At 35.7% G+C, this 109242-nt stretch overlaps 12 protein-coding genes, 1 long non-coding RNA gene, 1 other non-coding gene and 2 pseudogenes across 15 annotated transcripts; 7 read left to right on the top strand and 9 right to left on the bottom strand.

Annotated features, from left to right (window-relative positions):
• Window positions 1-1795: 1795 nt before the first annotated feature.
• Window positions 1796-3466, bottom strand: LOC120190532 (annotated as a pseudogene).
• An 8200-nt stretch (window positions 3467-11666) lies between these two features.
• Window positions 11667-16054, top strand: LOC120190148 (transcription factor GTE12-like). The gene is made up of 11 exons (XM_039193274.1): window positions 11667-11727; window positions 12555-13311; window positions 13574-13637; window positions 13709-13855; window positions 13929-13993; window positions 14087-14147; window positions 14229-14309; window positions 14448-14569; window positions 14660-14726; window positions 15361-15482; window positions 15613-16054. Exons 2-11 carry the CDS (start codon window positions 12571-12573, stop codon window positions 15877-15879), a joined length of 1737 nt encoding a protein of 578 aa, XP_039049205.1. The 5' UTR covers window positions 11667-11727; window positions 12555-12570; the 3' UTR covers window positions 15880-16054.
• Window positions 16055-17404: 1350 nt separating this feature from the next.
• LOC120190531 lies at window positions 17405-18993 on the top strand (annotated as a pseudogene).
• A 2686-nt stretch (window positions 18994-21679) lies between these two features.
• LOC120190150 lies at window positions 21680-24666 on the top strand. Its single transcript, XM_039193276.1, has 4 exons — window positions 21680-21974; window positions 22626-23395; window positions 23502-23601; window positions 24272-24666. Exons 1-3 carry the CDS (start codon window positions 21902-21904, stop codon window positions 23592-23594), a joined length of 936 nt encoding a protein of 311 aa, XP_039049207.1. The 5' UTR covers window positions 21680-21901; the 3' UTR covers window positions 23595-23601; window positions 24272-24666.
• Window positions 24667-25106: 440 nt separating this feature from the next.
• LOC120190530 (membrane protein PM19L-like) lies at window positions 25107-25923 on the bottom strand. Its single transcript, XM_039193601.1, has 4 exons — window positions 25727-25923; window positions 25427-25646; window positions 25280-25325; window positions 25107-25184 (listed from the first exon to the last, which is right to left on the bottom strand). Exons 1-4 carry the CDS (start codon window positions 25851-25853, stop codon window positions 25107-25109), a joined length of 471 nt encoding a protein of 156 aa, XP_039049532.1. The 5' UTR covers window positions 25854-25923.
• Window positions 25924-27528: 1605 nt separating this feature from the next.
• LOC120190149 lies at window positions 27529-28638 on the top strand. The gene is made up of 2 exons (XM_039193275.1): window positions 27529-28447; window positions 28487-28638. Exons 1-2 carry the CDS (start codon window positions 27562-27564, stop codon window positions 28630-28632), a joined length of 1032 nt encoding a protein of 343 aa, XP_039049206.1. The 5' UTR covers window positions 27529-27561; the 3' UTR covers window positions 28633-28638.
• Window positions 28639-28974: 336 nt separating this feature from the next.
• LOC120190151 (60S ribosomal protein L32-1-like) lies at window positions 28975-30637 on the bottom strand. Its single transcript, XM_039193277.1, has 4 exons — window positions 30564-30637; window positions 30350-30458; window positions 29323-29504; window positions 28975-29234 (listed from the first exon to the last, which is right to left on the bottom strand). Exons 2-4 carry the CDS (start codon window positions 30437-30439, stop codon window positions 29105-29107), a joined length of 402 nt encoding a protein of 133 aa, XP_039049208.1. The 5' UTR covers window positions 30440-30458; window positions 30564-30637; the 3' UTR covers window positions 28975-29104.
• Window positions 29835-29920, bottom strand: LOC120190803. The gene has a single exon (XR_005522647.1). It is a non-coding gene; the product is annotated as a small nucleolar RNA Z196/R39/R59 family (small nucleolar RNA).
• A 1258-nt stretch (window positions 30638-31895) lies between the features above and the next one.
• On the bottom strand, window positions 31896-51399 carry LOC120190491 (putative uncharacterized protein DDB_G0271606). Of its 2 annotated transcripts, XM_039193568.1 has the most exons (11): window positions 51255-51399; window positions 50237-50484; window positions 50021-50164; window positions 43013-43165; window positions 42804-42920; window positions 35392-35472; window positions 35049-35192; window positions 32946-34492; window positions 32708-32912; window positions 32419-32457; window positions 31896-32077 (listed from the first exon to the last, which is right to left on the bottom strand). In XM_039193568.1, the coding sequence occupies exons 1-11, from the start codon at window positions 51259-51261 to the stop codon at window positions 32000-32002; spliced, it is 2763 nt and encodes a 920-aa protein (XP_039049499.1). In that variant the 5' UTR covers window positions 51262-51399; the 3' UTR covers window positions 31896-31999. The 2 variants fall into 2 exon arrangements, with proteins under 2 accessions (XP_039049499.1, XP_039049500.1); XM_039193569.1 differs by lacking the exons at window positions 50237-50484; window positions 51255-51399 and having other exon boundaries at window positions 43013-43232; window positions 50021-50156.
• A 431-nt stretch (window positions 51400-51830) lies between these two features.
• Window positions 51831-52702, bottom strand: LOC120190493 (pre-mRNA-processing factor 39-like). Its single transcript, XM_039193570.1, has 3 exons — window positions 52555-52702; window positions 52331-52431; window positions 51831-52240 (listed from the first exon to the last, which is right to left on the bottom strand). Exons 1-3 carry the CDS (start codon window positions 52613-52615, stop codon window positions 52007-52009), a joined length of 396 nt encoding a protein of 131 aa, XP_039049501.1. The 5' UTR covers window positions 52616-52702; the 3' UTR covers window positions 51831-52006.
• A 726-nt stretch (window positions 52703-53428) lies between these two features.
• LOC120190115 (DNA-directed RNA polymerase II subunit RPB1-like) lies at window positions 53429-55425 on the bottom strand. The gene is made up of 4 exons (XM_039193244.1): window positions 54981-55425; window positions 54227-54775; window positions 54094-54133; window positions 53429-53989 (listed from the first exon to the last, which is right to left on the bottom strand). The coding sequence occupies exons 1-4, from the start codon at window positions 55288-55290 to the stop codon at window positions 53758-53760; spliced, it is 1131 nt and encodes a 376-aa protein (XP_039049175.1). The 5' UTR covers window positions 55291-55425; the 3' UTR covers window positions 53429-53757.
• Window positions 55426-55565: 140 nt separating this feature from the next.
• Window positions 55566-56721, bottom strand: LOC120190014. The gene is made up of 3 exons (XR_005522592.1): window positions 56648-56721; window positions 56163-56292; window positions 55566-55920 (listed from the first exon to the last, which is right to left on the bottom strand). It is a non-coding gene; the product is annotated as an uncharacterized LOC120190014 (long non-coding RNA).
• A 2482-nt stretch (window positions 56722-59203) lies between these two features.
• LOC120190049 lies at window positions 59204-65623 on the top strand. The gene is made up of 10 exons (XM_039193175.1): window positions 59204-59637; window positions 59988-60031; window positions 60345-60462; window positions 60584-60707; window positions 61205-61857; window positions 62369-62645; window positions 62737-63007; window positions 63276-63428; window positions 64347-64805; window positions 65061-65623. The coding sequence occupies exons 1-10, from the start codon at window positions 59439-59441 to the stop codon at window positions 65346-65348; spliced, it is 2586 nt and encodes an 861-aa protein (XP_039049106.1). The 5' UTR covers window positions 59204-59438; the 3' UTR covers window positions 65349-65623.
• Window positions 65624-66715: 1092 nt separating this feature from the next.
• LOC120190529 (probable purine permease 10) lies at window positions 66716-67264 on the bottom strand. The gene has a single exon (XM_039193600.1). It carries the CDS (start codon window positions 67262-67264, stop codon window positions 66716-66718), a length of 549 nt encoding a protein of 182 aa, XP_039049531.1.
• A 4036-nt stretch (window positions 67265-71300) lies between these two features.
• On the top strand, window positions 71301-73152 carry LOC120190051 (two-pore potassium channel 3-like). The gene is made up of 2 exons (XM_039193177.1): window positions 71301-72606; window positions 72917-73152. The coding sequence occupies exons 1-2, from the start codon at window positions 71465-71467 to the stop codon at window positions 73062-73064; spliced, it is 1290 nt and encodes a 429-aa protein (XP_039049108.1). The 5' UTR covers window positions 71301-71464; the 3' UTR covers window positions 73065-73152.
• A 22404-nt stretch (window positions 73153-95556) lies between these two features.
• LOC120189994 (WRKY transcription factor 71-like) lies at window positions 95557-97431 on the top strand. Its single transcript, XM_039193130.1, has 3 exons — window positions 95557-96107; window positions 96202-96345; window positions 96719-97431. Exons 1-3 carry the CDS (start codon window positions 95677-95679, stop codon window positions 97095-97097), a joined length of 954 nt encoding a protein of 317 aa, XP_039049061.1. The 5' UTR covers window positions 95557-95676; the 3' UTR covers window positions 97098-97431.
• The last annotated feature ends 11811 nt before the right edge of the window (window positions 97432-109242 follow it).

The following is a 109242-nucleotide window of genomic DNA, read 5'->3' as shown; positions in this document are numbered from 1 at the left end:
ATTCTCACTGGTAATCTTACATTCCGTGAACCAAATGCACCCTAAAAGATATCGGTCCATACACTAAGATTGTATGTAACGTAGGATAGTACCATATAACATGATTTTGTATATTATAAAATCTAAATAATTGGTTTAGGCTTCTATCCAAAGAAATGAATTATTATCAACGGGTTGATTAAAATAATAAACAGTTTGATATTATTTAAATATGTCTCGAGTTTGAGTTTTAGTGCATGTAAAAAATCTCCACAGACCCACTAATGTAATTAGTTAATATGATTTAGATAAAATATATTACTTAAATATTATTTGGATAAAATGTATGATATTGATATTTAAGAACAGTCCAAATCTGTACATTTTGATGTATGGAAAGTTGACATTTGGAAAGACAGTTTCCAAAAAGCTCGTCTCATCATCAAGTTGGTCCACGAAGAAAAATGGAAACTCGAGCGCATGCCATTAGACTAAGTCCATGGACTTGGTTGTGGTCCAGTTCGTATAAATATATCACAGTACATTTCGGTTTCCCTAATTAAGTTAGGGTTTACTTTTGATCGTCTCCAATTTTCAACGAAATTTATTAAATGCAGTACCTTAGTTACAGGGAAACAGGAAAACGCTGAGTGGGTACTAGAGGAGACTAAGTCGTGTCGACTGTCGAGTAACACTAGTCTTTCAGGCCAACGCACTGGATCTTACTCATCAGGTGTTGAACTTCGCCCTCGGTTTTACAGCTGCAGCTGGCGCAAAACGCTCCATCATTGATCAATCGAGGATGGGAATATGAATGGTTAGCATTTAATAATTGGAAGAGAAAAGAAAACCCGAGCTAAATGCTCAAATCGACTTGATTCAATGAAGTTAACAAATCCAATTTGAATTAAGTTGATATGAAATAATCCAAATTCTATATACAAGTTGGATTTTGTAGCTCAGAAAAGATCGAATGCTCGGCATCTCCTTAAATCATCAGGTGATGTGGCGCAACTCTTAACAGAGCTAACAAACTCGTGCATCGACAATTTGAACACAGAAGAAGCTGCAATGGAGGTCAGTAAGAGGCACCTACCTCCATTGATATCTCCTTAAATATCTCTTTTCAACATGATCATTCTTCACATCACATGTAAAGTTATCTCAGTTCATCAATTCTTCTTTGACTTGCTTCCAATCAGTACCATTGGCAAGAAGAGTTAAACAATCCAAACTGTTATCACAGCCATGAGAAACGGACGGCACGCAATGTTGTAGAGAGGATCTTAAAAGTAAAATCAATTCCAAAGCTGCACTTACCAATTATCCCTTAGTTGACAGTAAAATGTTGGTCAGATGCAGCAGTGTAGTATATACTTAAGGTCGAACCTCCACCAGGAGACCCTGACCACAATGGCTTACTGTGGCCACTATCGTCGACCATTTGCACACTGATATTGCAGGCAGCTATAACAGTTGTCTGTTCGTCGTATATCATTCTTGGAACATGGTGATGAAGGTATTCAAAGAGAATAACTAATTCCTCCAGAAATCAAAACAGTGGAGAAACCTCTTCTAATACTATATAATATTTCAATTGAATCATTGATGATATGAAGACATAACATTCTTATGAGGAAAAATATCTCAAAAGAAGGAACAGTATCCTACATTAACAGCTAAAACACTTTTTGGCCCTCCCTCTGTATATATATCCCCAGATAATTTTAAGAGGTTTTAACATACAAGCAAGGTTATACACAGGGAACAACCCACCAGAAATGATCTGTTCAAATAATATTCAAGTTTGCACTTCCTATCTCAAGGGAAGCGAATAAGATGCCTTGTTGCTGCAACCATAGTTCCACATTCCTGATTTGCAAGGTCCAACAGAGTAGACAAAAACTTGAATTATGTCATTGATGCCGCGAGAATGGCACTCACTCACTCGAACATCAACCTTCATCTGATGTATATCTTTTGACTCTAACCCGTTCACCATTAAAGTGTATGAATTTCCTTTACTCGTGTATCGTCTAAGAACCAACTTCTGCTTGTCTTCTTGGTCAAGTTTCTTAAAAGCACAGGCCACTTTCTTGATTGAGTTTTCATCTGGTCAGACGCGTAACTCCTCCATGTCAGCAAATACCTTTGAAATGAAAACTAATAACTTAGAACCAACATAGCTTTGCTTCATTTAGTATGAATTCTCAAAAACAGTTTAGGGGTGTCAAATAAAAACAGCAGAGCTGGTTCTGTACGGCATACCTCTATTACCTTATCCTGCATGTCATGATGATCAAATAAAGAAATCATCCTAGAAAACAACTGCTTTGAGATAGAACGGGTGTGTGTATGCAAAATCATGTTCCATAATGATCCAGCCTCATCCACTCTGTTATCCATATCAAACGCAAGTAGAAGGGTGTCATATGTTCCCATTGTAGCTCCTTGGCCTTTGCTTAACATCCACTTCGCCACCTGAGTATCAGTGAGTCCATTACTGAACATGACCAAAACAGCAATTACAGCGTAAACCAAACGATCATTCAGCATTAACGTATACAGGAACAATATCTAAATCTCTATAGCAAAGGCTCCACATTTTTATCTTTGAACCACCAAACAAACTAGAAGGTAATGGAAAATTATTGAACAAATAAAACTTCCCTACATCGATGATACCACTTCAGAAGCTGAAAAACACAAAGCAATGATACCAACATACTTGAATGACACGCAGCCATTGGCTCCTCTTCCTCAAAATCCGTAAAGCCTTGGCAGCTGCAATCAATGGAAACTCGGTTTCCCAAACTACCCACTTGTCCAATGCTCCATAAACAATCTCCTTTTCATTGGGAAGTTGAGAAATCTGCTCTTTTTACATATAGAATCAGTGCATAGCTTTATCTTCAAATTCTAGAATATATATACTGTAGCTAAAAAAGTACTCAAAGAAGAGAAAAAGGGCAAATTAAACTCACAATTCGAACAAGATTGAGTGTCTTTTGTCCAGAGCCAGCTGAATCTCTTTTCTTCCACCAGTGATGCTCGTTCTTCCCCACCTTCTTCACTGGTTTCCTGCATGCTCGAAAATTTTATAACTTTGGGCTTCTAAATTAAATATTAATATTCAATATTTTAATATATTGATTTCAAATTTTTAAATAACACCTACTTCTCGACAACTCTGGAAATGCTCAGTGATTGTTCACCCATCTTCTGGGAACATTTAACACAGGGAGTTTTGCAAATTGAGAACTCAGGAACCAATGAAAAAGTCACTTCGTTTCCTTGAACCTGAAAAACAATATTTTCAGCCTTCTTCTATTAGAAATATTGGGTAAAATCAAGATGGCAACCTGGAAAAAAACGATAGCTTGTAATTTCAATTTATCAACCTTGGTTTTGGGCAAAGCGGATAATGGATTACTTCTTGAATGGATACAGCTAAAATCCAAAAGCCAATGATTTCATTATTCTTCATTGACAACCAAAAGGCATTTTTTACTCCCTCTGAAAGTTATTAAAAGAATCAAACAACTCTACTCAAGATTTCTTTGGAAGGGATCCGATAAGGCTGCTACGGGAGAAAGAATCAGTTGGGAGAAAATATGCAATCCCAAATCAGAAGGCGGTCTTGGCTTAAAAAATATCGGAACTTGGGATAAAACATGTATGGTTCACCTCATTCTGAAAATACTAGCCGGTGAAAGATCATTGTGGGTTGCATGGATCCACTGCTATGTAATTAAAGACAGTAATTTCTCACTCATCAGTGAATGTTCTTCCTTTAGTTGGTGTTTCAAGAAACTTATTAAACTAAGGAATGAAGCTCTTCCTATTATTAGCTCTGGAATTTCGAAGACTAGAGAAATATGGGCGGAAATGAGAGTTCATCAAGCAAAGGTCTCTTGGCACAAAATCATTTGGTTTCTACTCCACATTCCCAAGCTGAATATTATCTCCTGGATGGCTTTGCTGGACCGTCTTCCTACTCGGGACATAATCTCTAAAATGGGAATTATTACTGACGACTTATGTTTATTATGTAATGAGTTGCAGGAAACAAGAAATCACTTGTTTACGGAATGTTCTTATGCTACTTCGCTGTGGAATTCAATCATGAACCTTTCAAATATGTGTAACATGCATTCTTCATGGGAATCAAGGATAAGATGGGCTGCTCAACAGTGGAAAGGCAAATCTTTGATTACTATCATCATGAAACTTTCTTGGACAACTTTCATTTACTCGATATAGGAAAAAAGAAATAGACGAATTTTTAGAAGAATCAAGATCTCCTGAACAAATCTTACAGATCATAAAGGACTTTATTAGAATCAATCTTAGCGATAGGAACTTCAATAGAACATATGATGTTAATATTAACTTATGTAACTCATGGAGTATTGACTGATCATTATTTTGTTTGTAATTAGCGTTTACTCCATTTAGGTTGTTATTGTATACTTTCTTCATTGGATAATAAAAATTTTACTTATAAAAAAAACTTACAATCGCCTTATTTAGTTATTATTTTAACTTTAAATTGATCCTTAATTGTTAGTTTTTAAGGGTGGCTTGTTCGTTTTTATTTATTTTTGGAATCAATACTGGATTAGTGGGCACGACGCATCTGAAGAGACGATGAGTTAACACCTTCTAGAAGGTCCAACCAACGCTTTTAGAAGGACGAATGGATCAACCGCACGTTTATACAATTCGAATGCAAGTTAAACTCATTTTTTAGTTTATTAGTTTAAATATTATGTTATATTTTATCTTTGTTTTTAGTATTTTAGTATTTTAGTTTAAATATTTTTATTAAGAACTATCTCTTTATTTTATGAATTATATTTTTCTTATTTTTAGGATTTTAAAGACTATAAATATCATTAAGGATGAGCCTAAAAACATATTTAGAAATCATTTTTCTTCTTTCCTCTGGTTTTATAAAAGTTTTTCTTTTCTTTTTCAAAATTCTTCTTTGTTATTTTTATTTTAATTTTTAAAGATGTTAAGTATGATTGTCATACTTTACTAATTTCTCTATAGTCAAAGGCTGAAGCGATGACTTAATCCCTATTGTGAGGATTAAAAAACACTAATATTTTTTTAATTTTCTGGAGAAATAAGACTAGTAATCGACTTATATTTTTAAAATCAAAACGCTTTTTAATCAAAAAGTCGACATTGGTTCGGAAGTTGTTCTGATTTGTAGTTGGAAGGAAGAATCGACTGGTAACAAGTTCGGTTGGTAGCAAGTTCAACTTCCTATGAACACACTTAACGACGGTCCACTAAGGGAAATTGAGATCAGGCTCGATTCTCATTGAGGCAACATAGTCCGAGTCAGGTTTTTTCAGATCTATAAAACAATTTGGTGCTAACGATGATAGTCGTATTTAGTCTTCGTAAATGACTGATATCCAAAAATAGATTTTGGGTTATCCAAAAATAGATTTTGGGTTATCGGTTCACAAGATAGAAAAATAAGTTACAGGGTTGGGCCCTGTAGACTGTAATTGACGAATAACCGAAGCAAAAATTTATTCCAATGATCAATAGGAATTTAAGGCAAAAGCTGAAGTCCGAGGCAAATTTCAGTATAAGTTTATCTCAATCACTTTAAATTTATTTATTTAATTATTATTTTTTATTTTAAAAACAACGTTTAAACTTCTCTTTAATCTCATCTAAAAATCTACCTTATCTCATTCTTCTTCTAAATCAGAAAGTTCACTTCATCATAAACACTAGAGTCTCTGTGGACCGACCATGCTTCCCTACTCTTCTCTCTCTTTATTTATTTATTATTAAGAAGCCAAAATTATTTTAACAGTAAAACGACACTTGTCAATAACCTAATTCAAATTTTTGGTCAGGGAAAAGAGAGTAAAACTAACAAGTTTCATAATAAGAGGAAGGGGAAAAGATTGAAACCAAGTATCAGCCATGAACTGTATTTGGAGAACTATTGGGCCTCAATGGAGTTGAAAAGTCTGGGCTAAAGGAACACACATAGTATCACATTACATGAAAAAGAAAAAATATATATTTAAAAAAATAACAACTTCTTATAGGTACATTGTAACATTGGTGATGAGAGAATATGTTTTATAAATGAAGTTTTAATATTATTATATGTATTATTTATTATTTTATATTTTTATATTAATAAGTTTGATTGATTCAAATACATTATTTTTTATCATTTTACTAAATTAATTAAAATTTATTAGTATGAACCAATCGAACATATCAATAAAATGTAAAAGTTATTATAGAACTGATTTCAATAAAAAATGTATAAAAATAGTAATAAATAACATATGTATGTCCTAATTACTTTTCATTGTCATTTATAACATGAATTATTTTTAATTAATTTTTAATTTATATTATAATTAATATATTTTTTAAAAATAATATAATTAATTTCAAGTCTAATTTATGATAAAATGTATCTATTATAATCATGTATCAAAATTAATTAGCTTGGTGGAGTGGTTTCAGCTTCAATGGTGGGTTTTGGAACTGGTCTAATCTTATTGTCGTCAAAAAAAGTTTTTTTTTATATATTTTTTATGTTAGAGACTTATTTAGAATAAAAATTAGAGTTTATGGTCTTTTATACAGTTAGTTCCAAAAAAATTAATAATAAAGTTAGAAAGCAAATTTTAAAATTAAATAATATTTATCTCAATTTTTAACAGTTGATTAATGGAAAATATAGATGGTAAAATCTGCTAAAAGGTTGTAAATAATAAATATAATTTTTAAAGGTTGTTGATAAATATAAAATCTTATCATAGAATGATGGATGATAGGTGAATTTTTATTGAATTGGTAATTTTAATTCAAAATTTTATTTAAAAATATTTTAATATATAATGTTAAATTTTAAAATAAAAATAAAAATTAACTTTATTACTTAATTTTTTATAAAAAAAATTTAAGAAGAAAAAACTATTAAATAAGTATCACTGAATTTATTATCCGACCCGACCCTATATGAGAAAAACATATATTTTATTGAATAAAATAATAATTTTTTAATAAATATATTATTTGGTTGGTTTGGATATTGTTATGTAAAACCAGACACGTGTACTCAATCGAGAGAAACAAAACAAATCGGATAGTTAAATTAAAGTCAAGTACGAAATACTGTATTTTACCCTATAAAAAATAGTATGATAATTTCATTAGCTATTGAATGTAGACGACTTTTAGATGACACCATCATTTCTCAAACACCGTTTTTAAAAAAAGAAAAAAAATATCAGTGATAAAAAATATCTTATAATATATGATTTTAATTTTTTTTTTTGAATTTGTCAAAATGACCAACTAAATCGCAATGCGATCGATAATTCGCAACGCGATCTCCGGTATCGCAAATCAATTTCCAGATTCGCAACGCGAACATCGACTATCGCAACGCGAACTTCGACTATCTCAATGCGATTTTCTAAATTCGTTGCGATAGTCCAAGTTCGCGTTGCGATTTATTTCAAATTTGTTTCGATAGTCCAAGTTCGCGTTGCGATAGTCCAAGTTCGTTGTAATAGTCGAAGTTCGCGTTGCGATTTATTCCAAATTCGTTGCGATAGTCCAAGTTCGCGTTGCGATTTATTCCAAGTTCGTTGCGATAGCCGAAGTTCGCGTTGCGATTTATTCCAAGTTCGTTGCGATAGTCGAAGTTCGCGTTACGATTTATTCCAAATTCGTTGCGATAATCCAAAATCGTAACGACTGGTGGTATTGTATTTGTTTCTTAAGAATTTTCTCTAAAAAGATAGTATTCGCTCGGACATGTCGAAGACACGTATGACCACGACCACGAGACGGACGACCGCGGCGGCGGCGGCGTGCGAAAGTCCCCCTTGTTCTCTATCACTCAACAAGAAAGTGGGAAAGCCAAGCCTTAAATACCATTCCCAATTGTATTTCCAATACTATGTGGGATTGAGCATTATCAACACTTGTTCCCAATACTATGTGGGATTAAGCCTTAAATAGTGATATTATTTGTGAATTATAGTTAATGACTTTAGTATTTGTATGAAAAGTATCTGTGGTTCGTTTAGTTTTCATGCAATTCTAATTTATTTTCAATTGATTGTAATTGCACGATAATAATTTTTTTATTCTCGCGAGTGATGCAATTTTTTTTAATGTTTTGTTTAAAATTGCAATAATCGCGATTGATTGTAGATTGACTTTTAATTCTGACATATTTAATCATATAATACTAATGCAATTGGTTGCTGATTTAGTTGTTTTAAGGTGCATGATTGTTAATTGTTTCCTGAATAATCACATAGTATTGGAAACAAGTGTTGGTAATGCTCAATCCCACATAGTATTGGAAACTCTCGCGCGCCACCGCCGTCCATCCGTCTCGTGGTCGTGGTCGGTCGTGGTAGTGGTAATACGTGTCTTCGACACGTCCGCGCGAATACTATATTTTTAGAGAAAATTCTTAAAAAACAAATACAATATCACCCGTCGTTGCGATTTTGGACTATCGCAACGAATTTGTAATAAATCGTAATGCGAACTTGGAATAAATCGCAACACGAACTTAGACTATCACAACGAATTTGGAAAATCGCAACGCGAATCTGGAAACTGATTTGCGATACCGGAGATCGCGTTGCGAATTATCGATCGCATTGCGATTTAGTTGGTCATTTTGACAAATCTAAAAATCGTATATTATAAGACAATTTTGGTCACTGATGGTATTTTCTAAAAAAAATTGTACCAAGTACGATTTAGATTCTCTCCTATAAATCAATTCGCTTCTTCGTATACTGTACCCATTTCCAGATTACTACAATCAAAATCTAATCTCAATCTTTCATGGCTAAAGAAGAAGAATTCCAAGAGTTTAAGGTTATATTTTCCGACCTCGGCGGCGATTTTGACGAGAAGGCTTATGATTGGTACTGCAGTTTCTCTAAAAATGAGCGTCTTTCATTTAACTACCTCAAGAAATCCGAGAAGAAGATGACAGCCAATTCGCTTCCTGTTAATATTTAACGCCGTAGATATCATAATACTGTTTTTTTATTATGGCAGCGAAGCTGATGATTTCAAGGAAGAAGATGAGAGAGGGGAAATGGCGCCGCCGCATGTGATAGTGGAGAGGAGAATTGCTGGGGAAACGGCGTTTTCCGTTTGAACTTTGAACCGACAATACTGAAGGAGGAAGGGATTTGAGTCAAAGTTCGAGATTTAATTCTTAGATGGACTGGGTTTTTGGAAGCATAACATCATTTCTCTTTTTCAAAATATATTCTTTTGTTTATCTCGTTAAAAACACTGTCAAAAATTTATTATATAAATCAATTCATTCATGTTTAATAATTAGATAATTATTTTTAGTTGTTTTATTTAAATATTGTATGAAAATATATAAATATAAAAAGTATTTTTATAATAATATATATAATATTTTCTTAATTAAATTGATATTAGATTAATTGTTGACATTAATTTAAAAGTTTAATATTAATATAGATGAAAAGGTAGGTCAAACTAATTGAAAGATGAAATCATCCTTCTAATAAAATGTATTATCATTTTAAAAAGTCAATTTTTCAATATCGTTTCAATTAAATTCATATTCAATTGATTTGTGACTAAATTTGTTTCAATTAACTTTTATACGGAAATCTAATTTAATTTTTAAGATAAAATTTTAAAATCAACCCGATTTAACACACATATATATATATATAATAAAATAAAGATTTAATTTAAAGACATATAATACTGTTATTATAATTATTTCTAAATATATAATAAATAATTATACTATTATTTTAAATCGAGTAAAAAAAGTCGTTCTAAACATTAATCAAATCCTATAAGGTTGAGTTAAATCGAATTTGACACACACACCCACACCCACACCTACCATTGTTTTGAAAATCGGATCGGACAGGCCAGTTCAATCGGTTCAACCGATAATCGTTGCCTAGTCCGGTTCAATCTATACCGATTGAACCGCTATTAGTGAACCGGCCAAAACCGCTGAACCATTCGAACCGGACCGGCTGAAAACCGGAAATTTTGTTTGTTTTTTTTTAAAATTAAACCAAACGTCGTTTGTTAAACGAGCCAAGTCGAACTCGAGTATTGCTGAGCTCGACTCGAACTTGAAAACTTTAAAAGTAAGTTCAACTCCACTCAAACTCACAAGTTAAAAATTATCAAGTTCAACTCGAACTCGAAATATAATATTTAAATTTGAACTCAAAAAGGCTTGAACTAAAAAAAAAATTAGAAGCTCAATTGAAGCCTAAAATTCAAGCTTGATTGAAGTGAAAGAATAGTTCACTCAATGCTCACCTAAAGGTTCCATGATTTTGAATGCCAAATTACCTCTATTATTTATAGAAGTTAGTTGTGATGCTCTTCTATGTTTCTTAGCAATGTGAGATTGTTTTGTTCTCGTATTTTTACTCTTTAGACTTTTGGGATGCTCTTCTATGTTTATTAGCCATGTGAGATTGTTTTAAAAAAAAAATTAAACCAAATAATATCATTTTGTTATGATTTTTTTAGCCCCAAATTTATTTTTTAATTATAGTTATATAATTATATTTATTATTTAATATATTTTACCTTAAATATTATGTTGTAGTTAATTTGAATCATTTTGTTTCACTTGATTTTATGGTTTTTAATTTATATATGTTATGACTTGCTTTGAATATGACTTGTGATATAAAAAAAATATTTTTTATTAAATATTTTTGGTATTTTTATTTAATTTTTAAATAATTATGACGTTGTCCGGTTCACCGATTCGACCGATTGAACCAGTGAACCGATAACATAGCCGGTTCACTCACTGATCCGATTCTGAAAACCATGACACCCACACTCATGCGCGCATATATATATATATACTTCAAATCCTTATAGTCTTCATACATTTATAATGTTGACCATCCTCCTTTTGGATTTAAAAACAAAAATCATATCTTAATCTCACTAAAATTTGATTGTTACATTAAGATCCATAGCAACTTTTTTCCATTCCAATATCACGTGAGAATTTTAATTGGGTTAACAATTGAAATTGAATTTTAATTTTAAAAGTATAAGTAAAGGACTAAATTATAAATACTAAAAGAGTTCAGGTACTTCGGTTCTATATTTACTAATATAGTAAAGACAGCTCATATTGTGAGACCTAGTACGAAACCGTGTCAACTTTATAATCAGAGTGAACAATACCCAACTATATGCTGTTAATATATTATTTCCCCCAAACCCAGTTTAATTTAGAAAATAGTAATAGTAACGCTGAAATTACATGTTGCACCATCAACTGTAACCAAAATGATATTCTAGACGAGGACAATTTAGTCATTTAATCAGATACATACTTTTGACCTTTACATTATATTTCAGATGTAAAAATTAAGAATCGTAATTCAATTTGTAAAAGCCAACGTACAATACAGACAAAAAACTAGAGATAATAAAACCCTAGCTTAGATTTACACCTCTCGCAATATCGAGTGGAGTATGAGTAGCAGTGTGGAGATAAAACCCTAGCAAATTCTTCTCACTCTCTCTTCTCGTCTCGCTTTGTTCTCTATTCCTTTTCTTTCTGTCCCCCTTTTTTTGAACCGTTTATTAGATCCCTAGCCGTCGAATCGATCTATCGATAGAGCAATTGGTCGAAGCTTTTCTGGCGCTTGTTTGGCTTGATTTCTGGTATGCTTCACAAAGCTATATCTTAAGTTTCATCATATGCATGGTTTTGAGTATTCTAGTTTATTTGCTTTGGTGAATTGAGGTTTGGAAATAATGATTCTGCCCTAGGTTTTTGTTACGAGTATTCTTAGTTTAAATTGTATTCATTTGTAATCTTAATTTCTATTTCCCCAAGGTATTTGTGTACAATTTTGCGTTTTCGTTACTGAATTGTCTGTTTCAATTGGATCTAACTTTTTCAGGGCTTTGTTTATGCCCGATCCAAAAACGATTTTTTTTTCTTTGCTTTTATCTCAAATAGTGTTTGTTACTGTTTGGGAAGATTTGGTATTTGTTGGTCAACGTTGTATATCTAAGATTTTTTTCTTTTCTAGCTTATCAGTAAAAAGGAATAAATAGAATGGCACGTAATCTTATGGGGGGTATTGACACTTTATTTGTATCTTGGTCTGTGCTATTGTTCTTACTGGTGCTCTCTTTGATTTAACAAACATGGAGAAACTCCTACTGCACTTGGTTAGGTTTTGGTTTTTTTTTGGGGGGTGGGAGGTGGGGTTGAAAGTTTTCGTTTTATCTCATATTTTTTATGAATCCGTGCTACCTTTTTTATGATGGATTGGTGATAAGCATTCTATTTGATCATGTTGTCTGATTCTTTTGATATTTGTTCTGCCTGATAATAGAAGTTGTGCCTAGGGTATTTTATTTATTTATTTATTTTTCATTCTATAATTATAGTGTATACCTGCCTCAAGTTTATGGGTTTATTCTGCTTTCTACTTTTTCCCCAGTGTCTGCGGCGTGAAAATCTAAAAGGTGATTTGAAGGTTTCAGCTTTACAGAATGATTGCTGCTGGAAGTGCTGTGCCAAAGCTGAAATTGAAGATCAAGTTCCCTTCTCAAAAGGTAGAGGCAACTCCAGCACCCCAATCTTATGAGTGGGACCAGCAACTGAGTAGATCTTGTGATGGAAAAAGGACATCATCTGCTGGAAATTCAAAGGAGACTTCAAGTGCTTTCAAGCGTCGACCAGAAGGGATGAGTGTGGGTGGTCCACCAGAAAAGAGGCGGAAGATGGACCGCGGCATGACTCAGCAGTGTTCTGCCCTGCTGAAAGCACTGATGAAACATCCAGCTGGTTGGATTTTCAATAAACCAGTGGATCCTAAGGCGTTGGGGATTCCTGATTATTTTTCTATAATAAAGAACCCCATGGATTTGGGTACAATTAAGTCCAAGCTAGCAAAGAATATTTATATTGGCACTGATGAGTTTGTGGCTGATATCAGACTAACGTTTGCTAATGCCATGCTGTATAATCCCCCATCTAATAATGTTCATAAAATGGCTGAAGAAATGAAATATTTTTTTGAGGCTAGATGGGAATCTTTGGAGGAGAAATGTAATGAAGAAAATTTGAAGGCCGGGAAAGGGAAGATTATGAGCATGCGACTGAAAGATGTTAATGAATCAAGACAGAGCTGTCCTAAAACACTGCTATCCCGAAGTAGTTCTCTTCCGAAGAAGTCAAAGGCATCTGAGGAGAAGGTTGCAAACGTGCCTCTGAATGTGAAAGCAGCTGAGGTGATAATTGTCTATAATATTTGTAAACAATCATGCTTATGCATTCTAGGATTACTGAATTGGTGTAAATTCAATATATTATTAAAGGAAAATGTTGGAATTGACAATTGTAAAGCAAATCAGAGTTATAGTCATTGTAGTAATTTGTTGTCAGCACTCAGCATCATAGTTTTGACTTTGAAGTAATGTCTTGCTCAATTTATGTTTGTTAGCATAGAAATTTACATTTCTTTGGATGCTGAGTTTCTTGGCTTGTTAATAGGTTGAGCTTCCTAAACCAGCACAGAACTGTGTGAGCAAATTGGCAGGAAAAAGCTTACAAAAAGGTATGAAATGGCAGAATACAATTTCTGCTTTATGGCTCTTTATAGGAGCTAATTTGCAATGTGTCTTATAGGCACCGCTACTGGTAGTAGTGGATCTTCTCATGGGTCTATCAATGCCAAGCCACCAGTGAGCTCAGGTGCCTCCAGATGCAGTTTCTGTGGCAGCATTAAGTGTCAATGTAGCCTTCCAAATGATTCATACCATGCATCTTCTAGCGGTTAGTTTTGATTGTTTCCGGTGCTACCTCTGTTTTGTAGTTTTAGGACATAACTTACTTTTGTTCGTTGTAGATATTACTTCAGAAAGATCATTGGGTGGAGATCTTATAGTGTGCAGCGCTGATGTCTCTGAATTGGTATACAGTACAGCTTTTATAGCAATCGGTTGTGTTTGCTCTTATGATTGGTGCCATGAAATATTTTACTAAAATTTTACACTAAATATTTAGGATTCCCAGGGAAAAAGCACATTGACTTCGCAAATGAGCAAGTCTGATCAAGATTCTAATGGTGAGGAAATATTTTGATTGTATTTTGTGATTTCCCACTTGATTCTTGATCTGAGTCTTGTAATTCTTTTCAAAATGTTAGGGGCTGTAAGTGCTTTGGATGACGAGAATGTATGTAACAGTTCTCAACTTACAACTCCAACAGATGCTGCTTCGGGTGAAGGTCAGTTTATTTGCTAATGTTAATTATTGGACTTTTTCCGTTCTTGCTTTATATAATTGTTGTGGTTTCTGGTTGTTAGTTAGATCCCTTGTGCAGTAAGCTTAATCACTTCATTTGTTTCTCGATCATTTGATGTAGGATTGTCAACTTCTATTTTTGATGTGAGGTTGTCACCAAAGAAGGCTCTCCGTGCTGCAATGCTGAAAACTCGTTTTGCAGACACTATTTTGAAAGCTCAGCAAAGGGCATTACTTGATCATGTAAGTTTATGGAAGGTTATATTTCGAGTGTTGGGAATTTTGCTTGCATATTGTATTCTTAGTGATAATAAATGATGTCTTGTTAAACAGTGTGATAAAACAGATCCAGTGAAGCTGCAGCAGGAAAAGGAAAGATTGGAAAAAAGGCAGCGTGAAGGTGATCTTTGAATATTTTCTTTACTATTTTTTTTTGTATTGTGGATCATTTTTATTGTTTGCATTTCCCTTTTTTTATTTTTTTCTGCTAAAACCAAAAAAATCCTCTAATTTTCCCATTAAACGGAATTAAAAAGATGAAACTGAAACTATTTATTGGTGTTCTTTAGAGATGTATACGATTTAAAATACTTTTCCACTTGATTTTTTTACTTGCCATTTAGGTTTTGAATTGCTTTAATCTATGTACCGTTGAAGAAACTCGGCTTGTAGTCTTGATTGTCTCCGATTCAATCTTATGAGTATGATGCAATATATGCCTATTTGTGCAATAATTATTTTGATATCATATTGTACAGTTTCTCTTTTTCTATCTTTGGTGTTAGAGTTATTTGTCTTTTTATCTGAGGGTTGTCATTGAATCAGAGAAATGAAATGATTTTATAGACTTTTATACTTGTCTGTATTTTATTTGTAATCTGAGATACCATTGATACATGCATGTTGCAAGTGACTAGGAATGTTGGTACTTTCGGTGGACATAGTGACCTATTCCTTAGTAGTGTTAAGTTGGATGAGTAATTGCAGGGCAGTAGTGTGTCCAGAACTTATATATGATTCTTGAATCTTCACAGAAAAGGCAAAAATCGAAGCTCAGATAGTAGCTGCTGAAGCAGCAGCAAAAATGAAGGCAGAGGTCGAGCTGAAAAAGCAACGAGAAAGAGAAAGAGAAGCTGCCCGAATTGCATTGCAGAAGGTTTTATCTTTTGTTTTCTTTTTGTCCATATTTGTGTGAATATTATAGACGCTAGACCATTGTAATGCTATACACAAAATGTGAAACAGAGCGTCAGCTAATGCGATTATTTACTTGCCTGGTTTTCCAGATGGAGAAAACAGCTGAGATTGAGCAGAACTTGGAGATTTTGAAAGAACTTGAGATGCTCAGTGGATGCTCCCTTTCTAATAATCAATCGCGTAATCTTAAGAATGATTCTGAAAAGGTGAGTGGAGCATCATATGAAGGAATTCTTGGGAATCCACTGCAACAGTTGGGTTTGTTCATCAAGGCCGAGTATTCGGAAGACGAGGATGACGAGGACCTAATTCTGAATGAAGATGGTGAAGAGGGGGAAATACTGTCAGAAAAATAGTAGTTTCGTTTGCAGCAGCGGCAGCCCTCTGTGTTCCATCTCCCTGTTAATAATAGTAAAAAAAACGAAAAAAAAATAGTCAATACGTAGTAGGAAACTGAATTAACTAAAGCAGACACGAATATATTTATTTATACATATATATTAGAGTTAAAGATTATCTCCATTTTCATGAGCAGTTTGGCTATTCCTGTTCCTTTGCTGTTAATTACTCTTTGATTTTCTGTATAATCGGTAATTTGGAAGAAAGCTATGGGTTTTATTTTCACGGATATTTTTCCATCAAATCATTTTAATTTATACATTTTGTGGGCCCAAAGTTGAAATTGGTAACACTCAAGGTAGTCTTTTTTTTCGCCCCATTTAATTGTTAAATTGTTGCTATCTTATTAGAAAAAGTCGATGTGTTTGGGTTAACGTAATTTATAAGATCCATTAGGTGAGCAGAAAATTAAGCTGATTTAATAATCTTCCGAGAGAAAGCCAAGGAATTACTGAATAGGTGAAGTGAAAGTAAAAAGAGAGGGAAAGAAATGGGGGCAGAGGAAAATCTGAAATCAATGAAGAGGAGAATAAGAACCCTGATACTAACCTGAAAGAGGATGAGGTGGAGATAGAAGAGGAAGGCACGACGTCCATTTCGCCAAAGAACGACACAGTTGAGCAGCCTTACCTGCTGGAGCACTTGTGGATCTTCTGGTTCGATAACCTTCTGCAAAATCCACACAAGCTTCTTGGGGCAGTTCCATGCACGCAATTTACACTTTTTCTTCTTCCGCTCTCTTCAAATCTTCGGTTCCAAGGTTTATGATTTTATTGTGGCTTCTTTCTTCTTTTCAGTTCTTGTTTTCCTTCAATACTTTTTCTCTATGGTTCCTGGTTTGGGATGATAATTTGTTCGTAGGAGACTTCTATTCTATTTCTGAATTTGATTATTCCGTTTTCTAGACGTTTTTGGTTTGATTTCAATCAATGGAAACCTCATCACTCAGTCATTAATTAGTTTATAATATCAAGAAAATGAATCATCTCATTTATTTCCGTCCAAGCAATTCCCCAATACGGTAAAAATTAATCTTTTGCATTTTGTAATGTTGTTATGGTCGGATGGATCTTTGATTCACGAAATGTTTTGGCTTATTCGACAGAAACATTAGAAAATTTATTATTTTTAAGATGAATTTTGTTCAAATGATATTTCGAATATTATAAAAAAATAATATTGTTGGTAATAATTTTTTTTTTCACTTGGTAAAAATGATAACGAATCAAACATATACATAAAACACGAAAAAGATTATTACGTTTAGTAATGATTCTTTTGTGAACCAAATTTTCTCTTAGACTCCACCTACTAGATAACGTTGTTTCTAGTCTTTGTTTCATTTCAATTGGATGTTGTTAAGGTGGTCTGTTCTTTAATCCATCACAATCAACGTTGCAGAAGTGATTTTGTTGGAAGTACTAAGGGAAAACTCTTCATTTATAAAAATTTCTAACCTTTGTTTGATGCTTCCATGTTAGCATGTCACGTGATCACCAAAGAACTGCTGCCGTTGATTACCGATTCCATGCTTCCAAACTCTTATATTACAGTCTTTACAACAACATGCATCACCCGAGCAAGTTAGCAGTGGGAGCTGACTTTCATTGCTTCAAATATAAGATTGAGCCAAAGCGGGAAGACCCTGTCTGTGCCAATGGAGGCGAGTGTACCGTAACCCTCTATGGATCTAAGTTTATCTCGTACATTTGTCTACGCCGAAAAGAAAACCAAGTTTGAGTCCAAAGTGTCCAAATAAATTTAGCTGATAATACGGCCCGTATGATCACCCTTTCCACAATGTTTAAGGATCTGCAGGGGGAATTAATCCATTGCTTGGTTGCATTCAATGGATCAGTAGCCCATCTGGTCACCCATTTTACATCCTTTCACAATACATTGTGTGTTGCAAAAATATATATCGAAGCGGCAAAGATTAATGTGTTCAAATTGTCATATATCAAACAACCTGTGATCAGGTCATTACCTATATATATTATAGCCTTCTCCCCCCCATGGTTTCAACTACAGCATTAACTGTTCCCTTACTTGGAAGATGGGAAACTTGAGTTTCATCAATGCTTTTGCTTTCTCTCATTGCTGCTGCTTTTGCCAATAATTTCCATCAAGACGTGAAGATAACATGGGGCGGCTGCCATGCTTGAATACTCGATCGGGGAAATCTTCTAACGCTTACCATGGACAAAACTTCCGGAGGTTCAGGTTTCAAGTCCAAGAGAGACTACCTCATCGAAAGGTTCAACATGAAAATGAAACTCATTGCTGGTAACTCTGCCGGCACCGGCACCGGCACCACCTTCTACGTAAGTTATTTCTCCTTGATATCTTTTGCAAGCACTTCAAGGTACCAAGAAGATTCAACTCTTTGTAATTCCATAAAATGATCTTTTGTAGCTATCTTCTAAAGGCCCATCTCACGATGAGATCGATCTAGAGTTCTTGGGTAACAAAAGCGGCTATCCTTACACTCTTCATACCAACGTTTTCACTCAAGGACAAGGGGGAAGGGAGGAAGGGTTCCACCTCTGGTTCGACCCAACAAAACATTTCCACACATATTCTATCGTATGGAATCCTCGAAACATCATGTAAGAATATTGTTCATTAGTAATTAGTTCATGTAAGAATCTTGTTCATTAGTAATTAGTCTTTTCTCGAAAGATTTTCAGTGACTTTCTTTCATTTGATTTCAGAATCTTGGTAGATAACATTCTGATAAGGGTGTTTAGCAACGAAGAGTCCATCGGAGTTCCGTACCCCAATAAGCAGCGGATGAAGGTGTACGGCAGCTTATGGGATGCGGATGATTGGGCGACGAGAGGCGAAAGAGTGAAAACCGATTAGTCCAAGGCTCCTTTCGTCGCTTATTACGGAAACTTCGTCGCTAAAAGTGATTGGGGAATGCAAGGGCCTCATGCTAGCGGCAAAAACAGCTGAGTTGGGTGCGGAAACGTTACAGAATTTACTACTATTGCAATGATCTGAAACGGAAACAGCATCATGGGAATGGCGGTCGTCGGCCACCAGAGTGCAAGGCGTCCATGCAGTAGGGGTGGAAACTATTTAATGTTTGAAAGCTATTTAAGTCTGTATCTACGGCCATAATATATATCAAAGGTCAACCTTTACTTGTAGTTGGTTTTAGCCTTTTAGGGTATTAGTCCTTATTTATCATCGTTAGATTGCCATGTCAATCACGTTAGCTTCTTCAGTTCATAAAAAAAACTTATATTCATGAATCTACATAGGGATAGATGAGTTGATTTTATAGTTAATAGTAAAACACTGGCTGGCTGTGTCTTGTTCCCATATGTATTGGGATAAGGGGAGGTAAGATAGTAGGCTGCCCCCAACACTAGGTTGAGGGCAACTTCCGTAGGAGACCTCCAAATTATAAAATACCCTCCATAGGACTCAATCTCACGACCTCAAAGTTAAGAACCTTGTGCTCTAACAACTGAGCTAGATTGTCATTTCATAGTTAATAATAAAACACTAATTTATTCAAATATATATTTTAAAACAATATTAACAAATTTATAAAATCGGAAATAAATATGTATTTTATATATTTAAAAATTATCCAATAATTAATTTTTCCTTACACGTCTATTATTAGTTCAATTGAAAATTATAAAATATCTTTAATTATAAAATGTATTAAAATTAATGTAATAGTGTTATTATCTATTTTACATTTTTATAAACAATAAATTTATATTACTAATAAATAAACCAAATGAAAATAGAGTGGCAAACATATATATATATATATAGAGAGAGAGAGAGAGAGAGAGAGAGATTTGTGTCATGCCAACTGCTCTATTAACAAAATATGCTAAGACTATCATGACTCGAACCTGCAGCTCTTGCTTTGATAGAGCCGTGCTCTGGTTTGACCAATTGAGCTACAATCCCATGAAACAAACGAAGCAAGGAAAAAGTAATCTACATCAACATAAGCTAAAGTCTGAGAGAAAGAGGAAAAAAGTTCGAGGAAGAAGAAAAACAATAAAATCTCAGGGACAAAAGATATCCCAGGAAAAAGCATGCGAATCTACAGAAAGTAGAAAGAGAACGCTTACATATATGCACGTGTGACGTGATCGTAAAATTTTATATTAGAGGAATAAATTTTTAAAATTATTGAAGAAAATAATTATAAAAAATTAATAAAAAATATATAAAAATATCTAAAATGGTTAATAATTTTAAATTCTTATGAAGACCACTCCACTCCTCCACCCACCTTTTTCAATCCATCCCTAGAATCCTGCACGTGTCCCAACGAAAGAGAAATAGACAGGTTCTTAATGTAAACTTAGTTTTATATTCTTTTGGCAGCGTATCCGATGTTTGCTGCTGTTTTTGATTTCGTTCAATATCATGCATTTTCTTTCGAGTCTGATGAATAAATAAAAGAAGAGAATTTTTTCCTTAGGGCAAAATGGCCAAAATAATGTATTTGAGAATATTTAATTTTTAAAATAATATTTTTCTCAGATTATTTCTCCATTTATAATGAAATTTACAGTTTCGAGTTAAAGATTCTAACATTATTTGGTGTCTTTAAGCTAATTAAGAAGACTTCGAAATTATCTGACGTCTTCGGACATTCATGTCATGCAGAAGGTCTTGAAACTACGCAACATTTAGTTGATAAAGGAAAAATAATAATTAGAAGACAACCTAGTTGATCCTCTACGAAATATTTATTCTGAAAATTAGATTCAAAATAAAGAATTATATAAAATGACAATAAAAGCTTTTAGCTTTATTTTTTAATATCTCAATAATTATAAAAATATACATCAAATATAAAAGAAGAAATTAAAAAACTTAGATCCTCCTTTTCCTCGGATCTGATCCCAAATCGACCAACACTTTTGGGTGGTTTGCCGACTGAAATCACCCATTAAATAATCTTAAAAGCCACGGCCCCTCTACCACTTTAAATCCCATCACCAATCATTAACCAATCAAATTTCTTTAATCCCAAAATTCCAATTTACTTTACCTATTCAACTAAACAATTTGTATTTACTTTTTAAATTCTTATTTATTTGAAAGATACAATTTTCTTTATATTAAAATTAAATATAAATATAAAATATTTTCAAATATAAAGATAAAATCTGTTGAAACATTATAAAATTATTCTATTTATATTGATTTAAAGTCATCAAATTAATAAAGAATAATGGATGAAATTAACAACTGAAAAAAATAAATAAACTTTTACATGTAAAATATAAATTATTTTATTTTTAATTTAATTATTAATTCCTATTAATCTGATAATTTTAAATTAATATAAAATTAAATAAACCTTAACTTCATATATATATATATATCTGCTCACTTATTTTGTTTATTTTTATCATTTGAAGATTTTCATTTTTCAAATATACGGCTGAAGCCCTCGCCAAATGGAACCATCAATCCAAACTATTTTATAATTCCGAATTTCAAAAACAATCTCATTCCGTTCACAAATAAATAATCCAAAAAAGCAAAAAAAAAGTTATATTAACAGAAAATAAATATGTGGCAAAAATAAATAAATGAATAATAACGACATAATGGCGCAATTAACAGACATGACTTGCTTGTACTTGCCATAAAAATAATAAAGAAAGAGCCCATATTAGCTAAGCACAGAGAAAATAAACAAATTTAAGATCCCATCAGAGGATGCAAAGAGCATTTCTTGAAGGAGAATCTGAGTTTTTATTCACCAATGACGCTTTAGCATTTGCTTCTAATTCGTTGTATTATTTCTGAAACTACAGCTACACAATATGGGTATTTATTTAAGTAATTTTACAGCTAGATTTGTCAGAGAGTGAGAGCAGCCAAATAGACAAGTAGAGAGAGAGAGAGGGAGGGGGGGGGGAAGATTAGGGGACGCCCCACACGATCTTTGAAGGAGAAAAAGAGAAGGGGGAATCATCAATCATGCCTTCAGGTTCTAAGAAGAGAAAAGCTGCCAAGAAAAAGAAGGAACAAGCAGCCAGCAACATCCCACGTGGTACTTTGCTTTCTTTTGCTTTTTATTAAATCACTGTTTTGAGGAGTTTTTGCTGTGGGGGGAGGGTGTTCTTCTTTTAGCTTGGTTTATCCATCTATCGATGTTGCTCTGTTACTGAATTACGGGGTTTTTTTTGGAGATTTACAGTGGGAGTAATCAGCTTGATTTGCATGTTCAATAGCTAATAGTATCAAAATTTTAGTGTTCATACCCTTCATTAATTGAGTTGGTTGCTTTTCATTGGGATGTTAATCTTTTTTTTTTGGGAGACAAAATGTTTTTGGGTAAGAGGGATTGCCATTCTTTAACCACATACTGTTTACTTCAATTTTTTTTCTTTTTCTTCTTTCCCTTTTTAAAAATTTATTTTTACGGGTTTTTTACTTGATTTTGACCTGAAATGTTGCTGCCAATAAACTGGATTCCATGACTCTTGTCTGTCCATTTCTCAAGTTATTGGCCGGTGATTTTAAATCTTGGTTTTAGTTGCTCTTTTTTCATTGAAATTGATTGGAAATAATTTTGATTAATAAAATTTAGAACGCTTGTCAATTAGTTTTCTATAGTGTTTATTTGGGTCATTTCTGGAGGGAATTGGTTTCGCTTTTGCTTAGTGATTAGAACTATTGTGATTTTATCAAATGATGCTAGGAAATGGGGATCCAAGAAGCCAAGATGAAAGGGAAAGTGATGTTGGTTCCCCTGCATCCCAGGGTGACCACAATCACCACCATCCATTCAATCAGAAGGAAAAAGGGAAAAGGGGATCTTCACCAATTCAATCACATGTAGCAGAGGAGAAGTCTGCGGAAGGGGCCATTACGGATGCAGAAAACACCGAGAGATCAGGATCGGAAGATGTTGTTGCTGTTAAAATTGAAAAGGAGTTGGGATCTCAGGAGGATCTTGAGAGCACACTTGTCACTGTTCAGCACATTGAGCATGATAAGAGCTCTAGTAGCAGTAGAAGCAATTCAGATGATGAATCTGAGAAGAAATCAAAGGAAGAAGCATATAATTTTGGTTCTGAAGTGGCCGCATATGGCAATGAGGATAAGCTGGCTACTGTTATGTCTGAAGAAGTCCTGAAAGTTGTTGAAAATGAAGCAGTCGGAAACGTTAACGGTAATTCTGCTGTGGGAACTGCCAATGTTGACAATTTGGTAAAAACTGCTTTCTCCGTCCAAGAGGAAGCGGACCATGCTACAGAAGTTTCGGCAAACAAATCAGTGCCTGATGTTGTTGAGCCAGGGTTGAAGGGAAGTGAAGAGCAGTTATTGCCCTCCTCAAATGGTGTCTCTGGGCTTGAATTGAGAGAAACTGAAGGAAAAATCTCCTCATCCTCGGGTAATTCTGCTGAAAGTTGTACTGTGGTGGACAAAACTCAACATTTTGAGTCCCATGATCATTCTGAAAAGCAGGTACATCTGCCCCCCCCCCCTCTTTTTTCTGAAGTTGTAGGTTTGATATTCCTTATTTAAGTTGACTTACAAGGTTTTGTTGTTTGTTTTCTTAATGGGTTCACAGCCACTTGTCGCTTCAACTCTTCCCGTGGTGCAAAGAACCTCAGTGTTAAGTTGCTGTGGATTGTTTGATGTTTTTACTGGTTCTGGAAGATAAATTGCAGGTTTGGGTTATCCATTGAGTTTCATAAACTGCAGTATACTTTCCTTTATAATTTGCAGTACTGCATACTGAGATATGCTTAGTAGCTCATATCCGCTGTGTGTATATGCATGCATGGATGAGAATACTAGGATTATGTAACTGCAAGTTGATATCTTGAGCTTTTTGTTTGTTAACTATCCGGTATTTCTTTTGCCATTTTCAGTTAGCTGGATTTTATTGTCTGTTTTTTATTTTTTTTTTAAATTAGGTTTTGTTCCTTCGTTGTTTAACTAATCACCAATTAATCCTGGTTGAACCAAATAGGCTTGGTGAATGATGGAAGATCACTTGCTAGCATGTCCACTTATCTCTCTGGTTGATTTTGTTGTATAGTAACTATTGTCCGATTAATATTTTTATTTTCTTCAATCTTCACATATCCTCTACGTAACTTGGTAAAGTTTTGCTTGCATATGCTGGAGGCCATGTGAATCAATTGCCTCCCTATTGAATTAACAGTCATCTGCTAAGGCCCAAGGGAAATTGTATTTTCACCTCACCTCCATTTCCAATTTGAAAGTTCAAATTTTAATGATTGGGATGTCTATTGGTGACTGTCTTCCGGTTTCTAGCATTGGATTATATACTAGTTGGATCATGTGTGATACGCTGTTTTCTTTTTAATGCAGAACCATCTGTTCATGGGGATTCCGTAGACATGCAATTCGTCAAAGTCACAAATGGTTTTGGTTTCTATACTTCTATTTCATTTCAAGGCTCAATGTTTTTCTTTAAAGAATAATGTGCGGCAGACCTAGCTACAAAAACAGTTGTAAGTTTCGTGGTAGTGATACTGTGGATGCCGGTAGTTGCTAGTTGTTGGTTACTAGCTTTGAGTACAATCTTTTATTGGCACATTTGCGGCGTAGGTGCTTAGCTAGGTTTATGTTGTGTCTGGTTCTTTTTCCCAGGTTGTGGTGACTAGTTTCCTTGGAGTATACTAGTGTTTCTTAGTGCAATTTCAACAGGGTTGCTGTTGGTGTCTATATTGTGAATTTTGATAATATCTGTTTGTTTCAGCAAATTTATAGTCATGGATAATACATTTTCGAATACTTGAATATTTGTTTCTTTAAGTTTTCATTGACGAACTAATTCGTTAGCATGAAAGGTCTTTGATTAGTGCTGCTCCGAGGAGAAATTTGGTTATGGAACCCATTAACTAAATCGAATTAAACCGGTTTTAATTATGTAGTGCTCACCCGTATCAGATATGTGCATAATGCAACTTTTACTGTCTTTTTTAGTTCCACTTCAAAGACGAAGAAGCATTTGGAGATTGATGGAATCTTGGCATTGCACTAGAAATTTTACAGGTCCATATGAAAACTCATCTGTATCACATCAATTACATCTAAAGAATCAAGCGAATGCAAAAGAGAAAAATTCATGGCAATAAAAGATATAAAACGAAGTAATCACAGAGCTTTTATCCACTTGAAACCATGTTTTCAACTTAATAGTTTACGCGCCGCCGTGAATTGCTGCAATGTAGAAAAGCTGTGTAACTGTAAGTATGATTATAAATGCTTCCATTGTTCTCTGCAAAAGAAGAGATTATTGGTGTTAGCTAATTTATGCAGGTCGAAGAGTTTAATTTAGTTGAGAATTGGGTGGGTGCTGAATTTCATTCGTACCAGGCGAGCGTTCCTGACTTCGAGCTCAATTTCTTTACATGCAAATCTGCCAAAGAAAATTTTCAAGTTAGTTTGGAAACAAGTTTAAGCCCTTGACATCATTCAACTTTAAATTTGATGCCTAGATGTCAGAGTTAAGAGACAGACCCCATGGCGAGTAAAGTAAGAGTCCAAGCAATGCCAGCAATCGAAGCTGCCGATGGTAAGCTACCGGCATGCCATGAACGAATATGGTTGATACCGGCGATTACGGATGCTACACCGGCAACTCCGGCTAGCATAGCAAATGTCACGAAGAATCCGGTGGCAGCATTTCCCATGGGGAAGTAAACGGGTGAGAAATGCGCAGGAAGCTCGAAGCCAGGTCCTGCAAATGTCACATAAAGAAATCATCTAAACTGAAGCCTTAGACATACATTATAGACAAATATTGAAAAGGTGGAGTACCGATGGTAAAACCGTTATCAATAGCTTTGTTGACGGCCCATCCACCAATCCCTAAAACAATGGCGTACATGCAGAAATTAAGGAACAAAAACAGAGCAGCGACGGATTTCATTTGAGCATTGGCCATTGCCGCTTTTTATCTGAAAGAAGAAAAATAAAATAGGGAGTCTTTAAAGGGTGCAAGGCGAGAAAGAATATTGCAGGGGCATGTGATTTGCGAGTTTTGGGGGGGGGGGTAATATATATGCCATCGAAATTATGGGTTTGGTTCTTTTCTTGCAAAGGCTTGCTGCGCGCTAGGGTTGTAATGAGCATGTTTCATGCTCAAGGCAAGGCAATCCTTCAAAATAAACACCCAGATTCTTGCTTGCTTTCTCGTTTTCGGCTTATTCTTTCGAAGACGCTACATTCTTCAACTAGTGTAATTTGTTGGCCGGAGGAAATGTGATATTCTGACATTCTTTTTCTATTCATAAAGAGCACTCATTGAAAGTTCGTCTCTAGCCATACGATAATTAGTATTAACTGTATTATCCTATTTCTTTAATGAATTAAATACTTAATACAAAAATTAAACATTTAAGGGTAAACTACACAAATTGTCACTAATGTTTGAGCAAATTTTTTATTTTTCTCACTAAAATTTGAAAAATAACAATTGGTCATTAACATTATCGATTTGTAACATAATTATCACTTTACCATCGTCTCGTTAAATTGACGATGTGATAACGCTAAACAAAAAAAATTAATTTTTAATTTTTCTCTCAAATTACGATTAAAATATCACATAGGCCCTTCAACAACAACAAAAAGGACAAAAAACAAACAGAAAAAAAAGATAACAAATAAGTTATTCCTGGAAAAATGGTTAGTAATCAGCGAGAGGCGATAGGAGCAATGGAAATGGATAAGAATAGGGATTGCAAGGGAGAGGAAGGAAGAGGAAAAAGAGAAAATGGGGATGAAAAAGAAGCAAAAAGGGAAAAGTATTATCATTATTAAAGTATTATTATGAAAAATATTTAATTATTATTATGATTATCATTATTCATATTAAAATATTATTTTTATGTAATTATATAGGTATATGTATATTTTTTATTAGCCTGGCTATAAGATAATATTTGTTCGAAATATTTTCAACTTTTCGAAAATGAAGCTCAAACACCCTTACAGACAACGTGTTCGAACCCAAAATCTCTAGAGATAATAATTATCCCTTTAACTATAGAGATTGATTTATTCATACTGCATAGGTATATATATAAATAGATTATAGATACATATTTTATATAAAATATATCTTATTAAAAATGAAAAATATATTATCAATATATAGATTATTTGGAAAATAATAATAAATCCAAAAAGGTATAAAAATACATGGATACTCTATGATATGCTTACTAATAAAGTAATAGTAACTGTTTGATTTATACACGGTGTATAATATAATTAATTTTCTACATAATTTTTTGTAAAAAAAGTTAGGCCAATAAAAAGCATCCACGTACTATAGTTGACCCTTAAATCTCTCTTGATAATGCCCTCCTTTCGCTTGCGTTAAGGCGCGAAAACATATTTATACTGTCGCCCCCAAACTATCAGCATTCAGCCGAGAAATTTTCCCGCTTTTTTTGCAGCCAAAGCATCCAGTAGCGTCAGAAGCATACTTTTAGATTTCGTTAAATCAAAGCTATTTCTTTGCAAACTCTTTCTTGTTTTCACTTTTCTTTTCAATCTGAGAAAGGATTCAGAATCAGCCCAAAATTTCATTTTGGAAATAGAGGTGAGAATTGATATCTTTTTGGTAATCTTTTTTGGTCATTCTAATGGGAAGCTCTGTGATGATCAACGCCCCATCGTCGCCCAATTATCGGACGCCAGAGAACGAAGGCGGTGATTGTTATGCGTTCAAGGTCGAAACATATCTTTCAGATCTGAATCAGCAATGCCAGGGCATAGGGCACGAGGTATCTCGATTTAACTGTTACTGTGTAGAAAACGAAGATAAATTAATGCATTTGAAGAACAGGATTGAAGAATTTAACCAATGTGAAATCCAATTAACTCATGAAACCGAACAACTTGAACGGAAAGTTCTAATGTCGATTCTCCAAAAAAGGTTTGAAGATGATGAAGTGGAGAAATTTAGGGAAGTGAAAGAAATTGAAGGATATGAGTTTTCGAAAGGGAAGAAATTGGAACAAGATTTTGTGGATTTGATGCTTCAAATAGGGAAAATAAACGATAAACTTAAAGACTTTGGGATCGGAATCGAAGAAACCAAGAAGTGTGAAGAAAGTGAGATTTTTAAAGAGTTGGGCATCGATCTATATGGTCAGCAAGGGAATCTGTGTCAACTAGTTTCGGATAAGGAAGAGACAATGGAGAACTTTGAGAAGTTGCGAAATGCTGCTGATAACATTGAGTGGGGTGATGGTGATGTTGAATATCAAATAAAAAAGGTGAGCGTGAGTGATAATGTTGAGGAAGAAGAGATCGGGGACATTGGAACACAAGAGTTGGGCAAGGAAATCGAGCTCTTGGAGGCGATGTTGGAGAGGGGGAGTGTTGAATTACTGGATCTGAAGGCAATAATGGAAGAAATCGAAGGCTTGAAAGGACCGGAGAAGGTGGTGAGTGATATAGAAGTGAAGATGGGGGAGTTCGAGCCTGGCTTGTGGGAGCTGAAGAGAGCTATTGTGGAGTTGAAAGGTAAGAAGAGCAAGGAGTTGGAATTGAAGGGTTGGGTCAAGAAAGATGATGAAAAACTCAATTGGGGTTCAATTATTGCCTCAGTTGGAGTTGCAGTTGTAGCTGTTGCCGCCATGGTTTTCATAGGGCGCCCAAGGTGGGGTGAAGATTTAGCAGAGAGAAGAAACAAGCATAAAACCGGTTAGATTTCTTTAATAACATGAACTTGTGATATGAACGATGAAACATGTTAAACTTCTTTGTATTGATTATAATTCCAAGAACGACCCTATAGGTATTAAACAGGTTGTAAATCTAATCATTGCTATGCTTCGAATCATCGAAGTCAAAATTAGTGATGAAATTGAAACCAATGCCTGATCTAAGTTCACCTCAAGCTAGACATCAAATTCAAGTACAGTAAACATCTAAATAATAATTTTGAGAAAAAAAAATTATCGAAATACATTGTGACTTCGGATTTACCAAATATAACTACCAAATACTCAAAGAAAAAGCTTTAAAAATATCTTAAGACATAATTGTACTAGTAATAATTCCATAGTACAAACGAAGTTCCTGTTGAGAAAATTATTCTCATCAAAACAACCAAATTATCCAAAATTTGCAATAACACAAGCAATGATTCAAATGCAAAACATAACTATATGCTTATGCTCATTCATCTTCTTGGCTGCGCAGCCTGGCAAGTTTGTTTGTAACAACAACATCAAGCTGTGCTGCCCGTTCAACAATCTCTTTTCTCTTCTTCGTTGAAACATCATGGGCAATCTCAGCACAATATGTCCTGAAAAAGAAACAAAAAGTGAAATAACAGAAACATAAATTGTATATACATTAGACGATTGTATACAACACAGTACGCATTAGATTACCTGTTGTGCATCATCAAAAGTTCAAGCTCTCCAACATTGTGCACAACAAATTTCTTAAAGCCATTTGGGAGATAATGTCGTGTCTTCTTGTCTGAACCATAGCCAATGTTGGGCATCAAAGTACATCCCTTAAACTTTCTTCTTACACGAGAATCAATACCCTTTGGTCTGCGCCAGTTTGTCTATAACAGCACATTCACAATAAGTAAAACAAGTTTCTCACTTATAATTTGCAAGCACGGAAGAAAAAAAACGAAAAGGGCTACAGAAAGCAGATCAATGTGACCAGGGTTTTAGTAACATTCAAATTTTTTATGTGCCCTCAAAACGAAATGTCCAGCAATGAATATATATATATATATATATATATAAACTGCACATCAGATACCACGGGCAAAAGACTTGGAGAGAAATATCTTCAAATATGTGAAGAAAATTGAAATTAAACACAGTGAATTTAGTAATACCAATATATTTAACAAATGTTTATTGCTTTTGCCGCAGAAAAGGTCTACAATCTCAGCCAAAAGATGGTGATTGTTTCATATAATCATCACAGATAGGTAAGGTCAATGATTCTTTTTCATCATAGATTGAATGCAAATGGAAGTAAAAGAAGTACTACATCAATTAAAAGTTTGAAACTGACCAAAAAATTGAAAGAAAAACTACAATATAGATCAGATGGCGGTGCAAAAAAAGAATATTTTATTTTGAAAAATGGAGCAGATTAAAAGTCAATTGATATCACCATCTTCCATCTAGAGATGAAAGTATAACTGGGTATCAAACAACAAGAACCACATGTACTAGCAAAATGAAACGTTAAAATAATCTCAAACACAATAAACGGATCAAACAGCCGAACGATACTGACTCCACTTTTCAAAACTCAAGTTAGTGTCAAAGAATTACTTCTCTATGCACATTAACTCAAGTTCAATTCAAATTGCACAAAAAGGGTATTATAGATCAAACTTTTGCAAGCAGGTAAAAGTAGAATGGAAATAGAAAATTTTGAACATGCCTTAACGGAGATTTTGCGGTCACTCTGGGGTCTCTTGAACTTCTTGACCCTCTTCTTCACGATTTTCTTACTTAAAAGCGGCACCGCCATTTCTCCTTTTCCTTCTTACCTTTATCATTACCAAAGACCAAAACAAATGTTTAAATTGAACACCTAATTTACAGAATACCTTCAGAACTCCACACACACACAAAATGAAGGTGCCGATACTTACTGTGATATTAGGGTTTGGCTCGACCGCCTCACTCTAGAGTTGCTGCAGTTTATATATGTGTGTTTAGAGTGATGGCTCTTAGGGTTTGTGTATTTTGAGCCATTATTTAATTCCTCAACTGGGTCATCGGATTACCTTTTCCCATTTTTGGCCCATTCAAGCTTTTGGATCCAATTTAGAATTGGCCCAATTTGTTTTGATTTCCTTTCTTATTGAAAAAATTACTATCTTTTTTATAATGAATTATTATTACATGTATTTTTAGGAAGACCTAGTTAAATATCATTGTTTATATCACTTGTTCCTTTCATTCATGCAACCATAAGTAGATAAGTATAGTACACCAAATCATCACTTTAAATCCAACTGAATCTGTGCTTGAATTGAATTACCTAAAAGAAAAGCCACTCCATTTGCAGATAATGGGAGGGGGGGGGGGAAGCAACCAAATCTACTAGTATTTTGTTCCAGTTATAATATGAACAAACCAGGTATTTTGTTTCAACTAAATTTCACTTGGCAATCACTCGCCGATGGCTAATCAACTGCACTTCAAAACTATTAGGAACCTAAACTTTGATAAAGTTGATTCTACAACTATTTTAAGAAATAACATTAAACATTTTTATGGTTCGAAACTCACCAACTGTCCCTTTTGAGTTCCCGATGTAACAAAAAAGAAAAAATTGGATGATGTTTTGAGATTTTAAAGAGAACTGTCGTTTATATTAACGGACCCCAATTAGATAATCTGATTCTTTACTGGAAGTTAGCATAGTTAGTTTGAATTCGTTTAGCAGTTGAATAACTGCTAATTTTAGTTAGAATGTTCTTTTGGACCAAATTGCATTTGATTATTGTAATTGTTTCCAGTTCTTCACCACGCTTCTTATTTATCTTTACCGATTGCGATCGACTTAATTTGTTCAATTTCTGCTTATCCAAAATGGGTACGTGTAGCAGGGACTATTTCAATGATGTTATTGATATGAAACAAGTTGATCAGGTTTAAATCATAGTCTCTGAAAATGTCTGAACCCACGTATCTACTAGTACCTGTAAGAGAGCCACATTAGGTGACTGCATCAGTCATGAACTAAGCCTACCCTGGATGACTACCGAAGCCACAATGTTCTGCCCGTGCCTGGATCATTTCTCCTTTACTCCCTACCATCTTAGTGGACATTCGACTAATTAATTATATTAAGTCATAATCTTAGATTTAGAGAGGATGAACAGAGTAATGTGTTCAAAATTTTAACACGACTTTTTGTAGCCAGAGTTCCGATTGTAAACAATCTAAAGATTTCAGGTTAAGTAACAGATCGGTTAACAAAAAGTTTCATGTTTTATAGCCATTTAAGTTAGGACACCTAACAGTAACCATCCCTAGTACAGGAGATAACACCGCACCAGCACATCACTTTGACTCAATATCATCGCTGGGCATTGGGAGATATTGCGGATAATACAGTTTCAGATGCATCATTCCTGCTAGGCAATGTATCTTGGCCCTGCATTATAAGAAAGAAATCAATGCATACGTTTGATTCACAAAAATAGATGAACATTCATATATTTGAAATAGAATTTGTTCTGGACCAACAATAAATGGGAACGATATTTCAAAAGTTGGGTTGATGAAAGAGCAGGTAGGATTTAGGAAGCGTCATAAATTCAATGCAATCAACTTAATCAGATATTCAGATCCAAAGGAGGAACTCTGATTATTCACCAGCTTTGGAGAAGATGGATTTGCCATTAAGACCCTTTAAGACATGTCTAATCTCAGCTAAAATCTAAACTTATTCACAACATAAAACTCTCTTTAGAAGAGAATAGTACTTCAACTAACCTGCAATGTTGTTTGTCGACCTGGTTCCATCATGGATTCCTGAAAGAAATATTAAATTGCAGTCAGGATGAAAAATATAAGGGCAAGAGTTTTAATTTATATCCGCTTCTTATGACTAAAAGATCTTTTCCATTTAAGAGTAGACTGCACTGCTACAGATGCAACATGATCATTTCAGGTAAAAGGAATGTCAGGGTTGCTTAAATTTGAACTTATATCTAAATAATCCCACGTGCACCAGTGTGTTAATGAACAGATTCCATGTACCAGTGTGTTAATGAAAGCACACCTCTTTGCTCAAGTCACTCTGCATCTGAACCTGAGATGTTGTGATCTGCCCTTCTTGTCTTTTTTCTTGTTCTTGCTGCTGCTGCAAGTAAAGATGATGATTTGGTGGTGGAAATTGCTGCTGATAAGAGCCTAGCGGCCGAAGCTGCTGCTGCTGCTGAAGATACTGTTGAGGCTGATGTTGAATAAATTGTTGTTGCTGCTGATTCTGTAGTAGCTGTTGCTGCTGATTCTGTAGTAGCTGTGGCTGCTGATATGGTAATGATTGCTGTTGAAGAAATTGTTGTTGCACTTGCAGCAGCTGTTGGTGTTGTTGATACTGTTGCTGTAAAAGCTGCTGCTGGGGCTGCTGGGGCTGCTGTTGCTGTTGCTGTTGCTGCAATAAAAATTGCTGCTGTTGCTGTTGGTAGTAATAATATTGCCACATTTGATTATATGCTTGATTATTCTGCATTTGCACAAGTTGCTCATTGCTTTGCATGGGATGTTGAGGGATCTGTGGTTGAGGATAAGCAGGTTGGGGAACTAGGGGAATCTGACTTGGGGCAAAGTTCTGTTGGTTCATATTCTGCATAGACCAGGTAGGAACTGTAGCTAAATTAGGATAAGCAGTTGATGTGGGGTACTGACTCTGTGATTGGTCACCTTGTTGAACTTGTGGGATCTGTGAATGCATAGACTGACTGGGGTAACCTCGAGTCATAGGCACTTGTGTGCCAGTTTCATTTCGTGGATACTGCCTTTTTGGAGACATTTGTTGCCTTTGATGCAGCCTTTTATGAGAGTGCCTTCTATGGCCAGATTTATTTGCTCGATGAACTCCGTCAGCACTAATCCTTTGATTCCAACTTCCACCATCATCTGGAGGCGTACTTCGCAAAAGTGGCTCTGTTTTCTTCATGTTCTGCTGACTTGCCAAAGATGAAGGACTTATCATTTCAGTTTGAATTCCAGCAAAATCAGATGCTTGAGCATTCCTTGGGCCAGATTCCAGATTACCTCCACCATTACTTTGAGGGCCCTCTGGTGTAACTCCATCGAGCTTGCTGGTTTCTTGAGGAGGTTCTTTTTTCATCATGCTTTCATTTGATAAGCTGGTTTCTACAGAAGTTTCACCTTGATTTGCCATACTGATTGAATCCGAAGCCTCACGATCTAGATGACCCAATGAAAGTCTCTCCAAAGGAAGTCCGTTTACATCTTGTTCAGATTTATGATCATGCTCTGGCTGGAAATTATCTTCCTTAGAATGTTCTTCTGAAGTTTCTAATGCTTCAACTACCTTTTCCACTTTATCACATATTAAATTATAAGATGAAATATTTGTATTAGCTTTTATGTCTTCTCTGAGATGCTTTGAAACATCCTGCGAACTCTGCTGCATTTCCCCCTGCAATCGTTCATCAACTTCTCCTGATTGAAGCTTGTTGACCGTAGCCTTGTAAAGGGGAATTTCATGATCTTCCAACAATGGTGATTTCTTGTCTGATACACAGTCCAAGGCATCATGGTAAGGCTGGGCATCATCAACGTTAGGAGGTTCCAATATCTTGTCTTGAGATGGTGACTGAACTGAGATGTCTGAACTTCCGTCTCCAGATGGACGTGAAGGCAAAAAAGCAGGGCTTTCTTGTCTTCTGACAGCAGTCATCATCAAGGATATAGGTTTTATACCATTAACAACGGAAAACTTGTAAGTTCTCATCCTTGCAGAATCAGGAAAACACTTTATGTGACGATTCCATGCTTTTCTTATATCATCCATGGTTCCACAAAGATCAACAAACTGGCCCACAAAAAAATACTTTTGCCAATCAGCTCCTGATAATTTAGAAACAACAATAACAACAGTCTTTCTCCATCATCCACTATCTTTAAGTTGGTTGCATGGGTCATATTTCCACTACCATATGAATTTAGATGAAAAACAAACTAATGCTAGGCATGATACAAAAAAAACTGTGGCCATATTACAGCCACTTTCATACTGAAGCAGGATCTTGGAGAGCTGGTAACTAAATATATTTTCATAGAAAAACATTGAAAATGGTAAAGATATTCATCACCAATCAAACCAAATATTCTAAGTCTACCAACTGGTTAGTTTTCAGAAAGAAGATTCCCATGTGAGCTCATATGTAGAATATAGAGAGAGAGAGCAACATGAATAAATAGAAAGGGTTTTAATCACTTTGGCCATGGTGGAAGGCCAAAACAGATTAAATGTGTTTAACATTCAATAAGGGACCAAAATACATGTAATAATAGGAGAAATAACGTCCTCTTACATGCTTCTCCAAAACATAAACAGCTGTGGAAAAACTCCAAGAGAAAAAGTTCACCTGTAGATATAAGCTTGATATCTCCTCTGCTTCTTTTGAATCCATACCTTGAGATGGCCCTAGAGATATCACATCATTTATTATAGCATCTAACACATGTATGTTCTTAGGCCCTCCATGCATCATGCCAAATTTTATCAGTTCCTACATAAGCATAAGAATGATTAAACTTTTATATCAACTAATAGTAGTCAAATTCCAATAAACAAGAGATTAAATGAGTTGAAGATTTAGGAAAAAGAGGGGACGATAGATTTCTAGTTTTGTGCTATGCCTGCAAAATCACAATAAATGTTAATGATCCCACATCGGACAAATTATAAGTTGAAGATAACATAACTACCTCCAACAGCACTTTGCAATGAGGCAGACATTTAATACCATCTATTAAGATGTCTCTAGCAGCATCACTGTCACTCGTAATCTGAAAACAAATTGATGTAAGAATAGAAAGTGACTGCAAAAATGAGTGAGAAAGCTAGTGAGAGAGCGATCGTGGAGCTTGGTTTGGGTTCTTCTGACAGAGGCGGAGCATTGCCTGGAGAAGGAGCATGGGTAGCTTTCATAGATAATCTTAGTAGGAGAGTGCATAGAAGCGTTTTATGGGAGCGTTTTAGCTATTTCGGCAAGGTGATCAAAGTGTTCATTCCGTTCGTTAATAGGAAACCAAAGTACAAGGATTATACATTCGCTTTTGTGCATTTTGCTTGTAAGGAGGATCTGTTCAATGCAAAGGATAGGATGAATAATGTTGTGGTAGATGGAAGGAGGATATCGGTGTCGATTGCGAAATACCATAAGAGAAGTTTTCCGCGCGGCAGAGAGCGAGCTACTGGAGTGGGGTCTGGAGTTGCCAGCGAAGTGGAGCCAAGAGGGAAGAGATCAACAGTCCAAGTTGAGGCGAGGAGGAGGGAGTTGCTAAGTAAATTTCATGATGGAAGATCTTATAAGGATTCGGTAGTGGGAAGGGATAATACCGAGGGCCAGCAGAGGAATAGCTGTGGAGATACGAGGGAGGTTAAGAAGCCTTTGGAGGTTCATATTCCAATGGAAGAAAGGACTTGGTTAAGATCATCTCTAACTGGTATATGCAAGCAGATTTTCGAAGTTGAGCTTGTGCAAAGAGGTTTAAGGACTGAGGGTTTTGATGTCAAGGTGATAAGGTGGGGTTTTGCGAGAAACGCATGTCTGATTGTATTTAAGTCTGTGGAGGAGAAAATCGCAGCGGTGGAGGACAAATGGGAGGCATTGTCTTTCTGGTTTGAAAGGCTGGAGCCTGTCATGAAGGAGAAGGGCGTTCCATTACCTTTCTGTGCAGTATCCTTGATGGTTGTTTCTTTAAATTGTTGGTCAGTTTCATTCTTTTCTAGTTTGATTGCGAGATGGGACAAGTTAGTGAAGATTCAGGATCAAACTGCTCAAAGAGTGGATTGCAGGGTGGCTCAGTTGCTGTTAAGAGTGGAAAGCCCGTTCGATATTCCGCTCCAGGAAATCATTAATACTTATGGTAGATCTTTTATTATTAAGATTAAAGTGGAAGGTTGTGATGAGTTCTTTCCTGAGCTTGATGATGGGGAGGAAGAAGATGGCTCTGTGGAAGAACGAGTTGACCTGGGAGAAGAGACTTCATCGGAAGGGAGCAGAGGGGATGATAGAGAAGGTCAGCAAGGGCAGTTGAATTTCCAGAAGATGTCAGAAGCTCAGAATAGACAAGAAGCAAGGGCTAAAGGTGCTTCTCATGGGGATGACACAATGATCGATGATAATTTGAATTTTAACGTGGAAGCCAATAATATTACAGGGGCTGACCATTGGGATGAGGGGACAATACTAGGTGAGGCTAAAAGTAAGCAGAAAGTGTCAGGCGTTCCTGCTGTTGGAAGGAAAAAGGTGTTCAGAGTGGAAGGTGGCACCTCGGGACAAGATAAAGTTGTCAAAGATTGTGGGATTAATTATAAAACGGGTAGATCTGAGGTGTTTGGACCTGAGCAGTATGAGTGTGTTTCACTAGCCCAGCGATGTCCTGTGGACAATGAAAGCCATTTACAGGACCAATCACTTTCTGAAACATATGAGGAGAACAGTACTATCATGGTAGAGGAAGAGAATGAAGGCATTCAGGAAATTGAGGTTTTTGATATGGGTGACAAAGGAATTAAGTCTAAGAAGGTCAACACAAATGCAAAGGTGAAGAGTTGTAGGAGATGGAGATTAGGATATCAGGTATCTAAAGGCTTGTCAATAAGTAAGACTTCCGAGGGATTGAGGGGTTGTGGACGTTTTGCGAGGGTATACAGAAGGTCAAAAACAAGACGAGTTTGGTTATGTTCAGCAAATATTCATAAGCACATTCAAAACAGGCTGGTACTTCATAATTTTAAGCAATTTTCATTAGCTTCAGGGGTTAGGGGTCAGGATAAGGATACTACTGTTTCTGCCCATGGTCACAACAAGCCTATGGGCCCTATTAGTAGCAGCATTTCTCCAGTCAGTGGGGTGACAGATCAGGTTATTGCTTCTAGGAATCGGAGAAAATACAGAAAGAAGAGAAGAGGTTTAATCTCAGAAGCTTTGGCCAATGCAGAAGTATCTACAATCTACTCTTGTTCCTTCACAAAAGTTCTTAAGGAAGCATTGAATACTTGGGAAGTCTGTCAGAGTTTAGGCATTTCTTTCAAGGAAGGGAGGGAGGCTTTTATTGATAAAATTAGAAAGATGGAGGAAGGTGCAGGGGTGGTAAATGAAGCTGCTAAGTGAGTCAGTTACTGTTTCCTCGAAGGTTTGGGCTTGAAGTGTATATGTTGGAATGCAATATTATTTCGTGGAATGTTAGGGGCTTAGGAAGAAAGGAAAAAATTAGAGGGGTGTCGAGACTTGTAAATAAGAACAAACCGGTCATATTGCTTTTACAAGAGACAAAACTGAGTAAAAGCAAGAAGGGGCTTAGAAGGAAATTAGGAGGAAAGCTTCTGAAGGGAGAAAGTTTCCAGCCAGCGGATGGGTCAGCCGGTGGATTGTTGTGTTTGTGGAATGAAAATGCTTATGAAGTAAGCAAGGCGTATAATCAAAGTAGATTTCAGGTGTTAACATGGAAGTTCAAGGTGTCTAAAGTGGAGTGTGTTATTATTAATGTGTACGGTCCTTCTGTAGAGGAAGAAAAGGAGGAGTTTTTCAGGCAACTGTTGAGTTATGTTCACTCTGTTAATCTGCCAATTTGCATCGGGGGATATTTTAATGCTTATCTCGACCAAGAGGAGAAGATTGGTGCCTCACAAAATTGGCATTCAATGGGTCTGCTAAGGAATTTCTTGTAACAATCAAATTTAATAGATCTTCCTTTGGCAGGTGACACTTTCACTTGGGGTAATAATAGAGAAATCACTACTTGGGTAAGGCTTGATCGGTTCTTATTGAGTAACAGCTTCTTAAGCTGCTTCCCCAAGTCTGTTCAGAAATTGCTTCCTAGATCTCTCTCTGATCACAACCCGATACTATTGGTTGAAGATGTGAAAAATTGGGGCCCTAAACCTTTTCGATTCTTTAACTATATGCTGGAGGAAGATGGTTTTGTAAATATGGTTCAGAATGCATTGTCAGATCGGGTTAAAAATAGAGGAGGAAGAGGAATTTACAGTGTATTAAAAGGAACTAAAAAACATATCAAGGAATGGCCAATCAGAAATAAACAGGGGATATCTGAAGTTATCACAGGGTTGGAGAGCAAAATAAATGATTTGGAAATTAAGGCGCAAGGCAGTGGGCTTTCTACTTTTGACTGGGAACAACTTCTGTCATCCAGAAAAGAGCTCTGGAAATTGCATAGAATTGAAGAAAGTATTTGGTTTCAAATGTCGAGGGCGAAATGGATCAAAGATGGTGATAGAAACACTAGGTTCTTCCACCTATGTGCTGTAAACATAAACATATTCAACACCATTTCGACATTGAAAGTGGATGGGGAGGTGATGATGGATCCAGAGCTGATTAAAGATTATGACTCCCAGTTCTTTAAGAAAGCCTATAATTCTAAAGATTTTTTAGAGGTGGAGAACTTGAATTTAAATTTTGCAAAATTGAGAGGAGATCAAAGGAATGGCCTGGAGGTTATGTTTTCAGAGGAGGAAGTAAGGGAGGCTATTTTCTCTTCGGACAGTTCTAAAGCTCCAGGTCCCGACGGTTTTACGATGGGTTTTTTTAAGAAATTTTGGCCAACTCTGAAGGGGCAACTTATGAAGTTTATGGAGGATTTTTATTGTGGGAGAAAATGGGATCATGGGGTCAATCATGCATTCATTTCTCTGATCCCAAAGAAAAACAATCCGGAAGTAATTGAAGATTATAGACCTATAAGTCTCGTTGGCAGTCTCTATAAAATCATTTCCAAAGTTTTAGCAAGGAGACTAGTTTCAGTGATTAAAGATATTGTGAGCCCTTCATAGTTTGCATTTATTCCGGGGAGACAACTTTTAGATTGTGCTTTTCTAGCAAACGAAGGCATAGACTATTGGAGGAAGCAAGGGCTGAAAAGGGTAGTTTTCAAAGCTGATTTTCAGAGGGCATATGACACGGTTGAATGACCAATTATCTTTAGATTATTGAGAGTCATGGGCTTTGGGGAGAGATGGGTTTCCTGTATAAAATGTTGCCTCTCCACGGCGTCGATTTTGGTGTTAGTGAATGGCTCTCCTACAAAGGAGTTCTCGATGGGCAAAGGGTTGAGACAAGGATGTAGTTTGTCTCCTCTCTTGTTTAATTTAGTGGGGGAACTGTTAAACCGTATGTTAGTGAAATCAACGGATGTGGGACTTTTTCAGGGTTTTGTTTTTGGAAGATCGATTTCCTTTATTTTAACCCATTTACAGTTTGTTGACGACCTAATTTTGTTTTGCCGAGATTCACCTACCTATATTCTTAACATTAAGAGAGTCTTGAGGATTTTTAGCCTAATGATTGGACTTCATTTGAATTTGTCGAAGAGTAATTTGTATGGAATTAATGTGGATGACGACGTATTAAATGAATGGGCTAAGGAGGCCGGTTGTGCCGTAGGTGTCCTGCCCACAGTATATTTAAGTTTACCATTAGGTGCAAAGAGAAATTCAGAGGCTGTTTGGGAGCCAGTCATTCAGAGTTTCATCAAAAAGTTATCCGGTTGGAAAGCTTCCACACTATCTATGGCGGGCAGATGGGTGTTGATAAAATCAGTTCTGTCCTCCTTGTCGATTTTCTACCTCTCTGTTTTCAGAATCCCGAGTAAGGTTTATAGGAAGTTAAATTCTCTTATGGCCAACTTTTTGTGGGGGGAAGGTTCTTCAAAAAGTCGAATTCACTGGGTGAATTGGAAAAGGGTTTGTCAACCCTTCGAGGAGGGAGGTTTGGGAATCTTGGATCTGAATTTCGCTAACAGAGTGCTGCTAGGTAAATGGGTATGGAAGTTCGCAAATGAAAAAAACTCTTTGGAAGAACATGATTTGCAGTTAGGGATGGCAAAAAAACCCGAACCCGACGGGGAAAACCGAAAACCGAATTAAACGGGTCGGTTCGGGGATGATAAACGGGGACGGGGACGGGGACGGGGACGGGTTTGGTAATCCCCGCCCCGATTACCCGCCTCGATACCCGACCCGATAAATATTAAAAATAATTATTTATATATATATAATATTAATAAATTTAATTTAAATAAAAAATATATATTTAATTTAAATATATATATATATACCCGACCCGATTCCCGGCCCAATACCCGACCCAATACCCGTTTAAATAACCGTTTATGCTAAACGGGGATACCCGTTTCCCCGCGGTTTTCCCCGATTACTCGACAGGGATCCCCTTTTAAATCCCCGTGGTTTTTTAAATGGGGACGGGTACCGATTTTTTAAACGGGGACGGGGGGACCAATACTCGGCCCGAACCCGGCCCGTTACCATCCCTATTTGCAGTAAACATAATGTGAGTAATCTGTCTTTAGACCTCAAAAAGGTAGTCTCTCCTTCGGATTCTTGGATATGGAAGGGTATTACAAGAAACTATTTGGCAGATGATGCAATTGGTCATGGTTTGCGATCTCACTCGAAGATTCAAGTAGGCAATGGCAAGTCTATTGTATTCTGGCACGATGTTTGGCTAAATGAGGATTCTTTAAAGAATCAATTTCCAAGGATCTATGTTCTTTCCAATAACAAGTGGGGAAAAGTTTTAGAGTTTGGCAGTTTCTTGAGTAATAGATGGATTTGGACCATTCAAACGAGAAGGAATCTATGTGATTGGGAGCTGGATTACTGGATTCAATTGATGTCATTATTGGAGAATGTTGGTCTGTCTGAATCGGTGGATGATTTTCTGGCGTGGTCGGGGAAGGGAGATGGACTGTTCACCGCTAAAGCATGTAGGTTGACTCTTTCTACAAATTCAGGGGGTAGTTTCAAGTGGAAAAGGTTCGTTTGGTCAGGTTTGGCTCCCCCAAGAGTCGAAACTTTTCTGTGACAGGTCTCTCATCAAAGATTGGCAGTTAGAACGGAGTTGACAAGAAGAGGTGTTACATTGGAGGAGGTCTCTTGTCCGTTTTGTGCTAAGCAGGAAGAAACAGTTCAGCACTTGTTCATATCGTGTTTGGTTGCATGGGACCTATGGAGCAGTTTTTGGAGGTTATGGGAAGTCTCGTCAGTCTTACCTAAAGATCCGTCTCTATGTTGTGTTCTTGGTCGGACATGAGGCCAAATTCTCTAATATGGAGCTTTATACCGGGTGTAGTTCTATGGTCATTATGTAAGGCTAGAAACTCGGTGGTTTTCGATGATTGGAAACTGGACAGCCATACTCTTTTCTTCATTTGTAGATTTAGATTGGCTAAATGGTTCCTGGCTAAGCACCCGGACGTCATTAGTCAGGTAGACTCCCTTGTAGGGGACCCTACACTTGCAGACAAGCATCATACTAGGGACCTTAAAAGGATGAAGGTTCAGGGCTGGCTTCCTCCTCCACTTCATTTTTATAAAGTTAACGTTGATGGGGCAGTCAGTGGGGACGGGCTGCTAGGGGGAATTGGGGGCATTTTAAGAGATTCAGAAAGTAAAATTCTTGGGTCTTTCTCGCACGCTGTTGGACCAGGTCCTCCTCCACTCGCTGAGCTGAAAGCCATTGAGAAAGGCATTGACTTTTTTCTCTCGTCGGATTGGGAGGAAGGGAAGGTTAATTATAGAGAGTGATTGTAAATCAGTAGTGGATTGGATTTTACTGCCGACATCATCTCCACGTTTTTTTAGTTCGTTGGTTCAGAAAATTGCTTCCCTAATCTTGGAGAGGGAGATAATTATTAGACATATCCCGAGGAGCTGCAATTTTGAGGCTGATACTTTAGCTAAACAGGGGATTAGATTATTAATGAAGGTTGCCTTAGAGGTTTTTCAGTAGGGTTGGTGGTCTATTGAGGTTGTTGGGGCTGAGTTAGTTTTGGTGTTGTTTAAGGGAGGTCTGGTCGCATTAGGGTTTTGCTTTCTATGTTCTGTAATTTTTAGGTTTTGTTAGTTTGTCTTCTAGTTGTATTTTATGTACTTTGTCTTTGATTAATAAAATCCTAAGGCACTCTTTTCCACCTTCCGCTGATTAAGGAGCTTTCCTAAAAGATCCATTAATCAAGAAGGGGGTTTTTAACGAGTGCTGAAATTCTTATCCAAAAAAAAATTGATGTAAGAAAAAAAATAGCACATAGACGGTTTAGGTTGAATAGAGCAAGGAAAATCCTTTACCCACCATGTATTGAAGTCGTGAAAAATTAATATACAATATGGGAAGAATGGCAAACTTTTGCTTTGCAGAAGCAATTTCCACTGCCTCTTTGTATGTATTAGAAGCTGCTACAAAGTTGCCCTGACAAATTGGAGAAAGCACATAGATATATAAGTAATTACTCACAACCAAGCCCATTCTTATAGTCTAAATGAAGATAGAGAACTGCTTACCAATCGCTTTTCCAGGTTAGCTTTTATTGATACAATTTCAACAAGGCTAAGATCTGATTCTGTCTCATAATGTAGAAGTGCTACATGTGCACCTGAAACATCCCTTATTTTCTCCTTAAACCTAGCACTGAAAAGGTGGATCACTGGCATTCTCTGCAACGGACATATGAGGAGGGCCATAAACATCTCCAATCACATATAAAGCAATGGAGAAAGCATCCTATTTTTTTTTTATAAAGAAACGAGGCCTTGTTAAAAACCCCTTCATAACCACTGCTGTACAAAAATACATCAGCGGACATTGGAAAGAGGAAAAGAGTGCCTCAAATATTATTCCAAAAATAAATTACACTTCATACAACAGCCGGCTATTACAAACACCCCCAATAACCTCTTACCTCTCTACAACCACACAATACTGAACTACTACCCTATACCCGCCTTAGCCAACCTGTCTGCCTCCCAATTAACAGACCTTTTTACAAGCTTTATAATAACACTATGCGCGAAAACAACACTGACAATTTCCTTAACTAGATGTGAAAATACGGTAGGACACACTTCTGGATTCTTAATCCAATTTACTACATTTGTTGAGTCAGTCTCTACAATTAGCCACCCTTGCCACACCACTCTGAATCCACAAACAAAACTAAACCAACTTGAAGGCCTTCAATTCAGCTAAAATAGGGGGTTTGGACCAGCTAAAGTCGAAAATGAGCCCAAAACCTTGCTCTCTTCATTTCTTAGTATTTCCCCAATATTGTTGCTTTCCCAATCTCTTTTTACTGCCCCATCCACATTAATTTTAAAGAAACCCAAGGGAGGACTCCACAAGACCGGTGAAAGATTAATCTACATGGACGGGTTACTTGAATCATCCAGCTTCGAGTCACCAACAAGGCAATCAAAGAGAAGTGAAAAATTAGGAAATTTTGCCGAAAACCACGCCGCCACTCTATATCTAGATAAAAAGAACAAATGATTAAGATCAATGATTCCCTTCTCGAAAATCACATGGTTCCGACACTTCCAAACTGACTACATTACAGCTCTCGGAATAAAATTCCAAATTATAGACTTTGGAACAAGGCTTTCCCAAGACGATAAGAAGACATTAGGATGCTCTGGAAGGACCGTGGTTAGGTTCCACAATCTTAAGAAACATCCCCAAAGGTCCTACGCAATAGAACACGAAAAAAATAGGTGAGAAATCGTCTCTTGATGCAAACCACATAGCGGGGATAAAATGTTCTCTATCCCACTAATACCACGCTTTAAAAGTTCAGATTTAATAGCCAATTTTTGATGCAAAACCTGCCACATAAATGCCTCCACTCTTGGGGTGGCATAACCAATCCAAACCAGCTTCGACCAAAACGGGTCTTCAACATACCCTTCTGACAATAATTTAACACATGATTTTACCTAATAAAACCTTCCTCGTTCCCCGTCTATACACATTGATCATTCTCATCAATTCGAATACTAGCATTGCTTAATAACAATATTAGTTCCACCCACTGCTCTACTTCCCAGTCTAATAAACTTCTTTGAAACAGTATATCCCAACACCAAGCCCCTGCATTATAAAATCCAAACTCAGATATTTTACCCTCTTTATTAGCGGAAAGGGAGAACAATCTCAGAAATTTTGATCTAAGCGAGACATTGCAAATCAACCTATCAGACTAATTTAAGCGAGACATTGCAAATCCACCTATCAGACCAAAACAAGAAATCATTCCCCTTTCCAACTCGTAATTGAAAACGATTCCTAAAACAATGACCAAAAGCATCATTCGCCAGCAGTTATTAACCACTCCTCTCTATATCCAAGATGACTCATAGGATACCCCATTGTCCATCAAACTTAATCTATTATCCAAATTATACTTACAACACACTAATTTCTTCCACCAAAAATCTTTTTCCGTAGCAAACTTCCATGCCCATTTTCCTAAGAGAACCATATTCATAGAGTTTAGATCAATTATACCCAAACCCCCTTGACCTTTAGGTCTGCACACAATCTACCAATTCACCCAATGGATACGATTTTTTTGAGACGAACCACCCCATAAAAAGTGTGCCATAATAGAATTCAATTTCCTCATAATCTTATTTGGCATTCTAAACGACAAAATAAATTGGCAAAGCGCTTAAAATCGACTTCACCAACACTGCCCTCCCTGCCAAAGAAAGAGTATTTGCTTTCCAACCCATCAATTTCTGGTAACATCTCTGGATTATTGGTTCCCATAACGTAATCGAATTTTTCGTCGAACCAAGGGGAAGACCAAGGTATTTCGTTGGAAAGAATCCAACCGAGCATCCAATCGAGTTTGCCCACGCTTTGATGCATGATGCATTAACATTAATACCAAAAATTCTGCTACAAATTTAGTTGAAGCCCCGAACACAATTAAAAAATGGTTAATACTCTCTTCACATTCTCCAATTGCCCTTCCGAAGCACCACAGAAAATTAACAGATCATCGACGAACTACAAATGAGACTGTGGGATGCCATATTCGTACTGCCGATCTGAAACCTACTAAAAAGACCCATCTTCACCACCTTAGTCAGCATCAAACTTAACATCTCACCCACTAAATTAAACAACAGCGGTGATAACGAACACCCTTGGCGTAACCCCTAGATATCTTAAATTTTTCAGTTGGGGAGCCGTTAACCAAGATGGAGATTGAAGCTGAAGATAAACACTTTAAAATCCAAGAACGCCACCGCTGCCCAAACCCCATATATTCCATAACCTTGAACAAAATCAACCAATCTATTGAATCGTAAGCTCTTTTGAAATCCACTTTAAAAGCAACACCTTTCAACCCTTTTCTTCTCAAAAAATAATCCCTTCATTTGCTATAAAGGAGCAATCCAGAATCTGCCTCCTTGGTACAAATGCAAATTGAGCCGGACTTATAAAGAGAATCTATGCAAGTCCTCAGTCTTCTTGAGAGAACCTTCTACAAACTTTTGTAAAGACCGCCAACTAAACTAATAGGCCGATAATCTTCCAAACTCTCCGGATTTAATTTTTTAGGTATCAATGAAATAAATTAAAGATTCACTTCTTTCTCCCACCTTTTCCCTAAATAAAAGTCCAAAAAAAACATTCGGATCTCATCCTTCAAAACAGGCCAAAATATCTTTAAAAAACCAAAATTTAAACCATTCGGTCCTAGCGCCTTGTTGCTATCTGAGGATGCAATTGCTTCCCAAATTTCCTTCTCCGCAAAAGTCCTTTCCAACATCGAACTTTGTGCTTCCGATAATCTGGCAAACTCAAGGTCCACTTTATCCACTCCCACATTTGGTTTCCTATTATAGACCTCCTTGAAAAAACTAAAAACACACTCAATTTAATCTGACCAGGGTCAGAGACCCATTCACCATTAACTTTCAGTACCTTCAGGGTATTAACCCTCCCCCTATTCGCTGCATAGTGATGAAAATATCTGGAATTTCAATCCCTGTTTGAAATTCATTTCTGGCGAGAAACCAGATTAATTTCTCTTTTTTTGTACAAATCCCACAATTCCCTCTTTGCCTTCACAATATCATCCCACGAAACTGAATTTAACCCTTGTTGTATATTTGCCTCCATTTCAGAAATAGCCTTCTCTAGCTCTAAAATCCTTCCCGACATCAAGAGATGTTTATTATTCGTTCAACTTCTTATTACTCTCTTCAATTCGTTCAACATTTTTGCAATTCCACTCCTCTTATCTTTTTCCATCTATTCCAAAGTTGATTCCATCATTTCCTGAAATCCCTGTTCTTCCATCAAATAATTAAAAAGTCTGAACGGTTTTGGACCCCAATTAACCGCACTCCTTTCAAGTAGTATCGCATTATGATCTGATAACGATTTTGGGAGAAGAGTCTAAACAACATCTGGATAAATACTCAAGAATCTGTAATTCACTAAAAATCGATCGAGTCTGACAAAAGCGGGAGAATCCCTATTGTTGCACCACGTAAAATTCCAGCCGGATAATGGAAAATCTGTTAGCTTTTCCTGAAAAACAAAATCACCTAACAATCTCATAGAATGAATATTCTGTGATTTTCCTTGCTTCTCCCCCGAGGACAAATATGCATTAAAGTCCCCCTACACATAAACAACATTCCATTTGCTCTAAGAAAATTAGAAGTTCCTAAAAATAACTCTCTTTTTCTAATTCAACTGTCGGACCATACAAGTTGACCAAACAACATTCCTCTCCATTATCCTTAACTTTGCCCTTCACTGCTTCAAACCTTCTACAAATAAATTGTTGCTCTAACTCGAATCAATCTTCATCCCAAATACTAATTAAACCACCAGCTGCCCCTTCTGAAAGAGAGGAGACCAACCCTTTTAATCTCTTCCTGCCTGACTTCCTCAGTAACGCCTGATTCACAGACTCCAATTTTGTCTCATGCAAAAACACAATAACTGGTTTTCTCCTTGAAATCAAGCTCCACGGTGCCCTTACCTTCTCTTTCCTTCCCAACCCCCCTGATATTCCAAGATACACCTGAAAAAATTGACATTGAAATGGTTCGACTACCTCTTGCGAAGATGGGAACTCAATTCCCCGCTTCCACAACCTTGTTTTTTCCCAAATCTTCAAATTTCCTTGCAAAAGCTTTTTTCCCACCTCGAAATGTTATACCCATCAATTTACTAACCTCCCAGGTGGCATTTAATTCCTCGTTAACTTCTTGAATATGCACCGAGTTGCCACCCACTTTCGATCTGCATCTATCTTTTTCCCCTTGACCTGCGATAAACTCTTTCAAAAAACCTCTTCTTGACCCTACCATTTGCTTCGCTTCTTACTGAGGTATTACAATCAACAAGGAGTGGAGACCCACTGCTTTCTTTTAAACCATCTTCTCCACCGCTTTTAGGAAATGATTTTATCTCCTCCATTCCGCCAGACCCATCCCCCTCAACCACCAATTGGATTTGGGCCATATCTCCAACCTTGTTCCTACACTCCCCATAAGCTATATTAATTGCTGGCCCTGAAGGAAAAATTCTGAAATTATGCGATCTGGGATCTCTTATTTGATTGAGCCTGCTCGTTAAAGGATGAATTTATATTTTCTCTTAACCCAAGGCCCGCGTAATCCCCAATTAAAACTCTTCTATGTTCAAGGCAGTCTATCCCCCCTTCATTAATAATTTCGTTCTCCTTACCCAGCAATAAAAACTATTGTCTCCACCTCTCCTCTGAAGCACCATCTGTCCTTCCATCTGCAAACCACGCGACTACCCTGTTTCGGGACTCATCATTTGACTTTTCATCTCCCTCAACCAGCACCACCTGCCTTCCACCGTCTTGGTTCTCCTCCGACGATTCCTCGGTCCATTGGTCCTCTGAAATCTCATATGGTTCTTTCTCCCGAAGATAACTCGGTTTCTGAAAAACCGACCCCATTCTGATTCTGACTTTGAAAGATCTTCCATATGCTCCTAACGTGATCATCTTTGGAACATCGAAGGGGCTTGCCACTCTAATCATCAATATTGCTACTGACATATCTTCTCTGTTCCTTGTTGCCTTCGAGATTTCTACCACCGTTCCCCAACTTTCAGCCAACCTCTGTAAGAAGGATTTCTGCCAACATTAGAAAAGGAACTCCATACAATTCAACCAAACAGTACGCCATTGGAATACCGTTTTCATCAAAAAGCGGTGCCACCCAGTCAAGCCAGAAGCACAATTCATCTTTCTTACTATTCTGTCTCAAAAAATGCTTCAACCGACTGAAAAGTGATAATGCAAGAGTTTCATGCATATCCCCAGCTTACCAACTTCACATCAATGCCATCACTGTGCAAAGCCTTCTGAACCAGTTCCAACTCAACGGATGCCTTAATGACCCTCGTCAATGAGCTCTTCATCCAATTCGTCTCTTTCGCAGTAAAATGTATCTCCCATAAATTCCTAATTATTGTTCCTGCTTTTGAAGACCCCACTCTGTTTTCCCACGACTTATGATCTACCCTTAAACTCTTGTTCTGAATCAACACTTCTTTGTAAGACCTATCATCTCTTATACCACTCAGGGTCTCATTTCTGGCCCTGTTTTTACCCTTTACATTATCAAATGAATTTTTTTTCTGTCTTAACTCTACCTACTATGGTTGAACCTCTTCGAGATTTCTGGTACTTCATTACCCCCACTGATACTTTCCTTCCATCAATCAACGATCCGTTAACTTTCGCGATTGCATTCATCATACTCTTCTCATTCTTAAATTGAACAAATGCAAACGTATAGGCTTTATATTTTGGTTTATTCAATACACTCGGGATGAAGATTCTACTTACCGACCCATGATATTGAAACAACTCCCTCAAACGCACTCCTTGACACTCTCCGACTCAGATTATCCACAAACGTTGTCCATATCTCACTGGAGGAAGATTGACTTTTTGACTTCTCTGTCGCTCTCGTTCTCACTCTCTCTCCTATTCTTTTTTCACGAGAAGAACCTCTATTTCCTAATAATACTCATAAATGAGTATGGAGAAAGCATCCTATAAATAGCAGTGAACTAAAGTTTCAGTATGGAAAAAACAGCTTTGAAATTATTAACAGAGTTTTGGAAATCTAAAAAAGTAGCACAAGGGATGATAGGTCACTCGAGTTGATTGGAAATGGAAATGTAGAAAAGATAACACAGGAATTTATTAACAATGCAAAAGAAGAGTATAAAGGATAACACATGTTGTTTCACTCGAGTTGCCTAAAGGATAACACAGGAATGTTGAGATTATAATTTCTTAGTTCTGATGAAAATAAGTATTCCTCAATAGTCCAGTACAACAATAGTAACTTGGAACTATCATACACCATCATCAAATTGAAATAAACTACATAATGCAAATTGCAAACTAGAAGATAATATGTTCTAAATTGGTAGTATCCATTAAAACAATCGTATCACTTTTATGAAATAGTATAGCACAGTACAAGGATAAGAACCTTAAGAAAAATTTCTGTAGCTCGGGCCAGTGCAAGGTTTGCTATCTCTCTTCCACCCTTACTTTCCATGAAATCCACATATCGCATCCAAAACTCAGGATAGTTAGCGCATGGAATTAGGCATCTCTCATAAAGTTTAACAGCCTACAATGCAAAAGAAGAATCAGATACCAGTTAAAGGCAAGAAAAGATAAGCACCACATTTATATGCCATACCCAATCAAAATCACCATGCATCTCTACAAAGTTTAAATACTCATGCCAGTTCTCCAGTTGACTGATGTCAAGCTCCTTTACATGAAAGTAAGACCTTCGAATGCCAGCCTCAAAGTGATGTATTTTCTCATCCAACTTGGACGCCTCATGATAAAGTTGCTTCCCAATGGACAAGTAATTTGTTAGTGCTTTAGCTCCATCTATTCCAGTAGAAGCATTCACCAAGTTTTTGATTACACAAGAAATTTCTGCATCAGTGGAACATGAAGAGACTTCATTTTCTACTTTGGGATCTAATTGCAAATCCATTTCATTTGGAAATTGCAACTCCTCTTTCCAAGTGGCAGTCAACATCTGGAAACTGAAGACATACACAGATGGTTGTACGATAACTATATCATAGCATCAAATGATAAGAGGCAAACAAACAGAGAAATAAAGGAAAAATATCATGCAACTACACAACAAAAATTGAAGACATGCTAGATAATATCATACTAAGCTAATACATCAGCAACTACCCAAATCAAAGAAGTGCTGAAGCATAATACCACCACCTTAATAACCAATCAGATGAAGAATCTCATAAATACATGTAGAATACCATGAAATTATCAGAGCTTTTAGTAATGCACTGTGGTTACTAAGCAGCCCAGTAAATGATGAGGTAGACACATCATATTATTGGATTTAAAGGTTAGATCTGTAGCAAGTGAAAAACAAATACTCTTTTATGGTCCAAAATACATGTTCTCTGTAAACTAGTTGGACGGGAGGTTTTACTATGAATCTATGATGCAATATTCCAGTACAATGCCAATAAATTCAGCTGGATTTTGCAAGTCCACTTTTTCTGAAGTGTTCTTGTTAGCTTTTTTAGTCCATGAAACAACACTTTCTTAGAAATCATAGCGGACAATATTAATAATAACATAACCACGTAAATATAGGTGTACAAACTAGTACAAAAGAAAAACTAAGGACTCCTCTCAAGGTTTCTATAAACAAGTGAAAATACCTTTCATAATAATGATGTAGCTTTTTGGATGGAAATCTTAGAGTTTGGATATAAACATTAGCTAAGGAACTCCATTGTTGCCGAGAAAACTCAAACTCGAGATACTTATCCCACAAGGTATGACATAAGTAATCCTTTCCAACAAAGGACATGGCTCTTTATGTTAGGCCAAACCAGATAGTATTTTGAAAACAAATTGATATATAATAATCCAGATATCCGCATGAAGAGACAAATATACAATCTTATCCTTAAAACAATTTCAGGATCTTATAAATAAAGCTAACATAATAAAGATTCAGTTCTGCCAACCTCAACGGAGTATGGTGGTTAGTCCATCTGTTCAGCTTAACCAACACAGAGTTAAGTGCAATTTTCTCAAACAATCATATCACTTCAATCAATATTTCATTGTCCAACCTTATTAAAACCAAGGATACAAGTAACTCAGAAGGCAATTTTTCTTGTCATTAAAAGACTTTAGGCACTAAGCACATTCCTAAAGGGCAACATGCATTCATCAACTTCCAGGATTGTGCATTTATCAGTGTACGTTCTTGAATGTTATAGTTAAGTAAACATCTCTTTTATTACAAAACCTTTGGTAATAAAAAGATAACTTTTGTCAGGTAGCATGGTTATTAGTCTAACTAATATTCCAAGAATAAGAAAAGCATCAAAGAAGCAAACAGCTCTTGTGTTTACATCCATTGCTTGTTTCTTAACACATACTACAATTTCAAGCATTGGGATTACCAACGAATATCATTATCATCTTCAAAAACTGAAACAGCAAAGCCACAATAGTCAACCCAAACACCAAGGGAGTACGTTGCCGATTGCACAGCTCGTTCAAAGACATCAACAGCTTTGTCAACGGTGCATAAGCGTAGCATGTGATCAGCATACTTCCTCCAGTAACCATAGCACAAAGGAAACTCAGACAAGAAGGAATCATAAACTAAACATATTTTCTGTATGTCAGCCTGCAAATGATCAACATGAAACATTATGAATATGAGTAACCCATTTATCAGAAAACTCAAAGGAATAGAAAACTGATTAAATAAACTTACATGGAACAAATTCTCAACCTCCAAGATAAGCTTAGTCCACCCATCAAAGTCCAATTCGCCTTCAGCAATAAGTTCTTTAAGTTTCTGCTCACCAGAAACCTCTACAGAAAAACAAGGAGTAGAAGGACGAAAACACACGATTTCAAAGATAAACAAGAGATACAAAGGGGTAAAAAAAAACAAAAGGCTAGGAATTAATATTTACTTATTAAGCAAGTGTTTACCTAAAGAATCTCCTTTCTGAGGCTGCCACTCTGTTTCAGTTTTAGAAATGTGTACCTCCATTTTCGCTACCAAGCAAGAAAACAACTCTGCGGCCTACCCACCGCATCAAATTGGCGCAATGGCGATCCCGACCTTCCTTTGAGAATATAAATTTTTATTTCGCGAATGCCCAATTGGGCGACGGACCAGATTATCGCATTTTACTATACTTACAAGAAAAGTGGGCCCAGATAATAATATGCGCTTGATTGAAAATACAGGTTGATGAGTTAAGTAGGCCTAACTTATTTTGATTTTATTGAGCAATCTAACAGGTAAATTTGTTAAGGGCGTATTTAGATATCACGAATTAATTGTAAAATATATGATTATTGTCGAGATAATTATTAAAATTATATATCAATTTTAATTAAATGTGCAATGTAAAATATGATCTTTATTTAGTGTAATTATACATACGGATCTTTAATTTTAATTAAATTATATATATTATCTTTAATTTTAATTTTATTATACACAGTTTTTTAATTGCATGGGAAGATTACACGTCTATTTTAGTTCCTCTTTATACACTGCAGCTTTCACTTATTCAAGTGGTTCCAGAAGTTCATGTGTCATTGGGGAAAATCTCACGTACAACAGTTTTAATATACGGCTAAAGAAAGATGTTACCAGTTTTGTTATTATTAGACGCTTTGTTGGGTTGACATAGCATGCGTTTAAAATATTGGTATTGAAATGAAATGAGAAAATCCTGTATGAATTTTACTGGAGATAAATAATTAAAAGCTAGCCTAGGAATAATTATAAAGTAAAAAAAGAATTAAATCTAGCGTAATGAACTAGCTAAGTCGGACGATTTTTTTTCTGAAAAATCATTAATTCCTATAGCCAAAGCCCAGCAGGGCATCTCTAATAACTTTACTGTGCATCTAACAATCATTCTGCAAAAGCAGCTATCATATTCTTAACTTATCTATGAGTACAAGAACCTAAGAGATTCTATGCTCTTCTTTGGTGTTTTTCTAACCAGCTTTTATGTATACATAGATCAACAAGTATATAAATATTTAGATCTTAACGGTGAGAACATGACTCTCATTGTCGATTCCCAAGTTTGCTGAAAGTTTCTCAAACTCAGTTGGAGAGCCAAAGAAGTTGCAATCGGATCATGGAAAAGAAGAAACTGAAAGTTGTTTCCTTTATGGCCCGAGTTCGTATGCAACAAGAAGTGACATTGTGGCAAAGATCAGCACGTAGCTGAATGACATAGAGCTGGCTGAGCTTGGGAGTCCTGTTGGTTCTGCCGAACCATAAACTGTGTCTCCACCCGGTCCGGTGAAAGGGGGGCTCATCGCAAAGGGTGGGGTCATGGTCGAGATATCCGGTGGTGGTAGGGTGGCCGGTGGTGTTATGCTGGCTGGCGGAGTCACGCTGTGTTTACATGTTAAAAGGAAAAATATAAGCAACACATATAGTCTCTATTGAAAATAACACTGATATGAGAGCTGGTCCCATGGTAATTGTAAGATTTTTACCCTGTTGGCGAAGATGCTGCATAGTGACAGTTCCCATTACCTGGATCAACATACAAAGGCAAATTTTAATTGAAAGATTATAATAAACTGTAGTTTAAAAACAAGTTGATCCCCCCCCCCCAGAATATCATACTTGGGTCTGTATTTGTAAGCTGAGCAGTGCCTCCAAAAACACAGCTCGTCGGATCAGGGTGTTTCTGGTAGTAATCATTGAAAGCATAAGAAGCGTGATTCTGAACCGTGCTGGGTTCATAGCAACTTCCTCCAGGTTGAATTGCTGAGCAGTCCGCACCGCCATACCCGCAGGCATAGTCTAGAGCTACCTGTAGAGCAGTTGTTGAAGCACCTTGATTTGCAATACACCAGGAACCTCCCGATGATGTCGAAGGAGTTGGGTTTTGGGTTGTCGGAGTTGTGGTCGGTGTTGTTGGAGTTGTGGTCGGTGTTGTTGGATTTGTGGTCGGTGCTGTTGGAGTTGTGATCGGGGTAGCCGGGTTGGTGCTTGGCTCAGTTGACGGAGATGTCGGATTTGGACTTGTTCCTGGAGTTGTAGGGTTAACAATGGGGACATTATCTAGTAGTGTAGTGGATATTGAAGGATCGAGGAGCAGCCGCGATTCTTGGCTGCTTTGTTTTCTCCGATTGATTTCTCGGAGGGGAGGTTTCCTGGAAATACTTGAACCTGGAGATTAAAAGCAAGTTAAGTATTGGTTTGACATAAATTTTCCAGAGAAACATTCACTCATTCAGATGAGAATTGTTTCAAGCATTAATACAAAATCCTAACAAGATTTGGGGCAAAACCAAAATCAAGTTTCCCATAAAAATATATAAACATGACAAGAGATGAAGATTTAAAGACGTGGATATAAGTATATAGCAATCACCTGAACATAGGAAAAGATGCAAGAGAAATATTGTGAGAAACTGAACAAGTCTAAAATCCATGTCTTGAATGTGCTTGAATGGTAATAGGTAATGAAAATCTTGTTTAGTAAGAACAATATTGTAGAAGAAATAGGTATTTATATAATAAAACAAAGAGAAGGGCCATGGAGGTATTGCAAAGAAGGGTATAGTAATCATCCCGACATAAAATAAAATAAAATGGAAACATGAAGAATCAAAGCTTCCTTGTATAGAAGAGAGATGGAAACAGAGAAAGGAGAATATAAGAAAACTTGAGAAGGGAGGCATAAGGATGTTGGAATTAGCAAGCAACGGAAGGTGCCAAAAGGAGGGAAAATTAATTCATAGGAAAAGCCCAAAAAGGGTGGTCTGCTGGGAATTTAAATCCAGTGCTTCTTAAATCATGTATAATATAAAGATGTTTAATTATTTGGAATTAATTATATAAATGCTATGCAAATAACAAAAAATATTAACTTTTTCCACACACAAAAAAAAAATTGTGATGATTTAACATGCATTATGAAATGATCTTTACTACTCGGTACTGTAACTATCTTCTAATGATAATTGAACAAATAAATATATTATTTTATTGACGATAAGAATTACAAAGTATTATTGTATGAAGGATTTTCAGGTGGGGAAATTGTCTCCGTTGTCTCGTGGTAAATTCGTCCCGACTGTCCGTTTTACTTATGCTGGTGTTATATCCGCTAAAACTCTGAATCCACCAAATCTATTCTGTAATCCCACTTTGACATGTTAACGGATATATGTCAAAGGCCTGCGTGGAAGCAAAACAGCTCTTAACTCTGCATTTTCATCTCAAATCCTCAAGTGCACCTACTGGGCAAGCAAATCCAGATCGTCGAAGCAAATTGCATCTTGACAGATGCTGTGCAATATCGCTCCAAGCTGCTGCATATACAGCAGTGTTAATCAGATATCGGATACTTTCGATTCATCGTCAGTGTTAGGAAATCTAAGGTGGCCTTTAGGTTACATTTTGAGTTTTGAACAGCTGGGACTAGTAAAAGATAGATCTTTCTAACAACAAAGGAATCAAATGGAGAACATAGTTTTTGGATTCCTTGCATGACGGGGCTCGAGATACGGAATTAATTTCCGTCGGCTTGAACCGCGAAAGAAGTAATTACCTGGGAAGTTTCTATAGTCAGGTACGATTCCATTGCCATTGATGTCCAAATGACTTGGTGTCTCATACTTTCCAACAGTGACAACCACCCCAGATCCATCACGAAGTTCAAAGACAGATTGAATTAGACCCTGTAACGGACAATAAGGGTTTGTATCAGATTCCAGAAGACAATGTTTTCAAGATGTATAATCAAGGCTAATATCTATTTCCATTAGTTCAATAAACAGATCATTAAAAGACTTTAGCTCAATCCTTTTAACATGGAAACTTTAAAAATGGCTTTCCATTTAACTGAAATAATGATTTCAATTTCCAGCCATGAGAAGTTTCATCGTGGTCCAAAAACAGCGAGTCAACGACACCAACCAGACGGTATAAAATTCATTTCAGCTTGATTGGGCAGGGGTGTTCAAGATAGACAAATGATATAGAAAAGAGAACTAGGGAGAGCTTGAGTTCCAGAAACTCAGGTAAACGTCAAACCTTGCCAAAAGTCCTCTCCCCAACAAGAACAGCTTTACAGTTTAGAATAAATGCAACTGTGAAAGGGAATTTGTCCTATACAACCCCTGAGTTATTAGAAAATGTCTAATGTGGTGCCGGAACTGAAGTATATGTATAGTTGGGTACCTAAACTTTCAATTTGTTCACCAATCTCCCCATGGCTTTACACAGTTAACAAAAACCAATGATGTGGTAACCAATCAATAAAAATTTGACGTACATGAATATTGCCATGTGGATAACATGGGACTACCACATGATGATATGAGAAAAGACAGAAAAGGAAAAAGAAACATATTTATGAGTTATTCCCCCAAAAGATCATTTTCTTCTTTTTCATACATATTAGATTTGATTTCTTATAATTTTTTTGTTCTTTTTGGAAAATACCAAATCATAATTAACAAACATATTTTCAATAATAAAAAAAACTTCACAATTTTAAATTTAAAGATCAAATTGGAGTTAATTGTTATATTTTCTTTCTTTTACTCTCATTTTTCCCCTCCTTCCCCCTACTCTTCCACACCTACGGCTGGATCATGCCACAGGAATGGTGGCTGATCTTTAAAGAGGCTAGAAATGGCCTGATTAGGTCAGGCATACCCTTCTGGCAAAGCCTGGTCAGGTAATGACCAGATCCGGCCATAGTGGGGGAGGATAGGGGAATCAAGGAGAGAAGTAAAAGATGGGGTTGAGAAAAGACTAAAATAAAAGCAAAAAAACTAATCTTTTTAAATAAATTATGGCACTGGATAACTACATGGTAGCCACATATCACACACGAGCAATATCTGCATATGTGTCAAAATTATGGATGCAACACGTCATTAATGCAGGTATCGTGTTAGGATGGAATGGAAGTTGAGGAAAATACCAAATAAAACTTTTTCAAGTTCAAGTACCAAAATAGACATTTTCTAATAGGTCAGGGGCTATACAAATCATTATCCCGTTGTGAAACGAAAAGCAATCATAGATAGAGGGCAACCGGTCTACTCACAATTTCACTTGCACTAGCAGTTCTGTTATTCACCAAAACCTGCACAGAAACTGATTATTAGCCGACTTATTTGCATCTGAACAACAAATTAAAGACAAACAATTTTTACAGGCTTCTCTCTATGTGCAGAAAACAGCATGTGTTCATTCATACTTGTACTGTTATATATTTATTTTGTCCCCGGAAACTCTTATTTTTTCCATGGTTAGAGAAGCCCTAGAAATTCAAATCTACCTTGAATACAGTCACCAAGCCAATTCTAGTTCCTTAGACATTTCTTTTCGAACAATTACTTGAGCAAAATTCACACCGACCACTTAATGAATAGAGTTTCTAGAATCCAACGGGGAAGGCATTTGTTTCACACACACACACAAAAAAAAAAAAACTAACTAAAAGCACAGATGATAGTATGAAGGAAAAATGCATACAACAACAGGCAGTGAAACCATTTAGGCAGTATCAGCAACAACATTATTCTGGTACTGTGGATCCCTCCCAACCGTATGACAAGACCAACCAGATTGTATTAGGAAAAATAATGGATACTCGAGTTCGCACTCATCCCACGGAAAGCTAACAGTGTGGCCAATGCCCTTGCCCGGTATGGCTACACGATGCAAGCAGGAATCTCCGTATGACAAAACCAACCAGATTGTATTAATAAGATTATACGACGTGAGTATAAAAAAAGTATATTTATATTTCTTAAAAAATTATAGGTGAAATGATAAATGTTTATATATAAATTTATTAATTTTACATTTGGTGTTTGAAATAGTATTTTAATTATTTTATTTAAATATTGTATATAAACATAAACTATATTATTATAATATTAATTATTACTTAAAAAATGATAATATCTTAATTATTTATTAATTGAATCTATATCTAATTAATTAATAACACCAACCCGATAATTACCTATATACAAACTACAAATAATAATTAACTTGTGCATGTAAACATCATTAATTGGGCCCCGATTTAATTGATTTCTTAGAAAAACTTAAGGGGGCGGAGATTTTGAGAGCATTCATGAGAATTGGGCTGTGGATATATTGGGGGGAAAGCGATTAGTGAATGAGACAGCCCATGAGCCGTGTAAACTTACACAGAGAGAGCTTACTTTATCCAATTTTTTCTATGAAGAGAGTAACATTTTTTATATTCATTTTTTATCCAGTTTTTTATTTTATTTATAATGATATTATGTATAAATATTAAATTATTTATGAAATTTAAATATTTTTTAAAATTATTTATCCAAATATTATAATTATAATACGTAATATTCTGAACTGATAAATTTAAAAATATCGATATTATTAAAATTTTTAAAATCTTTAAAATCTTAAAACTCGTCGTCCAAACCCACTGCAGTTTTATTAGTTGAAGCATTTAAAGAAAACGAAAAAATCAATTTTTTATTAGTTTTATGAGATGTTAATTTTTTTTTCTATTTTTTTCCTTCGGAAACAAGTATTTTAAAACTTAAAGAATAAAATTGGACACATACGCGGCCACAACCCCAGAGGGTTTTCGCTTCAAAAGAGAAAATAACTTCCCTTCTTTTATAAATCGTTGTTTCGAAGAGTTTTATCCTTCCCTTACCTCTTCGTTGCTACGTGCTGCCTTCTATTTCTGTCGAGAGAAGAGAAAGACAAAAAGCTCAAAGCGTTAACCACGTCGTTTTTTCTCTCTCTCAGATCTGAGAGAGACCTAAGCGAAACTGTTTGGAGAGGGGGTACCCGGAGAGAGAGGATGAGCGGGAAAGGAGGAGGTGGTGGAAATAATGGGTTAGGGAAGGGCAGTAGTGGAATTTCAGGTATTCCGGCTGGGTCTCGGAAGATAGTCCAGAGCTTGAAGGAGATTGTGAACTGCCCTGAACCCGAGATCTATGATACGCTTAAAGAGTGTAACATGAACCCTAACGAGGCCGTTAATCGCCTACTCTCTCAAGGTTCCCCGCCATTTTTCTTCGCTATTTATTTTAATTTTTAAACATTTTTTGGTCCCCAATTTGATGGGTTTTATTTCCCGGCTTTTTGTTAATCAAAGCGATTTTTTTAATTTTTATTTTGAAGAATGATAACTTCTGGGTTTTGGTGGTTTAATGTGGTAAAGATAAAATCTGCTTAGTTTGGTCATGAGAATGCCCAGTTGCCCACAGTCTAAAACCCTGCCTCCGTAACTCTCAATTGATTGGGAAAACATATGATGCTTTGTTTCATAACTTTAGAGTTGACGGAGTTTCTGCTATTGTAATGACACTGTATTTCGTTTCTAATAACGTGCTTGCCAAATGTGTAGATCCTTTTCACGAGGTGAAGAGCAAACGGGACAAGAAAAAAGAGGTGTGTGCCGGTGGAAATTATGTCAAACGGTTACTTTTATGCGACCTATGCGTTTTCCTTAATAACCATGTCCCTTTCTTTTCCTCTGTTATTGTTGTTGTATAACTTAAGTGATAAATGGCAGAAATGTGGTCATATATTCGTCATGTCAGGTTGTCAGTTACTTTCAGTATTGCAAATGAGTGTTCAATTAGATTCACTTTTCACTGATGACGAGCTCTCTCCTAGTTAGTTCATTTGATTTTTTTTAATGATTTGTGATGGTTATATTGCTTCCTGTTTTCTCGTTTGACTTATTTCCCCCTTTCTCCAGAGCAAAGATACAATTGATTCCAGATCTCGTGGTGCCAATAACCTTGGGAGTCGTGGTGGTAAGAGTGGTTCAGACCGATATATTGGGCGTGGTGGCTCATCCAATTACAGTTCTAATGGTATGAATATGAACATGCTCCATTTAATTTTTGTTAAGAGTTGGCTTTTACCTGGTTAGAAAAAAATGTCCTGGAACTCTTTAAGACGGTTTCTCATCCATAACTGCTCTTTTTTTTTTAGAGTCTGGCCCTTTCCATGGTAAACCTGCACAAAAGAGGGAAAATGGAACGCATGCTTATGCAGACTCTTCATCTTCTGCAACTGGTCTACAAGGAAAAAACATGAACCAGAGACCTCCCCACAGGTAATCCATAGATTCTCAATGATAATATTTCTCGTCTGTCCAGTTAAGGAGCTGAAAAGCAGCTATTGAATTTGAGTTATAATGACCTGAAGTAGCTTGTATTGCTACATTTGTGTTTTGCTTTTGCTTGCATTTGATTGAATGCAAAGAGAATCATGATATTGGTTAAATACCAAATCATTCTTAATGAAATAACTTAGTTACTCCTTTGAGCCGCTCTGGTTTGTGTGTGTGAACTGATCATTATAAAAGATGACTAGTTTGGCAAGGGCGGATGTGACTATAATAGCCCAAATGCTCACAAAACTGGGGTAAGTGGAGTTTGGACTAGAGTTATGTGAAAGAAGTGTTATGATGTTTCAGACTTTCAGTTGACTGAGTTTAATTTTCCTCATTTCTATATTGGAATGGCATTTCTAATTTTTTGGTTCATAAACAATGTAATTGTGATACGTTTTTCATGGGTTTGCTACTTCTCTCATATGTGAGTTTTACAGTGAAGCTGTTGTCACCGAACATAAAACATCCACAGCAGGTGTAGTTGGAGTTTCTTCATTGTCACAACCTTCGGGATACCAATCTGCTTGGTTGGGGGCTCCAGGTCAAGTATCAATGGCTGATATTGTCAAGATGGGCAGGCCACAAAACAAGGTGTCTGTCGTACCAAACCCACCTCATCAAAGTGTTAATAATCGGGATCCTGCAGTACCTCCTTCAGCAGCAGCAATACATCCTAATATACATCCACCACATGGTCACGCTTCGAACGTGTCAGATGTTACTTATGAGCCTAATATCACCACAAACCAGCATAGTTCTCCAAGTGATGAATGGCCCCCCATTGACAACCCATCTGCTGTCAGTGTGAACTCTATCTCTGAGGCATCTGCAGAATCTGGATTGCATGCAGATGAATCTAAATTGCCTGTGGATAGAAATAACGAACACATACAATCCGAGTTAGAGGAAGCTCAGACAGGGGATGATGGTCCTGTTGAAACTGTCAATGATAACCATGTCCAGTCTCCTTCTATTTCAAGTAGAAATATACAAGAGGATGATTCTGGAGGCTCCTCTCTTTATGATAATAACTTGCGTAAGGATATCAGTTCCTATCAGCCTCAAAGGCATGGTTTTGGGAATGATGAAGGTTAGTGTAGTGCTTTAACTCACTCGATCTTGTGTGATTCACGATGAAGGTGACCTAGTTATTCACATGAATTAATCACTTATGATTAAGGCAAACAGTGATTGCAGTTTTGGAATTTTCTTTTGACAACCCATTTCTGATTGTCTTGCAATTTCAATTATGTTTTAGGGTTGGTCAATCACCTCCAACCCCTTGCACACAATTAAAATATCGTACATTCTTTACTTTGAATAATTTTACATTTCTCTCTCCAACAAAGTGGATTTATGAGCCTGAGCGCAACTAGAGTTGGACAACACCTTCCTTGACTCCCTCTTTTCTTCTCCAAAATTATACACACTTTTAACCTGTGATCCAATTAAAATTTTATCTTAAATCTACCCTTTTCTAGAATATAGTTATTACCTTGATATACTGTTAGTTTTTGATCATTTGATGTAGATTTATTCCATGGTATACCTGCTAGGAAGTTTTTATGGTCACTTTATTATCTTGTTTCTTTCTTTTTCAGTTGAAGATGATTCTTCATCAGTTGCTGTGAATATGCAGAAGCTTAATTTGCATAGTGATGAACATGAGCCACCACATGAAGAGGACAATCCATCTCTAATCATACCAAACCACCTGCAAGTCCACTCCTTGGACTGTTCACATTTGAGTTTTGGAAGTTTTGGACCTGCCATTGATTCTGCCTTTTCTGAATCATTTGCACCAAGGCCCTTGAAGAATAATTTGGATGAAGCTCCAGAAGCAGCAGATATCTCATCTATTGGGCACATTGAAAATAGGTGTTCTTTTGAATCTTTTCCTAAGATTTTAATTTGCCTTGCTTTTCTCTTTTGTTCCATGTACAATTGTGGTAAACATTTTTGCTTGCAGAAATCCTGAGTATAATGGTGATGAACATCTCAGAAGCAACACAGAGGGAAATATAATGACCAGAAGTAACGTGAACACTAGAAATTATGAGGCTACTGAAGTTTCTCAACCAAGTGAACTGAAGCAGGAAGCTGCCCAAGGGAGTCAATATGCATTTCCTTCATCTGCATCTGGTTATAACTATGAGAACTCTCAACAGTTAAATCCTGCTTTTACTCATCCGCAGACAAACACCCAAATACAAAATCTCACTCCTTTTTCAAGTGTAATGGTAATGCAACTTAGGATTCTGTTTTTCTGTTTTAGTACATGAACTTCAATTTTCTAGCTTATGATTCAAAACAAATGTTTTAGAGTTTGATTCAAAATTTTCTTTTACATAGAACTTTCTCGTTGATAGCTTCAACTTCTTGTTCTAGGTTTCATTTTCAAGAAAAACCCTGTTGTACTTTTTGAAATTATTGATTGACCTAATATGTTTTTGGAACAGTGTGTTAGTATCTGGAGTTCCCTTCTTACCATAATGGTTTTTTGTGCAGCAAGCATACACAAATTCATTGCCAAGCTCTTTGCTGACATCAAATGTTCAGACTGCAAGGGAGCCGGATCTTCCATACCTGCCCTTCCCCACGACTACAAAATACACCAATGCAGACTCTTCCATTAGTGGTCCAACCATTTCTATGTCAGAGGTGCCCTTTGCTTTATATTATTAATTTCTTGATGTCTGTGACTGTACATTTCTAATAGTGACCAGCTATTATCCCTTTTTATTTTATGGAATACCATCAAGACTCAAGACACTCGTATGAGTGGGTGTATAGATATGGGGAAAAAAGGGATAAAACTTGAAATAAGTTATTGTGGACATTTGATTTTGGTTTGTTTAAGAAGAGATAAATAGGAGGCAGCTAAGAGTTGGCTATGAAGATATAAGAATAAAGTAAACGCCCAATGTTCTCACAATTTAAAGTTAGTTTTGTTATTTTATTGGAATTTTTTTAATTGGCATCTGAGTTGGATCTCTCTAACTCCCTTGAGAGCAAATCAATATTGGTAGACCTGCCCTTTCCTTGGGACATACTCTTATTTGTACGTGTTGGGAGTTGCTTGGTCCAAATAACTTATACTATTATCTTTTCAAGAGTTTGCCGAAGTGATATGGAACTTGATATAATCTAATATTGAAGCTCTTTTTAATGCCAACTTTACCTGGTATCGGTGTCATCAAGTATGCACTATATTGCTTTCATATTTGACTAGAATTTTGGTTGTGAAAGCACATGCTATATGCTGACACAGAAACATTCTTAAACACTAGTTTCGTATGCATCATCGATCCCTAATGAGGAATGGTGGCCTTTGTCTATTTCTTATCTATCACTTCTTTGTCCTCAATTATGCATCTGGTTCTACCAGATCGAGATTAATTTTGTTGCATGTTTTTGTTATTTGCTTATGCTGGTGTCAGAAAAAAAGATAAAAATGCCTACTAACCATAAGCGACAATATAGTTGGGGGGTGGGGAAAGAAAAAATGATAAGTCACTTTCAAAGCCTAACTAAATGGTAAAGATCTAATCCTTTCCTGATAAACTTGGATATTTGCAGGCTCTGAGAGCAGCTAGTATTTCTGCACCACAGGAAACTCCACAGACCCTGCCTGGTGCCAGTGTTGCCACAGGACCTACTCTTCCACAGCATCTAGCCATGCACCCTTTTTCCCAACCTACGCTTCCATTGGGACATTTTGCCAACATGATTAGTTATCCTTTCTTGCCTCAGAGTTACACTTATATGCCACCAGCATTCCAGCAAACATTCGCTGGTAATAGTAACTACCCTCAGTCCCTGGCAGCAGTGCTCCCCCAGTACAAAAATAGTGTTTCTGTTAGCAGCCTACCTCAATCTGCTACAGTTGTATCGGGCTATGGGTTTGGGAATTCTACCAACGTTCCTGGAGGACTTCCTCTGAATCCACCTACTGCACCTGCAGGCACAACAATTGGCTATGATGATAATCTGAGTTCTCAGTACAAGGACAGCAATCATTTGATGTCACTTCAACAGGTAATTGATGTAACGAACATTGTTCATTTGAATTGAATAGTTTGCATTCATTTCTGTGGAATGTGTGTGCATAATATTGCATTCATTCTTGTTAAATTGTTCTGAAGTAAAAGTCTGTCGTTCCTCCTTCTACCTTGACTCTCAGGGATCTGTGATTTCACGTGCTTCTGTATCTTTTTATATTTTTCAGTTATCTTTATTTCTACTGCTTTGTATCTAAAAGGGAACCCTTTTTTCTTTGTTTTATGTGGTTAGACTGAGAATTCAGCCATGTGGATTCATGGCCCTGGCTCACGAACAATGTCTGCTGTTCCTGGAAGCACGTATTACAGCTTCCAGGGGCAGAACCAGCAAGGCAGTGGATTTCGACAAGGGCAACAACCTTCACAGCATTTTGGGGCTCTTGGATACCCAAATTTCTACCATTCACAAACTGGAGTATTGGGGGACCATCAGCAGCAAAACCCCATGGATGGAACTCTGAGTGGGTCTCAAGGCCAGCCATCAAAGCATACCCAACAGTTATGGCAAAACAGTTACTGATGATATCACCTCCTGGTTTTTCAGGGTCTTTTAGTGTTTAAAAGTGGCCAATCAAAGGCATTCTTGCGATTGAATAATTACATGTAATGGTTGATGGGGTCTGAAGAGACCTTGATGGCTACTGCCCTGTGCCACGAGGTTGTATTCTACTTATTTATTGTCTGCTTATGTTAACTTAGGAACACAGTGTGCTAATTTGGGATAGTGGACTTTGCCCTCCGATTTTCTTTCCCCTCATTGTTTCTCCGTTACCCTTCCCCTTTTTATAGTGAAAAGTTCCCATTCTATTTGATCTCTCATGTTTCAATTCCTGCGTCTCGGCGGGTTTAAGTTTACTCTGTCTGAGTGGTAGTACCTTCAACTTACATTTAAATCCAATCTATTTTCTCGCAGCTTCCTCGATTATTTTGCTATGAATTATTATTTAACACATCAAGTGGTTAAAAAGAATGTTGCCCTCGTTAAAGGCCCCGAACTTGAGTAATTGCGTGATTGTGCCTACAAAGTGTGTACGTTGGCAATAGTTAAGATAGATTTTAAACAGATTATTTTGTAATAATCGTGGACTATTAAAAATACTATTAAATGTTAAAATTGATTATCTTACATCAAGAAGTAATCAAATTTAAATTGAAAGTGAAAGTTCAGCTAAAAGTAATAACTCTTTAAAATAAGAAAAATATACTTTTCTTTTTCATATCAAATCATTTTGTTAAACATTATCATAGTAAAATTTTCAAGCTTGAATTGTAATAGTAGGGTGTTTTGTTCGTTTTTTTTAAGATGAGCATAACTTTAGATTCTCGTATTTGGTTCGTGAACATTATGATAAGGTTGTTAGATATATTGTGGATAATATATAATATGAGTTATAATATTATACAGTTACGATATACAATTTTATTTTGCCGTTGGAATGATTTAGAAAGAATATAGATTAAGAGGATTTATAAAAAAGGGTTAATAATCACAATTATTTTGTTATTATCCGGCTCTCAAGGGAGAATAATCAGAAAAACAATTACAATTTGAAAACCATGAACGCTTCCTCAGTCATATTCAATGTGACACGTCAGAGAATAGAAATTTGATGAAAATAAAACAAAAGTGATCAAATATAATTTTTTTGAATTTAGTGAGAAAAATTATATAAAACTTGAACGAAAATGATCAATCACGTAGTTTACCCTTTATAAAATAGACAAAATAACATATAACTTAATTTAAAACACATCAAAATATCTGAAACTTTGATTGTTAAAAAAATCAAATCTAAAACACATGAAAATTTGAATATTAAAAAGAATCATAATTTTCATTTAAACTATGTAGCGAAAAGCAATAACCTACCTCAGTGGTTAAAAACATTATTGTTGTTCATAAAGTTCAAGAACGGAGGAAATGGTGAGAAGAAACAGGGAATTGATGATCAAAGGAGTGAATTTCTGGGAATTGAGGAAATAAGAGAAGAAAGCGTTGAAGGCCAATTGGGATGCTGAGATCAGCGCCACTGTGGACACGGGGAGGTATTCGAAGGCAACTGCGTACAGATACGCATTTCCAGCCGCCAGCAGTCCGAGGGATACGTACGCAAAACCCCGCAACGGCAACGTTGATGGTTTCGTTTTCACAGCAGCAGAAAATGAAAGTGATTTGCGTTGTGAGATGAAGTAATAGGGGAGGATAATAGGGAAACCCACAGCTTGAACCATCGTTGAGATCCATTTGCTTCTTCCACCTTTCCCAAAGTACAATCTTGAAAGCACCACTGCTGCTGTTTGGCCACACAACACAAGGATTGAGTATAGGGCTATCCGGAACCACCTCATCATGTCTCTCCGAGGAGGTCGGTAATCCGGTCGTGGGCTCACAGCTCCCGTACTTGAACTCGCTCCTTTAGCTTCAGGGTCTGCCATGCATGTATCGAAGTGTTAATAAACTGATCGGTTAGATCAGTTCAACGAGCTCGAATTTAACAAAAGGTTTAATCGACAAATCTTAGCTAATGTTTCAAAGTATGTGAGAACTTACCGATGACATAGAGTTGTATTTGTTGAGCTTTAGCCATTGACCAAACAGGAGTTCCAGGAAAGATGAAAGACAAGGAGCCAAAGGGAGTAGTGTAAGATTCTGAGTGAAAGCAAATGCGTTTTAGTACATATTTATAGAGGAAATCCAGGTTTGGGGATGATAATATGTTGGTAATGTACCACATCCAAGGGCGGATGTACTTGTACACCCATTACTTTGAGAAAAATATTAAATTAAATTTAATTTGTTAATAAGAATAGAAAAAAATAAGAAAATTTGCATACCCAAAATTTTTAAAATAGGGTATTAAAATTTTGTACCCATTTTTTAATATCTAGATCCACCACTGCCACGATCCTCTCGTTCCACTCATTGCGTAGTAAAATAACGCATTCAGCATTATAAAATATAATACAATACACAGCTTAGGCTAAATCTCATTTAAAATATTGAACTGCACTTTCCAGGAATCATATTATATAATCTATGAACATATAGAAGATCTTACAGGCTTATTTATTATCAATCATTTTTATTTGCTTCAATTTTATGCACACATGATGACAATAGTAGCTGAACCGTGCCACGCATGAGATGATTTTGTTGTGTATAATACAGAAAATAAATTTTAAACGGTGATAGTTAACTTAATCTGAGTATTAAATAATCTCATTTCTTATACATCCGCAAATCCGCTTGATTTTTTTCATATTCTTTGAATATTCTAATATTAATGTGTTTCATCAGTCTTAATTTGTTTATCCCTTAAATGACATATTGATTTTAATCATATGGCTTCTTTGAATATTCTAATAATGTGGTTGTTTTATCAATAATAATAATAATAATAATAATAATAATAATAATAATGTAGTTGCCGGTTGACTTCAGTTTTTCTTTTGGGGACTTGTTTATTTTTTTAATTATCCGTTAAGAAACGATTAATAATAATAATAATAATAATGTAGTTGTCGGTTCGCTTTGGTTTTTCTTTTGGGGACTTGTTAATTTTTTATTAACTTTTACAAGATTATTTTAACCGTTAAGAAACGGTTAACCATTAATGGTTAACCGTTATTAACGGTTTGATTATAGGTTAACCATTATTAACGGTTTGATTATAGATTAACCTATGGTTAACATAGTATAATTATTTTTCAAAAATAACATAACATGAGCGTTTTAAAATTTCATTATTTATACTACAAAAAAATGCATCACTTAACACGTGCTTACAAATGTGTAAGTGAATAAAGTAAAAAAAATGTAGCACTAAACACGTACTTGCACCGGTGTAAGTATGTATATCTCCCAATATAATTATAAATTTAATTTATTAACGATTAACCATTTATCAAAATTCATAATCGTAACTTTATCTGTTAATCATCATTTTTAGCAATTCTGTGAACATAATTAGTTTAACATTAACGATTCGAATAATTAATTTGTTAAATGTAATTATTATACCGATTAACAGAGTTTTTTTAAAACCTCTAGTTATAGCCCACGACTGGATAATAAATCGTTTTTGTACCCTTCCATATATATATATACACTTGCATTTTATTTTGTCAATCATATGTGTAATTATTTAATTATATAAATATATATTTTAATGAAATTTAATTATAAAGTACAAAAATATGAGTAAAATAAATAACTATATAAAATAACGTGAAATAACTAAAACAAATGATAACATAAAAACAGTACAAATATACTTATACGTCAAAATTTATATATAATGAATTACTAATATGTAAACATGTATAAAAATTTATAAGATTCCATTTTATTATTAATCATTATGTGTTATAACAATTTATTTCACCAACATACTCTTCTTCTTCATCTTATATTATTAAATGAATTTTTAGCATAATTTTTATATTTATTTTAAGAGTTATTTTTAGATAATTATTTTTTTTAAAATTAATTATATAAGTTTAACTATATATGAATTTTCATTTTTTAAACTTAAATTATAATAAAATAAGGTAAACTATGTATTTACTCAAGGTAAACTATTTTTTTCAAAATCATCTAAAGTTTCATTTTAATTTTTTTGGTCACCCGTTAATAAAAAAATTTAATGGTGATGCTGACATATCACCATAAGGTAATGTCACGATAAGATAATGTCACGTCATCATTGAGAACAATTTTTAAAAAATTCTACATCAGTAGTTCTTTTAATTTTTTTACGATGGATGATCAAATTAAACAAAAATGTAACTTTGGGTATGATTTTGAAAAAAATAGTTTGGTGAGCAAAACTGCATCGCAAGAATAATTGGGTGACTAAATATGCAATTTACTCTAAAAATAAAAATATTTTAATTGATTTAAAAATGTCTCTAAACTTATATTTAAATGTAGATAATAAATAGATTAGAGATTGTATATAGATCACAGAGTATGGAGCAATGAATTATATATATATATATATATATATGTGGAGCAATGAATTATATATATATATATATATATATATGGAGAAATGAATTTTATATATATAATATTCCTTTAAATGTAATGGGTTAGATGGATCATCTCTGAAATTTGGTCTGTAGTAAGACCCAACATGAGTCCAACCGAGCCCAACGAAAGGAAGCCTTTAATTTTCATTTTGGAAAATAATAAGAAAATGAACAATGGAGCACCACCGTTGGGTACGCCTGGCGCAAGTGTGGACGAGAGATTAAGCCCTGCCGAAGCTAAAAGGTTGCGGTAATCTCGATTTAACCTGCTTTTGAATATTTTTTTAAAAAGCATAGACAGGGTCCAAATATGAAGTATGGGGATTCTGAATTTTCCTAATTATGTAAATTGATCCTGAACTAGAAGCAAGGATGCAAGAGCTGATAGCTCAACATGGTGTGGTAATCAATGTCTTGTTGCTTGTTTAATAATGTCTGCAGACGAAAGTCACGGTAAACCATCAAGCATTGCTGCTTGTCTGCAGCTCCACATTTTGCAATATTTGGATTCTTCTCCATTATACATATATATATATATCTGAATTTCCAGATCCAGAAGCGTCAGAGTGTGCTTGATGACGACGATTAGTTCAATTTTAGTGGGGCCTTCATATAGACCCACTTCATTTCCTTTGCCATGCTGTCTTGGCCAATAATCCTTCTGGGTTACATTCTAGTAGTGACCGAGTAGTGTGAAAATGCTGTACGAGTTAAAATAATATGAAGACACAGGTTTGATTTATCTGGACAGCAGAGTGTTCTGTTTCCCTTCATTCTCCTGTATAAAATTCTATCTATCAATTGGTTGACAGTGATTATAAAGCTGTCCTCTTATTGTTACATAAATAAATTAGTAGAAAAATTCCACCCAAATAATTATCAACTCCCGTCATTCTCGGCACATGGAATGGACACTTTGCTTCCATTATCTGAGATTGAGGCTTCCCATAAACGAGTATAGTTGACATTTGACCATACATTTTATATTATAAATGGAAATTCTAAATATGAATATATATTTTATTATTTGTATTTAATAGTTAATTAAGATTATGATACAATGATAAAAAAAATTTGACATTAGATTCTAATTTGATTTTGAACCACTCTTTCTCTTGCAAAAATCATATTTAATTATATTATATTATGTATATATATTTATTAACTGTGATTGTAGTAATAGCAAAGAACAGCTTCACACGCCGATGCCGGTTGGAACACTAGCAACATCTACGGTCAACACTGTTTAGTATCATGTTATGCTCCTCGTCTTAAATCGAATCTGAAAAGACACGTCGAAGTAAACTACCAAGTAAGTTCGTCGCTATTGTTTTTCCTCCACACATTGTAATACAATATAAAATCTGGGACATACGTTCTCCCTGTCTTTACGTGATCAAAGTAAAACCAACTTTCGTTTGTCTTCTACACACAAAACACAATTAGACCCGTGAGTTATGGTTTTGATTGTATGGATATATTTCAAAACCATTTTTACTTGTCCCTACTCTCTTCAGAGCTCAACTGATATCCCGGTAGCCGCTGCATCTTCTTTTCTTTTCCTTTTTTTGTTTTTGTTTTTTTTTTTCAGTGAATTTTCACATGGAAAATGAGCCTTTGCTGCCGTACGCGAGTCCCAGAAAGAGAACACCTGCACTGTTTCCTCTCCCAGAAAACGATGTAGCCGTCTCTCTCCCTCTCCCGTTAACCCCATCAGAATTCAAAGATAGGCTCATATTTGGTCCCTCTCCTTCCTCTTCCCCTTCTCCCATTGAATCATCTCCACTCCTCGATGCCTTGTCTTCCTCCTCCCCTTCGTATTCTTCTCATGAAAACATTACAACTCTTCAAGACCCTCTTTTACCACAACAAAACCAACTAAATTCAGCAGACACTTCAAGTTCAACAGACCCAAACCTCACATGGGAAAAAACCCATCTCCACAGGTGCAAAACAGCTCCCGCTATTGCAGTTCTAAACGATGTTGTCCACCCTTCAATTCCCAAGCCTCAATTCGGTTCCCGATCGGTTGTAAGGCAAGCTTTTGTTCTTTTACTGTTGTATTTGTCATTGGGTGTTGTCATATATTGGTTTAATCGTCCTAATTTCGTGGGTCACGAAACTCACCCTATTGTTGATGCATTGTATTTTTGTATCGTCACAATGTGCACGATTGGATATGGTGATATCATCCCTAATAGTGTGGCTACCAAGCTGTTTTCGATTCTATTTGTGCTGGTTGGATTTGGTTTCATCGATATTTTGCTTAGTGGGATGGTTAGTTATGTGCTGGATTTGCAAGAGAACTACTTGTTGAGAACCGTTCAACACGAGGGTCGAAAGAAGGATTCGGCTAGATCTTACATAATTGATGTGAGAAAGGGGAGAATGAGGATAAGAATGAAGGTGGGATTGGCACTAGGAGTTGTGGTTCTTTGTATCGGAATCGGTGTTGGTGTTATGCATTTTATTGAGAATCTTGGGTGGGTGGATTGTTTTTACCTCTCTGTTATGTCGGTCACAACTGTTGGATACGGTGATCATGCCTTTAAGACGTTGCCCGGTCGGCTCTTTGCTGCTATTTGGTTGCTGGTTTCGACTCTGGCTGTTGCTCGAGCGTTTCTTTATTTGGCCGAGGCTAGAGTGGATAAGAGGCATAGGAGGATGGCGAAATGGGTGCTTGGCCATGACATGACTGTCTCGGAGTTTCTCGCTGCTGATATTGATAACAATGGATTTGTGAGGTATGTTTTTTTTAAATAAAAATATATAAATTAACACCATTAGTTTCAGAGGCCTAGAACAGGCCACGGAAGCAACATATCTACTAAACAAACTGAAGCCTATTTCATTTAGAAGTTAGAACCATCTTATAGCGCTCTGCTTCTTTTTCTCGATCCGTGTCATTACGTGAAGTTCATAAACAATCTCAGTCCACGTTGTTTGCTTTACTCATCCTCAGATATTCTTCATCTTGAGAGTTGCTTTTTACCAGTTATTATGTGTTTATGCTTAAAGGAGTCTCAGATTCTGTGGAATTATATATATACGCAGCAAATCAGAGTTTGTTGTATACAAGCTCAAGGAGATGGAGAAGGTACCGGAAAAGGACATTATGCAGATCTGCGAGACATTTGACAGGCTGGATGTCGGCAACTGCGGGAAGATAACTCTTGCCGATCTCGTTGAGAATCATCATTAATATCTTAGCTTTTGCTCTGTTTTATTCAATGGGTGAAGTTGGTCAGAAAATCAGCAACTTGATTCGTGTGGATAAGCCTTTAGATGGTCGGATGCTTGGAATGGACAAAGTCATTAATTAATGTTACAAGAACTTGGTATCTTACAGCGACGAAGATAAGATGTGTTTTATCGGAAGCCATTGTGTTGAAAACATACGTGAATTTATTTATTTATTTATTTTCTGAATATCATATGCCTTTATTCTAACAATTTTGAATTAGACTTTGGTTTAACTCCTTTTTATAGTTCTATTTTATACTATTAATTGGGGTTTAAGAAATCAAAATACGTTTGATATATCATCTACTCTATTAGGTATTTGAACTTTTAACTTTAGTGTTTTGTACTTGATTTAAGTAGGGTTTAAAAAATAAGCAATAAAAGAAAACTTAATCAAGTTTAATATTAGGTTAAGATTAAGTCACCAAATATCCACCAAACTAAACACAATTCAACGATCGAATGATTGAACCATAGCCCCCACCCTATTATCAGCAGATCAATGACTTCACTGGCTGCAATCACATCCTTTAAATTATGGGTTTCTGAAACACTTATTGCTCCTTTGACACAGTACTCATTAAAAGACAAAGTATCGGCAACATTTCCAGTTCATACACAATATTCAAACTGTTGACCCATTTATTTTATTCAAAAACACCAGCCGATAGCACCTACCAAAGCATATTTTTTAGCTCGGAAAATACTTAGCCTACAAACATCAATTTGTAGCTAGGAAAAATACCAACCCATCAAGATTAAGAAACTTTACGTTGAAGTCGATTCCTTTTTTTTTTGGTTGAAAGTGTGCACATGAACATCATGAGAAGAAGAATGAAATGAATGCAATCTTTTTATTGTGAATCAGCAGGAGAATGTTGAACGTTGAAGAAATGAAAGAAAAGGTGGCGTTTTAGACCATGTGTAGCTATGTCTTCCATAAAGCCAACTTTAGGTTTTTACATTCAAAACTTCACTTGATTATATAATCTCTTTGCTTAAGTTTCTGATGCTGGATGAGTTCCCCCACAACATTTCTTTATAGAGTTGGAGAATGAAAGCAAACCCTTTTCTGGCTGAGCTGTAGTGAAGTAGACTGAACTGTCTTCACCAGCGATCTTGACTTTTGGACAAAAACGGCATTTAATTTGATTTAAGAAATGTGCCCACTTATCTTTCCTTTTTATTTTTTTTCCTTTTTGACCAAATATATATAATATGCACTGCATGATCAAAAAGTAAATGCATCGTAGCATTGCCAAGTCAACTCAATAAATTTGTGGAAGTTGATAAATTTATTATGGTTAACTAGGTTTATTTATATATTTATTTAAAAAATAAATCTGCTAAATTTGTGGTGAAATCAGAAACTTAACTTAGAGGACCAAAACTAAATTATAAATTTTATGGAAATTTAAATGTAATTTTACTTTCATATCAATTTTTAAAAGAGAAAATCGCCTCAGTGACCAAAAAAAAGTTATAATATACGATTTTAACCAACTTTTTTTGGATTTGCCAAAATGACCAACAAAATCGCAACGCGAAATAAAAATCGCAACGCGATCCCCAGAATCGCAAATCAGTTTCCAAAATCGCAACGCGATTCTTGAAAATCGCAATGCGATAGTACAAATTCGCATTGCGATTTTCCAAAATCGCAACGCGAATATGAAAATCGCAACGCGAACACATAAATCGCAACGCGTATCCGTAAATCGTAACGTGTATCCGTATATCGCAACGCGTATCCGTAAATCGCAATGCGTATCCGTATATCGCAACGCGTATCCGTAAATCGCAACGATAATCCGTAAATCGCAACGAGAATCTGTAAATCGCAACGATAATCCGTAAATCGCAACGAGAATCTGTAAATCGCAACGATAATCCGTAAATCGCAACGAGAATCTGTAAATCACAACACTGAAATTTTGGGTATATAACACTGAAATCATAAACTAAATCCCTAAATCGCAACTCATTCCATCTCCATCTATCACTCTCTCCGGCGACATCCGTTCCTATATCCAACGACATCCTTCCCAATCCGGCAACAGGTTTTAGTTTCGCAGCTCGTCTGTTTAGTAAATTAATTTACAACCATGAAATCATCTAATGTTGATCATGTTTGGATAGATTTGTGTTTTGGAGGGTCATGGGATAATGTTCATGGTGTTTTACAATATATGCCTTTACCCATGAATCTTCAACTAAAATTGTCTTTACAAAAGTTAACTTATGAAATTCTAATGCTACGTGTTTCAAATAAATTGAATTTAGAGCCCCTAAGTGGATTTAGGCTATCTTATCAGAGAAATGGTAAAGTTTATTTGTTAACCGACAATGAAGATGTTGAACGATTCATTGCTTACATTAGTGTTTCACAAGATGATGTTACATTGTATGTTGTTGAACCTAGAAGTAGTATTGTTGGGTCAGTAGCGGGTAGTAATCAACTAAGTTTTTCTCAAAACCCACAACATTTCTCTAATCCAAATCCCAATCAACTTTCAGCACCAAATTCCGGTTTTCGTATTGACCAGTTAGACGATGATGAGCCAACAGAAAAAATTGTGAGTACTAGTCAGTATTCGAAATTTGGTCTTGGTCAATATCCGGACTTTGATATTGGTCAATACACGGATTTTGATGATGTTTCAGAAGAAGAAACAGACCCTGCGTGTAATGATTTTGATATTGGTCAATACCCGAATTTTGATGATGAAACAGCCGTTGCCGAAAAATGTATTGTTGATGATAATGAGGAGGAAGTTACGACTGTGAATGAACATGTTGAACATCCATTCTGTAATTCATATAATCCTGAAGAAGAAAAAGAAGAAGAAAAAATCCCCGAAGAAAAGAAAATGCCACGGGCGTATAACTGGAATATGCCAGAATTACTTCAGATACCGAAAGAAGAGTTGGTAAAGAAAGCAGTTGATTGTTACACAAAAGTTATTCGTATCAAGAAAGATGATTGTTTTGATACAAAGGAAGACTTGAAGATAGCTTTGTATACGAAATGTGTGGAAGATGGCTATCAACTAAAAGTTAACAAATCAAGCAAAGATCGTTTCGAAACAAGGTGTATGATTGACAAAAACTGTATGTGGCGAATGATTGCAAAGAGAATAAAAGATTGCGAAATGTTTCAAGTTAGGACTTTTATTGATAAACATACATGTTCAAGAACCCAAGTTTTTCCTCACCATAGACAGGCAAACAAAAAGGTGTTGGGTGGTTTTCTGGCTGAGTTAATGTTTTTGAATGGCAGGGTATATCGGGGACATGAAATTATGACTGACATGAATGCTCGGTTCAAGATTAGTATATCATATTCTCAAGCTTGGAGAGCTAAATGTTATGCCTTGGAATTGTTGAGGGGGTCGCCAGAAGCATCGTTTGCCCAACTGCCGGCTTATTGTCACAATTTAAAGCTGAAAAATCCTGGGTCGGTAACTCATATCAAAACAGATAGAGATGGACGCTTTGAGTTGCTGTTTATCGCCATTGGTGCTACGGTTAGTAAATCAATATAATTTTGTTGACTCATTTTTGTTAGTTACATGCATTTCACATTTAAATGATTATATTTCTTGTGTATATTATTTTGTAGATTCGTTCGTTTATTACTTGCATGCGCCCAGTTATTATAGTTGACGGAGCACATTTGAAAGGTCGATACCTTGGAGTAAACTTATTAGCAGTAGCCATGGATGCTAACAATGGGATATTGCCAATAGCTTACGGGGTTGGCAAATCTGAAACCTCTGATTCATGGACATGGTTTATGGGGCATCTTAGGGATTGCATAGGTCCTATTAGCAATCTGACAATCATATCCGATAGGGCAAACTCAATTGACAACGCTGTTAGAAGGTGTTTCCCAGATGCTTTTCATGGACTTTGTGGTGTTCATTTGTATAGAAATCTAAAATCAAGGTCTGCTGGTATAAAAAAGCACAAATGGACATACTGGAAGGCTGTAAAAGCTTATCGGGAAGTGGATTTCAATAAGCATATAAATTGTTTAAGACGTGTTTTGCCTCAGTGTGCTCAAACACTAGAAGATGTCGGGTTTGAAAGATGGTCAAGAGTACATCAACTTGGAGCAAGATATGGTTTCATGACGTCTAATAGTGCAGAATCAATCAACGCTCTAAGTCGTCATTCCCGGAAATTACCCATTACTATGTTAATGGAGTTTTTTCGAGCCTCTATTCAACAGTGGTACTACAAGAAAAGAAACCATGCAGGTATTATTTCTTTGAATTCGTAACTTATCATATTTATATATTTTACTAAGTATTGTTTATTTAAATTTACAGGAACATTGGAACATCGTGTTACACCATGGACTGAAAAAAAGATAACGAAACGTGTTGTGAAGTTAACGTCATGGAGAGTTGAACCATGTTCAAACACTTTGTTTCAAGTACTGGATAATAACTTAAATGGGCTAGTCGATCTAAATGCAAAGACGTGTAGTTGTATGAAATGGCAAACATCTGGTTATCCGTGTGGCCATGTTATAAAAGTTGCTCTTCATTTAAACCAAGATGATTCAAGCGCATACGCTATGGATTGCTACACTACAGAAGTTTATCGACAGACTTATGCCGAGATTGTCTACCCTATTCCACATCCTTCTGAGTGGGACATACCAAATGACTTACAAACAGTTTTGCCACCAGCCATGGACAGAAGGCTACCTGGCCGACCAAAAAGTCACGATCGTATACCGTCTAAGGGTGAAGAGAAGAAGAGATCGACATGTAGTCGGTGCAAGGAAAGTGGTCATACAAGGTTGACATGTGGATCACCAGTGCCATCAAAATCATCTTTTCCTCTACCAAAATATGGATCCTCATCAAAATCACAATTGGCTTCACCTTTTGGGACTGTTAACTTAGGTGATTTTTAAATGCAAACGTTGTATTATGTGGATTTTATGTGTGAACTTTTAACATTTTCAGTTGAATTAATGACTCAGGCCAACCATTTTGACTTAACCAACTCTTGTTATTCAGTTGTTATCACTATTAGGCATGCATTTGACTATCGCAACACGGAAATTACAATCGCAACGAGAGAATCGCAATGCGAAATGAAAATCCCAACATGAAAATCGCAATGCGGAAATGAAAATCGCAATGCGAAATGAAAATCGCAATGCGAAATGAAAATCGCAACGAGAGAATCGCAATGCGAAATGAAAATCGCAATGCGAAATGAAAATCGCAACGAGAGAATCGCAATGCGAAATTAAAATCGCATTGCGATTCTCCCGTTGCGATTTTCATTTCCGCATTGCGATTTTCATTTCGCATTGCGATTCTCTCGTTGCGATTTTCATTTCGCATTGCGATTTTCATTTCGCATTGCGATAGTCAATTTTGCCTTCAATATAATGCAGATTGAAATCAACAAAATCAACCATTACATTTCAATCAATTAAACAAGCACAAATAAGAATTATATTCGCATCAATTACACAAATCAACTTTTACAAATCATCTTTTACAAATCAATTAAACAATCAAAAAATAAGCAATAATTCTTATTTCCGATCATCTACTATTGAATCAACTTTTACAAATCAATTAAACAATCAAAAAACAATCAATTAAACTATTGAATCAACTTTTGCAGCCATACATCATTTTCACGCAGTTCACTTCTGAGATTAACCTGCAGAAACCAAACATTTGCTCAAACAACACTTTCTACACATCTAAAACCTACAAACAGCAAATTATTGAATTCTAGGTACTTAACCAAACATTTTCAAACCAAAAGTATATAAACTTACCAATTGTTTATGGACATTTTTATAACGCGGATGCAGGTAGGCAGCGTCTCGTATATATCGATTTAGCCATATAATGCCGAAACCACAAGCCTACTGCAGCTCTATTTCTATCGGTGGGAGGTAGATACTTGATGCTTCCCGTCGTCAAACGCTCCAACGCCAAGCATACGAGAGGACCACAATCTCCTCTGGCTCCGCTCGTTTGTTGTGGCGCGGTCTCGTCTCTAATAATGTAATATTGAGCTTCTTTGGCTTCTTGTTTCCAGAACGAGTCCAATAATTGATCGCATCCAAGAATTTAGCCAAATGAGAGCTCCATCCCTTAATAACATCTCTTAAATCAGCCAATGATATGTAATTTATCATGCTGTCATACACTATTGTCTTAAGGGATGGGAGCTGAAGCTCGACGAGAATCCAATGTTTACGTTCCAAAACAGGGATAAACACCTGCAATCATAAGTAATAATTCATTCATTTGCGCACTTATTTCATAAAACCTTTAAACTCAATCTAAAATAAATACTAACCTTATCGACCTCCCACCATGCAGGATAAAGTTTAGCTTGTCCATTGCCCAAATCAAATGATTCATCTCGTGCATTCTTCAAGTGAACGGCGTGAAAAGACGTCGGCATAATTGTATATCGTATATTTTTATTTTTCTTAAGTTTTCTTATTATTAGAAGACGTGTCACCCACGCATCGATATGTTGTTTTACAAAAAAAGACATATATTAGTGACTTACATAAATTTAAAAAAATTAATCAAATTGAAATATAAGAAAAATATAAGACTTACCCCCCCATCGAAATAGCCATTGTCTTCGACCCCTAATAATACGCCCCACCAAGACCGATCAAGCAACAAATAGATATCATCGGTGAGCTTGCATATGTCAGTGAAACACCCCTGGCTCTGCTCATGTAGATAAAAATCAACAGCGGTCTTAGCCCAAAGGGTGTTATCCAGAATTGTGTCCGGTAGTTGATCCCTCTCCTCTTCAGATACCGGTATGGTACTGGCCGGTAACTCATACGAGAGCCAACTTGAATCCATCATGTCCGGCACGTCAGAGGGTTTCTCAAGAAGCCTACATATGACGCCATGTGAATCGGGCTCTTGAATGGTGGGAGGGACCTCTTCAATGATGACAGTGGCCTCTTGAACGGTGGGAGGGGACTCTCGAGGAATGATAGGGGGGCCTCTTCAACGATAGGAGTGGACTCTTGAGGGATGACAGGCGAGTCGGGCTTCTTCTTGCGGTGTCTTCGCACTATTGGGGTGTACGGAGACTTAATAGCACGTGCACGCTGTCTGATGCGTGAACTCCGTCGTGCAAGCATAACCCGACGTAAAGCATCCACTCTATCGGGCCGCTAAATAATTAAATACAAAAATCAGTAAATAAACAGACATGATATTTAAACAGTGAAAACAAAGACAAATATGTTTCAAACTTGCATTGTATTCACCCAAGTCATTATTCTATCATAGTTCACAAAATGCATCAGATAACAAAGAAAAATATGTTTCAAACTAATACCCTGAAGTTAGTATTTGTCTTTGTTTTGACTATTGGTTGAAGTAATGCAATCCATTCAAGTTTCAATTTGCAGAAGAAGAAATAGTTTACTTTTGCAACATGAAACTTAAAATCGCAACGCGAAACCAAAATCGCAACGCGAAATGAAAATCGCAACGACAGAATCGCAATGCGAAATGAAAATCGCAACGAAAGAATCGCAACGCGAAATGAAAATCGCAATGCGATTTTGGTTTCGCGTTGCGATCTTGTCGTTGCGATTTTGGTTTCGCGTTGCGATTCTGTCGTTGCGATTTTTATTTCGCGTTGCGATTTTGGTTTCGCGTTGCGATTTTAAGTTTCGTGTTGCGAAAGTAAACTATTTCTTCTTCTGCAAATTGAAACTTGAATGGATTGCATTACTTCAACCAAAAGACAAAACAAAGACAAATACTATTTCACAGTGTTAAAGAATACACAGTTTAGCAGAATTGGCAGCAACCGAACAAATTTACTTTCAACCAAAAGACAAAACAAAGACAAATACTATTTCACAGTGTTAAAGAATACACAGTTTAGCAGAATTGGCAGCAACCGAACAAATTTACTTTCAACCAAAAGACAAAACAAAGACAAATACTATTTCACAGTGTTAAAGAATACACAGTTTAGCAGAATTGGCAGCAACCGAACAAATTTACTTTCAACCAAAAGACAAAACAAAGACAAATACTATTTCACAGTGTTAAAGAATACACAGTTTAGCAGAATTGGCAGCAACCGAACAAATTTACTTTCAACCAAAAGACAAAACAAAGACAAATACTATTTCACAGTGTTAAAGAATACACAGTTTAGCAGAATTCACAGTTTAGCAGAATTGGCAGCAACCGAATAAATTTACTAAGCAATCTAAGTGAAATGGCTAATCTAAGTGAAATTACGAGTAAATTTATCATTAAGTTAAATATGGAAAATCTTAAACTTACCTCGTTGCGTAGAGTATGAACCTCATTCTGCAACGATACTATCATCTCACGTAGAGCGGCAACCTCACCACGTAAAGTTGACACCTCCACACGCCATGCACCATCGTTATCGCGTAGAGTACCGATCTCCTCACGCAAGGCATTGACCTCATCACGTAACTCCCTTGACTCATCCCGTTGAGGTGGAGGTGGAGAACAGGGAGATAGGAGTCGTGGCATCTTTGTCGGTCGCCTATCATGAGGTGATGGTGGAGAAGAGGCTCGATGATGTGACGAGATAGGTGATGGCTCTCGTTCTAGAGGTGTATAGTCGGGTCGATCGGGTGATGGCTCTAGGTGAGGTGATGGCTCTCGAATTGGAGGAAGTGGATGCTGCTCATCATCCGTGCCATCAAAAAAACTCTGACTAGCTTGCCACCAATCAGTGGCAAGCTCTTCCTCCGTTGGTGTCAGTCTTTGTAATGGAATGTTGGCCTCCTAAAATATAAAAACTCAAACAAAGTTAAACGTCTACTATTAATAACTTGTTTATATATTATATGAAAGTATTTGTGTTAACTTACATTATTTATTGTCGCATATGGTATTAAGTCTTCCCAATCCAACAGAGTTTTCCTCTTCCAGGAAATAGCCCTGGGAATATCATTTGACGTTTTTATTGCATATGTACGCATGCTGGGGAAAGCCTCGAATATCCAAATCTACAAACAATATAATAACAAAATTAGTAATTGTTAAATAATTAATTATAATTTTAGAAACATTATATAGAAATTCTTACCTTAAAGGCCCAAACAAAGCCTGACAAAGTGTATTTGGACCCATCGCCCCGCAAACTTTTGCGGTCATCAAAGGCAGACGACAACTTAGTCCAGGTAGCTTTCCATATATACGAACCCCACGGAAACAGATTCCATGCATTCAGGTCCTCTACCAATATTATTAGCTCCCGATGAATAGGTTGTCTGGCCTCTCTGCCTAAAAAGCCGGCATACACAAGTAGTAGAAGGCATACTCGGACAACATCGACGTCATCCATCCGAGTGAAACCAGCTTTCTTATTAAACAATTTCTTCAGGTCGTCGACATGTAGGTTCGGCTTCTCCATTGACTCATCCGGAAAAACCCGGGATAACCATGATGGGCGGGCGATATGACGAGTGTACCGGCCTACATCATCGTGTCCGAATCGTAGACCAGTGATTAAGCAGAACTCCTTCCGCCCAAAACAAGTATACGCTGGTGGAAAATGAAACCATATCTCTTCCTCACCACGTTGTATACTGTCGGGTAGATTTGATGTCATGGTCTGAAGCCACAAATGGGTCAAATTAGCATCTCCACCCGGATGCTGTACTCTCAGCCATGGCCCGAAGCAGGTTTCCTCAAACAATTGTCTTTGAGCAGGTGAAAGCTTCGAAGCAATTGTAGTGGCCAGGCTGACTTTATTTCTCAAGGTCAATTGAGCCGAAAAAAATTTCTACAAAAACAATAAACATACCAAGTTAGATATACCAAAAACTACACTGTGAAGATATACCAAAAACAATAAACATAAAAAGTAGTAGTTTATTCTTGAAACTAAAATTTGCAACACTGTTTTGTCTTTTGGTTGAAATGAAAATCGCAACGAGAGAATCGCAACGCGAAATGAAAATCGCAACTAGAGAATCGCAACGCGAAATGAAAATCGCAACGAGAGAATCGCAACACGAAATGAAAATCGCAATGCGATTTTGGTTTCGCGTTGCGATTCTCTCGTTGCGATTTTCATTTCGCGTTGCGATTCTCTCGTTGCGATTTTCATTTCTCTCGTTGCGACAGTCATTCTCTCGTTGCGATTTTCATTTATCTCGTTGCGACTCTTCTGCAAATTGAAACTTGAATGGATTGCATTACTTCAACCAAAAGACAGAACAAAGACAAAGACAAATACTAACTTGAAAATCGCAACGAGAGAATAGCAACGCGAAATGAAAATCGCAACGACAGAATCGTAACGCGAAATGAAATCTAAGTGAAATGGTTAATCTATTATTGAAATGACCAGTAAACTTATCATCAGTTTCAATATGAAAAACCTACAATAATGCAAACATTTCAAAATAAAAATAATTAAAAAAACTAACCCTCGGAGGTTGATTTTCCATTTCTGAATATTGTGAGGGATTTCTGACCGTGAATGGTTGTGAGGGATTTCGCCGGAGATGGGGACGGAAATCTTCGGAGATGGGGACGGATTTCTTCGCCGTAGAGAGTGAGAGATGGAGATGGGACTGAGTTGTGATTTTAGGTTTTAGGTTATGAGTTGCGATTACGGGATTTTGTCTTAATATTGGTTTTTGTAATTTGAAAATAAAATACGCGTAGCGATTATAATGGCGCTTTAAATATCGCGTTGCGATTTACGGATACGCGTTGCGATTTTATGTATTATCGTTGCGATTTACGGATACGCGTTGCGATATACGGATACACGTTGCGATTTACGGATACGCGTTGCGATTTATGTGTTCGCGTTGCGATTTTCATATTCGCGTTGCGATTTTGGAAAATCGCAATGCGAATTTGTACTATCGCATTGCGATTTTCAAGAATCGCGTTGCGATTTTGGAAACTGATTTACGATTCTGGGGATCGCGTTGCGATTTTTATTTCGCGTTGCGATTTTGTTGGTCATTTTGACAAATCCAAAAAAAGTTGGTTAAAATCGTATATTATAACTTTTTTTTGGTCACTGAGGCGATTTTCTCTTTTTAAAAAATTAAAAAATTAAATCATAACTTTATTCTTTTCCGAAGCCAACACCTTTGCCTTATCTAATTTTTCCTCACTAATTGTGAATTTAAATTTAAAAAAACAATTTTACAATGAAGATGATCATAAATATTTCTCACAATTAAGTTTTAAATATTTTCTGGAATTATATTATAGATGATTATCTGTAGATTTTGAAAGTCTGTCAATTTGATCATTTTATTAATTATTATATTATCTTAGTGATGAATACATTGTATATTTACCATCCAACATCTTTGTTGCAATCAGAATATTTTCCGAGCTAGTAAAATAGAACTACAACTGATCTTTGTCTCTTATACTGATTGTACAACTTAGACATTATCTGTTTGAAGTTTGAACTTGCAAATATTCAAATCCATAGTCGCATACAATTTGTAAACTTTCGTATAAATCCCAGAACTCATATTGTAGAACATTGGCGACTGTAACGCTTCTACAAAACTCAAACAATCAACTATAGTATTGTATAACTCCCTCAACAGTGATGATATCAATAATTAAAGAAACAACAACAGTATTGAGGCAACAACATTCTTGCAATGGCGTTTTTCATGTGATGTCCTCAATACAACTCGACTGGGGATTAGTATTAGGAGTCTGACAACCAATCAAGTATGGAGCCTAATTCAAGCTTCAATGTAACTTTAAATCAACTTGCTGGCAAGTATTATTGAATACAAAGTTGTTGTACCTCTTCCATATTTACCATAAAAATAAGGAAAATATAAGCTTTCAAGGAACATCGAAGCCATCAAATGAAGCATTTGATTTTAGATTTGTAAACCAGCTATCAAGGGTAAACAAATTTATGGGTAAATTAGAGGGCAATATGTGCTTCCAAATGTCACAGATAACCCTACAATCTCTCAACACATGTAAAATTATTTATTGGCTAACACTACAAATCAAGCAAGAGAGATCATTAGATAATCAACGAATGCAAAATTTTAAGTTTGTAATAAGCTTAATTCGTAAGGTTATTCAGACAAAAACTTATATTAACTTAGAAACTAGCAGCTGTTATATGAGGTTGGTGAAAATAGCAACTTATAACAGCTTATTTTTTTATTTCCACTTTAAAGTCCTTACTAAAATTTTCTTATTTCATTTACCATCTTATATTAACTTACTAAATAAGGCATAGTTACTCAATGGTCCTAAAAATATCATCACGTAATAGGATGCTCAAGTTATCACCAATTGACCAAACGATATTGGACCATATCTCATCCCAAGCTTTAGATAAAACCTGTCACAACGAAGAACAAGTCAAAAGATGGATAGTAATTGGGCGAAGATAAAAAATGTATACTTTTGGCGAAGTAGTTAACCTAGAAAGCCTCTGGTTGGGTAATCAAAGCATAATCAACCTTCAACATGAAAGTTGTGTTATGTTCTCAAGCACTAAGAATACCTAGTCCTCTTCTGTCCATCGTTTGGTAAATGAAATCTCAATTGACAAATGAGATTTTATTTTCACTTTAAGTTGTACCCCGTATTGAGCTTTAAATTTTTGTTTTTATTTCTTGACAGATATGAACAAGAAATATATATAGAGGTTTGCTTGAAATAGATATGGATGTCCAAGAAAACTAACTTGGTTAGTGTGATATGATATGTCATGAAGAGGGTATTTTACTACGTATTTTTATCAAAAATGAATTTATAATCTACACAATTTACACACTTTTAAATTACTTAAACATTGAGATACTTACCCAAAATTATTTAGTGCCCGAAAGCTCATTCTAGTACATATCATGTCCTTTAGCTCAAAACTTATATTAAAAAATAATTAGGGTTTCTTCTTATTGAACTCATGCTAAAACAAGTAGTCGAATGCAGATAGAATTGAACCAATGACTTCCATCTGAATCATATAAAGCATGACATAAATAATCAAGTCATTACCGAAGCAATGAATTATTTATAAAGAAATTGACATTTAGTCATTCGACCCTTGGGTGGAACACCTTTCACGTTACAAATATTATGCAAAGCTCCAACTTAACTTAGGGGCTGTTTGTTTGACTCTGAATGGAATCATTCAGCGCTGAATGTTGAACCGTTCAACATTCAACGTATTTGATTTGCACCTCTAAATGATTCAGTGCTGACTGATTCAACAAAACAGTGTTGAATGATTCAGCATCAAAGTACATTCTGAATGATTCAGAGACATTATCAAACATCATGTCACGTTCAGAGCTAATTTATACAGAGCCTCTGAATCATTCAATATTTGAACCATTCAACATTTGAATCATTCAGCGCTTAATTATTCTGAAGTAAACAAACAGCCCCTTAGTTTTGTGACGGAAACCATGAAATATAGCTTATTAGTCATTCTTTCCAATGTTACGGAAAAATAAAGAAATTAAATTTAAGAGAAATCGACCAAACATACAGCAAAAGGGAAAAAAATAAAGTCAAATTTGGAAAATTATCAAAATAAGCAATTCCATGTGCTTTGTTCCTTCACTGTCATATGAATTCCATACACGTTTCTAACATTTTCTCAATGCAAACCCCACTATAAACCCTTCTTTTAAGTAAACGACTGAATGGTCAAAAAAGACTTTATTTATTCATATATTACTGAAGTGGCTTTAATTATCATTAATATGTAAATTATTCGTTAAACAGTGAGATTCAATATAATTGCAAAATAAAAAATATGTTAAATGATAATGTAACTCGTCAACAACTGCTACAATATGGCAAACTTGGCGTAACGTAAACTTCGTTGTTTAGAGAAATTGAGAACTACTTGTTCCTCATTGTACCAGTCCAATCAATATTTATGATGTTGAAGCTTCTAGTGTTTAATAACTAAATTATTTTTTCTATTTTGATACCTTAAATTTTATTATTTTTCAAAATCATATTTAACATTTAGTTTAGATTTCATTTTTGTATCAACTGTTAAAAACTTAACGATAATATTAGCGTATCACCATAAGGTAATGTTATGTCAGCATTAAAAAAAATTAAAACAAATGTCACATCATCAATTATGCTATTTTTTTATTGGTGGTATATCAAATTAGAATCTAACCTAAATGTTACATAAAATTTTTTAAAAAAAGTTAAAATTTAGGTATTAAAACAAAACAAAAATAATAATTCAGGTATTAAACTTATAGTTTACTAGTTACCCTATTTTCTATGGTATGAATATAATTATTAAGAATGATGGGATTAATAGTAAGATGGAACATATATATAAAATTCTACTTTAATATTTTTAAATTAAGGGATAATTTTGCAAATTTTAAAAAAATAACTAAATAAAGGGGTCGACGTAGACAAATATTTTTTTCTGTGTAAACACCTAATCAGAAAACCTGTCCTCTTCAAAATTCATAGGGACACTCAATATTTTGCTATGCTTACTTTATGTCGACATGAAAAATAATGCAAAAGAAGTAGAGAAATGGAAAGATATGATAGTGAATTTAATAATTATATTTTTTGTTAAATAATCATTATACTTACTTGGAATTCATATTTTTTAAGATTTTTATCTACCTTTTATGTTTTTTTTTATTTATTGTTTCTTTTCCATTTTTATTTTTTTTATTTCGAAAAAAAACAGATGGTGGCACTTGATTCGCCTACATCATCAATTTTTGTTATTATAAAAACTAGTGAGAGACTGTGGCAAAGGATGGGAAAAAATCAAAAATGAGAATTTTCCTTTTCGAATGAAAAGAGTTTTAATTTTATTATTATTATTATCATTAATTTTCTTTTAAATATTCAATTTTTTTGACTTGAGATATCATATAATATATATTTTTATATTAATTTTTGCCTTTTATTTATTTTTTTTAAAATGAAAATGAGAAAGAAATTCAACGTCCGATATAATATATTCTGTTTAAAATAATAACAAAATTTCCTTTTTTTATTTTATTTTGATATTTTTATTGTGCTCAAATGTTACAACATACAATCGAACTTGTGAGTAGAATTATATAGTGGACCTAAACCATAAAGATATAAAAAAATTACAAACAATACAATTGAATAATTCTACCCAAAACCAATAATTGCAACATTTGGTTAAACTAATAAGTGAATATATCATGACCAAATTGAAATTTAGAGTATAAAAATCTCAAAATTTAATATTATCATTAATCTAATGCCTAAATTTGTTATTTCGGATTTTTTTTAAAAATATGTTAACGTTATTAAGGATCAAGTAATTCCATAATTCCAAAAACCATTCATATGCATAAAAAATAATCAAATTAGTATCTTCTCTAACTTGTGTTCCTCATGCAACACCCTCAGACCGATACAGGTGACCGATCCGATTCGGGATGTCATATTAGGGTCACCGAAACAACTCAAACTGAAAATCCTGAAAAGTTTAAATTTTTTGTTAATCTATTTAAAACTATAAAATAATTTGTAGATAAAATACAAGTTCAAAAAATCAATTATATATTAAAAATAGAATTCAATAATATCCAGTAATAAAACAAGTTTCAGACTCGAATATAAAAACAGAATACAACCTTCATACCCCCTAATTATATGCACAATACTCCGCAAGCAACGCCAGTGGAACTCCTTTACTGATGTCGGTAAAAGTACATGATCAAACTCTTTAACTGGTAATTAACAGAGTGAGCTTTGGAAAGCTCAGTAATACAAAACTACCAAATGAATGCAAAATGTCATCGGGTATATAGTAATTCAGATCTCATTAGTTAAGTCTTTAGTTACGAACATGAATTTACAGTCTGAATGAAGTATTTAGAGAGAGATAGATTCAGAATATTGAATTGGGGAGTCTAATGTGTTCCAACAAAACAGAGAAATGTGTACAAATCCTTTAAAAATATTAGTATTTTAAAACATATTTTAAAACCACAATAATACCCTCTAATCGAACACCGGTATAAAGTTCCCCAAAACTGCATCCATAAGGACTTACCCTAGGCCCGTTGGGCGTAGGTGCCAACCTAAGAGAGCACCTTGGATCCATAAGGTCTTACCCTAATCGAAGCGTAGGTGCCCACCTGAGGGGTGTTCCCTCAGGCCCATAAGGACTGTTCCCTCAGGCCCATAAGGACTTACCCAATAAATATAGCAGATGAGCCACCCTAAGAGAGTACCTTAGGGTTCATAAGGTCTTACCACTAGGCCTATTAGCCCAGCAGCCCACCCAAGGGTCACCTTAGGTCCATAAGGAATTACCAACTTGATCGGTGTTGAACCTGCATAAGAAATTACCAGCTTGATCGGAGCTGAACCTGCATACTCCAGAATTCTACCCAGACAATATCCCAATAATCGGTTCATACAGTAAACAGTAGATTACATGATCCATAAATCAGGAACGATTATATTTTTCAGTGAAAACAGGTAACCAAAAAACACATATCATGTAGTCATAGTTCATAAACAGTAAATCAATACATTAGTAAGTCAAAAACTTTGGTAAATCACATTTCAGGATAGATAAAGTAATCATATAGCACATAGGGAACACACTAGAGCATCCAATTATTTTTCAGAGGTACTTAGCAATTATTAAGTGAGGGAAACACGAAACTTCTGTAAACTAATTGAATTTCAGAAATGATATCCCTATAAATAGGGGTTTGATAGCTAATTGATTCATCAATCATTCAGGAAGTGACTTATCAAGATCATAGTATTCAGATGTGTCAACAAGGAATTTAGGAATTATCGCATCAAAATTTATTTAAGATTCCTAAAGTGATTCCATCAATTAGGCTTACAAGGACATTTTCGCCATTTGATTCCTGAGAAATTTGATAAATCTTCATAATAAGGGTTTATAGCGGTTTTACATAATTATAGAATTCAAGCATCTTAACAAGTTTTCAATTCCAATCGCACTATAGAATCGAACTGATCACCTTCAGAACCATCTTTGGACGGATGATGAGGATACAAACAAGTATTTAAGCGGTATTGAAATACTTCATGTATTGTAATAGTATTAGGGATGATCGACCTACTTAAGTCATACTCTATAAACCTCAAGGGTGTTACATCATTTAAAGCTTCACCAGTATCTTCAGAAGTTATCCAAGGCATTCCCTTAATCCAAGTCATGAGGGTATTTATGTCATTTTGGTATTCGAGGTTGATTTATTCATTTCAGAACTTGAGGGTGTTTAGTCATTCCAGGGCTTAAAGATGCTTTGAGTTATTTTACACTTCAGAGGTATTTTGGTCATTTCCTTCAGTCTAGTCTTTCTATTTAATTCAAATTTTTGAACAATTCAAACATAAATAGTACTCCAGATGTTTTAGTCTTTAGGTGTTTGTTGATAAATCAATAATTTTAGGTCTTGTGCCTTCTCAGAGGTTAGGATTTGATTATCAGTGACTTTCTGAACATATCAGGAATTTAACAGGTGAATCAGTAGTTTGTCGAATTAAATATGAATTCTGAGGGTACTTTCACTATCAGGGTCAGTCCGAACCATTTTTACCTCATATGGGTAATTTCAAAATTTATAAACCAGATGATTTCGGTATTAAAACTTTTAGCGAAAATAATTAGAATTTAAATATTCCGAGGTTGATTGATTTATAAGTTAATCACTGAACTTAAAATTATTTCTTATCAATCTTTTAGTATCTTATACTTGTAATTTGAGTCTTATTCAGTTTATTTACTTTTCATCGCATTTGTATCGAGTTTGGAAATATATTAATTATACATTTGTACCAATCATATTTATATATGCATTAACCAATACCAACATGTTCCATAAAACATGTATAAGGTAGTAATATATTACCTTGATTTTCGAGTCATTTCGATCGATCACTTAACTTCATTAAATCGCTTTCGAACTTTAATCCAATGTCCAAAAATATCTTAGATATAAACAAAACGAATTTCATCCTAAATGAAAGCTAATTGCGAAAACGAATCGAATTAAAAGATAAAATGCTGAAAAATAGCTTATCAATATTGCATTTGGCGAAACAGACTTCAGATTCGGACTCAGGGCGTCAAAAAATATAAAAAATGACTTTTCGGGAAAAATTGACATTTTGGTCAAAGTCAACAGTCAACGTACAAGTTAACGGTCAACTATCAGACCAAAGTCAACGATCCAGGTCAAAGGTCAATAGGTCAGACCGATTAGTGTTGACTCGGTTTGGTCCAAGTTGACTCAAAACGATTCAAGAAATCTCGCAGGACCACGAACAAGCCTCACGTACGCTGGACCACATTCAAACATATGCAAAAAAAATTAATTTAACAACCACAAGACAACGAAACAATCAAATAAAGGCGACGAGAAGCTTACCCACGGCGAACGGCGATGAGATAGATTCGAACGACGAACCCGGTCGGAATCTCCTGGGGAGTTCAATGGCAGCGGCGTGGGGACGATCGTGGCGACCAGAAAATGTGTTTAATCGAGGCAGTGGGGGTTTTTTCGGTGGATCTTTAAACGCCCATCCACGATGATCGACGAGCGTTTAGCATCGGGTGTGGCTGAGGTAACTTCGCGGCAGCCTGACGTTTCGATTGGAGGTGGCGGTGACTTGCACCGCCAGTCGGAACGGAAAGCGACGAGGAGAGCGACGAACAGGTGAGGGAAGGTGTTGAATTTGCATTGATCATGCTTTTATGTAGAAAGAATTATTAGAGAAACTTGGAATTTTGGTTGATGTCATGGATGAGTTAACTTCCTCTAAGCTAATTATTGTTACGATGTCAGCAAGTTAAAAAGAAATAATGATTTTGTCACTCCGCAACTAACGATTATAAAGTGGGTAGATTTCTGTCATTCCATATTAGATAGAGAATGGACCTTTACCCTTTGAATATTTGATTACTACACTCAATTAAATAATGAAATGGAAAGAAAAGCAAAATACACATTGGAAGGAGTCAATAGTCTTTTTCTTATACAACTTGGTTTTAATATCAAAATATACCCTTAAATAATTTTATAACTTTTCTAAACTATTCGATGGAAATATTTTATCTTATTAGAGATGTTTATGAATCCTATCAAATTCAAAATAATTTTTAAATTTACTCTATTTTAATTTAAATCATCAAGAAGCTTAAGTAATCTTAAATTCTTATATATTATTTTTAGTTTGAATTAGATGGAACCTATGGAAACGAGTGAACAACTTGACTTCTAATATATGACAAAGGTTATTAAGGTTCATCTCTAAGCAAACAATTAGCCACAAATTACGGCTCTATTATTTTATTTTATTTTATTTTATTTTACAAAGGCTCCATTAATTAATTAGCTTTTAATTAGTTTATTAATTATTATAAGTTGATCTCATTTAAATCGTCAAGTAATCAGAGGTGGTTTTTTTTGGCACTATACTAAATTAAAATTTATAAAAATATTAAAAAAAACGTTTTGATCATTAAAACAGAAAGAATTAACTCAAATCGAGTATCACAACATTAAGAAAAATGTGATTTTTAATTTAAATTTGAAATAAATAAAAAAAGTGGGTTTACTGTTTGATGCTTATGAAGATGCATGTGCACAAGTTCCACTCTTTGTTCAGGTGGTGTGAACCTGATGATTCTAAACAAAACAAATACTTTACGTTTTAAAGCAACCTTTTTGGCATTTAATCTTTATTTTTTTTCAAAGCTTGATGTTTCTGACATATTCTTTTGTAAAACTGATGAGTTTGGTCTGTCTTGTTGTAATTTCAGTGCTGTCGCTTTTTACTTTCCACTTTGAGTTTATTCATAAATCGTGTATACCATCCAGTATAAAATAATTACTTTCAGAACTTTCTGTTGGGTTAATAAACTATTTAGTACTTGAGTTTAGTTTCAATATGTAATTTGATACTTGAGAGTTTTTTTTGTCCCAATTTGATATATAAGTTTGACTTTAAAATTCAGTTTGGTATCCAAACCAAACAATCTAATGAATATTTGACACATGTGCTTTAAGTAAAAAAAAATACAGTACATATTTGGAACAAAATAAAGTTTATGTACTAAATTAAACGTTGAAGCTAAATCCGAGTATTTAAATGCAATGATAAAACCTCAAGTACCAAAATGAAAAAAATTAGGTATTAAATTGAACATTAAAGTCAAATTAAAGTCTCAAATTGAGACCCAAAGAAAAACTCAGATACTAAATTGGACATTAAAGCCAAACTTATGTACCAAATGATATATTAAACCTTTGTGATTTAGAATTTCAAGAAAGCTTGCTGTAGAACCAACATATAGTAACCCTATTGCACTATGTTTAAAGATTATTTCATATAAAAGTATAAAAAGACAAATAACATTAAAACTAATTTAAAATAAAAATATTTTAACTAAATGGATGTCCAATTAACTCATATACTAAATTCAATCAAAATAAATAAATAACTTATTATTTATTTAGTTAAATAGTATAGTAGGAATTGCAAAAGGAATGAAATGTGGAGACGAAGTAGTTGGGAGGAATGTGGAATAGCGGCAGAATTGGGCATTTAACAAAAAGTAGATATTAGTAAACATCAATGGGATGACTACCAATGAACCACTCGTGGTATTTCTTGGTACTGCAGTTGTGTATACATAAATACGATAGATCAATCACTTGCATAAATTGGCGGTCTTAAAAGCCAAATTGGGCAACAACTCTTCATTAACACCCTCTTCCATTAGCGGCAAACGCCATTAATTCAAAGCTATTATTTGATCTCATCCATTCTACCTAATTTCAATGGACGGCATCGCGGGCGAATGGACGGAGCCAATCACCCTTTATTTATTACCATAATGGCCTTTTTGGCCCTTTAGTTTTGTCAGCTTAGTCATGTTAGTCCCTCTATTTTTATTTGTGATTTTTCGCTAAACTTTTATTTTTATTTAATTGATCCAAACATAACTGAGAAATAATGATGATGTTCTTTTCTTTTTGAAATGTTGAATCTAACTTTTTTTTTCGTTTTAAAAATATTAACAATTACAAAAAAAAATGTGTTATAAGCATTTTGTAAGGATAAATTAATTAATTTTTTTTGAAGAAATGACAAAAAATTGTAAATAGTTGACAACATATTTATTTATTTCAAAATGAATTTATATTCATGAAGTGAGAATATATTTTATATAAATACATATTATTAATGAATGATTATAAGTTAAATGATAAATAAATGATTTTTAAATTTTTAATAAAATTATGCTTGTATTTATAATATAATATGCTAGTAAGAACAATTGAAATCGATTATTATAATACATAATCAAATTAATAATATATATAATAAATTTAAATAAATCGTACATAATAAGATTTAAATCAAAATAATAGAAATTCAAACTCATATACTTACGTATTTTTATTTTTCGTTTTCCAGATTATTGGAGAAATACATTCTAATGTGTTTTTGGTTGAGGAAATTTGTATGAAGCTCTCCAGACGTTGTCTTTGAAAACGTTGCCATGAGGAAGGTGGGGGCCAAAATGGAAAGCAAAGGGCAGAAGTGTGGATGACGTTAGGGTAGGCATAAGCATAAGGATAAGGAGCAAAGGTCTCCCCCACGTGCCGGATGTTGGTGGTGGCTAGGTCAAATGCCGGTGCCAATAATGCCACGTGTATGCCTAATATTCCAAAAAACTATCAATTAGTTCTTCAAGTTTGAATGTTTGACCGTTTCATTTCATCATCCCCTATAAAGGCATCCTTTGATTATAACCCCTTACTGGTATCCTTCGCTGACTTTTCCTCCACCTCTCCACGCTCCATTCCAGCGAGAGTCTCCACTCTCCTGCCTTTTTCCCCCTTATCTTTTAGATGATCAAGTGTTTCCAAAGCGGAGACTTTAATATTTCAAGATTTCTTAATTTATATCAATTCCCTTCTATTATTACACTTTTTTCAAGATCCCATGATATTCTTGTAATATTCTGTTTGTAGAGTATCTTGTTTGCCCAAAATCTCATGCTTTAGTTTTTCTTATTTAATCTGATTATTTTTTTAATTTGAAGAGTACTGTACTGTTTCTATTTCTTTTGATCAAGTGATGCGTTCCATCTAAAACATATATATATATAATAGATTTTTTTAATATAAATCAAAGAGGGGCCAAAGATCGAGTAAAAAGTGTGGGTCAGGGCTGAGTAAGACTGGAAATGTTTCCATACTAGAAGCCACTTTTTGCTCCTCCATTGGAAGATGTTTTGTCAAACCTTTCTTTATACAGTGGTTTCTATCTCCCTATCCTCCTATCTTATCATCCTGACTTTTTTTTATACAGATATTATATATAATTCAAACAACATAAAGATATATGAAACCCTTAAAATCCAAAACCAAAAGCATTTGAGACCCCGGCTCTCAAAGTTTTGGTTTTTTTTCTCTCACCTCCTGCCGCTTGAAGCTTCTTTTCCCTCTTTTTGTGCTTCGTGTTCATAATTTCTCCATGTCGGATCATGGCTTTAGAGACTTCTACTACCATGCGAGTGCGTTCAACAATGATCACGATCAGCAAAGTTTTGGTGGTGAAACTGATAGCATATATAGGGCTTCACTATCCTCGGTTGATCCTTCGTACATGAGCTTCACTGATTCTTTACACAGCACTTCCATGGACTACGGTTCACTTGAAAAAGCTTTTGGTCTGTCACCGTCATCGTCGGAAGTGTTTTCTTCGGTCGAAGGAAGCAGCCGGACTATGAAGCAGCAGGTCGGTGTGGAGGATTTAGTAGGTAATACCGGTGAAGTTATGGGAACTCCTAATTCTTCTATTTGTTCTTCCTCAAGCGAGGCTGGCTGTGAAGAAGATTCAGACAAGACTAAGAAAGATGGGCAGCCGAAAGGATCAGAAGATGGAGGCGAAAGCTCAAAGAAAGGGTAAATTAACTATGCCTTTTCGCTTCATTTACATGATATCGGTAACTGATCCAAGGGTGTAAGTGTAATTATCTGTGTTTATTGTATCTAACAGGAAAAAAGCGAAAACGAAAGGAGAGAAAAAGCAAAGAGAACCACGATTTGCTTTCATGACTAAAAGTGAAGTTGATCATCTTGAAGACGGGTATAGATGGAGAAAATATGGTCAAAAGGCCGTGAAGAACAGCCCATATCCGAGGTTTGGTTCTTTCACTACCTTAATTCACAACCAAAGCACATGTCGTAAATAATCGTTATCTTTTAGACAATGAAAAAACACTGCAAAGCCATGTCTGAAACCTTGATCTTTGAATTACATCGCCCCCTTCTTTTGACTACACCAAGAAGAAGAGTCAATATATGAAACTTAACCCGCAAGCAATAACTTGAGGGTTTCAGTTTGCCTTTGCAAGTTACTAAAATTATACTTTTTCTTTTCTTTTCCTTTTTGTTTGATGCTCTCTATTTTAACATGAATAGACTTTGTTGGAAAACAAACACATATTTGTGCAGCTTCTTTATCACTAAGTTACATTTCTGTTTTTTTTTTCAAAAAAAAAAAATCAATGCAGAAGCTACTACAGGTGCACTACTCAAAAGTGTACGGTGAAGAAAAGGGTTGAGAGGTCGTTCCAGGATCCGTCGACCGTAATCACAACATACGAAGGCCAACACAACCACCCACTTCCGACGACACTGAGAGGAAGCGCAGCTGGGCTATTCCCGCCTTCGATGTTAACCCCATCGCCACTGGGGGCGCCAAGCTTCCCACACGAATTGCTCATGCATATGCCTAATTATCATCATCAGATGAATAACCAAGCCGTTGCTGGTTCCATGTTTGCTCAAAACGTTAGCCCTTTTCAGCAGTACGCCCACCAACACCAGGTTCCAGACTACGGACTTCTTCAAGACATGGTTCCTCCCAAGTTCCTTAAACACGAACCATGAGTCAACCAACTCCCTTCACTGTGTATGTATATATACATATATATATAGTATGTAATTTTGCTACTTTTATTACTAGATTCATCTAACTTCTCTCTAGAGCCTAAGAATTATTCTTCAATTACTGGTCTGAAAGGGCCTAACACCAAGGACTAGACGGGAGTGAGATTTTTCTTCTTTTTTCCCCACTTATAACTTGGGTGAGTCTGTTACATAGATTTAGAGGAAGAAACTCTATTGATTATGGTTTGTTTTTGAAGAACAAGAAGCCTGGTTTTAAGAGGATTTGCAGACTTGTAATACTGGATTAATTAAAGTTATTGCATTTTTGTATGCATGTTTGTTTATCATTATCGTTGATGGAATTATTGGTGCAGAATTTGAAAATTATAAATTAATTTACTATATCAACATTTATATATAGCTTGTAATAGCTTAAAAACGTAAATATCGGACAGTTACATGAATTGTTTGATCCAAATTTTCATGGCAAATGACCTAACATTCCCTTAATTTGATATATATATATCATGATCGTTTTATAAAGTAAGTACAAAAAAAATATTATAACCATAAATATACAATCAATGTACGCGACATTTGACGTATTATTTATATTGTTATATTTGACTTGAGAGACGTGGAAGCTACGTTTTCAGTCAAGTCTTGAACGAAATTATTGGAGATTAGTTTCGTGTTGAGATCACCAAATTCAAGGGTATCAAAATAATACAAACCATATAACTCAAATATAAATAATAAAGTATAAAACAAATAATATTGGTGATTAAGAGATTTGTTGTTATTATTTGAGGTATCGGATTTGAGTATCGTATATAATAAAAATATGAACGTTCATTGTCAAATGATTAAAAATCTTTAAATAAATATTACTTTATAATCATCCCAAATTATTTAAAATAAAAGAAACGTGGTGCTCTTTTTGTTTAATATTTTCTATCTAGATGAGTAAAAGAGAAATTTAGTTCTTAATGATTATTGAACCCACAATTTAAGAGAAATGAGATGTATTACTAAGAATTTTCAATCATTTGCTCTAGAAATTATTGATTGATGTAATTTTTTATTTTTTACGATCACTATAAACATTAATATTATTCCAATAAAATAGTGAGAAAATAATAATATTAATAACAATTATTATTGTTAATAGTTCTGAAAATAACGTTTCAAAAAGTATATCCCGATGCCTTCTTAGCATGTTCCATTCTTTTCTTCCACACTATTAAAATAATCGATCGGTATACATAGAAAATATAATTAATTTTTATAATAAACGTTGAATTCACCTGTCTGCAGATATGGCGACTTATATATATATATATATATATATATATATATATATATATATATAAAGGATGACGATTATCCCTGTTGCATAATTAGGGATGGTAAACAGGTGAGTCGGTTGCGGATACCCCTCCACATCTCCATACCCACTTAATATTTTTAAATTTATCACTCGTCCACCATCCATGATAGGTAGAAATTTTCAAATCCAAACCTGCCCACGTGGGTACATTCTCAAATATATCCTCACACCTACTACCTAACTAGAGACGTATCTGACTAGACCCACATGACAACAACTTAAGTTATACATAAACAACAAACATAATGTCGAAACGATTTTTCTTAAAAGGTGAAAAAAGGTGAGATTTAAAAAAAAAACACATTAATTCTTAATTATCTCTTTTTAATTAAAAAAACAAATGCGATTTAAAAGACCTCTCGTTTCGAAAATTTTTGGATTTCCTTTATGATCAAAAAATACGGTTCAAAGAGTCGCCACCAATCTTTGATTAGGGTGTGATTGGGCACCCAAAAATGCTTTGTCATTTTAAATAAAAATTAATTTTAATTAAAACAACAAATTGAGGTCTGCGTTACCAAAATCCGAGTTCGGGAGTCGGTTACGTGTGGGGAAGGATTAGCACCCCCACAACGCCCTAAATCGGTACCTAATCGATTAATTAACGTCTTTGCAATGAACTTTACAAATTCGAATTATTTTGATTTTTGATCCCATAAAATAAAAATGTAAATTTAAAACATTTAAAAAACACTCAAACGAATTAAATTAAAATTATCAAGTCGTTTTAGAAATATAAAGAATGTTCGATTATTTACAAATATCGAGACCAGATCTTAAAGATATAACAACCTTTTCTCGATATATTTAAATAAACGAACATTTCTTTTTCTCTCGTTCCCAAATTTTAGGTGACAAATCAATTTTTTTATTTCACTTTCGGGATACACTTTTAATTTAAAATGGTCAAAACGGCCCTCTAATCAGTTAAGACAGGCCACTCGAGACAATTTTAAATTAAAAGGGTATTACCCTTAGTCCGATTATATAATAGATCAAATTATGCACGTGAGGATATCATACAATTCATGTAAAAAAAATGCCACACGATCACATATACATTGAAGATTAAACAAAAAGAGCTATCATGCAAAGTAATATATTCATAACAAAATTACATACACCTATTTAATAATTTAATATAAGCTTAACACATGTTGTAATCCATTTATGTTGTAATGTATAAGTTAAAAGCATGCTGTAATACACAAAAACAACATACAACATATTAAATGAAACATATTCGATATAAATATATATATAATATTTATGAACTAGTGTTTAATAATAAATAAATAAATAAAACACAAATCAATGATTTAAACGTGATAACATGCAACTTTTGAGGGACTGAAAATCTGATTTTTACCAAACAAAGTCGGTGGCCTAAACTTAATTTACCCAAAACTATTAATATAAAACTTAAATAAATAATAAACCTAAACTAAGCCACCTCTGCCGCTCTCCTTCATTCTCCTTTCTCTACCTCTCTTTCTCTTCTACAGGAGCTTCAAAGCTCTAACCACGACTACCATAACGCATCATAGTTCTCTTCTTCTAAATTCAACGACTACAAGTATACCTTGTTTTGCTCACCTGATGTTTAGAAAACTAAAGAAAATCCAGATTTTCATGCTTTCAACGTCGACCGCACTATTCCAACCAAAGCTTGAACAAAACCGGTAAGATTTCTTTCCTTTCTCCATTCTGTTTTGGGTTATCTTTTGAATGGTTCTAGCTTTAATTCTCTTTCAAAAATTTTCAATCGCATATTTTCTGTGTATTCTCATTTTTATATTAATGAAGTATTCCATTATACTACTTAATGTAAATCTAATCCTAACAGTAAACAACACAACCATCTTAGGGCAATAAGAAAAATTTGAATGCTTACCCCGATGATTATAGCGAGATTCCTCTTTCCAACGAAGTTAACTACTCCCTCCGTTCAGGTAATGGATCAAACTCCTTTCGTTTTTAATTTCTTTAAAATGCTTTGCTTTATGTTGTTGAATTGTTGATCGAAAGAAATGGGTGATGATGTGGTACTTGTATTGCCTTGTTTTGATAAAAGAAACTAAAAAAATAGTAAAGCTTTTTTTGTTTTTGTTCTTCTCTCCGTCCCCCCAAAAAAAATCAATAGGGGAGTCTCTCCTTTATTATTATTTTGATCTCCCCCAGAAAAAACTAACCTTTACAGTTTTTGATTACACCAATATCGTGCCCCTTTCCACTAACAATAACAGCTCCTGATTTTTTGTTAACTCATTTCTCACATTTGTTAACTTCTTCTAATCACTTTTTTTTCAGGGCTTCACGTGGACTGGGCTTGATCATTGGATTGGGCCTCCAACTGCTGCTTCGGGTCTGTTCCGACTTAGCCCCGGACAGAAACGAGCATCTACAGCTGCCCCTCTTTGCTCATTGTCGTGTAACGAGAATAGAGCAAAGATCAAAAGATGATCGAATTTGTCCGGCCATGAGAACTTTAAAAGATTAAACCACTCACTGTTACGTCGGGATAAATGAAACTTAAAAAATCTTCAAATGGCGGGTCTGCTCCCTATTCTTTCAGGGAGTATAAGACTCAAACAATCTTCGGCAAACGTGTCTGCTCCCTATTCAGTCAGGGAGTATAAGACTCAAACAATCTTCGGCAAACGTGTCTGCTCCCTATTCAGTCAGGGAGTATAAGACTTGAACAATCTTCAATAAAACGGATCCGCTCTCTATTCCTTTAGAGAGTATAGAACTCAGAAAATCTTCAATAAATGAGTCCGCTCCCTATTCGTTCAGGGAGTATAGAACTCGAACAATCTTCATAAAATGTGTCCGCTCTCTAATCCTTCAGAGAGTATATAACTTGAACAATCTTCAACGAACTTGCCCGCTCCTTATTCCTTCAGAGAGTATAGGACTCAATCTTCAACGAACTTGTCCGCTCCCTATTCCTTCAGAGAGTATAGGACTCAATCTTCAACGAACTTGTCCGCTCCCTATTCCTTCAGAGAGTATAGGACTCAATCTTCAACGAACTTGTCCGCTCCCTATTCCTTCAGAGAGTATAGGACTCAATCTTCAACGAACTTGTCCGCTCCCTATTCCTTTAGAGAGTATAGGACTCAATCTTCAACGAACTTGTCCGCTCCCTATTCATTCAGAGAGTATAGGACTCAATCTTCAACGAACTTGTCCGCTCCCTATTCATTCAGAGAGTATAGGACTCAATCTTCAACGAACTTGTCCGCTCCCTATTCATTCAGAGAGTATAGGACTCAATCTTCAACGAACTTGTCCGCTCCCTATTCATTCAGAGAGTATAAGACTCAATCTTCAACAAACGAATTTGCTTCACTACTCTTTCGTGAAGGCTTATAGATGATTTGCTTCAAAGGTCAAACCTGAAAATCAAACATTATTCATCATGAATGTATATTTGAAAAATATTATACTAAAAAATTTAGAAGTTGAGAAAATTTTTGAAAATCCATCTCCATCGTGAAAACTTGTCTGGAGCCATTGGATATTTGAATCTGCTTTGACTCAATTTTCGTATAAACATCATTCTTGTCAAAATCTCAAGACCAGTTATCTTCATCTCGATGCTTTCATATCTTCAATCTTCAACTATCCCTGGGAAACCTGTAGATATTTAAGCCATCATGCGATTATGAATGTCATGATCCTACTCATGCCTAAAATGTATGCAATTATGCAATTCAATGCATTTTCTTCTTTGAAGGAACTCTATCTCCTTTTGATCTCGATGGAACTCGGCTTCATCTTGGGCACAGAACGTTTGACCAGTTCACACCAGTTAACAATCTCAATTCCATATTTCTCGGCTTAACAGTACCTTGACTTATTTCTTTCTTGAAACCCGTCAGTACCCATGACCAACTTCTTGATCAATGATAACCTCCTTGAGTCATCTTTTAATGACTGAGATTTTCTACGAATTTGAGGATTTTAGTTTCCCATGGCCACACAAGCTTACATGTTTAAACCATTGTCAACTTCAGAATACCTGCATTTTCCAAAACCTTTTGCACAATAATACAAAATGATCTCATGTACTTCAAGTTAAGCCATATGTTTTAACCTTTCAAAATAAGATGTTTGCAAAAGGGAAATTATCAAGAAAAGACATCTCATTATTTGTATAAATACAGAGAATTTTAGGCAACTAAATGGCAAACTTTTAACTGGAAACAGTAAAAGAACAAAAGAGTAGGCGTCTTCAAATATCAATAATGCAAATGCTTTTGAACTGACACGCCGTTAGAATGTCTCGAGCGTAGCTTCTGTCAAAAAGATCTTCAAAATTGTGATGCTTAAGAGTATGAAGCTACTTCTAAACTCCCAAATCTCTATCATTGGATGCCCTAAACCAGTATTGAATCTCATATGCATTCAATTTCTCTTGGTTATTTCAATCGAGACTCATTAATCTTCAGTCTCATCCCTGATCACCAACTGTCATTGTTACTATCCATATCAGGAGCTCTTTCTACTTCCAAAATTGATTCAGAACCTCCACCATGCACGAATTCTGAATTTCAAACTCAACTCAAGTCGCCCTTTGCGGGTTTTCAACTTGAGACCTCCTTTGGTTCCAAGACGCCCTTTTCGGGTTTTCATCTTGAACCCTCCTTTTATTTCTCTTTTTTCATTTTTCTCTTTTTCTTCCTTTTTCCATTTGTTCTCTTCCATTTTTCATTTTTTCTTCTTTTTCTTTCTTTTTGTTTTTTCCATCATTTTTCTTTTTTCTTATTTTCTCATTTTTTTTCTCTTTTATTTCTTCTTCAAGCAAAATATCTCTTAACAGCATCGGAATTCACTGGATATGGTAATTCTGATCCGTCCATTTCAGTTAGGACTAAAGCTCCCCCAGAAAAGGCCTTATTGACAACATAAGGTCCTTCCCAATTGGGCATCCATTTTCCTCTGAAATCCTTCTGAATAGGCAAAATCCTTTTAAGCACCAAATCTCCCTCATGGAATTCTCGAAGGCGAACTTTCTTACCATGTGCCCGTATCATACGTTTTTGGTACATCTGACCATGACAAATAGCTTTCAATCTCTTTTCTTCAATCAAATTCAACTGGTCATACCTAGCTTGGACCCATTCTGCCTCATCAAGCTTTACCTCTGACAAAATCCGAAGTGAGGGAATTTCCACCTTAGGTAAGACAGCTTCCATCCCATAAACCAAAGAAAATGGTGTTGCCCCAGTTGAAGTCCGTACTGAAGTTCGATAAGCAAACAGAGCAAAGGGCAACTTCTCATGCCAATCCTTATAGGTCTCAGTCATTTTTCTCTATGAGCCTTTTGATGTTCTTATTGGCCGCCTCTACTGCCCCATTCATCTTTGGGCGATAAGTGGTGGAATTATGATGCTTTATTTTGAACTGTTTACAGACCGAGTCCATCATCTTATTATTTAAATTCAACGCATTATCGGAGATAATCCTCTCTGGTAAACAATATCTACAAATGATCTCATTCTTCAAAAATTTGCATATTGTAGACTGGGTAACATTTGCATAAGAAGCCGCTTCTACCCACTTGGTGAAATAATCTATGGCTACCAGAATGAAACGATGACCATTTGAAGCTTTGGGTGAAATTTGTCCAATAACATCCATGCCCCACATTAAGAATGGTCACGGCGCTGTCATTACGTGCAACGGATGAGGAGGAGTATGTATCCTATCTCCATAAATCTGACATTTGTGACATTTTCGGGCATAATTGATACAGTCTGTTTCCATAGTTGACCAATAATACCCAAATCTCATAATCTGCCTAGCCATAACATGCCCATTAGCATGGGTACCACATATTCCCTCATGCACTTCTTCAAGAATCAATTTGGCTTCTTTCGCGTCCACACATCTTAACAAAACCTGATCCAGACTTTTCTTGTATAGGGTCTCACCATCAAGCACATACCCTGATGCCATTCTTCTAATGGTTCTCTTATCATTCTCAGTAGCCTGTTCTGGATAACTCTGATACCTTATATATTGCAAGATATCATAATACCAGGGGTTTCCATCTTTTTCTTCTTCAATATTAAAACAATGGGCTGGATACTCATAAGCCTTCATTTCAATGGGCATCATATTTGAATGCTCGTTCATCTTAAACGCTGCTGCCAATGTGGCTAAGGCATCTGCCATCTGATTCTCTTCTCTGGGGAGGTAATTGAAAGTTATTTCTTCAAATTCTTCAACAAGCTCCATAACCAACTTACGGTATTCTACAAGCTTGGGATCTTTTGTCTCCCATTCTCCTCTGAGTTGGTAGATTACCAAAGCTGAATCACCATACACTTTGAGCATTTTTACTTTGCGTTCAACAGCAGCTCTAATACCCAGAACACAAGCTTCATACTCAGCTATATTATTAGTACAATCAAAATTAAGCCGACTGGTGAAAGGATAATGCTCTCCCTCTGGTGAGACCAAAATTGCCCCGATTCCATGTCCCATGGCATTTGAAGCACCATCGAAGTTCAACTTCCAATATTTACTAATGGATGCCACTGCTTCTTCTACCGAAATAGCCATTAAATCTTCATCTGGGAAATCAAAGCTCAACGACTCATATTCTTCCGAAGCCCTGCTTGCAATGAATTCTGCTATAGCACTTCCTTTAATTGCCGTCTGGTTTACATACTGGATGTCAAATTCGGACAATAAGATCTGCCAACGAGCTAATCTTCCAGATAATGCAGGCACACCCATTAGATATTTCAAGGGATCAAGCTTGGATATAAGCCAAGTAGTATGATACAACATATATTGTCTAAGCCTTCGGGTAGCCCATACTAAAGCGCAACACAACTTTTCAATGGGTGAGTATCTTGTCTCACATTCAGTGAACTTCTTGCTGAGATAATAGATAGCCCTTTCTTTCTTCTCAGTTTGGTCACGTTGCCCCAGCACACACCCCATTGAATTTTCATAAACTGACAAATAAAGAATCAAGGGTTTGCCTGAGATGGGTGGTGCTAAGATTGGAGTGCTCGACAAATATCTCTTCACTGCTTCAAAAGCTCTTTGACAGTCCTCACTCCATTCTCCTGAGTTATTCTTGCGAAGAAGGCGAAATATGGGATCACACTTTTCTGTCAGCTGTGAAATAAACCGAGCTATATAATTTAATCTCCCCAAAAATCCTCTGACTTCTTTTTGTGTTCGTGGGGGTGGCAAGTTTTGAATAGCCTTTACTTTATCTGGGTCTATTTCAATTCCTTTTTGGCTTACTACGAAACCCAATAGCTTTCCAGATGTCACCCCAAAAGTACACTTATTTGGGATGAGTTTTAGTTGGCATCTTCTTAGTCTTTTAAAAAGCTTTCTCAAATTCCCAATATGTTCTTCCTCTGTCTTGGCTTTGACTATCATATCATCGACATAAACTTCTATCTCTTTATGCATCATGTCGTGAAATAACGTCACCATGGCCCTTTGATATGTTGCCCCGGCGTTTTTCAATCCAAATGGCATTACTTTATAACAAAACGTTCCCCACATGGTAACGAATGTCGTTTTTTCCATATCTTCAGGATTCATCTTAATTTGATTGTAGCCAGAGAAACCATCCATAAAAGAGAACAAAGAATTTCCAGCAGTATTATCCACTAGCGTGTCTATATGTGGCAAGGGAAAATTATCCTTTGGACTAGCTCGGTTGAGATCTCTGTAGTCTACACACATTCGAACTTTCCCATCCTTCTTCGGTACTGGGACAATATTAGCCACCCATTCAGGATATTTGGCCACTTTAAGAAACCCGGCATCAAATTGTTTCTTCACTTCCTCTTTAATCTTGAGCAGCATCTCAGGTCTCATTCTTCTCAGTTTTTGCTGTATCGGTTTACATTCAGGCTTTATTGGCAGTTTGTGAACAACCAACTCTGTATCTAAACCCGACATATCTTCGTATGACCAAGCAAACACATTCTTGTATTCTTGAAGCAATTCTATCAAATCATGTCGACCTCCAACTGACAGAGTGGTACCAATCTTTATTTTCTCTCTTATCTTCATCTGTCCCCAAATTCAAAATCTCAGTAGACTCTTTATGAGGCAGAATCTGCTTATCTTCATTCTCCACCATTTTCAACAATTCAGAAGGTAGTTCACATCCCTCATCATCATCATAATCCTCGATTTCTCCTTGACATATAGGCTTCTCGAAATCAATCTCCGGGTCAGAGTCATTGGCATTCATATTATTGATATCTGAGCTCCTGAAAAAAAATAATGAAAGAGAAGATATATATACATATATACATATGGGAGGATCTTTTCCCATATAAATAAATAAAAAGAAATACATACATACATATATACAACAAAGAATGAATGAATGAAATGTATGGGAGAATGTTTGCCATTTGGAACTAACAGAATGCATCTTTTATTGAAAGCAAGAAAAAACAAACAGCTTAACCCTTTACATAAAATCACCTATTGCCCCAGGGTATGAACAACAGGGAGAAAGTTCCAGTGCATTACTCTGTAAAAGATTTGTAAACTACAGGCAGTTCTTCCGCGGTCCAATTGTTCAACACAAAGCCCGGCGGTACAGGACAAATGCCCATAACTCTCATTTCCTCAAATTCATCATCAGTTATAACGTTAATGCCTAAATCTCCCAAGGCATCCTCAACTATCACCTCAGTGCTCCTTGAATCCCCTTGAAACATATGTCCCCCAGACATGAAAATACTACTCAACGGCGGGAAGGTCATGGGTTCCCAGCTAAGGTCTTCACCAGCCAATCTGGCTTTTCTGATTTCTTGGCCCTTCTTAATTCCCCTCATCTTATCCCTCGAAGTTGGCTGATATCCCAAACCAAATCGATCTTTTTTAGTAATAGGGCATATGGGATTCACCGGTCCTTGCAACTGTCGGCCTAAACCCTTTCCAACTTTTGCTCCTCTTCCAAGAGTCAATTTAAGCCCCATCTTGGTACAGTTTGACAATCGAGGCTTTGGTATCTTCTTGCCTTCGGCCACAAACGTAGCATTGACAAACTCCAACGATCTGAAAGAACACTCGACGGCTTGCTCATCAACTTCAATATACGGAGCAGTAGTAGAAACAGAAGCAATAATGTCCTCTTCAGCATGAATACATACCAACCTTCCATCAATCACAAATTTCAGTCTCTGGTGTAATGTGGACGGAACTGCACCGGCCTGATGAATCCAAGGCCTTCCCAACAAACAATTATACGTAGGTATAATGTCCATTACAAGAAATTCCACTTCATAAGTTGCTGGACCAATAGTCAGAGGAACATCAATCTTGCCCAGTACTTCTCTTTTAGTCCCATCGAAAGCTCGAACCACACTTTGACATGCTCTCATAAGTGTACTATCTAATGGAAGCTTCTTCAGAGTCACTAAGGGCATCACATTCAAAGCCGAACCATTATCAACCAAAACTCGGGACAACACATGCCCTTTACACTTAACTGTGATGTGCAAAGCCTTCTGACTACCAACCATCCCAGAAGGGATTTCATCCTCAGAAAAAGATAAAAAATTATCAGCTTGTATATTGGAAACTAACCGATCCATCTTTTCAATGGGCAACTCTTTCGGAACAAAAGTCTGGTTCAAAACCTTTAATAGAGCATTCCTATGGGCCTCCGAACTCAAAAGTAATGACAAAACAGAAATACGGGCAGGCAACTTGTGTAACTGTTCCACAACACTATACTCACTGTGCTTCAGAAACTTCAAAAATTTTACCGCTTCACTCTCAGTTACCGGTTCATTGATAACAGCCTCATCTTCTTTTATCTGAACATCAACCTTTTTCCCTTTATCAACCGCAACCTTCTTCTCAGATTCTTTAAGTGGATTAAGAGAATAACACCTACCACTTCTAGTAAAGTGTCCTACCTCGTCTACTTCCTCATTCTCTTTTGTTACGTCTCCCATCTGGCAATCATATCTCCAAGGCACTTGTTTATTATCCCGATATGGGAATGGAGATGGAGGTGTAATAACCACTTTCGGAGCTACCTTTTCAGCTACTCGATTCATAGGAGTAATAATTAGGGGACAACTGGCATTGTATACCCCTTTAGACGATCCTTCTGAAGCGCAAACTTCCGCTTCCTCTTCTTCAACAATCTCTCTAAAGAACTCAATTTCTTTACTGTCCATCATGTCTTGTACCATAGATAGGAAATCAGGACATTGCTGAATACCGTGTCCTTCACTGTTATGATACTGGCATACCTCTCCACTGTTAAATTGTTCACCCATCAAACTGGGCTTTAACAATCCTACCTTGACCATCTGGCACCACACCCAACTCATGGGTGATACCACATCACTAACATTCCTTACAATTTTCTTTCCTTTCTCTTCAATAATCGCATTAACTCCTGCCCCTGCATGGCTTGGCAACGGATCCTGAGCTATATTTGGCTGCTCACTGTCACCAAAGTTGATGACATTCCTCGTTCTCAAAGCTTGGACAACCTTCTTAAAAGCAGTACAATTCTCAATGGAATACCCAGGGTTCCCTGCATGATACTCACACTGAGCACTAGCATCATACCATTTGGGAAAAGGAGGTTGCATTGGTGTCACATGATACGGCGAAACCACATGCCGATCATACAAAATCTGAAATAATTCCTTATAAGTCATCGGGATGGGGTCAAATTGAGGCCTCTCTCTCCTCTGGTCCCTTGCCCCTTATCTATTATCATTTTGT

Source organism: Hibiscus syriacus, unplaced genomic scaffold (assembly GCF_006381635.1).
Source record: "Hibiscus syriacus cultivar Baekdansim isolate YM2019G1 unplaced genomic scaffold, ASM638163v2 tig00116962_pilon, whole genome shotgun sequence".
Taxonomy (NCBI): Eukaryota; Viridiplantae; Streptophyta; class Magnoliopsida; order Malvales; family Malvaceae; genus Hibiscus; species Hibiscus syriacus.
This window is presented reverse-complemented; position numbering and strand designations above follow the sequence as displayed.

Excerpts from the sequence above, each read along its gene's own strand:
- LOC120190148 (XM_039193274.1), top strand. The coding sequence starts at position 12,571 with ATGATTGCTGCTGGAAGTGCTGTGCCAAAGCTGAAATTGAAGATCAAG. Across the intron at positions 13,638-13,708 it reads AGGAAAAAGCTTACAAAAAG|GCACCGCTACTGGTAGTAGT; the intron begins GTATGAAATGGC and ends TGTGTCTTATAG. Across the intron at positions 14,570-14,659 it reads AAAGGGCATTACTTGATCAT|TGTGATAAAACAGATCCAGT; the intron begins GTAAGTTTATGG and ends CTTGTTAAACAG.
- LOC120190150 (XM_039193276.1), top strand. The coding sequence starts at position 21,902 with ATGCCTTCAGGTTCTAAGAAGAGAAAAGCTGCCAAGAAAAAGAAGGAA. Across the intron at positions 21,975-22,625 it reads AGCCAGCAACATCCCACGTG|GAAATGGGGATCCAAGAAGC; the intron begins GTACTTTGCTTT and ends AAATGATGCTAG. Across the intron at positions 23,396-23,501 it reads ATGATCATTCTGAAAAGCAG|CCACTTGTCGCTTCAACTCT; the intron begins GTACATCTGCCC and ends ATGGGTTCACAG.
- LOC120190530 (XM_039193601.1), bottom strand. The coding sequence starts at position 25,853 with ATGGCCAATGCTCAAATGAAATCCGTCGCTGCTCTGTTTTTGTTCCTT. Across the intron at positions 25,647-25,726 it reads TGATAACGGTTTTACCATCG|GACCTGGCTTCGAGCTTCCT; the intron begins GTACTCCACCTT and ends TGACATTTGCAG. Across the intron at positions 25,326-25,426 it reads CTTACTTTACTCGCCATGGG|ATTTGCATGTAAAGAAATTG; the intron begins GTCTGTCTCTTA and ends TTTCTTTGGCAG.
- LOC120190149 (XM_039193275.1), top strand. The coding sequence starts at position 27,562 with ATGGGAAGCTCTGTGATGATCAACGCCCCATCGTCGCCCAATTATCGG. Across the intron at positions 28,448-28,486 it reads AGCTATTGTGGAGTTGAAAG|AGAAAGATGATGAAAAACTC; the intron begins GTAAGAAGAGCA and ends AGGGTTGGGTCA.
- LOC120190151 (XM_039193277.1), bottom strand. The coding sequence starts at position 30,439 with ATGGCGGTGCCGCTTTTAAGTAAGAAAATCGTGAAGAAGAGGGTCAAG. Across the intron at positions 29,505-30,349 it reads ACCGCAAAATCTCCGTTAAG|ACAAACTGGCGCAGACCAAA; the intron begins GCATGTTCAAAA and ends GTGCTGTTATAG. Across the intron at positions 29,235-29,322 it reads CTTTTGATGATGCACAACAG|GACATATTGTGCTGAGATTG; the intron begins GTAATCTAATGC and ends TTTCTTTTTCAG.
- LOC120190491 (XM_039193568.1), bottom strand. Across the intron at positions 34,493-35,048 it reads TATCAAGCTTATATCTACAG|TTTGTTGATCTTTGTGGAAC; the intron begins GTGAACTTTTTC and ends TTTGTGGGCCAG. Across the intron at positions 32,458-32,707 it reads AGAGTGACTTGAGCAAAGAG|GAATCCATGATGGAACCAGG; the intron begins GTGTGCTTTCAT and ends TATTTCTTTCAG.
- LOC120190493 (XM_039193570.1), bottom strand. The coding sequence starts at position 52,615 with ATGGAGGTACACATTTCTAAAACTGAAACAGAGTGGCAGCCTCAGAAA. Across the intron at positions 52,432-52,554 it reads TCAGAAAGGAGATTCTTTAG|AGGTTTCTGGTGAGCAGAAA; the intron begins GTAAACACTTGC and ends GTTTTTCTGTAG. Across the intron at positions 52,241-52,330 it reads AGGTTGAGAATTTGTTCCAT|GCTGACATACAGAAAATATG; the intron begins GTAAGTTTATTT and ends GATCATTTGCAG.
- LOC120190115 (XM_039193244.1), bottom strand. The coding sequence starts at position 55,290 with ATGCCTCCCTTCTCAAGTTTTCTTATATTCTCCTTTCTCTGTTTCCAT. Across the intron at positions 54,776-54,980 it reads GCATCTTTTCCTATGTTCAG|GTTCAAGTATTTCCAGGAAA; the intron begins GTGATTGCTATA and ends TTTAATCTCCAG. Across the intron at positions 54,134-54,226 it reads GCTTACAAATACAGACCCAA|GTAATGGGAACTGTCACTAT; the intron begins GTATGATATTCT and ends ATGTTGATCCAG.
- LOC120190049 (XM_039193175.1), top strand. The coding sequence starts at position 59,439 with ATGAGCGGGAAAGGAGGAGGTGGTGGAAATAATGGGTTAGGGAAGGGC. Across the intron at positions 60,708-61,204 it reads AACCAGAGACCTCCCCACAG|TGAAGCTGTTGTCACCGAAC; the intron begins GTAATCCATAGA and ends TGAGTTTTACAG. Across the intron at positions 63,008-63,275 it reads CTCCTTTTTCAAGTGTAATG|CAAGCATACACAAATTCATT; the intron begins GTAATGCAACTT and ends TTTTTTGTGCAG.
- LOC120190529 (XM_039193600.1), bottom strand. The coding sequence starts at position 67,264 with ATGGCAGACCCTGAAGCTAAAGGAGCGAGTTCAAGTACGGGAGCTGTG.
- LOC120190051 (XM_039193177.1), top strand. The coding sequence starts at position 71,465 with ATGGAAAATGAGCCTTTGCTGCCGTACGCGAGTCCCAGAAAGAGAACA. Across the intron at positions 72,607-72,916 it reads GATAACAATGGATTTGTGAG|CAAATCAGAGTTTGTTGTAT; the intron begins GTATGTTTTTTT and ends ATATATACGCAG.
- LOC120189994 (XM_039193130.1), top strand. The coding sequence starts at position 95,677 with ATGTCGGATCATGGCTTTAGAGACTTCTACTACCATGCGAGTGCGTTC. Across the intron at positions 96,108-96,201 it reads GGCGAAAGCTCAAAGAAAGG|GAAAAAAGCGAAAACGAAAG; the intron begins GTAAATTAACTA and ends TGTATCTAACAG. Across the intron at positions 96,346-96,718 it reads AAGAACAGCCCATATCCGAG|AAGCTACTACAGGTGCACTA; the intron begins GTTTGGTTCTTT and ends AAATCAATGCAG.